The sequence below is a fragment of the Ictidomys tridecemlineatus genome, chromosome 8, assembly GCF_052094955.1.
Source record: "Ictidomys tridecemlineatus isolate mIctTri1 chromosome 8, mIctTri1.hap1, whole genome shotgun sequence".
Lineage (NCBI taxonomy): Eukaryota > Metazoa > Chordata > Mammalia > Rodentia > Sciuridae > Ictidomys > Ictidomys tridecemlineatus.
This window is the reverse complement of record NC_135484.1, coordinates 155,011,792-155,154,033: the sequence shown is the minus strand read 5'-3', so window position 1 is coordinate 155,154,033 and position 142,242 is coordinate 155,011,792. Positions and strand designations below refer to the sequence as shown.

At 47.3% G+C, this 142,242-nt stretch overlaps 6 protein-coding genes across 12 annotated transcripts; 3 read left to right on the top strand and 3 right to left on the bottom strand.

The window, feature by feature from the left end:
* The first annotated feature begins 1,971 nt into the window (after positions 1-1,971).
* On the top strand, positions 1,972-22,070 carry Slc17a4 (solute carrier family 17 member 4). 2 transcript variants are annotated; one of them, XM_005337033.4, is made up of 12 exons: positions 1,972-2,047; positions 5,028-5,154; positions 12,046-12,251; positions 12,800-13,033; positions 13,117-13,204; positions 13,641-13,727; positions 15,716-15,834; positions 15,941-16,102; positions 18,211-18,343; positions 18,424-18,571; positions 19,638-19,728; positions 21,063-22,070. In XM_005337033.4, exons 2-12 carry the CDS (start codon positions 5,064-5,066, stop codon positions 21,195-21,197), a joined length of 1,494 nt encoding a protein of 497 aa, XP_005337090.1. In that variant the 5' UTR covers positions 1,972-2,047; positions 5,028-5,063; the 3' UTR covers positions 21,198-22,070. The 2 variants fall into 2 exon arrangements, with proteins under 2 accessions (XP_005337090.1, XP_077876766.1); XM_078020640.1 differs by lacking the exon at positions 19,638-19,728.
* A 26,907-nt stretch (positions 22,071-48,977) lies between these two features.
* Positions 48,978-49,455, bottom strand: LOC144365922 (histone H2B type 1-N-like). Its single transcript, XM_078018624.1, has one exon. The coding sequence runs from the start codon at positions 49,453-49,455 to the stop codon at positions 49,066-49,068; it is 390 nt and encodes a 129-aa protein (XP_077874750.1). The 3' UTR covers positions 48,978-49,065.
* Positions 49,456-51,531: 2,076 nt separating this feature from the next.
* On the top strand, positions 51,532-52,009 carry LOC101970966 (histone H2B type 1-N). Its single transcript, XM_005337091.2, has one exon. It carries the CDS (start codon positions 51,532-51,534, stop codon positions 51,919-51,921), a length of 390 nt encoding a protein of 129 aa, XP_005337148.2. The 3' UTR covers positions 51,922-52,009.
* Positions 52,010-54,040: 2,031 nt separating this feature from the next.
* Positions 54,041-67,430, bottom strand: LOC101970778 (histone H2B type 1-A). Of its 2 annotated transcripts, XM_078020639.1 has the most exons (5): positions 65,240-67,430; positions 62,489-62,854; positions 58,999-60,089; positions 58,297-58,354; positions 54,041-57,181 (listed from the first exon to the last, which is right to left on the bottom strand). In XM_078020639.1, the coding sequence occupies exons 3-4, from the start codon at positions 59,376-59,378 to the stop codon at positions 58,330-58,332; spliced, it is 405 nt and encodes a 134-aa protein (XP_077876765.1). In that variant the 5' UTR covers positions 59,379-60,089; positions 62,489-62,854; positions 65,240-67,430; the 3' UTR covers positions 54,041-57,181; positions 58,297-58,329. The 2 variants fall into 2 exon arrangements, with proteins under 2 accessions (XP_077876765.1, XP_005337089.2); XM_005337032.4 differs by lacking the exon at positions 58,297-58,354.
* On the top strand, positions 59,687-60,116 carry LOC101970492 (histone H2A type 1-A). Its single transcript, XM_005337031.4, has one exon. It carries the CDS (start codon positions 59,687-59,689, stop codon positions 60,080-60,082), a length of 396 nt encoding a protein of 131 aa, XP_005337088.1. The 3' UTR covers positions 60,083-60,116.
* Positions 67,431-67,579: 149 nt separating the features above from the next.
* Positions 67,580-119,616, bottom strand: Scgn (secretagogin, EF-hand calcium binding protein). 5 transcript variants are annotated; one of them, XR_013425500.1, is made up of 12 exons: positions 119,009-119,616; positions 118,148-118,218; positions 110,760-110,846; positions 107,332-107,421; positions 104,266-104,322; positions 103,785-103,862; positions 95,494-95,549; positions 91,679-91,724; positions 91,411-91,470; positions 89,965-90,033; positions 78,463-81,341; positions 67,580-70,934 (listed from the first exon to the last, which is right to left on the bottom strand). XR_013425500.1 is itself a non-coding variant. In XM_005337030.4 (12 exons), exons 2-12 carry the CDS (start codon positions 119,088-119,090, stop codon positions 84,541-84,543), a joined length of 825 nt encoding a protein of 274 aa, XP_005337087.2. In that variant the 5' UTR covers positions 119,091-119,200; positions 119,426-119,612; the 3' UTR covers positions 84,190-84,540. The 5 variants fall into 5 exon arrangements, 3 of the variants coding, with proteins under 3 accessions (XP_077876764.1, XP_005337087.2, XP_077876763.1); XR_013425501.1 differs by having other exon boundaries at positions 67,580-67,612; XM_005337030.4 differs by lacking the exons at positions 67,580-70,934; positions 78,463-81,341 and adding an exon at positions 84,190-84,669 and having other exon boundaries at positions 119,009-119,200; positions 119,426-119,612.
* Positions 119,617-142,242: the final 22,626 nt, after the last annotated feature.

The following is a 142,242-nucleotide window of genomic DNA, read 5'->3' as shown; positions in this document are numbered from 1 at the left end:
TGTGTGCGCCCATGATGAGAACACCCAAGACCGACTCCAGCAGACTTCTAGTATAAAATACATCATTGTTAACCAGAGTCACCAGACTGTACATTAGGGATGATCGTTTGTATCCTTCCATGACTATACATCAAATAACTTTATTCCATGTACTAAAACTGATTTAAACCAAGCCCCAAACTCTAATTATAAATCACAATTTAAAATAGGTTAACCAAAAGCAAAGACGATTTAAATAAAATTCTCTGTTCCAATTCTGGTCTTCTCCAAACCCACGACATCCTGTCCAGGCTCATTAGGTCTGTTTGAGGTTGCCTTTCCCAACTTTTTGTTTCTTGATAATGTTTTTGGTTACTGTTCCAACGTCACATTACAGGCTTCTTGATTTGTCCTTCTGATATCATCAGTGAAACGCTTGCGGGGGCTGTGGGCGTGGGTGTTCCTGGCTGGGGGCAGGGCACTGAGGCTGAGGTGGGCAGAGCTGCCTGGCACCAGTAAAGACGGAGAGTGGCAGGCACGAGGGCCGGGAGGCTGGCGCAGCTTGGGTAGTGTGAAGTCTCACAGCACCTCAAGGAAACGGAAAGGGGTGCATTCTGTCCTCCGTGCTCTGGGAAGGGGTTGGGGGACTTATAAACTAGTAAGAAAGATGATCCCGTCTACATTCCCAACATTCTGTCTGCTGCGTGGAGAGGGAATGAAAGGCAGTGGAGACTGTGGGGCCAGGCAGATGGTCTTGTGTGTCCTGATGACAGATTATCTTGATAGGAATAGAGGAAATGAAACACGATGGCCTGTGGGAAAGGTGTGGGTGGAACCTGCTGTTTGGGCAGATGTTGAGCAGTGAGGGAAAGTGGGAACTCAACTGTCTCTGCAGAGTCCATCTGGGGAGATGGAGATGGCACTGGCCACACAGGGATCCTGGAGGGGGTGCAGGAGCTTTGCTCATGGCCACATTGAGACCGAGCACCTAATGGACCCTGGAGAGTCGAAACCTGCTGAAGAGGTAAAGTCCAGAGCTCAAGGATGAGGTCAGGATGAGTCCACGGTCAGCGGAAAAACATGCAAGGTGAGGGGACTGGCCAGATCACCCTGGGTGTGACTTCACAAGCCAAGTTCAAGGGCAGAGTTCAAGACGGCTTTCCCAAGGTCTGCCTTGACACAAGTGGGCTCACAAGGAAATCAAAGGCAAAGAAACAGCGTGCAAGCATGCACAGACCCTCTGAAATGTTTCCCTGCCAGAGGCAACAGAGTCACAGGGTGCTGATTTCCACAGGAAACCCAGTGGACATTGTGCAGAGAATCATAATCAGAAAAACACAGAAATCACTCAATTCAACCTAAAGGTGCTGTTTCTCCTCTGTGGAAAACACACTTTGTCCTGTCGTCCCAGATGTGGAACACCTATAGAAACGTAAAGGTCGTATTTAATGTCATATAAGTACATAAATATAATTAGATTGTAGTATAGCTTAACAATTATGCTATAAATTAATACGATTAATTGATAACATAATTGTATTGCAGCATAATAATCCTGATATAATACTAGTATAATGCATGGACGCTCTAGATTATGATTTCAATCACTTCCATGCACTTGTGTCTAGTTCATTGAGATATTTGCAGAATTGAAACCTTCGGACTTAATGGGTTAAACAGGGGGATGGTGGAAGAGGACTCAGAAGAGACAGACAGGGGTCATCTGCATGGAGACTGTGATGATTCTGAGACCCTGGAAGGTGACGGGGCTGGAGGGAGGCTCCAGTGACGTGGGATCCCACGGGGCACGGGTTCTGACTGGGGGACCAAGGCAGGTGTAAATGAACCTGAAGCATGAGGAAGATTCTGTGAACTTGACCTGCTTATCAATTGAACAATAAAAGTAAAGTTAAAAATTAAACTACTGAGCCAATAAAACCCTCCCGGTCACTAACACCAGGACGAGAGTTTTCGCTAATCATTTACCTGCAGGCAATTCGACAATTGCAAAAAACGGAGAGAAATCTATTTGAAAGGTAAAGAGGATCCTGCACCCTGCCTCCCTCAGGTTGGCCTTAAGATTTTGCTTTTTAATATTCTACTTTTGAAAGGTGGGGATGGGTCTTTTCCCCTTTAAGAGATGTTTAATTTGCTGCTTTGGGGTAGAGATTGTGGGTGTTGAGGAGAACGTTTCTCTCCTGGGATAATTCTGGAAAGAGAGAGAATCCTCCATCCATTAAATCAGGGAATAAATGTCTCTAAAAGTATAGGTGTGTGTGTGGGTGGCGGGGAGACAACATTATCTGAGCCATTTGGATGCAAACCAGAAGTTTAAACTATACTTTTAAGGGATCTGTTGGCACTAGATGATCTACAGTAAGATTCATGCATTCATGTATTGGGCTTGTTTTGAGGAATACATTGATTTAAATAAAAGCATCGATTATATCTGTGATGAGGCAATTATGTGAACGTTTTCCAGGGGAAGATTTTTTTTTTTATCAGGCCTAAAAGATCAAATTAATGAAAACCTATCTAACCTTCCTTATAAACTTGTATAGGGAAAAAAACAAAAATGAAATTCTCGTGGCTCTAGGAAGCCATTCTTGGGTGAAGGGTTCGGGCAGGGAGCTCTGGTTTTGGCATTGTGCATAAGAGCCACCAGCTGTTCATTGGGGGGGGGGCACAGGCAGCACTGCCACCTGAGCTGCGTCTGTGTGGTCTCTTAGGGGAAAGTCACCCCACAGAGCAGGGGGCGGAGGCGCAGATTGTGTTAGTGGGGACAGACACTAACCCTCCTGGTAAGGAGTCGGATAAGTTGGCCCAATTTCTTTGCTATCTTTTTCTCATCTACCTGGTCTTCAGAAACAGCTAAGGCTGAGGATTTCCAAATTTCCAGTTCTCCCTGGGCCTTCGGCCCCAAGCTGTGGGCTCAAGGACAGAAAGCCCACCTGGCAGCCTTCCCTCCTAGCTCCAACCGGCATCTCAAACTCCATGTGTCCAAAACCAAACTCTCGCTTTCTGTCTGAAACCCGTCCCCCTCCCTCGTTCCTGTCTCACTGGGCACACACCATTCTCTCCTTTGCTGGAGCCTTCATCGAGATGTCTGGCGAGTCCGGCCTTTCTCTCGTTCCTACAGGGCCACCTTAGCAAGTCTAACTGGCTTGTCCCCAATAGAAGTCCAGGATGTGGTCCTGTCACACAGCCGTCCCAGCCCAGCTGCCAGGGAAAGACATCGCTTCCTGCCTGGGCTCCTGGTCCTCATCTGGCCCCTTATGGACCACATACCACGCCTCAGTCAAGGTGGTCCCCTGCCATCCCCAGGCCTGTAGGACCCTAAGTGGTGTGGCCCAGCCCACCCAGGGGTCTCCTCTCCTTCTAGCCCTCACACACCCTGCATGACCACACTGCACCACAGTCTCCCAGGAAACACACCCAGCTTGCTCTCATCCACCTCTGCCTCCTTCTCGTCCTTCCCATTTCAGCTCAAATACAAGCATCCGATGCAGACAAGGTCCAGCAGCGGGACTGGCACCGTCGACCCTTCTCCCTCGTGCAAGTCACCATTGAGTGCCAGGCTGCTCTTGTTTTCTTTATAGCAAGTGCCACTGTTGTGTATTCCTTTCACACTACACCCCCTCAGCTATTGTCCCTGGATGCGTCCCTTGTCATACAGTTGTAGGGACAAACGAGGCAAGGCACCCAAGATAGCAGGAAACGGTTTTATTTGGCTGCACCAGGTTCAGAGGGCACAGCCTTTGCTGTAATCAATCAATCCCCTGAACCCCGAGTTCAGGGAGTTTTAGGATTTTATACCCAGCGTGTAAGGGGAGGGGCTCAAAAGTTCACATAAAAGCAGCTTTTTCTTTCACTGTTGTGGGCAAGTTAACCCTTCAAGGACAACACCTGAGAAGGGGGGAGCTTCTTCTCCCCTCTCTTTCCTCCCCCTGCCAGCTGTTACCATGGAGCCCAATTGTAACTTATCTTAAAAATGTAGAGATCTCTGTGAAGCCCAGCTCAAGGCCAGAGGCCTTATTTGCACATTTCTACAAATTACTGTACTGGATACGTTTGTGAAAAGCTAGTAAGGGGGTGTCCAGCACCTGGAGTGCTGGTATCTTCTCAGCCTGTGGCCTAGTAAACAGGGTGACATGAAGATAGGAAGTTTATCTAGATTGGAATCTTGCAGAGACTCTTTTGTTGACAGTCCCCAAATCAGCCATGGTGAAGAGGGCTTTTCTGTGGAGAAACGGGGTGCCACTTCAATACCACAGCATTGTCCTATCTCTGCTCTCTCTTGCCAAATCTTAGTGTTCTCATAGGTTCCAGAAAAGCCATGATTGCTGGTTTTATGGAAAACTGGCAAGTGCTTCAGTTACAGAAAGCAAGGAAGGGGGTGGATGAGAGAGAATCCAGTCCTTGATCATGCAGGAGAAGGGGCCATGGAGGAAGAGCGCTCCGTTCATTTATCTCACAAATGTTTACAGAACCACTGAATGAGCAGCTGAGAGCGAACTCTCAGGCACTGGTTCGCTTGAAGAGCCCTATGGCTATAGGGGAAATTTTTACAGGGAAAGTGGTCTTCAGTTCTTACAGCTGAAAAAGTCTTTTCTGTCCAACTAGCTGCCCCAGGGTGTGGCCAGGAAGGATAAACACATTATTCTTATTTTTTACAGCAGAATGTTCCATACATCTCCCAATTATTTTAATCCACTGCAATCTTCCAGATGAAATTCCAAATAGGTCGGTCAGGTTTCCACGACCAGTTGATGTGTCAGCTTAATGTCACAGGGATGCCGAACTGGACAGAATCTCATAGTTTACCAAGGCAATACAGGCTAGATTCCTCACTTGGAGTGACTGTGACTTTTCCAAGACCACACGATGATGGAGCTAAGGAGACAAACCCACTTACTGAGCCCAAGTGCAGTCCTCTTCCCACCAAACGATGATCCTTCCTAACTCTTAGGAGGAAAGACTGGAGCTGGGTTGTGTAAGACACAGGACACTTCGCTGTCCTTATTTGCTTTTGTGCTTTTTTACTTCAGAGGGTGAATGCCCGTTCCTGGGAGGAGAGGACCAGCATGTCTACTGGAGCTGCTGTCAAGGGGGCAGCAGGAGACGTTTCCAGCGATGGTCATTCAAACACCACTCAAGAGCAAGCCCCCAGGAAAGGTAAAATCACGCGTGGGGATGTGACTGTGGGAAAAACTGGGATTTCTGTCACTGCAACCTCCCTTTTGTTGGTTTACAGCATTTTTTGCTACTGCTAGTTGCCAAGAATCGTACATAGTTAAAAAGCCGTTTTACTCCTGTTTCATTTCTCACAAGAAATCTTGAAGGTAGATAGGAAAGGTGTGTAGTACAGTATTATTTAGAGATGAACAAATGAAAAATGAAGCAGATTCTAAGTAGGAAACACGGAAAGCAACTTTGGCTTCTCTGAAAACATCCAGGGCTCGTGCCGGTGGATCTCAGCTCATGTTGCACACATACCCGCCTCCAAAGGAGCAGGCCTTCTTTCTCACTGTGTCCTAGATCTTCCCTCCTCCTCCCTCTCATCTGCAATCGGTGTTTTGCTGGGATATGCCACAAGGTGAAACGTGGAATGTCTTATTTTACCCCAAGTTGTTAATGACTTATAGCTGCTCTGCATTAATTTTTCTAAGGATACAGGCTGGTCCTAAAATAATGCCTTCCCAAAGAAAAACATTGACCAAGATGGAACATCTAAAAACTCAACATGTTGGCCAGTCTGTTTGTGGGAAGTGTGCATGTCTTTAAGAGCAGAGGCTCCTCAGTCTAGCCCACCAAGGAACTTAGGGTGCACCTGCTGATGCTCATGCTGCAGCCCACCACCCTGCGATCCAGAATGAATTCTATTCCACTGGCACTGGCTCCAGTGCTCCCTTGTCTCTATGTGTTTTGCCATCTTTTGGACTAAGCCATTGGCCAGAATCTTCTATCCTGTCTGCCCTGCCCCTCAATCCCCTCCCCCCAATCAGTAGCCAATAACGTGAAAAACTTACGTATAAAGTTGTACCGTGACACAGCATGACATCCAGGGTCAGAACAAGGGTCAAAGGCCAGGTTCCCTGAGTTGGCAGTCCTCATTCTGCCATTTCTGAGCTGCGTAGTGTTAGACAAATTTACCTGAACGTTCCATATCTCAGTCCGCCATTTCAAAATTGGGGTAATAATAACACAAACTAACTTGAACTGTTGCCCCGAGAATTAGATTCATTAGACCATAAATCCATAGACCGGCACCTCGCACCCAGTAAGCACTAAGGCACCGTTAGCTATTACTACTGCCACTCGCTTGCTGTCCCCTCTGCCGCCCGCCTGTTGGAGGTCCTTAAAGAGCTCATTTATACTTTGTCTAAAGGGAAATTCACGTGTGGTCTTCCCCGTTTCCTGCAGTCTTCTAGGACACCGGTCCATCAGGCTGCTCAGCCCTCTGATGACCACTTGGAGTCCAGCCGTGTCAGCCAGTGCCTTTGTACCCCTATGCAGCCTGGCGAGGCGAAAGGCAGCTTGATACACAGCCGTCCCTTCTGGGCAGCCTCCCCACCTAAAAAGCCAGAACCCCTGCTGCTGGCTCCGCTCTTCAGCCAGCTCCTTGTGTCTCTCGGGAACTTGCAGGAGCAGACCCTTCCTGGGTCCATCGATAGTGTCCACACCAGCTTTCCTTCTAGCTCCCTGTCTTGTGTCCACAGGGTACTCCTAGGTCTTCAGTGTCAGACCCCAGGCCCTGGCTGGGGGCTCCTCTGGGCACTGAGGGTCGCACAGGCCCCTGGAGTCTTTGCTGGTCATCACTGGGCTCCCAAGACACCTGGACACCAAGTGCAGGAGTTTCATGGGGTGTGGAGAAGCACCCTGTCACCACCACGTCCCACTCTGGTCACCTGGTCGCATCTGAATCTGCTTATCCTCCCAGGCCCCCAGAGACCCCGAGTGAGAAGGATTGGCCCCAGGTTCTGCTGCAGGGTCACTGCTCCTTCAGTTTCAGGATTCAGCTAAGGACTCGTGGGGCTGCCTTGTGATCCCCTTTACCACAGAGGCCCACGAGGTGCTGGGTCAGTCTGAGTTTGATTAGAACAACAGAAGCCTGTCTAAGCATTTCAAAAAGAAAGAGGTTCAGTACAAGGGGCGAGAAGGTTCCAGAGACTCTGGAAGCCTAGGGAAACAGGTTGGTCAGGTTGGTCACTTTCGGGAAAACCAGAAGTGGTAATGACCCCATCACTGTCAATGACCCCAGCTAGGCACATGGCAAAGAGGGCGATTTTCAGGGCACCCCAGAGTCACAGGCATAGCTTCCCGGCCTGCTATCGCTGGTGCCCAGCCGCTGCCTGGAGCTGCCTCGGGAGCACCACGGCTCCTCAGTGCACTCAGCCTTCCACACACGGGCACCTGGCAGCCCGCTGGTAAAATCTGAGCAGAATCTGTTTGCATGGCAGTCCAAAGACTGCAGTTTCCACATCTGTGCCCCTCTGGGGTGCGTGGGCTCTCTCATCCAGCGAGGAGGTCCACAGAACAGGGCAGAGGAGAGTGTGGCTGCAGAGTCACTCATCAAGACCTCCGGAGACCAAGCAGGAAGCAGGTCTGATTTTATTGCACAGTTACCATGGATATATCCTCAGCTAGCAGCCAAGCAGATGTCTGCTAACTGTCCTTGCAGCGACCAATCCAGGAGTGGGCCATGGAGCAAGCGCAGGGACGGCCACACATGGCCTCATGCCCAGGGTGTGCCTACGGGGTAAGCAGTCTGCCGCTCACACTATCTCTGTGCCTAGCATGAGGGGAGTGGCCTGCCACTCAGGCGCCCTTAACGTATGCCATGTATGCAGTACTCCATGCACTTGTCCCCACATGGGGACTGCAGAGTAGGTCGAAGGTGGAGATGACACTGAGACTCTATAAGCAATGTCAGGGACATTTCTTTTCCTCCTGTCAAAAAAACCTCGTGGACTTGGATACGCCCCGGCCTATGGCACCTGCAGGCCAATCTGCAGGTAGAGCCCCTTCTGGACTGTGGAAGTAAGAAGAGGAGTCGGCTGCACACTGTGAGAAAGCACCTCCACGGAGGCGGAAAGCAGGGAGCCGTCCATTCTACAGCCTTGACACAGACCCAACACAATCTGAAAGTCAGGGAGGACACCAGGAGCCGCCAGGCCCCCGTCCCGGAAGCACAGGGCAGGGTTCAGAGGAGAGCACTCTGGGGGCTCCCGTCAGGCTCCCAGGACAGTAGCTGTGCAGGCCACAGGGGCGAGGCCCCCAGGGCCTGCAGTGGCCAGTGGTGGAGGAGCCTGCCCTCCTGGCTCCTGGGCCTTTCTAAAGATCTGCAGTTTAGCCTGGGAGCCAGCGCCATGGAGCAGAGGCCAGCAGGAGTGGGCGCAGACACCAGCTCAGACACTGCAGAGCGCTGGCCCACGTCCGCGGTGTTACTGCAGAGTTATCCCTTTAACGGGGGAGGAGTTCCATGACACCACACAACACCGCCACCCGCGTGACAGCCTTACCTCCAGCCAGCAAAGGTGACCCTGCGTGGGGTGTCAACACACAGAACAAAGCCACGTGCAGTTGGCCCTTCCAGGTCAAGGCTCAGGGGCACCACAGGGGCCTGGTGTACATGTGTGTGAGCACCCGGGAAGAAAGGAAGGGAATGTGCTGATTAAAGAGATGAACAGGCTCTAGAGAAAGGCCACGGCTCATGTTAAGAGCTGTGGCATAATGAGTGCGTGTCCTGTTAGGCACTGCTCTGAGCTCTGTGTGCAGTTAAACCTGAAGAGTCCCATGCGGCCCCTCAAGGAGGGCCTGCAGCAGCGCCCCCACTCCCCAGGCGCTGCCCCAGCAGAGGGAGGAGCGGCTCACCCCACCAGCCAGAGCCGCGGTCGTCATCCTCGTGTTGGGCGCTCTGCGTGCTGGTTTTAGCGGGAAATGGAGACGACTTCACCTCACACTCACTCAGGTTCTCGGTACTGATGAGATGATGGTGGTAAAGCAGCTTGTTACAGTGTGAAGCAAACCAACAGGAAAATAGGAAACACGACCTCAGCGTAGAGGAGAAAAGAGACTAAGAGGAAAAAGTGTCACCGCAGAACTACTACGGGATTGGCAGCAGCGAGGAGAGACGCTGTCACTATGGGAAGTCCAACAGGCTGCGTGGAGCCATGGCCTGAGAGAGAGGCAGCCAGACTAGCCCACGGCGGGTGACAGACCTGCAGAGGGAGAAGACAGCACTCAGGAGGGGGACGTCACGCAGCTTCCCGTTCAAGGGAAGAACGCAGAACATTGAAGTAAGGAAGTGAGGAAAATCACGTGAACTCAGGTGTGAAGGAGACTGAGGTGAAAAACCTGTGTAAGAAGTGGTTCTTGGATAAAGAAGAGGCCACTCACAGCAAGATAGCAAGCAATCTGCCTCTCAGATTAACCAAGCAAGGAGGAGCCACCCCACGGAAAACCGGGAGACAGAAGCATTGAAACGTATATAATCGACTATGAGAAAACATGCAGCAACTGATTTCCGAGTAATTATACCTATAAATATATAATTTATTTTTAATCTTACATAATTATAATTTTGCAATTATGATCAAGAAGAAAAATTAAAATTGTATATTTCAATGGAGAAAGCTGTTTTTTTTTTAAAAAAAAGTTTTTCCCTTTAATCAAACAAACCAACACACAAATTGTCTTGGTTGTCTCTAGAAAAACTGGGAGACTCCTCAGGAGCAGGAAAATACCTGCGTAGCTTGGGTGGAAGACTTCCTAAGAACACCAGCTGATGTCGAGCGCAGGTCCTGGCTGGTGCCCTGCAGCACTTCCTGTGGAGAACAGACAGCCCCTGAACTCCAGCCCAGGGTCCAAGTGACAGCGCATGGGCAGTGGGCAGCGTTGGTACCGTGCAGTGAGGACACAGCTCGCCCCCGCTCCTCAGGCTTCCTCTCAAAAGCTCACGGCCCCAGAGTGACCATGAGAAGACATCCTGCAAGCCATCAAGGCACATTCCATAGAGTAGATGAGGGGACTCTTCAGAAATGCAGAGGGGACGCCCAGCGGGGGAAGCAGAGAACTTTAGTCCTCAGGTGAGGCATGGGCTTCAGTTAGTGATGGTACATCAACACAGGTCACCAATCGTGTCAGATGTGCCTTACCAACACACAAGGTTAATAACAGGGAAAACCTACGCGACGTGTGGGAACTCAGTGATTCTGATCCTAAAACTGCCCTAACACAGAAAGTTTATTGAGGGAAAATGAAAATGTCTATGTCTTGATCACAGACCAAGATGGAGAGCTTAGAGCTTTCTTCCTCCTCTTCCCCCTCACCCTCTTCTCCTTCTTCTTTCGAAGGTAACATGTATGGCAGAAATGACACACACACACACACACACACACACACACACACACACACCAAGCTCAATTACATATGCTGAATAAAATTCTAAGACAACCAAATAAATCATATTCTTCACTAAAAACAGTGTATTAAGCAGAGATATTCCCCAAATGCAAGGAAAGTCAAATATGACTACTAATCATAAGTGAATTTCTGTGCACTGACTCACTTCTCCTCATGGTGCCTGGAGGTGGAGCTCCATCATGACCCCTGCTTTACAGGTGTAATAGGCGGCCACGAGAGATCAGTAATTGTCCAGGAACACACATCTCCGATACAACATCTGGGGGTGGGATTCAGGTAACTGATGCCAGGATTGAAATATATTTGAAAAAAAATCACCTAAAAATGGGCACAGGATAACTTGCTGCCGTTTAGACACAGGTCACACCGACTCCCAATGGCTTGCTAGACGGTGCCACATGACAGGCACTCCCAGGACATTCAGAGGTAGCAGGAGTGCTTGCTCCTATTGTTCCTATTTAGCAAAGTTTTGAAAATGCTGGTGAATAGAGTTAAGGAATGAAATAAATGTTGCAAACAGCAAGAATAACTCATTTCCCCATTATTTGTACACAAAATCTTTCTTTTCATTTTTTTTAAAGTCAAAACCCAAGGGGAAAAAAATAAACTGATGTAAATAATAGGAAAAAAAAAACAAGCCTCAGTTGCAGAAACGATACAATGTACTTAACCCACTGTGTGGGCCTTAACTGAAGAGAAGCAGGAGGTCTCCCTGGGACAGAGAAAGTCCTGGAGACGTGGGCAGGTGCCCTTGGCGAGGAGGAGGCGATGCTGTAGCGGTGACGACCTTTCTCAGTTTAATCTGCTGAATCCACACGACAGTGACCGATGGTCCATGCACAGTTAAGTGCCCCGGAGTTAGACCGAATGTCGGCTCCCAGACCTGAGGGAGCATCTGCAGAGGAAGAAGCCCAGTGCGGCCTGCTCCAGGTGCATCTGCTCCCTGCAGGAGCTTGGGAAGGACACTCACTGCCCGGGGCAGGGATCATGCGCTGCTTCTGGATTTCTCCACAGCCTATCAACCTTTCCAAGCATCATCAGACTCATGTATCTTTCTTGATCAAGGGACGGCCCCACAGTTCCCATGGAACAAGTGCAAGTTTCATGCAAGCCTGGATTATGGGGACACCATTTTTGCCCCAGAGTATCCAGACAAAGATGAAACACGTCTGCACTCTGACCCTAGCCTACTTTTCAGGTAGCGTCTCCCCTGAGCCTGGAAACAAGTTAAATGCCCGGGTTCCCTAGTTCTATAAGCGGCATTTCGCACCATGTCAGCTCCCGGGCCAGGGACGTTCTTCAGTCTCGCTCTCCGTATGCAGTCGGTCGCTGACTCTGCCTGTTCTTTCTCTGCAGTGCTCTTCCCATCCCCACCCCAACCTCTCCTCTCAGGCCCTGGAGAGCCCTGCCCTCAGGCTCATTCCCCCTGACTCCACACGTTCCTCAAGCCTCTGCTTGAGCAATGCCTCTAAGGGGCTGCTGTTCCCACATCCCCCAGGGAACAGGGGTCCCCCAGACACCTGCACAGCAAGGTCTGCTGTCCCCATGTTTCCATCTCAGGCAGATGTCAACCTTCTCATCTTCTGGACCTGGGAAGGATGGGTGGGTGTCCTGATGGGACCTTCTGTGCCCTTCTTGCAGGTCTCTGTTCCGTCCGACATGGGCTGGCCCTCATCTTGCAGCTCTGTAATTTTTCAATTTACACCCAACAAATGAACTTGAGCATTGCCATCACAGCCATGGTGAACAGCACGGTGGCTCCCAGCCAGCCCAATGCCTCCACAGAGATGCCCCTCACGCACCCCCAGGACCCCTGGAACTCATCTCTAAAGGAATCCAAGGCAGGGGTGAGTTTAGTGAGACTCTGGACACTTTATTTTACTCAAGTGGATCATCTTAAAAGGTCATCTCATAAAAGAACGCAACTCTTTTAGCCAATAAATGTGTTTATTGAGCGCATACCATGTGCCAGGAACAGCACAAGAGCATACTGTGTGTCTAAGGAGACTTTACGAGTATAAGCAGGAGCTAAGTTAGAATAAAGGAAACAGCCTTTACCATTTGGTGGACATAAATTCTTGCCCCACAGTGATGGAAATCACCACAAAACACATTCCACGGATTTGAGTCTACTGTCTCTGCTTCTTTATAAGCTTTCTTTCTTCATGGACGCTCACATTTTAACTGGTCATTAGCTATGTCAGGGTGGCAGGGAAGAGTGTGTTAGGCATATGCTTAAGCTTTTTTTTTCCCTTTTATGAAGTTGGTAAATTGGAAGAGTGGGAGAGAGGTAATAGGAAAGAGAATGGCGTGTTTCTTTTTGCCTGCAAGTCCTCACGATATGAAGCCGACTTTGTAAGCACAGGCGGGCAGTGAGGTTACCTTTGTCGCCTAGGCCCCTGCATACGACTGGAGTCCTGAGATTCAGGGCATCCTCCTCAGCTCCCTCAACTATGGCTCCTTCGTGGCCCCCATCCCCACGGGCTACGTGGCTGGGATATGTGGAGCTAAGTACGTGGTCGGCACCGGCCTGCTGGCTTCCTCCGTCCTGACCCTCTTCATCCCGCTGGCGGCCGACGCTGGAGTGGCCTTGCTCATCGTCCTCCGGGTCATCCAAGGCATCGCCCAGGTACTAAGATGTTTCCCAAGTGTGAATGGAACCTAGGTTCCAGAATGATCTCATGTTCCTAAGATCAGAAATCCCCCCTCCAGGTTATGGTATTAACAGGTCAATATTCAATTTGGGTCAAATGGGCTCCCCCGCTGGAAAGGAGTCAACTCACCTCCATTGCTGGATCAGGTAACTGACCTCCCTCTCACCTTCACTCACCTTGTCCAAGAGCGCCGGGCCACACCCCTCAAAGGCCCTGAGACCTCACATTCCAATCACCATCACCACAGCCCTGGCTCGCAAGCCGCAGCCTGCACTACCTTGATCAGAACAGGGCACTACTGTGCACCAACATTCTTGTGTTTCGTACGTGCTCATTTCCTATTAGTCTCAGAACAGTCTTGTGAGTCAGCCATGTGTAATTCTTTTCCTTTTCCACCTAAGGAGTTTGGGGCACACATAGGCTGACAATCATCCAGGGTCACACAGCTTCCGAGAGGGGGAGCAGGCTTTGCAGCCAGGCAACCTGGATGGAAGCCCGTGCCTGCAATCCTGGTGGTTCTGCGGGAAGCGCGTGGACTCCCAAGCCCGGCTCTCACCCAGAACACTTGCATCTTCCATTCAGGGTCAATGCTGGGGACCTTCATTGTCCTTCTCACTGGTGGCCTCATCTGCCAGGACATAGGATGGCCTTATGTCTTCTATATATTTGGTGAGTCTGTGCTCTTCAAATCTTGGAATTTTCCTTGAAGACAAAGAGCATCAAGCATGATCTCTGTAATGCTGCTTACCCTGGGTGAGCCAGTAGGTATGTACCCTGAAGAGGCATGAGCGGATCCTGATCAGCACCAATCCTGTTGTGAATCATGCCGGCTTCTACGACAGCGGTTAAGTGTCAGTAGCCTTGGTGCAAAGCTAGAATAACCTTATGAATTTTGGGGTATCATAGGATTCTTTACTGCTTCTAAGTTGAACCCAAAGGATCTCAGAGCCATTTCTTTCATAAGACATCGAAAATGTTATCTCAGGAGAACTGTGATCACAGGCTATGTTTTAGTCTGTGCTTATTTAATTACCACTTCCAGAAAATTGTGTGAATGCAAACTAATCATAGGTAAAATACTGCCTGGAGTGGGGAATCAGTCAGTAGAGCCTGCAGGACAGACCATCGGAGTCTAAAGAGTGGACACAATACACAGAAAGATGCTGCAGAAAGTTCTGGAATGTTCCAAAGGCAGTATTTACAGCTTCACGTTTTACTTTCATTTGAGCTCTGGATGGGACTACCCTGCTGCTACCAGTTCATGTTTGTATTTTGGACTTGTGACTCACTCGGATATCCCTCCTGTAAATTCCCTGGTTCCTTAGGGTGAGTGCCACTAGTGTTTACATCAGAGGGTCATCCTCTTAAATCAAGGGCTCCTGTAACATTAGGCAACTACATGCATAAAAAATGTATGAATATTAATTGCTATAGAATATCAGTCTTCAAAGACTCATTAAAAAATGCCAAAAGGGCAGATTATGAAATTTACTAAACAATGAGAAAGATTCACCATGCTTGTGATTTTGAGGATTAGCGAGCAGCATGTACAAAATAGGAATCACTAAAGACTCGTTGAGTCACTATTGACACCCTCCAACCCCAGTCCACCACATCGCTGATTTTCATGTCTATCCCCCCAGCCCATTAACTTCCTTGAGGGAAAAAATTGTATTTGTGTATCCTATAGTCTCAAAATTTAGCACAATGCTTGATGGAGGTGTCTGCTGTGTAATGTTTGTGAAGGGACGTGAATATGGCAAGCCGCTTATGTGGCGAGAACACTTAAAACTCTCTCGAGATTCTAAGAGGAGAATTTTTTTTTTCTTTTTGATGCCAGGGATTGAACCCTGGGGCGCTTACCCACTGAGCCACATCCCCAGCCCCTTTTCACATTTTATTTAGAGACAGGGTCTAGTTGAGTTGCTAGGGTCTCCTTTGAATTTAGGATCCTCCTGCCTCAGCTTCCTGAGCCACTGGATTCCAGGCGTGCGCCACCACACACTCTCCCTAAAGGGAGAATTCCAAGAAGGGTCATGTGGCCACTCAGTGCTGATGTCCAGTTCCCGGGGACCGAAATAATGTGAAAATTAGGGACAATTGATTTCTAGAGGAATAATTTCATTTCTCTAGAAATTGGGTGATCCATTGCACCTAAAATGTGCTGCTGCTACATCTCAAGTGCTTCTGGATAAGGGAAAGACGTGGAAAGGTGGAGAAAAGGGGACTTTGTGGACGCGTGACTCTCAGGAAGGATGCTGGTTGCTACAGGAACAGTGAGAACATTTCCAAGCACATGGGACAGACACACTAATAGCTTGTGGCAGCGTGCTATGGCATCAATACCGCTGCATTTCCAAACCTCCAAATCTCAGTGGTTTAAAACAGCCATCTCTACTCTCATAGTTCCGCAAGGCAACTGGGGGACTCCTCTCTGTGTCTGTCATCTGCTTTGGACAATGGGTCAGCAGGAGCATGCTCCTCTTGGCAGTGGTGGGCTCAGAACAGGTCAAGAACTTGGCCACGTGGTGGGGAGCCTCCACTCCGCTCAGGGCCGGGTGCTGGTGACGGGCTGCAGTGTGGGTGTCAATCATTCTGCCAACCGAGGAGTCATCTTGGGGAAGAGGCCAGCTGAAAGAACCATCCTCTCTTCCCAGGTGGAATTGGGTGTGCCTGCTGCCTCCTCTGGTTTCCTCTCGTTTACAATGACCCTGGGAATCACCCCTTCATCAGTGCTGGTGAGAAGAGATACATCACGTGCTCCCTGGCCCAACAGGTATCCTGAGCAAGGCCCCTGCCCTCTCCCCACCTCCTGGCTCCTCACAGTGCAGAGCAGAGCCCGTCTTCCGAGGGATCGGGTGTTGATATGTGCTTTCTTCCAGGACTGTTCACCAGGCTGGACTCTGCCCTTAAAAGCCATGATCCTATCGCTGCCACTTTGGGCCATCGTGGTCTCTTATTTCTGTGAATACTGGCTTTTGTATACCATAATGTCGTACACGCCCACATACATCAGTTCCGTACTTCAAACCAACCTCAGAGACGTGAGTACAGAGAAAGCTCATTTTGTTCTTCTGTTTAAATGCTTCATTCTGCAATCCTCTGTGTCTCCCATGATTGCAAAATGAGTAGATTAGGCCCAGGACTCCATATAGGAAATGCGGCCTCGCCAGCCGGCTTCTGGCGGACCCCAGTGTGGTTTACCGCTCATCGGAGCAGCGGGTCACGGTTGTAGGTCTGTATGACAGTCACACAATTCATGTTTAAGAGTCCTTTGCAAACATTTCATTCTCAATTCAGTCAACATTTGTGACTGAGACACTGCTGGCAGCATAAATAATAGACACAATGAAAATCTGTGACGGAGAAGCACAGAAGAAAACCGTCCCGGGTAGAGCTTACCTAAAAAAATTGAGGATGATGTTTCTCTAAAAAGATGTTTTGTACATGTATCACATGGAGAAAAGAGTCCACCACCCTCCAGATCTTCACAAAGTGAATGGTTGCTGGCCAGCTGGAGAAGCTGTCCGATTTCCACTAGATGGATGTCTTCAGGTGGCAAAGAGTTATTAGAGGTGGCAGCCTGAGTGGCTACTGCCGTAGTGACCACTATCACCTCCCACCTCTCTGCTCACAGAGGCACCTTCTCATGCAGGGTCGCCTCCAGTGGAAACGCACACAGCCGCCAAGGGACAGCTGACCTGCTTAGGGAGTCAGAGCCTGGGGCACACGTGCCAGAAGGAGGCACTGACTCCAAAAGCCCCAGGGAGGAGTGGCTCTGTGTCCTCTCAAAGGGGAAAATGAAATGCAACCAGGGGGGCAGAAGGCCGGGCATGCAGGATGCCGGAGCCAAGCAGCAGACCTCTGAGCCTGGCTGGAGGAGCCCCAGTCTCTGGTGTAAAGTCAGGTGGGGAGGCCAAGGCTGACGAGGATGACAGTCAAATGGGGAGTCAAGTGTGGCCCAAACGTAGAGCTCCCCAGGCCGGGAAGTCCGAAGCCCAGGAGGCCTGCTGCTCTTGGGGTGCCCCTGTACCACTTAACCCGGATGGGCGTGGCTTGCCATCTGTGCACAGTTAGGGGGAAGCTAAGCTTTCCATTATTTGGATTATACAAAGCAAAGTGTGATCTCATTTCCCCTTCGTTTTCTTCAGTAAGAATTTAACTTGGAGGTTGAATTAAAAGTAACAAGCTTCAATCTTTGCAAAACTACATAACTTTTGACTTGATAAAGCTCTATGAAGAGTGAAAAATGTTACTCTGGGTCTTGTCTCTAATCTGCCCTGTCTTCCTGGCCTGCTCTATTGACAGGTTGTTTTTTTGTTTTTTGTTTTGTTTTGAATTGTCACATTTTTTCCATTGTTTCTCTGTGAGAATGCAAACATACATGAGTATATATTCTTATTTTCTCAACTTCTTTTTTTCTTTTACACCAAACCGATGGCCTGTGGGTCATGGTTTTGCCTTATAATCTAGGTTTTTGCCATTTAGTATACCTTGAGGTTCTCTTTATATCAGTACACAGGAACTGTACTGGGCAATATCTAGGGTTTTCCATCATTGAACAACGTTGCAGCAAAAGCCTTTTTCATTTATCATACATTTGCACAACGATTTCTGGGGAGTAGATGTCTACATGGGAGATTGCTGAGTCAGAGGGGAAATGCACTATCCACTTATATTTGTCAAATTGTTCTGCGTGGGCACCGCTAATGTCTGTGAGGACCCAAGTCCCTGCAGTGCCACCGAAACATGTTAATCTTTTTTAAAATTTTTGCCAATTTGATTCATGAAAAGTAACATCTCACTATGGCTTTATTCTAAGTGAAGTTGGGTTTGTTTTAACATGTTTAGGAGCCTCTTGTTTTTCCTTTTTCTGTGAATTGTTTGTTCATTTCCTTCATTTCTCTGCTGGACTTTGGTCTTTTTAATACCTATTTCCACATGATCCTTGTATATCAAGAGAACATTTCTTTTAAATTGAGCTATATGCACATCTTTCCCTGAGTACTTGGAGTTCACTGACTCATTCCAATGCCTGAAATGGACATTAGAACAGATGTGTCTATAAAGAAAAGCCACAGCTGTGGGCAGTCTGTTCGAGGACTGTCTCAGTGGGTGGGGGGACGCATGCACTCACCTCTCTCGTCCTCAGAGCGGGATCCTGTCGGCTCTGCCGTTTGTGGTTGGCTGTGTCTGCATCATCCTGTCAGGTCTCCTGGCCGACTTTCTCCTCTCCAGAAGAGTCCTCAGACTTGTCACCATCAGGAAGCTCTTCACCGCCATAGGTAATGGCCCAGCTGGAGGCAGGCGTGGCTGGGGAGGCTCGCTGTGGCCTCCTGTTGATCCCACCTGTCCTTCTGCCCAGGTGTGGTCTTCCCCTCCGGGGTCCTGGTGGCCCTGCACTGGGTCAGATCCAGCCACAGCACCACCATGGTCTTCCTGGTGCTGTCCTCTGCCTTCAGCAGCCTCTGTGAAGCCGGCGTGCTGGTGAACTTCTTGGATATCGCTCCTCGGTAGGACCCCTCGCCTCCTTCTCACAAAGCGTGGCTCAGGCCCCCAGCCCTGCTGGGACCCTCAGCAGGTCAAAGAGATGTCACCTGCAGCCTACATCCAGGTCACTCCGGGAAAGTCGCCTGAGCTGGCCAATCGCCGAGAGCTCAGTGCTTCCAGGTGTGAAGCAGAGCCTCCTGTGGCCCCATGACAGCTCTGCTGGGAGAGTCATCAGCCCCTGATGACTGGTCCTGGAGGACAGACACCCAGGGCTGACCGCCGAGAGCATTTGTTAGGCTCCACGGGGCAGGCCCATCCTCGCTTATGCTAAGGGGAAGGCAGGGTAGCAGGAGGAGGAGTCTCCTCCAACATGGGCAAGCAGGGAGGAGACAGAGCCCCAGGCACAGCTCCGGTCAGGTCCCGTCTCAGGCAACAGGACAAAATTCATCTTCAGGGGAGGAACCAGCAAACCATGTGGAGACACCTTGGTCTCAGGGAGCAGCATCTCTCATCCAGGGAGGAGCTTTGTGCCCCCAAGAAAGCTAGAAGGTCTGGCTGAAGAGCCGGCACCAAGAAATCATCCACATCAGGCGCAGACCCTCCCCTGCCCATTTGTATGCGTGACACTGACAAGTTAGGGCTGGCTACCCCTTGGAAGTCTCAGACCCAGCCCAGGAGTTTACCAATGCTCAGCCAGCTCACTGAACTCAGGTTTAACACTAGTGAGCGCAGGGGAGCCTGGGAGGAACAGGCAAGCTCTAGATAGGGCACAGGGAGGGGAGGGAGGGCCAGGGGGTTAGCAAGGACGGTGGAATGTGATGGGCATCATTATCCAAAGTACATGTATGAAGACACGAATTGGTGTCAACATGCTTTATATACAACCAGGGATATGAGAAATTGTGCTGTATATGTGTGATAAGAATTGTAACACATTCCACTATCATTTGTTTTTTAAAAAATCAATTTAAAAATTAAAAAAAAAATAAGAATGAGCACAGTTCCAGGCTCCCCAGGGTCAGGCATAAGTCCCGACAGCCCAGCCGAGACTGACCCTCTGCTGACCGATGGGTGTCCCCCTGCCCTCAGGTATGCTGGCTTCCTCAAGGGGCTGATGCAAATCTTTGCACACATAGCAGGAGCCATCTCGCCCACCGTAGCAGGAGTGCTCATCAACCAGGTGAGGCCAAACGTTCTGATGAATGTCATAAAAGGAACTCACAAAGGTTGCACCACAGCCATTAAAGCAAGGGTGTTTGTGTTCCCTCCTTGATGGGGCTCTTCAAACTCTAGCATCCTGAGCACCTCACATGTCCTCATTACTGCCCCAGGCTCACCTCGCCCAAGGAAATGGCCACCTTCTTGGGATGTGATGGTGAATGCTCACGGTTATGTTTCTGCTTTGTGAGTCCTTGCAAAATGAGCTTCTCAAGATAAAAAGCAAAATCTCTAGGGATATTTGACAGTCATATTTGCAGAGTAGAGTGGCCATCCATCCCGGTTTGCCTGGGTGCAGGGCTGTCAGCGTCAAAGCCTTGAAAGTTCAAGGCCACCGTTGTAGAGTGAGCCGGCCACTCTGCAGAGTTCACAGGATGAATGGGCTGGATGCCACGTGGGCGGCAGGTGGCGGTGGCAGGTGGAGGAGCAAGCTCAGGAGCCGCCAGTGTTCCCTGTCCAGGGCCTTTCCTCTGCACAGCCCTCCTCCCTGGGAGATGCACGAGAAGGAGTCAGACCAGCAAATTCACCTGATGACTCGCGCCTTCTCCGAATCTTATTGACACAGCCTTTACATCAATACCGGTGTGACACCTGTTTGTCACTCTGTGACCTGCTTGTCACTTACTGGTTTCCTTCAGGAGAAACAAGTGGGGATAACAAAGAAGGGAGTGTTTTGTTTGGAAGTTGCAGTTCTTTTTAAGCTACTGACACATTGTTGGGAAATGTTTTTTGTTTTTTTTTTAAATAGAAATTCTCAAACTGACCTTGTTTCTCCTGCCATTGGTTGATTGACTGACTGATTGATTCTTTCAAGGCATATATATTGGATGTGCCTGTATTGCTTAAGGGAATAAATCAAACCAGAGTCCCTCTCCTTGTGAAACCTACACTATAGGAAAGAGACAGAAAACCAGGGTAAAATGCATGACTGACGGAGGGGGGTGAGAGCCGAGAGAGTGGAACGTTTTACATGTGTACTTTTTACCATGGTACACATGCCAGGGACTGGAACTTCAGTTCAGTGGGGTGCGCAAGGCAGGACTCCCTGAGAAGGTAGCTCTTAACCAAGGGGTGGGAGGAAGAGAGAGTGAGCCAAGCGGGTATCTGAGGGAGGGCGGCCTGGGGAGGAGGCCAGCATTCTCTCCCACATCAGGAAAGCCCCTGCATATCCCAGGAACAGCCAGAGGCCCCAGAGGCTGGAGTAGGTGGGGGGAGCAGCAGGGCAGGGCCACCGTCTCTGAAGCAGAAGGGTGAGAACCACGTGGCCATTACTGACTCCCAGTTCCCTGTCTCCAGGATCCGGAGGTTGGCTGGAGAAACATGTTCCTGCTGGCCGCTGCCGTCAACATCTCAGGTCTGGTCTTCTACCTCATCTTCGGCCGAGCAGAAGTTCAGGACTGGGCCAGAGAGCGGAGATTCACCCACCTCTGAACAGACAGAGCGACGCGTGAGCTCCCTCACTTGGTGTCCACTGCTGTCCCCCACAGACCTTCCCCTCTGAGCCTGCGTGGCTGGCTAGCCCCGTGATGGGAACTGGCTTGGTTTTCGGTATCTCCTCATGTCCTGGCCTCTGTAACACTGAAGATTTTACCAGGCTGGGAGATTTTACAGAGGAAACCCTAGGTGTGTCTCTTCATTTTCCAAACTATGGAAAGTTCAGAAACAATGGAAAGTGCCCCAGATCAGGGGACCTAAGCAGGCAAAGTCCCTCTCATGTTGAGGCAGGAGGGAATCAGGCCCTTCTGAGGCACGGTGTGGGTACGATGTCTGCATGAAAACCTGCAAGGAGACAAGGATGACAGAGAGTGAATCCATCTCAACAGGAGCAATGAACGTCCTGCAGTGGTGTGGGCAGCAGGTGTGGGCTCTTCCAGACTTGCTCTCTGGGAATGCCAGCTCTCGACCGGGATCAGCTCGGTCATATCTCCTTGCTCAGGTGCTCTGTGGATCCAGCTCGTCCATAGCCGCCATCTTTGTGGCCATCTTGACTTTGGTCCTGCATCTGGTGTGTGGGTCCGGGCAGATCACTGGCAGCTTAGTGGATAAACATCGTCCAGTTTCTCTCCTGTCCCCTCAAACATATCTTATGAAGATCCATCTCAGATGTTCTGCATTTGCTTCTGACCTTTGGGACCTTGCCATCATTGTACCACATTCAGTGTTCCAAAAAACTGTATAAGACCCACACTGGCTTGATCCCAGTCCAGGGGTCAGGGAGTGTCCTGGTGTGTCTGCTCTCAGTGAGCCCCCACATGGGCAGTACAGGGGCCATGAAAGAGATCAAAAATTCAAGAACTCAGTGAATATTGTGAACGTGTATTCATTGCTCAGGGGGGCACAGCAGAAAACAAAGTCATACACAGCTCAAAGGAGCTCAGTATCTCGGAAGGCAGATGGCCTTAATCAAGTATCACACAAATGAATGTGTAATGACAACTGTGGGAATTGAAGCAATGGGGGACATGCACTAGGAGAGTGAGTGAGGTGCATGTGCAGTGACGTAGGCAAGAGAGGTCACACACGAAGCTCCAGATGGGATCTGGAGGACAAGTGTTAACTGTGGCAGGAGGCCCATGGGGAGAATGTCCTAGGAAGGGGCACAGCATATGCCAAGGTTTGGTGGCGAGAGAGAGCAGTCAGGCGTGGCCACAGTGCAGAGAACAGGGAAGGCGTGGTTGGTGAGTAGGCTGTGGGTTCCTAAGAGCTAGAGCACCCAGGTACTGGACCGAGCAAGAAAGCACCAGATCAGGGGGAAGTGGGTTAGTGGGAAGGACAAGATCAGCGTTCTGTGTTTTGGAAGTTATTCTGCATGAGGGAGCAGGAAGGAATAGGGATTCCCAGTGAACTTCCTCAAGTGATAGGGTGTCTCTGGAGCCACCGAATGATCAACCAGACCACAGCTGGACCAGGGCTGCTTAATTACCCAGACCTCTCGCCCCCACCCCAATTCTTCCTGTTTCAACCTGCAGCTCCTGTCTGTGCCCCAAGACAGGAATCAGATGCAGGACCTTGCCTTGCCTTCCCAGTGTGGCCCAACTGGACCAATTCCTCTTCCTGCTTTTCTGTTTGATTTTTGGGGTGAATGACTGCACCTGGTTGGTTAGAACCCTGAAGACGGGTGTCTGGCCCAGGACTCCGGTGACACTGTCAGCACAGCCAAGGGAAAAGCAAGGCCAAGAAAAAGAGCTCTGCTACACGTCGTGAGGTGCTGCTGTTGCCGGAGCCTCCCACCACCTCGCCTGGCACCTGCAAGGCAAGCCCAGAGGTCCCAGGGGCCTATACCTGTCACCAGGTGGCCACAGCTGTTCAAGCAGACCTGGCCCAGCCAAGAAACAGTTGTCAGAAACAGAATGGGCTCCACATTTTGAAGAGGAAAAGGAAGCAGAGAAGGAATTCACTTGTAAGTGTGAAACTGAACACTTCATCAAAGACTTCGGAAGTGGACACACCACGGAAATGTAAAATACTCTATAAAACTTCTGAATTACTCGAGCAGGCAGGAGGGCAGCAGCAGGAGACAGACCACCAAGATAAGGAGGAGCTTCTGCAAGGAAGCAAATCAACTCAGGAAAATGAGGTACCTTTGCAAGGTCAGACGCAGTTGGATTTGATGCATCTAGACCAAAGGGACAGCTCTCAAAGCGGTGAAATAATTGAAGACACTTATATGTCCCTTTCGAAAAACACTTATTAAGTGAAATGATTTGGAAAGGTGGAATTTAGAAGCGATGTAAATTAATCCAGAATCCTCAGACTTTTACACACATTCACACACACACACACACACACACACACACACACACACAAACTCATAATTTAGCGTTGCCATATCAATAGCAGAAAGTAAATTAAAATCAAAAAGTAGAAATCACAGGATAGAAAAAGCTGATAAAATCATAAAATCAAAATACAGCAGGGACACCCAATGCTTGTTTCTTGACGGTTGCCAAACTGCCCGTGAACTCCCGAGGAGCAGTGCCCGTGACCACGCCGTCTCCAGAGCCGATTTCCTCCACCTCTCTTCTTCCTCTAACTCTTCCAGGACTTGAAGCTCATTTACAAAACAAACCTCCCTTACCCCCACTGCTTCCAGAGAGAAGGGTAGCCACAGAGAAGGTCAGGCCCTGGGGCCTTCTGAGCCTGAGCTGTGGAAATAACTGGATGGAACCCTAAGAAGGCGCTGCCTGTCTTCCTTGGCTTGGCTCCCGTGGGCTTGCTTCCAGGGAGTGGGGTTTTTTTGCCAGTTCCTAGGTCGGGCCTCCTTTGGTTTTGTCCAAGCTGATAGAATAAATTCTGAACAGCTGAGGCTGTGGGGAAAGAGGTCGCACGTGTTTTGGGAGCAGAAAGACACCTTCATGGCAGTGAGTGAGGACAGGGTACGGCGACTTTGCAAGTGCCCAGGACGGTCTCCTGTGAGCTTTCTCTGTTTTTTGCTGGGTCAATAGTGAATATGCCAGACGTATTTGGGACCGAATACTAAATAAGAAGATAGATATGAGACCGCCAAGCCAGCTCTCAGTCTTATGGGGTTGACAGACACACCAGAAAATTAGGTGTTAACAAATGAGCCAGTCTTTAAGGCTACGGAATTAAGATGATTCTTAATTAGGAGATTAGGAAGTCAGTCCAGCTCTCTAAGACTGTGTGTTCAGCAGAGATACCAAGGAGCCAGAGCCGGATGAGACCATGTCACTTAAATCAAACCATGACACAGGGCAATGGTCTGCCCTGTTCTGAAAACAATATCAGGGACTCTCCCAGGTGATAAAGGACAAAGTCCAGCCGTGAGGGCCATGTACACGCACTGAACTATCACTGCAGAAACCTCTAGTTACTGCTCCTTATTAGCATAGGAGATCCACACCCAGGTGGAGACAGGTGGTGTTGACACACATCTCCTGAAGAGGCAGGTGAGGCAGAGAGGGCGACTAAGCCCACCTCTTCGTGTGATGACATCACGGGCCTGGTCCCTGTCCACCCCATCGATGCCCAGGAGCTATCCACCTCTGTCCTTCGAGGCAGTCTTGGATTCTGTCCCCACACGCTGCCTCCCTTACTCCAGAGCCTAAGAATCGACCTGCTCCTGCCTCGGCTGGACTTTGATATGATTCTTCTGACGGAGAGCACAAGACCCCAGGGAGAGGGGACAGCAGGAATCAGGTGCTGGTTCTCCTGTGGCTGTTACCTTGTCCCCGTCATCCTCTTTTGCTCTTCTCCTCTCAGTTCCCCGTGGCCTGGAGAAAGGACTGTCTCTTCCTGAAGGAAACAGATGTGGGCGAACAGCTCTGCGGGGGGTGCCACCTGGAGATCCGTTAGCAGCCAGGGGCCAGCGAGGCTCCAGGTCTTCTCCATGAGGGAGAGGAGAACACACACAGGATGGAGCACAGGGCTCTGCCAGGCGTGTGTTAACAATCCCAGGGCTGGGCACAGTGGCGCACACCTGTAGTCCCAGAGGCTGAGGAGGCTGAGGCAGAAGGACCATGAGTTCACAGCCGGCCTCAGCAATGGCAAGGCACTAAGCAACTCAGGGAGACCCTGTCTCTAAATAGAATGCAAAATAGGGCGGGGGGTGTGGGCCAGTGGTCAAGGGCCCCTGAGTTCATTCCCCAATATCACCCTCCCCCCAAAGAAAAACCTCACAGGAAGTATCAAGGACGTTGCACACACACTCACCCATGTCGGCTGTGCCAGAAGACCCTCGCCTGAGTCTCCACGTGCATATGCGCAGGTCCTAGGCTGCTTTTCTCATGGCATGAAGCCCCCACACTCATTAGCAAAGCACAGCGCTGGAGCACAGTGGTTGGTTAGAGCCACTGAGCTCTGACTGTAACTACCCACACCAGAGGATGAGCCCCAGTGTGTGTTCCCTGTTCATCGACTGTGCACCCTTCAACTAGTTATCACTGAATAAGGCCCTCCACATAGGAATGCACAAGTTACCCTCTACAAATCCTAGGAAGAAATACACTTGCATTTGTATGTTGCATATCGATAAATCATAGTATCCCAGTAGGTAAGAAATGCCAATGGATCACTCACAAGACAGCAAATTAAGACGACCAACTCTTGTGACCCCAGAAATAGCAAAGCCACAGAAATATAAGAGTATGTTCCCATTCACAATAAAAGATGACCCATTTTAAAGTTATAGCACAGTTTTTGTCAGGTTGGAAAGAGGTAGTGAGATGAAGGTGCACGCTCCTTGGCTTGGAGGGCACAGGGAGCCTGACAAGGACACTCTCTCAGCCTTCTTCTTGTCCACACGGGTGTCCCTGCCTGGGCAGAGGTGGCCCTGCTGTGTGCCCCCCCCCACGTCTCCTTATCATCTCATCCTTTTCTGCAGTGTCCATCTTGACTTTTAAGATTCTTTCCCACAACCTTCCGCTGTCTGAGCACATCCTGTCCCCTGCTGCTCTGAGCTCCTGCGGGCTGCACTGACCTGTCCAGGTAGTCTAATAATGGCTTTGCTAGTTTGTAGGTTCATTTTGTACTGTAAGCTTTCAACTTAGGTCTGCTTTGTGGAAATACTTTTCTGGTGAGTTTTCCTCTTTTAGAATAATTACGGGCTCTCTTTCTTCATTTTTTCATCTCGTTCCTTTGTATAGCACCAAACTACATTACTAGGTTTGGAGGGTCTTTTTTCTTTCTTGCAACTCATTACATTCTCATTTGCATGATTTCTGATAATAAGTCTGCTCTAATTCTTATTCTTGTTCCTCTGTAAGTGAGGTATTTTTTCTCCTTTGGATGCATTCTTGATGCTCTGTTTGTCTGGGCATGGTTGCACACATATAACTCCAGAGATTCTGGAGGCTGAGGCATGAGGATCTCAAGTTCCAGGTCAGCCTCGGGAATTTAGCAGACCCTTCTTAGCACGACCCTGTCCCAAAGTAAAAACTGAAAACGGCAGGGGATGTGTCCCAGTGGTAAAATGTCCCTGAGTTTGGTCCCCAGTACCAAAACAAAAATGAAAACAAAAAAGCACATGTACAGTTTGTCTTAGTTTTCTGCAGTTAAATATGGAATATCCAGGAGGTTTTTCTCTTTTCTTGTAATGCCATCTGGTGTTCTCTGAGCTTCCTGGATGTGTGGTTTGCTGTCTGCCATCAGTTTTGAAGTGTTCCCCTCCATTATTTTTCAAACATTTCTTCTTGGCATTCTTTCTGCTTTTGCTGTTGTGGGATGGCTGCACCTTTGGTGCTGTGCACAGATCTGGGGTGTCCTGTTAGTGGGTGGGTGTGTTTGATTTTCTTCTCTGCACTTCGGCTTGGGAAGTTGTCTCTGCACTGGTGTCCTTGTTTTCTAGGATTTCTTCTTTAATCTTTCTCGAATTTTCCATGTCTCTTCTGACTTTACCTATTTTGCTACGTTTTGCCTGCTTTTCCCACTCAGGCTCTTAGCATATTGATTGCAGTTACATTAAAGGTCCTGGAATTCCTACACATGTGTCATCTCTGAGCATGATTCCCCTGATTACATTAGAAAATCAGGACACAGTGCATTGCTTATAGTCTTACCACTAATGTAAAAAGGGAAGAGAATGAAACATGCTCTTATCTGCTTTTATTCTTGTAAAGCAGCATAGAAAGAGCAGAGTGAGAAATCTACTCGCTGGCTTTCATTGTTTCCTGTATGTACACCTTCTCACAGGTAAAAACGTGTTCCTTTCGGAGAAAAAGATAATACAATGTTCAAAACATTAAATAAAAAAGAGAGTGTGTCTTCACCGTCTATTTCAGGTCTGAAAGCCTTCTCCGTTCTCCTCTTGTCCAACTTCTTGACTCTACAGAAGCCCCCCATCCTGGTTTCACAGATCCTCACTCGGGAGCTGAGTACATCCAGCCCTTCACAAACATTGGGGCGCGATGCTGTCGCGGGACATGCTACTAGCAAGGCACCATCTCCCCCCACCCACCGATCTATTGTCCTAGCAGTAACAGCCAACCTTCACACAAACAGTTAGCAAGACAGGACTTAAAACTTAGGACCGCACTGGCTCTTTCTGACATACCTTCATGCTCCTCCCACCTCATCATATTATAATATTAGCTCAAGACCCAAACTTCATCAAAAGCTCATTAGTGCAAAATTCAAAGTCTCATCATCTAAATCAGGTACAGATGACTTTCTGAGGCACAGTTTCTACCTGTGAACTTGTGAAACTAAAGGAACAAGTTGTAGGCCACGTGACCTTGCACGGTTCACAAGGGCTATCAGAGTGAATTACAGCAGGGGGTAGGGACTGCCAGTGCATAGGGAAAGGAACAGAGACCTGGAACTGGGAAGCAGGGGAAGGGCTCAGCAAAGCCCAGCAAATCTCCCCACTGTAGACTTACTGGGAATCCATCCAAAGTTTGGACCTGAGATAGGAAATTAAAGTTGCATATCCTGGTGGCCTTTGAGAAATTGTCATAAAAAGGAAGCTATATGACTGAAAGAAGACCAGACCTCCAGAAATATAATCTAACTAGAATGTCACAGGAAGCTAACCAAGCTGCCAAATTCTTTGACTCTCGTTTGTTTTAGATGAACCCTTAATGAATACCGTAGTTTACTGTTGGTAATAAGACCTCTTAGAAACAAAACCCTCTCCTTCAAATGCTCTATTTTTATTCTCCAATTCATAAGACTGCTTTGGTTGAGAAGCTCCTGTGCACATATGTGGAGAGAGATTACATTTAAAAATGCAGTTACATATTAAGGTATTAGTAAGCTAGAGTGGTGCGTGCGGGGTTGGGTAAAACCAAACAAGTTAGAAAGCAGGAGTGCAGAAAGAGATGTACACCCATGGCCACGCACTTTTGAATGAGTGCATCAGTGCAATCCAGTTCAGGAAAGCAAAGTTTGCTTCAGTGAACAATATTTTCCCAAGAAAAATACAAATACATGTTTACAAAAATACTTGACAAGAAATGTTTATAACAGCTTTATTAAAAATAGCAGAATGTTTGGAATGAACATATTGTGGTGCATTAATATGAAGCATGTTACTTAAAAAGGGGAGAAATCCTGAGACACTTAACACTCTGGATGAATACACCAACACAACATGCTCCACTAAGGATCTAGACACCAAAAGTTGGCAGCCCCAGGTGTCTATTTTTTTGAAGTTCAAATACAGGCTTAATTAATCTGCATGGCCTCTTTTATCCCCCAAGCCAGCAGTGGGAATATCCCTCATGTGGAATTCCTCTCACACTTTGAATCTCTGACAGTTCCGTCACTGACCCCTAGAGCCAGATTGAAAGGACTTGAGTACTTAGACCAGTCTCATCTAGATAATATCCCTATCTAAAGTCACCTGGTTTGGGACCATAATGTCATCTGGAAAATTCTTTCAAGAAGCACCCAGCTTGAGTTTACTAAATAACTGGGAGAAGGTTATGGAAAGACCAGGACCCAGAAATCAGAAGGGGTAATCTTAATATTCTGCCTAACACAGTCAACACTCTGGCCCTGAAGGGTTTTTTTTTTATTATTTTTATTTTGCACCAGGGATTGAACTCAGAGTCGCTTAATCACTAAGCCACATTTTCAGCCTCATTTTGCATTTTATTTTATTTAGAGACAGAGTCTCACTGAGATGCTTAGTGCCTTGCCATTGCTGAGGCTGGCTATGAACTCAAAATCCTTCTGCCTCAGCCTCCTGAGCCACTGGAATTACAGGCGTGCACCACTGTGTCCGGCCCTAAAGATTTTTGTTCATCTCTCACACAAAGCACAGTCAACCCACCTCATCATATTATAATATTAGCTCAAGACCCAAACTTCATCAAAAGCTCATTAGGGCAAAATTCAAAGTCTCGTCATCTAAATCAGGTACAGAGGAGCTTTCTGGGGCACAGTTTCTACCTGTGAACTTGTGAAACGAAAGGAACAAGTTATAAGCCTCTAACATTCCCACCCTCTGTTCTCATGTGACTACCCAAGAGTACAACAAGGACTGGACACCTTGGGAACCACATTAGAATTCTGTCACACATCCAAGGTTAGTTAACAAAGTTGTATTGTGGATAAATGATAACTCCATATAAAGATTATTCCAGGTCTATAGAAATTATCATATAGTTTTTCTCTTTTTGTGTTCATTGACAGTTATATATCTTGTATTTTTAAACAACTCTTTCCTTCCTAAGATAAATTGTTATGCTTGAGTTTGGGACCCTCAAAAGACCACCAGAGACCAAGATTGATGTAAGCAGCAAAGTCTTCCGCGCACACAGCAACTGCTGACGCTGAGAGGCCCCGAGCCCAGGGTTTGCAGCAGTTTTATACACTTTTTGGGGAAGACAGGGACTTCACATACATCATAGCATCTCTTAGCAAATCATCACACACCGCGGGAAAATCATAAAACAACTCTAAAACATGATTAGCACATTTACTGGCGGGAACAAGTTGGGTAGGGGTGATTGGTTACTACAAGAGGGAGATTTGTTTGAACTGATTGGTTTAAGCCACGAGGGGTGTTCGTGCTGAACTACATGGTTTCCCAACACCATAAACTACTGGGGGGTCATCTGGCATCCCATGTATTTCCCTGTCTCATGCTGATTGGTGGCTGCTAGGGGGCTGCTATGGATCCCCACCTAGCCTGAGTCAGGGACACCTGGGGCAGCAGATCTCTCCTGTTATTTGTAGATAAACAACTCAGCAGGTGGGAATGTGCCTAGGAGTGCTCTGTGGGTCTTTCCAAGGACAAGGGTCATGCCCCTTCCTTGGACAGGCTTTGCTCTGAGGTAGAGGCTGGTTTCTCAAAATGGGACTTAATTTTGGTGAACTTTTTAAAATGTTTTTAAGAATACTTATAGTTGTTTTACGAATATTTAGTATTTTCTTACCTTTATTCATGATAAAATTTAATCAGCCACTAATCGGGACAAGAATAGAGAAATTGTATAATTCACTGTCCATCTCCTCCTCTGATGAGATTCCAACATCTTGGCACAGACACAGCCTAAGCCGCCAGCAGTCCTTCCTGACTGTCCCCACCCTGCTTAAGTGGTCTCTCTCAAAAACATCCAGGAAGCATCCAGCTGAGGGGAGTGGAGCATGCGGTGGGTGCAGAGCACTCGCCCTCTGCCCTCCCGGGCCCTTCACAGCCCTTCGCTTCCTCCTAGAGGGTGGGGCCCACACGGAGCTCCTTGCTGATGGTCCACACCAAGAGTCCACCGACAGCCGGCACCAGTGCCAACATACCTTTGGGCACCTGGGCCAGCAAGGGCTCTTCATCCAGGCATTTTCTGTTTGTTTGTTTGTTTTAGCTCCTTTCCTGAACATTTCTAAACTCTTTATGTGTTTCCACAGAAAAATTCTCTCACCAGGCCGTGGGATGCTATATTTAAGAAGAAGCAAACCACCTACATAATGGGACTGACCAAGAACAAAGGCTACCTTTCCAGGGAGGAACTGGTATCCACCTGTGAGATGGCTTCTCTCTCTCTCTCTCTCTCTCTCTCTCTCTCTCTCTCTCTCTAGTGATTTATTTTTATGTAATTTTTTATTTATATATGACAGTGGAATGCTTTACAACTCTTATTACACTTATAGAGCACAATTTTTCATATCTCTGGTTGTACACACAGTATATTCACACCAATTCATGTCTTTATACCTGTACTTTGGCTAATAATGATCATCACATTCCACCATCATTAATAACCCCCTGCCCCCTCCCTTCCCCTCCCACCCCTCTGCCCTATCTAGAGTTCCTCTATTCCCATGCTCCCTCTCCCTATCCCACTATGAGTCAGCCTCCTTATATCAGAAAAAACATTCGGCATTTGGTTATTTGGGATTGGCTAACTTCACTTAGCATTATCTTCTCTAACTTCATCCATTTACCTGCAAATGCCATTATTTTATTCTCTTTTATTGCTGAGTAATATTCCATTGTGTATATATGCCACATTTTTTTATCCATTCATCCACTGAAGGGCATCTAGGTTGGTTCCATAGTTTAGCTATTGTGAATTGTGCTTTGATAAACATTGATGTGGCTGTGTCCCTATAGTATGCTGGGGTTTTTTTTAACTTTTTTTTTTTTTAGTTGTAGATGAACACAATACCTTTATTTATTTATATGTGGTGCTGAGGATCGAACCCAGTGCTTCACAGGTGCAAGGCAAGGCTTCTACCACTGAGCCACAACCCCAACCCCTAGTATGCTTGGGTATAGACCAAGGAGAGGGATAGCTGGGTCAAATGGTGGTTCCAATCCCAGATTTCCAAGGAATCTCCATACTGCTTTCCATATTGGCTGCACCAATTTGCAGTCCCACCAACATAGTGTACCTTTTCCCCCAACATCCTCACCCACACTTATTTTTGTTTGTCTTCATAATAGCTGCCGTTCTGACTGGAGAGAGATGAAATCTTAGAGAGGTTTTAATTTGTATTTCTCTAATTGCTAGTGATGATGAGCATTTTTTCATATATTTGTTGATTGATTGTATATCCTCTTCTGAGAAGTGTCTCCTCAGGTCCTTGGCCGTGGCTTCTCTTTTTGCTGAGGGGTTTGGTCTCCACCTCTGCGGGCGTCAATCACATCAGCACTTCACCACCCACCACTCCTCGGGATTTAAAGCCTGCACCAAAGGGAGAGAAGCTGGGGACTGGAGTTGTGGTTCAGGGGTGGAGCCATCTCCTAGCACGTGCCAGGCACTGGGTCTGAGCCTCAGCACCACATAAAAATAAATAAGTAAAATAAAGTGTTGTTTTGTTTTGTTTTTAAAGGGTGAGTGGCTCCATCACCCACTGCCTTTTCAGCTCCCAGGGGTGTCCTTTGATGTTCAAGTTTATAATTTTTTAAAAAAATATTTTTATTTTTAGAGAGAGAGAGAGAGAGAGAGAGAGAGAGAGAATTTTTAATATTTATTTTTTAGTTTTTGGCGGACACAACATCTTTGTTGGTATGTGGTGCTGAGGGTGGATCCCAGGCCGCACGCATGCCAGGCGAGTGCGCTACCGCTTGAGCCACATCCCCAGCCCAAGTTCATAATTTTTTAATCGATTAAAAATATACAGAAATCCTGAAAATTATTAGAAAACAAGTAAAAACCTCATCAACCCCAGATTCTATATCCAGTGAAAATATCTCTCAAAGATAAAAGGAAAATAAGGAATATCAAACAACATTTGAGGGGCTCTTTGCCCGCAGACTTGCCTTCAGGCAGGGGACATCCTGTGTGCCCACAGAAAGGAAGGGTGTCTAAGCAGCAGCGTGGAGGGACACTCCGCAGGCGGGCCACCACATGCCCTCCCCAGCCCAGACCATGAGATGCCATCTCAGCCATCCACAGGACAGTAAGTGCCCTGAGGGACCAGCGCCCAAGCCTGGGTTTGCAGGACCTATGAGGGAGTGGCTCATCAGTCACCATCGTCACCCTGCCCTCTGGGGGGGGCTGTGTATCTCAGCACGTGCAGACGCCAACACAAGCACCACACAAAACACACAGCACATGACACACCCAGCACTACCCCCTGAGCTTGGCATAAGCACGCTCCACACAAACCAAACGTCACACTGTCACACCGACAGTGCAAACCATGTACTACACCGCTGCCCCGTGGCTGCATCCCAGGCACACCACAGCATGCGGGTGACCCAAGTGCCACACAGCACACACTCTTCTTCCCTTTGTCCTTGGGCACAACCGTCCACATCCTGCTCGTTCCTGAGACGTCCCTTTCCCTTTGCCTGTGCAGAGCCCTGGGAGACAGGCACACTTCTTCCTCCCCAGTGTCCTGCGTCACCAAACATCTTCAGCAGGACGGAAGGACCCTAAGGCCCCCTGAAGAAGTGAATGAGTGTCCCTGTCACCCAGCCTGACTAACTCAGGACAGACCGTGGTTCTTTCTTGTCCTTTGAAGACTTTTCACCCAACTCTACACATTACTGAATTTCTGAGTCTGCTGGTAACAATCTGGGAAATCCTTTGCCGAATTCTTGGACCTCTTTGCACCCAACTTAAAGGTTTAATCTTTACTTTCACTCTTTCCTTAAGAGTTGGAGGTCTTCAAATTGCCCAGTGCACTAGAAACCTGGGACCTGCCCACAAATCCGTGACACAAGAAACAGAGACCCTGGGTGTCTCCCTCTCAGGAGGTGGAACTCGCCTTCCAAGGGTGCTCCCCAGGCTTCTCTGATGGCAGTGGCTCTGCTGTTGAGAGCTACTCTCCCAAGGAGGACCAGGCCGTGGTCAGCCTGTGGATGCCTTCTGAGCTCATTCCCTCATGCCCTCTCCCTCCCTCCCCGGCTGCCCTCTAAGGTCACATCTCTTGGATAGTCTACATACGTAATAACATGTACCTGAGAGCAGGTCTTCTGAAGGGTGTGGCTTCCCTCACACTCCTCCCGCCAGGACCCCAGGACCCGGGACCCCCTGGCTCAGCTGCCTGGCTGTAGCAGTACCCGGGGGCACTTTTAACTTGAAACTCTGGTCATTTAGGATCCTCTAAGCTTGAATCAGTGATTTTGCACTTCTTATTACTTAAGCATTTTTATTTTTGGTGTGCTAAGTGCCCATCAACTGCTGGACACTTAGCAGGTGCTCCTTAAACTGGACCATTATTTACTTATCTTGCTGAAGATGCATTCATGACCTTTCATTCCTTTGCCCGAGAGAATCTGGTACCTTGTTTTTCGATTGGATTTTTATTCGTGGTGTCTGTTCTGTTTGACACTATACCTGGAGAGTTCTGGCATTCGGGGGGAGGGGCACTTTTAATGATGAAAGCCCCACTCAGCCCTGTTCAGTGCCCGTGTTTGGAGTCTGTGGTCTGGAGTCAGTGTCCTGGGTTCTGGGCCCTGATTCCACTGAGGCTCCATCTTTGTGTTTGTTGGCTCCAATGCTTTCTGCTGCTTTGTGAGGCTAAAATTGCTTCTTCTACAGTCTGGCCTAGATTCTGTTTTATTTATTAAATTTCTGATGTTTGTGGTTTATTAGGGAAATTTTGCAACACACAAAAAAGTAGAATGGTCGAATGTAACCAAGTACCTGCTAGTTTGGGGCTCCAACCGTTATCAGTATTTGGCTGTTAGAGTTCCCATATCCTGTGGAATTTCTCTGTAGTGTTTTAAAGAAAGTCTCAGACATTATGTCATTCTTCCTATAAAAAGTTCAGCATGAATGCATAATCCATTAGGATTTAAACATATGTAACTAACACACCCTCATCACATCTAGCAAATAAGCAATAAATGTAAAAATGATTGGTCCTCTAAAATCCAACCATTAGGACAACTTTCCCAGCTGCTTCAATGTGATGTCCTTCGTGCTTGGTTGATTTAAATGAAGATCCACGGAGGAGTCACTTGTCACTTAACTTTTAGGGCTCTCTTACCTCTTTTATTCTGCAGCTGTCCTCTCCCTGTTCTGTTTTTGCTGTTGCTTAGCAACAATACCAACGAGGACAAAAGGGCTCCTTTGCAGAGGGTCTCTCATGAATAATTTGGCGACCTCCCCTGTTCCCCTCATCCTCCAGGTTTCTTCGTGCTCTCTCATCTCATAAATGGCTAGGTACCCGCAGAGGCTCCGTTGGGTTCAGCACAAGATTGCTTCAGAGGGTGTGAGACTCGTCCTGGTGACTCCCGTAGGAGACAGCTGGCATCCCACTTTTAATGACTGACCTCTGGGGCTAGGTCTCCTCTGCCCGACTCACCTGTGAGTGCAGCTCTCATCCGCCTTCCACCTGGGCTCCGGGAACAAAGCCCAGACCCACTGCTTCACCACAAGCTGCAAAACTGTGGTTTGCTGATTCTGCCGGGCCCTCTTCACTTAGGAGCTGTATTTTGTTTTCCTACAAATACAGGCAATTACCTCATCAGATATTTGATAACCTAGAAATACAGACGTCATAGGAAAGTTATGCCAAATACTTTATAAACTTTCAGAATAATGACAGCCCCTTAGCCAAGATGACCAACTACAATTATGACCCCATGGACGCCACTGGACCTGTTGTAATCAGCCACCTTCTTATTCCTTTCCCATGCCCAGGTTGCCCCTTGTTTGGCCAGTGCGATTCCTCGAAAGCTGATTCTAGTGTCATTGTGACATGACTCTTGTCATCTTGGACTGCTTCCTTCTTTTCTAGCACAAAACCTTTTTCCAGGCTCCTCATATATTTCCTATTATCAGACTTGGATTTCTAAAAGGAGTGCTGGTGCCTTTGGTGGGAAATAGAGACCATACTTCGGGTGGTGAGTGCTCATTGTTCCTGGATCTCATCAATTCTAGACCTTTTCAGCAGAAGAACTAGAGAAAAATATTTTTAGAAAATTATTGTGTGTCTATTTTTGTGTATATTTCCAATGGAAACTCATTATTTGAATGACTTTAAATTTTTTTGATTTGATTTATATTCTAATGTATTTCTCTTGTGTTAAACATCTTTGCTCCTAAAGAGCACACTGCTTTGCTCCATTATGACTTGCCTATATTAACAGCAAAACAACTTACTGGTATTACCAGAAGAGCTCCCCAGAAGCAGACCCTGAGGTAAGACATGTGTGAAAGTGATTCAATAGTCAGTGTTTTCAGGAAAGAAAAACATGGAAATAGTGAGGAACCTGAGAAGTCAGCAGGGTATGAGGCCAAACAAGCATCTCATGCCAAGCCAAGGCTGGGTGAAGCTGACTTTGGACTTGTTTTGCAAGGTTGCAGGGCAATGGCATGGGCCACACCTGCGAGTCGACCAGTTAAGGGCCTCAGAGTCGACCAGTTAAGGGCCTCAGAGTCGACCAGTTAAGGGCCTCAGAGTATTTACCTGCTGTCAATTGTTGGCTACAAGCTACTTCAGGGAGCTTCTGACTTCCAGGACTGTGTGCTTTAGAGGCTGCCTGGGAGCAGCCATCAGAGCCAGCCATGAGCAGGTGGCTGGTGGCAGAGAAGAGAGCACAGGGAGCCTGTGCTTGCCAAATTGCGGGATATGGCAGATGGGGGCTGAGCGGTGACAGGGACTGCTACCCACTTTACTGCTCAGTCCCTTGTCTCCTCAGCAGGTCGGCTCCCATGACTCCTCAGGACTACGGGAGCACACGTCTCTGCTTTTGCTGCAACTGGGCCCAAGGACTTCATTGACGTTCACAATCCCCCTCCTTCCATCCATTCTAGCTCCCCTCACCTTTGGTGGGCCCTTCTGCCTCCTGGGTGGCCTGGTGGATGGGGCCACCCAACTGCTCACCTTTGGTGGTGGAAGCCATGCCCTTGTCTTATCATGGTTGCTGAAATTACTCACTCATGGTTAAAAAGATCATGGGGATTCCTGCTCTCTAGACATCCTCCTCCCTGTCTCCTTTGGTTATCAGCAACTGACCTTCCCGTGATGGCCAAACTTCTCATTATTCCTGCTGGTGTAATAACTTCTTTATTTTCTTCCTGGCCAACCAATAAGAGGATCCCAATATGGCAAGGCAGCACTCATAATTTTAGGGTGACTGGAAACCTATGTCCCCTCCTGGAAGCATCCCATTTCTTTGGGAACTAGATCTTCAACATGCACTGGGAATAAAGTTATTGTGAAGGGAAGAACAAATTCCCACTCGGACGATGGAAAGAGAGCCCACAGCAGTGTGGAGGGGCCTTGGGTTCAGAGACTGTTCTACTGTGTCAACATGTTGTAGTGTGTGCAATGATCACTGAGCCCTGTGAAGAAACACCTATTTGCTGGCATCTGCAATATCCATAACTCAGACACTCTGGGTGCTCCCAGTGTGGTGTCATTTGAGGCTCTGTGGGCAAGGAAATCAGTCATTTCCAGAATATGTACCTACCTCAACAGATAAATCCCTGCTCTTTGGGGGGAGGAAGATGTCATTGTCAACATCTTGAGAAATGGTAGTACATAGAATGCTAAGTGTAAGTCTCTAACTTTGATAGATTTGTCATTTGGTAGTGGCAGAGGCTACGGCAGTTTAGGGGAGAGAGAACCTAGGTGTTTGGATCTATTCACAGCCTCTCTCTCTGCCACCAACACAAATCTCTTCAGCAGCCCAGTCAGCAAGTACGGATGTCCACTCTGAAGTCATCCTGTTCCTCTGGTTGTTCAGTGCTTTTTCTGCAGAGGATGCTCATTGGTACAAAGTTACCTGTGATATTAAGACTCTGCAACACGGCGCCCATTCCCTTGACTTCATCCACACACGTCTCCCCCAGATCTCCTTGTCAATGACCATCAGCTTGCCCCTTCCAGATCCCTGACATACCAGCAAACCACTTGTCAATTTCCAGGAGTTTAGATGCATCCTATCTTCATGCCACTTCTCTCCACATAAAATCAAAGAGAGAGAATAAATTGCAGCAACTAAGTCTATACTCAAGGAGAAGAATTTCCCTTACTGCTTTTCACGCCTCCCCCTCCCTGGAGGGCAGCCATGGTGCAGAGCTGTCTATTTGAGTTTACACCAATATATTGGGCTAACATATCTGTGAACCTAGGACCTATGTTCCTCCCTTCTTAGTGGGTCCCAGGCACCTGTCATGGAGAAGCATTGACACCATGATGGTAGATGGCATGGAGGTCTGAGCTACCTGTTCATGAAACATTTGGGCCTTGTAAGGAGCTGGCATCTTGAACCTGGAGGCTTTGCTCTTATTTGGAACATTTTTGTTTATTTGCTCCAGTGACCACGACAACCACTTAAAATGTAACTAGACTTCAAATCTTAACTTGGAGAAAATGCAATTTATCTCTTATCCTGGACTTTTTCTTTTGGTTCTTTGCTGTCTTCTACCTTTATGAAGATGACCAGTCTGCCTTGTCTTCTTTCAGATCCAGATTCCTATGTAAAAGCTTTTGTTCAGGCTCAATTCTTTAGACCTTCCCTCTTCAGCCAGATTCTCATTTTTCTTTTGGTGCTAATTAGTAAAGATCCAGATCGTGAACCTCCCTCCTAAAAGAAGACTAGGGCCCAGACCTATTTGTTGGTCATTGCACTGCAAGGTTGACTTTTTATTGTGCTCATTTAGTTGTGGCTTCTGTTTGTTGTATCTGTTCACAGTGATAAGAGTCCAGCTGAAGTGAGTCTGGAAGAAAAGGAAAGGACAGAAAAGATGGAGACTGATGTGGGTCAAAAGTCAGAAAGGAGCAGCTGGGACAAGCCCAGTTCTGGAGGCCACAGAGACTGGCCCACAGAACAATCAAAACCCTTCTGTACTTTTCTGTTCTGTTCTCCTGTCCCTCTCAGGCCAAGAGCAGCTTCGTTCCATTTAATCCTGGTTGATACCAGGCAGATGATTGGCCTCCATCTGAAGTCACTCTTGGGGTCAAGAAAAGACAGTCTATAGAAAAACTAGAGATTATATGTGACCCACACCGGCCTCTGCGGGGCCCAGGCACATAGCAGGCCTGGTCTGCCCCTTTCCCGAAGGGGGAGACAATCTCCAGAGCCTAGCCTCTGTGCAGGACCTTCCCTTCGGACCAGTGGACTACAGAGAGCCAAGATCCAGCCCAGACCACCTACACCAGCCCACGCAGGATCCAGGCTCTCAGTAGATCCGGTTCACCCCTCCCCCCTGGGCAGACACCTCCAGAGCCCAGCCTTTGGCCCAGGACCACCCCTTCGGACCAGCAGACTACCTCAGAGGTCAAGCCCAGCAGCCCAGATCCACCCACAGCGGCCTGTGCTCAATCCAGGCGCACAGCAGGCACAGGCCTGCTACAGTCCGGCTGCAGCAAAATAACTGGGGGGTGACGAACAGCTTGTGTAGATTGATACAGCAGGAGTGGGAGCCGTTTATTGTAGGACAGGAGGCGTGTATATATACATTCCACACAGCTTATCCTAATTAACATAAACTACATACAGCAGTCAACCAATAAGGAATCGCCACACTTAACGGCTCGCTGGCGTTACTTCACAAACCACTCCCTCTGCAAAATGCCAGGTGCCATCCTGACTTGTTTACAGACTCTAACATTTCCCCTTTTTGTTTAATTTAAATAATGACCATAGTGGTTTTTACACAAACACCATAAATGACCTGCTACAAGCAGAAGGGGAGGATACAAAATGCCACAATACCAAGCCAATTGATGGCTCCATGCAAGAAGCCCTTGGAAAAATTATACCAGCAATGACACCATTAGCAAAGATACAGTTTGTTGTCTCAGTCCAGGTAAAGCAGTGTCTCAATAGATTAACTCACAGTCCAGGTAAATCACAGTCCAGGTAAGTTCTTCAGGCAGCTAGCTTGATCCAAAGTCTCCTCCAGTTCTCAGCAACAATGGAAATTCTTCCACCCTCATCCTCATGGGCACTGGGACAAAGGCAGAAACTCTGGAAATGATGCTAAAGAAAATCCTGTAGTATTCCACTAAGAAAACAACCTTCTGAACAATTTAGTACATTATCTCAAGGTTTTTTACATTTGAAATAAGCCTTAATAGTGCTCATTACTCATTAGCTTCCAGGTGTGGGAGAACCATTGTAGTTACTGGCCTTGGAAATGATCAAACTTCAGTGGGCTGTCTTCCACCTGCAGCGCCCTGGGCAGCCCCAGATGGCCCCAGGGGGAGTCCAGGGAATGTTCAGGACTCAAACTGCCACTGGGCACAGGGAGCAAGAGCCTGCGAGACTGTGCCTCCGGGTCAGGTTTGGATTTGGGCTCTCGGACGAGAACGGGTAAGAGCTGGCTGCCGCCGCTTGGAAAGCCCTTGCTGCGCCATGACTGGCTGGCGCATGTGGCAGCCGCTGCGCTGATTCACGCACCCTCCGGTAACGAAAAGTATTCAGTAATAGCCTTTTGCTGCAACTTTTTCCCTGATAATCCTTCTTCTTCTGAACTTTCTTTTTCTTTCTGACTAGACTTCCTGGGCTTCCATCAACATATGCCCTAACTATTCTTGGTTCCACTGGGGTGTCTCTTTCCCTTATCAATTTACTTCTCACCCCTTCCATATTTTCATCATAAAGACAATACAATACACTGAGACAAAACAAGACACAAACATACTGCATCAATCTTCTCCATTTTCTTGAAATGGCCATTTTTCCTCTCGCCTTATCTGTCTAGGGACGAGCAGATTGCTCCTGTCCTATCTATGGACGAGCAGCTTTTTTTCATCACTTACCCCCGAGTGTCCCGGGGCTCCCTGTAAAGGGCCACCATCTGCAGCAGTCCAGCTGCAGCAAAATAACCGGGAAGGGGGGGGTGACGAGTAACTTTGGTACATTGATACAGCAGGAGTAGGAGCCGTTTATTGTAGGACAACAGAGCTATTTATACATTTTGCACAGCTTATCTTAATTAGCATAAACTAGATACATCAGTCAACCAATAAGGAATCTCCACACTTAATGGCTTGCTTTTGTTACTTCTCAAACCACTCCCTCTGGCATTTTGCCAGGCACCATCCAGACTTGTTTACGAACACTAACACAGGCCCAGGTGGGGCAGACACTGGACAGAGCCTAGCCTCTAGTGAGCACCAGCAGACTACCATGGGAGGTCAAGCCCAGTGGTCCAGATCCACCCACTCCAACTTACACAGGACCAGAACCAGGATGCAGTAGCGTCCACTGAGGGACACCAGCAGGGTCTGGAGGCCCAACATCAAGGTGAGGTACAGACAATCTGCACAGGTACTACAAGACTAGAGGGAGGAAGCTGTAATATCCCAGATCCACACTGCAAGGAAGAAAGACACAGAGACAACATGAGAACACAAGGGAGGAAAGTGCCCCAAACACACCAGGACCCTATAATAACAGAACCCATGGACAGAGAAGTTGATGAAATGTCAGAGAATGAGGTCAGAAGGTTCATAATTAAAATGATCTCTGAATTAAAGAAAGACCTAAATGAGCAAATACAGGCAAAAATTGATCACTCCAACAGTGAGATAAGAGAGCAAACCCAGGTAGCAAAAGATTGCTTCAAAGTACAAAGTCTTACTTAGATGATGGAAAGAAAGCCCAAAGTAGTGTGGAGGGGCCACACTACTTTGACAAAATAATCAGAAACCTTTGAAATGAAAGATACAATAAATCAAATTAAAAAAAACTCAATGGAAAGCATAACCAACAGACTAGATCACTTGGAAGACAGAACATCAGACAATGAAGACAAAACATACAATCTGGAAAATAAAGTTGATCACACAGTGAAGATAGTAAGAAACCATGAACAGAACATCCAAGAATTATGGGACAACATCAAAAGACCTAATCTAAGAGTTATTGGGATAGAGGAAGACACAGAGTTTCAAACCAAAGGAATGAACAATCTCTTCAATGAAATAATATCAGAAAATTTCCCAAACATGAAGAACAAATTGGAAAAAAACCACAAGAGGCTTACAGGACACTCAATGTACAAAATCACAACAGATCCACACCAAGGCACATGATAATGAAAATGCCTGGCATACAGAGTAAGGATAGAACCTTAAAAGCCGCAAGGGAGAGGAATCAGATCACATATAGGGGGAGACCAATTTGAATGTATCCCAGCAGACTTTTCAACCCAGACCCTCAGAGCCAGGAGATTGTGGAACACATATACCAAGCTCTGAAAGAAAATGGATGCCAACCAAGACTCTTTATCCAGCAAAACTAAGCTTTAGATTTGATAATGAAATGGAAACCTTCCATGATAAACAAAAGTTAAAAGAATTTTACAACTAGAAAGCCTGCACTACAGAACATCCTCAGCAAAGTATTTCAAGAAGAGGAAATGAAAAACAATGATGAACATCAGCAGGAGAGGGATTACACTAACGGAAAATCTAACCTGAGAAGAAACCAAGTCACGTTAAATATCAAAAATAAACAAAAATGGCTGAGGATACAAATCATGTCTCAATAATAACCCTGAATGTAAATGGCCTAAACTCACCAATCAAAAGCATAGACTAGCAGATTGGATTAAAAAAGACCCAAAAATATGCTGCCTCCAAAAGACCCATCTCATAGAAAAATACATCCACAGACTGAAGGTGAAGGGTTGGAAAAAATCATACCACTCACATGGACTATGAAAGCAAAGCAGGGGTTTCCATCCTCATATCAAATAAAGTAGACTTCAAACCAAAGTCAATCAGAAAGGATAAAGAAGGACACTACATACTGCTCAAGGGAACCATACACCAACAAGACTTCACAGTTATAAATATACATGCCCCAAACAATGGAGCAGCCATGTTCATCAGACAAACCCTTCTCAAGTTCAAGAGTCAAGTAAGCCACAACACAACAATCTTGGGATTTGGGGTGACTTTAACACACCTCTTTCATCACTAAATAGATCTTCCAAAAAAAGCTGAACAAAGAAACTATAGAACTCAATAATACAACCAATAACTTAGACTTAACTGACATATATAGAATATTCCAACCTTCAATGAGAGAATATACTTTCTTCTCAGAGGCACATGAATCCTTCTCTAAAATAGACCGTGTACTATGCCACAAAGCAACTCTTAGCAAATATAAAAAAGTAGAGATACGACCCTGCATTCTATCAGATCATAATGGAATGAAATCAATGATAAAATAAGAAATAAAATTCACTCCAACACCTGGAGACTAAATAATATTCTACTGAATGAACAATGAATTACAGAAGACATCAAGGAGGAAATTAAAAAGGTTTTAGAGGTGAATGAGAACACAGATACAACATATTGCAATCTCTAGGACACTATGAAAGCAGTTCTAAGAGGAAAGTTCATTGCATGGAGTTTATTCCTTAAAAGAAGAAATTCAACAAATAAATGACTAAATACTATATCTCAAAGCCCTAGAAAAAGAAGAACAAATCAACACCAAAAGCAGCAGAGGACAGGAAATAATTAAAATCACAGCTGAAATCAATGAAGTTGAAACAAAACAAACAATTGAAAAAATGGACAGAACAAAAAGTTGGTTCTTTGAAAAAATAAATAAAATTGACAGACCCTTAGCCATGCTGATGAAGAGAAAGATAGAGAAAACTCAGATCACTAACATATGTGATGAAAAAGGTAACATCACAACAGACACTACAGAAATACAGAAGATAATTAAAAATTATTTTGAAAATTTGTACTCCAATAAAATAGAAAATATCGAAGATATCAACAAATTTTTAGAGTCATATAATTTGCCCAAATTGAATCAGGATGATATACAGAATTTAAACAGATTAATTTCAAGTGATGAAATAGCACACACCATCAAAAGTCTACCAACCAAGAAAAGCCCAGGACCGTATGGATACACGGCCAAGTTCTACAAGACCTTTAAAGAAGAACTAATACCAATACTCTCCAATTTATTTCAGGAAACAGAAAAAGAGGCAGCATTTCCAAACTCATTCTATGAGGCCAATACCACTCTAATTCCAAAACCAGGCAAAGACACGTCAAAAAAAGAAAACTTCAGACCAATATCTCTATGAACATAGATGCAAAATTTTACAATAAAATTCTGGCAAATAGAATTCAAAAATATATGAAAAAGATCATGTACCACGATCAAGTGGGATTCATCCCAGGGATGCAAGGTCGGTTCAACATATGGAAATGAATAAATGGAATTCATCACATCAATAGACTTAAAGATAAGAATCATATGATCCTCTCAATAGATGCAGATAAAGCATTTGACAAAATACAGAAAAACTAGAGATAACAGGAACATATCTCAACATCATAAAGGCGATCTACACTAAGCCCCAGGCCAACAGTATTGTAAATGGAGAAAAATTGAAGGCATTCCCTCTAAAATCTGGAACAAGACAGGGATGCCCTCTTTTACCATTTCTATATAACATAGTTCTTGAACCACTGGTTAGAGCAATTAGACAGACAAAAGAAATTAAAGGGATACACGTAGGTAAATAAGAACTCAAATTGGCACTATTTGCTGATGATATGATTCTATAACTAGAAGACCCTAAAAGTTCCACCAGAAAATTTTTAGAAATATTAAATGAATTCAGAAAATTAGCAGGATATAAAATCAACACCCATAATCAAAGACATTTCTGTATATCAGTGACAAATCCTCAGAAAGGAAATGAGGAAAACTACTCCGTTTACAATAGCCTCAATAAAATACTTGGGAATCAATGAAAGAGGGGAAAGATCTATATAATACATATAATGAAAATTACAGAACCCTAAAAAATGAAATCAAAGAAGACCTTAGAAGATGGAAAGATCTACCTTGCTCTTGGATAGGCAGAATTAATACTATCAAAATGACCATACAACCAAAAGCACTATCCAGATATAATGCAATTCCAATCAAAATTCCAATGAAATTCTTTATAGAAATAGAAAAAGCAATCATGAAATTCATCGGGAATAGCTAAACCCAGAATAGCTAAACCAATCCTTAGCAGGAAGAGTGAAGCAGGTGGCATCACTATACCAGGCCTCAAACTATACTACAGAGCAATAGTAACAAAAACAGCATGGTATTGGCACCAAAACAGACTGGTAGACCAATGGTACAGAATAGAGGACACAAAGACTAACCCACAAAACTATAATTATCTTATATTAGACAAAGGTGCCAAGAACATGCCTTGGAGAAAAGATAGCCTCTTCAACAAAAGGTGCTGGGAAAACTGGAAATCCATATGCAACAAAATGAGATTAAACCCCTGTCTCTCACCATGTACAAAACTCAACTCAAAATGGACCAAGGACCTAGGAATACAACCAGAGACCCTGCGTCTAATAGAAGAAAAAGTAGGCTTTAATCTCCACCATGTGGAATTTGGCCTCAACTTCCTTAATAAGACTTCTGAGGCACAAGAATTAAAATCAAGAATTCAATAAATGGGATGGCTTCAAACTAAATGGGATGGATTCAATCTGTGAGGTGAATAGAGAGCCTACATCCTGGGAGCAAATTTTTACCCCTCACACATCAGATGGAGCACTAATCTCTAAGGTATATAAAGAACTCAAAAAGCTAAACAACCCAATCAATAAATGGGCCAAGGACCTGAAGAGACACTTCTCAGAAGAGGATATACAATCAATCAACAAATATATGAAAAAGTGTTCATCATCATTAGCAATCAGAGAAATGCAAATTAAAACCACTCTAAGATTTCATCTCACTCCAGTCAGAATGGCAGCTATTATGAAGACAAACAACAATAAGTGTTGGTGAGGATGTGGGGGAAAAGGTACACCCATACACTGCTGGTGGGACTGCAAATTGGTGCAGCCAATATGGAAAGCAATATAGATATTTCTTGGAAAATTGGGAAAGGAACCACCATTTGACCCAGCTATCCCTCTCCTCGGTCTGTACCCAAAGGACTTAAAAACAGCATACTACAAGGACACAGCCACATCAATGTTTATAGCAGCACAATTCACAACAGCTAAACTGTGGAACTAACCCAGATGCCTCTCAGTAGATGGACGGATAAAAAAAAAAATGTGGCATATATACACAATGGAATATTACTCAGCAATAGAAGAGAATAAAACCATGGTATTTGCAGGTAAATGGATGGAGTTAGAGAAGATAATGCTAAGTGAAGTTAGCCAATCCCAAAAAAACAAATGCTGAATGTTTTCTTTGATATAAGGAGGCTGATTCATAGTGGGATACGGAGCAGGAGCATGGGAGGAATAGATGAACTCTAGATAGGGCAGAGGGGTTGGAAGGGAAGGAAGGGGGCAGGGGGTTATTAATGATGGTGGAATGTGATGATCATTATTAGCCAAAGTACAGGTACAAAGACATGAATTGGTGTGAACATACTTTATATACAAACAGAGATATGAAAAATTGTGCTGTATATGTGTAATAAGAATTGTAATGCATTCCACTGTCATATATAAGTAAAAAAGAAAGAAGTTCCATGTTACTTCTACTCACCTTTTGTTGATCAAAGCAAGCAGTCACATGATCTGGATGAACATTAGCAGTGACAGAGTACAGTACTTCCTTTAAGGAAAGCAGCATGTATCTGTGAACAATGACATATTCAACCACACATGGAAAGAAATATAGAAAAACTCAGACCTGTCCAACTATGTTGAACCAGCATACCATTTTTGAGTTGGGAACAATGAAATTCTGTTTTAGCCAGAAATCTGTTTTACAGTTCCAGAAATCAGCAGCACCATAATCAGCTACTTAATGCACTTTCACTGAGTCTTGTTTTCAAGGACTCTGCTTTGGGGGCGTTTTTGCCACCTCCCCCTTTTTCTCATTTCTGCCTGGCCTTTGTAAGTAGTTTATTGGTTTATTCTTAGGGTTCTATCCTTCTTAATTTCTCCAGTTTTTCCTTATATTTGGTTAGCTGAGTCTTTGGGGGAGGACATTCAATTCTTTTGGGCTCTCTTGACTCTTGCTTATGCTGGATCATCCCAGATGTATTGTTTAACTTCAGATTGTGAGATAATGTTTTATGTTTACCTCCAGGAACCTTGCCAGTGGTGGAGGGGTTATTCCTCCAGAGAGATTTTGTGTTTGCTTCTGCTAAGTAACACAAAACTGAGACCACTTTTCGGTATACAACGTAGCTTGAATCTTTCTGGGAAACAAAAAGAGCATACATTTGAATCTAAAACTACACTATTTTCACAGGTCAACAGTTAATTTTATAGGAAGGGTTCAGTTTTTTTTAATCACCTAGCTTTTGAGGCAAGAGAAAATTTCATCTCCTTGAGTCAGTAGACAGATTTCTAGTTTACATATCATGGTAGGTCCTTGCTTTCACAGGAAAGAACACTCTCCTGTAAAACTTTAAAGTTTATGTCAGTAAAAAATAATTGTGTTATAGGCACTCCCAAATTAGGTTGGAAAATGTAATTGGAGAAAACAACTCTGTAGCTGGCATCAAACTATAGAATTAGGCTCCTGCCTCAGAGACCCCACATTGGTGACTTGGGCTGACAGTGCAGAATATGAGCTTTTGTGGAATCTGTGTTAGGCCTTGGCTTCTGCAGTGTAGAAGGGCCTTGGAAGTAAATGATTTTGATTAACTTCAGGCAAAAATGACAAGAAAACAGGAGGAAAGCCTTGCAGAAGATCAGAGCTGCTCCTCTACTAGCTCAGCTCATTCTCAGGAAGCCTAGCTTGAATTAGAGGTGGGTGGGGAAGAGTTCAGGAATGCCAGGGACCCCCTGGATTTTTCCTTGGAACAGCCAGCCATGCTCTAATAGATCCATTTTACTGTTTCTCAGCTTCCAGTTTACCCTTTGTCTGCTCTGTGAAAATAAGCATGGGTGCTTTAAAATTTTATCTTACCCAGCCAGCTTACAAGTTTTATCCAGAAGGCATTGGAGAGACATTGGGGGAGGTGTGCTTCCCGGGATTAGAGTACTCTCTGGGTGGACTCGAGGGAGAAGGGACCCTTCAGAGTAGGTGTGCAAACTATGGAGCCAACATATGGGTGCACACAGTCTGAATTTCAAGAGGCAATAAAACATTTAATCAAATTGAAGATTCCAGCTACACTCCAGTTTTCTGGAAGTACTAATATTTTGATCCTTCCTTTTTAAGGTAGTCCATTTCAGTGTGTGTTATCTTTTTCCCCCTTAATGCTCATCTGCTCTGGGAGGAGGATCTAGATCATGATGACACAGTGGATCTTGCAGCCAAGTCCTGACCTGAATATTGGGCATTTTAATTTCTTGTAAACCTTAAACAGTGACCCCCCCCCATAAATTCTAAATAATGCCAAATATAGGGCATTCAGTTAATACAGTTTCTCCTGTTTACCAGTTGACCGTGGTTGACCGAATTGTTGAGTTCAGATACAAATTACTTGCAATGACAAGATGTTCACATTCCTACGTCAACCTCTTTTCAAACAGAGCTGAGTCCGGACTTCAGCGAAGCTCTCAGAGGACATCATCAGACCAAGAGACACCCGGGCTTTGGGCCTCAAGAGCCAGCAGCCCAACCCAAGGAGAAAGAAAACCAGCCTCGAGGCTCGCATGCCCAACTTGCGGAAAGCCCACAGCTCCAGGCTCTCCCGGCTCAGAAGATTGGCACAGCGGGACAACCTAGAAAAAGGAGCTGTTGGCCCATGGGGCCCACCTGTAGCAACACCCAAGGTGGAACTGGGGTTGTATTTGGAGGCCTTCTCTACATCGCTTTCCTTGGAGTTTCAATGAAACCATGGCGCAAAGCTCAGAGCGTACTGCTAGGTGAACCACTGAGACTAGTCACATTACATTAGGTGTAAACGTGAGCTTGTCCAACCCAGCAAGCATACTTCCTGCCTGCCACACAGGCCCCCCAAACCCGGTAAGTGATCAGCGTGCAGCCCATTAGAAACTGTAGGTGGCTCTGAAAAGAGCCTTTAGATTGTGGCGTTCATCTGGCAGCTGGTCAAGCTCGCTTGGCGCTGGTGTACTTGGTGGCGACCTTGGTGTCCTCGGGCCCCGAGTGCTTAGCCAGCTCAGGAGGCAGCAGCAGGCGCATGGCCGTCTGGATCTCCCGGGACGTGATGGTCGAGCGCTTGTTGCAGTGCGCCAGGCGCGAGGCCTCGCCCGCGATGCGCTCGAAGATGTCCTTGACGAACGTATTCACGGAGCCCCCTGCCTCAGAAGAGACACCTGCATCTGAGTGACCCTGCTTCGGCACCTCGTAGTTGTAACCAGCACTCTTGGTGACACCTCTTGCGCTTTCCCCACCGCCCTCCTTCTTCTGACTTCTAGAAGCAGCTTTCCTACAGCCCTTCTTAGAAGTGGCGGCGCTCCTCGAAGCAAGCCCCGGCATTGCCAGAGCTCGGTGGCAAAGCACATTGGAAGAGAGCAGCACCCACTTGTGAGAGTGGTATTTATAGGCACAGAGCTCAAATGGCCTCCTCCGTATCTGCCGTGTGATTGGATATTGCCATGTATGTAAATAAGGAGACCCCTTTCAGTTCTCTGATTGGTTAAACATCAGGCGGCAGTCAGAACCCGCACAAGCCACCCCGGGACTATAAATAGGCTGGGAGCCTGTCTTAACGGAAGCCGTTTCTGTTATAACAGATTGCTCCTGAGTTTTGCGGTGGTGCGGAATGCAGGTGACTGGCCGGCCGTGTTCTCCATGATCCGGTTGGCCCTGTGGTGGGTTTGCTGGCCCTCACAAGTGAAGCTCTGCTGGAGGCATGGACGCACAGGTGCACCTGACAGCCAGACCCTGGAGCTGTCCTGCAACGTGGTGTGAAAGGATGCTGAGCCCAAGGGGAGGATGGGGCGACCATGTATAATTCTGGGGGTGTCCTGCCCAACCTTGGAATTGGGCTGCTGTCCACATGTTTGGCAGCTGCCACAACGAAGTTCAGTGTGGTTTAACACCACAAGCTGCCAAGCTGGCAGGCCCGGGGAGTGACAGGAACACCCAGAAGGAAAATAAACTCAAAGTCTGAACCGACATACATCTCACTCAATTTCTGGTAAATACCTCGGTTTAGGATAGGATTAGAAAGAACAGTAACATCTGACTCACCAACAATATGTCCAATTAACTACAACTATTACAAATTAAAACTTCGAAGAACTTGTCTCTGTGGCTGGGGCACCTGGAGATGTTGTGTGTAGTGCTCTGTGGAGTCCAAAGTGGACTTCCCATTGTGGGTGGAACTTTTTCTGTGACTACTTAAGGAATGAAGTCAGCCCAGCAATAGGACAGGACATGGTTGTGCCAACCTACCCAGGTCCTAAGAAAAAAGTGAAAATGTGAAATATTGTCTGAGGACTTTGGGGTAGATTAAGGTATTACTACCAGAATCGAATCATTCAGTCTAACCAACTCTATCCCTTTTGGTTTATTACTTGGAATGTAGGTTATATTTCAAAATCCTCATGCCATTTCAATACTAAAGTGATAGAACAGCTTTCTTTAACAATTACTCAGGACTATTAGCCACTCAATGCTAAAAATCCCAACTGAGAACATTGGAACATGTCTGTGATTCCAGTGGCTGAGACAGGAGAGTCTCAAGTTCAAAGCCACTCTCAGCAATTTAGCCAGTGCATAATTTAGTCAAATTATATCTCAACACACAAAGGTCTGGGTGTGGCTCAGTGATACAGTGCTTCCCTTGCATGTGGGAAGCTCTGGGTCCCATCCCTAGTACCAAAGGGAGGGAGGAAGAGAGATAATAGGAGAAAAAGAAAGGGATAGAGTTAGACTGAAATTATGACTGGGAAATTGAGATGTATGTCGGTTCAAACTTTGAGTTTATTTTCCTTCTGGGTGTTCCTGTCACTCCCCGGGCCTGCCAGCTTGGCAGCTTGTGGTGTTAAACCACACTGAACTTCGTTGTGGCAGCTGCCAAACATGTGGACAGCAGCCCAATTCCAAGGTTGGGCAGGACACCCCCAGAATTATACATGGTCGCCCCATCCTCCCCTTGGGCTCAGCATCCTTTCACACCACGTTGCAGGACAGCTCCAGGGTCTGGCTGTCAGGTGCACCTGTGCGTCCATGCCTCCAGCAGAGCTTCACTTGTGAGGGCCAGCAAACCCACCACAGGGCCAACCGGATCATGGAGAACACGGCCGGCCAGTCACCTGCATTCCGCACCACCGCAAAACTCAGGAGCAATCTGTTATAACAGAAACGGCTTCCGTTAAGACAGGCTCCCAGCCTATTTATAGTCCCGGGGTGGCTTGTGCGGGTTCTGACTGCCGCCTGATGTTTAACCAATCAGAGAACTGAAAGGGGTCTCCTTATTTACATACATGGCAATATCCAATCACACGGCAGATACGGAGGAGGCCATTTGAGCTCTGTGCCTATAAATACCACTCTCACAAGTGGGTGCTGCTCTCTTCCAATGTGCTTTGCCACCGAGCTCTGGCAATGCCGGGGCTTGCTTCGAGGAGCGCCGCCACTTCTAAGAAGGGCTGTAGGAAAGCTGCTTCTAGAAGTCAGAAGAAGGAGGGCGGTGGGGAAAGCGCAAGAGGTGTCACCAAGAGTGCTGGTTACAACTACGAGGTGCCGAAGCAGGGTCACTCAGATGCAGGTGTCTCTTCTGAGGCAGGGGGCTCCGTGAATACGTTCGTCAAGGACATCTTCGAGCGCATCGCGGGCGAGGCCTCGCGCCTGGCGCACTGCAACAAGCGCTCGACCATCACGTCCCGGGAGATCCAGACGGCCATGCGCCTGCTGCTGCCTCCTGAGCTGGCTAAGCACTCGGGGCCCGAGGACACCAAGGTCGCCACCAAGTACACCAGCGCCAAGCGAGCTTGACCAGCTGCCAGATGAACGCCACAATCTAAAGGCTCTTTTCAGAGCCACCTACAGTTTCTAATGGGCTGCACGCTGATCACTTACCGGGTTTGGGGGGCCTGTGTGGCAGGCAGGAAGTATGCTTGCTGGGTTGGACAAGCTCACGTTTACACCTAATGTAATGTGACTAGTCTCAGTGGTTCACCTAGCAGTACGCTCTGAGCTTTGCGCCATGGTTTCATTGAAACTCCAAGGAAAGCGATGTAGAGAAGGCCTCCAAATACAACCCCAGTTCCACCTTGGGTGTTGCTACAGGTGGGCCCCATGGGCCAACAGCTCCTTTTTCTAGGTTGTCCCGCTGTGCCAATCTTCTGAGCCGGGAGAGCCTGGAGCTGTGGGCTTTCCGCAAGTTGGGCATGCGAGCCTCGAGGCTGGTTTTCTTTCTCCTTGGGTTGGGCTGCTGGCTCTTGAGGCCCAAAGCCCGGGTGTCTCTTGGTCTGATGATGTCCTCTGAGAGCTTCGCTGAAGTCCGGACTCAGCTCTGTTTGAAAAGAGGTTGACGTAGGAATGTGAACATCTTGTCATTGCAAGTAATTTGTATCTGAACTCAACAATTCGGTCAACCACGGTCAACTGGTAAACAGGAGAAACTGTATTAACTGAATGCCCTATATTTGGCATTATTTAGAATTTATGGGGGGGGTCACTGTTTAAGGTTTACAAGAAATTAAAATGCCCAATATTCAGGTCAGGACTTGGCTGCAAGATCCACTGTGTCATCATGATCTAGATCCTCCTCCCAGAGCAGATGAGCATTAAGGGGGAAAAAGATAACACACACTGAAATGGACTACCTTAAAAAGGAAGGATCAAAATATTAGTACTTCCAGAAAACCGGAGTGTAGCTGGAATCTTCAATTTGATTAAATGTTTTATTGCCTCTTGAAATTCAGACTGTGTTTTTCCACCATTTTTGTAAACCTTAGTTGATGTTAAATGTACAATATATTCATAGAAAAAAGTGCCCTGAGAAACAGCTCCAGCAGGAGTACTGGAGTAACCATCAAGGAGGTGACGATGGAGTATCTGAATTCACATTGTATAAAAGAGGAGCATCATCTATAATCAAGTGCCCAGGTGCCACAATAAAACCCTGACAAACAATACATCTGCATACCTGTCACATCCATGTCACTTCAAGAATTGAAATGTAATTTTTTATTCTGTTTCTTTCAATAAGCAACATGGATTTATAATTCACTGATATGATAAGTAATTGCTTATTTTTATTGATTAAAAATACTATATTTTGTTTTTCAATTCACAACCCCCCAGCCCCTCACCCCCATTGCTGGGGATCGAAACCAGGGCCTCAGGCTTGCCAGACAAGCACTCTACAGACTTACAACCCTAGCCCTCCATTTAGTTATTGAAGAGATCTTTTAGCTACTATAAGTTATTTTTATTTATATGCAGAATTTTGAGAATGTGTTTACAAGTTAGCTAGGTAAACACTAAAGACATGATTTCTGGGTCATATGGTCAATGTATAGCTGTGTGAGAAACTGCCAAATTGTCTTCCAAAGTTGCTGCACCCTTCTACATTCCCCCTAGCAAGGAATGTGGGTCCTTCTTGCATCATATCTTTGTTGCAATTTTTAAATGTGTTACAGATTTTCATCATTCTGTTAGGTGTACAAATGTATCTCATTGTTTTTATTTCCTTAATTTAAAAAAATGATGTTGAGCTTCTTTTGACATTCTTATTTGTTAAGATATCCTTCTGAATCCTTTGCACTTAACTGTGTGGTTACTTTATTATTGTTGAGTATTTATATATTGGATACATGTCCTTTGTTAGATACATGATTTTCAAATTTTTTAGTTGTTGATGGACTTTTATTTTATTCATTCATTCATTTATATGTGGTGCTGAGAATTGAACCTAGTGCTTCATACATGCAAGGCAAGTGCTCTACCACTGAGCCACATTCTGTGTCCAGTCCTCAGTTTCTTAACACTTTAAACTGAGTGTATATTTTTCATTTCAAAAGGTCCAATAGAAATATAAAGCAAACCAGAAATACTGGCCACATATATAACTTTAAACTTTCCAGTAGCCAAAAAGTAGCAAAAAAGAAACAGATGTAATTAATTTTAATCAAATAGTTTGTTACATTCCAAAAGTTATAATTTCAACATGTAATCAAGATAAAAATTATAATTTAATTTTTTAAATTAAGTCTTTGAAATCTTCTATTTTATAGTTAAGGCACATCTCAGCTGAGATTAGCACATTCCAAGTGCACAATAAACACAAATTTGTAGCTTAAAACAATTGAAATATATTCTTTCACTGTTATAAAAGCCAAAAGTTAAAAAAAAAAAAATGTCAACAGAGTTTGTTTCAGCTGGAGACTGTCCAGGAAGACCCTTTGCCATGCTTCCTTCCTCACTCTGGTGGGGACTGGGGATCCTTAGCTTCCTGTGGCTTATTGTTACATTCTACAATTTCTGTTTGCCACGCCCCACTCACTATCTTCTTGGTATCTTTGTGTCAAGTGTTCTCCTTTGATGGGTAAAGATACCCATCATTGGATTTAGGACTTTCTCCAAATTTCAGTGTGATCTCATCTCACATTTCAGTGTGATCTCATCTCATATTTTAGAGTAAATTACAGAAAATGCAAAGCCTTCCTTGGTCTCCTAATATAAAGAATTCTGCTCTAAATTTTCTGTGTCATATTTCCTTCATCCATAAATGCCTTTTTACATTTGATAAAGTCTACCTTTCACTATACAAGAAAGTAAACCCCATGATACTAAGGAACTCCTTTATATTTTTTTTTACACACACACATATAACATTCAATGAGCAAATGTTTAAAGAATGGCGGAAAAGGAAACACAATTTTTAAAAACCTTTTTGGAAAAGGGAAGCCCCCCACTGCAGTCAGTTTTCTACAAGTAACTCCACACTGAAGGGCCAGCAGCACTACCTTCACAGTGGGACAATGAAGATTTGATTAAGGTGGTTGGTCCCCTCTGGTCCCTCTTCTTGGGGTTTCCCTTGTCCGGTATAACTGATGGTCTCATGTAAGATGAGACCAAGAAGTTTCCCTTAGAGGGTGATATTTCTCTTTTTTCTGAGTTCAAAGGCATTATAGTGATTTTGTGGCGATTTCAGACTTCATACTTCTAAATAGGCACTTTTCCCAGCCCTCAGCTGATTGGTACCAATTATGTTCTTTGAAGTGACAATGCAAAAATCACAGTCTACAGATAGGTAAATAAAGCCACAATTGTTCCTGCTTCTAGAGCAAATCCCCAAATAACATGCTTCCTGTCTTTGCATAAACCAAACAACATAAATCACTGACAAACTTTAAAAGTGGTGACACAATTGTCACCAATCATGATTTGTATGCTATTTGTGTATGGGATTGAAGAGCTAGCAGTGAAGTTTCTAGTTTATGTGATTACTATTGAAAATCATAATAAATGAAATTTGAACTGGGTTGTTTAGCAACTGGTGTTATTGAGCTAAACACTGGTAACTGAGATTCATTTCTATCAACACCATGCAGTGTAAGGACTGCCTCTGTAAAGTAAGCATATACTTAAGAAGTTAGGGAAATAAAAAAGAAAAATGAACCAGCAAAGCAGAAAGAATAAATAGTGAGAAAAGTAAAAACAATAGTTATGAGAAAATAAAAAAGTAAAACTTAATAAATGCAAAGCTACAAGAAATACATTTTTTAAATGAAATAAAGGAACCAGGCATCATGGCACATAATCCCAGACACTCAGGAGGATGAGGCAGTAGAATCTCAAGCTCAAGGCCAGCCTCAGCATCTTAGTAAGACCCTGTTTCAAAATAAAAAAACTAAAAGAGGCTGGGGATGAGACTCAGTGGTAAAGCATCCCTGGGTTCAATCCCCAGTACCAATAAATAAATAACAAATAAAATAAATAAAATAAAAGGTGAATCGTTACATAGTGTGGTTTGTGTAAATGAGAAAGCACATACAAAATAAGATAATGCAAGAGTTGTGCTACAGAAAACACAGTGGTGACAACAATCAATAGTGAAGAATTTGCTTATGTCTAAGGGACTATTTTTAGATGATTTTTCTGAAAAAAAACTAATCTATCAAAGTTTATTCCATATTGTTAGCATATTGAAACAATAATTTCATATAATGCTAAGTTAGCCAATCCCAAAAAACCAAATGCTGAATGTTTTCTCTGATAAAAGAAGTCAGATTCATAATGGAGAATGTGGGGGGAGCATGGGAGGATTAGATGAACTCTAGACAGGGAAAAGGGGAGGAAAGGAAAGGAGGAGGCATAGGGGTAGAAAAGATGGTGGAATGAGATGGACATCATTACCCTAAGTACAGGTATGAAGACACGAATGGTGTGACTATTCTTTGTATGCAACCAGAGATATGAAAAATTGTGTTCTATAAGTGTAATATAAATTTTAATGCATTCTCCTGTTATATATAACAAATCAGAATAAAGACAAAACAAAACAAACAACAACAAAAAAATGGGCTGGAGTTGTAGCTCAGTGGTAGAACGCATGTCTCACATGCATGAGGCACTAGGTTCAATCCTCAGCACCACATAAAAATAAATAAATAAAGATATTGTATCCATCTACAACTAAAAAAATATTAAAAAAAAAAACTAAGAACTCTCACACACAAAAGAAGGGCATCGAATACCAATTCATTCAAAATGGAATTTTACCAAAGTTTTTAAGAAAAGAGAATTCCAATACTGTTCAAACAACTCCAAAGTATAAATAAGACAACAATCTTCCATATTAATTTTATAAATGGAATAAAATTTTACTGCAAAAACTGAATATATTGCTCACAAAAAAAGAAAAATAGAGAATACCTCTGTTACAGTGGTGAAATATAAATTATGAATAATACATTGCAAACATTCGGCATAACATTAAATGTATTAAATATGATGTCTAAGCAAGCAGAGGTTTTTAGCAGGAATGCAAGGATAACTCAATTTAGGAAGTGTATTAAAATAACTCACCATCATATACCTAAAAATGAAAATCTATGATCATTTCCAGAGATACTGAAAAGGCATTTAGCAAAACTGAACATCCATTCTTGATATAAAACTCAATAAATCAGACAGAATGATTCTTCCTCAATACAACATATATTTAATCAGAATGATGGCAGAAGAATCTTTGGCAAGAATGTGTGCTTGTCACTATTTCATGTTGTTGTAAAGGTGCAAGCCACTAAAATCAGACAAGAGAAAGAAATTAGAAATTTAACTAATTAAAAGGAGGCAATAAAATGTTTACTATTTTCAGATAATATTGCAAACATGTAAAATGCAACATCTACTAGAAAACTAATATGAAATGTTATTTCAGTGACATAGTAGGATTTACTAATGCACAGAAAGCAATCTTTCATATAAAACAAAGCATTACAAGATATTAATAGGGAAATGCCTTATTTGTAATAATAAAAAAATACTTAGAACTTCACTTAAGTTTTTAAAATGCCAAATTTATATGAAGGTAAATGATTGCTTCCCCATTACATGGTACCCTAGAGGCAGGCAGATGGCTCTGGCAGCACCTGGCACTGGACTGAGTGAATGGACCTAGAAGGTGTCCTCTGGGAAGGCTCTTTGCTTTCGGTTGGACACCCAGTGAAACAATCTCTCCCTGCCTTTACTTTGTCTTATTTACATGAGTACTTGCAGACCAGCATCATAGTCAAGTCCAGTTGTGGAAAAGGGCAGAGGCAAGAATGCAAGGCTGGAGCAGGGCTTCCATCATCCTTCTGGGGGAAACTTCTCTGACTTGGTGTCCTGTGTAGTGTATTTATTGCCTCAGCCAAATCAACTGGCATTTCCTCTTACTTGTAGCCAAAATATATTGGAGATAAAAGCTATGCCAGGTTTCCTCTGAAGAGATGCTTTTCCTAGATTATTTTGCCCAAATAATCCTAAAAACCATCCTTGGATAATTAGAGTAGCCTGTTAGGAGTGGTCACAAAGTTGACAGGGATTTGGGGGTAGTATCTGCTGTTTCTCAGAGTGTGATGGGGCAGCTGGAGCTATACTGGCATAGAACCCTGTCTGCCACCTTGGAGGATTCCTAGTCAAAGAAGGCTCTGCAGGAACCTAGCTTTGCACAGAACAGGGCATTTTATTTTGCATTTTTTTCCTGTACATTCAGATATACTATCAAATGAAACTAAAGCTTTTTCATGTAAAAAAAAATCATATGCATAGTCTAAGTATTTTTAAATGAAAGAAAAACATCATCAAATTGAGAGTTCCAACAAGCAAGTTTCCAGAATATAACAATTTAAAAATTGTATTGTTTCCAGTTAATACCTTTTTAAGAGTTGAATTCAATGTCTCATCACTTTATCTGCTTTTTAAGAGTAGTGATCTAGTAACACAGGACATAAAAACACCATTTTTATTAGCTCTACCAAAACAAATACTGAGATCATACCATAACTTCTATTAGGGATGAAGAGAAAATTCAGTTAAAATTAACTGCCAACTAATAGTAGTTCAGATATTATTCCAGAATGAAGTGCCCTAGAGGAATGGCAAACCTCCATATTTCAAAGTCAACGAAACTTGAGGCATCTTAATAAAGGACATCTAGACAAGAAACCTGAGCTTTAGGCTGCAGAGTCCCAATGCCTGGAGGATAACTAGACTTAATTACCAAATTGACCAACCAAACAAATTGACCAAGGCCATAAAATCTATTCAGATTTTTATGTTTTGATTGGGAATGTGTACTAGCTAAGAACTACCAAAGCCTAACATGGAATCTACATGTTGACTACCAAAAAACCATAGAGGACAACTGCCTTTGAAAAGCTTCTAGATTCATGTGCTAAAAGGAAACTTCGGACCACTGAACAATGTTTAGTGAACAGGAGTACACAAAACCAACCTACAAGTGCCAAATGCCAAGAATTACAGCTGATAGAGAAGCATACAGCTCTTTCTTTAGAAAATTTAGGTGGCTCTTAAAAGAGCCTTTGGGTTGGAGGCAAGCTTACGAAATAAATTTACTTGGAACTGGTGTATTTGGTGACCGCCTTGGTGCCCTCCGACACGGCGTGCTTGGCCAGCTCCCCAGGCAGCAGCAGGCGCACCGCGGTCTGGATCTCCCGGGACGTGATGGTCGAGCGCTTGTTGTAGTGCGCCAGGCGCGACGCCTCGCCAGCTATCCGTTCAAATATGTCAGTGACGAAGGAATTCATGATGCTCATGGCCTTCGAGGAGATGCCTGTGTCAGGGTGCACCTGCTTCAGCACCTTGTAGATGTAAATGGAATAACTCTCTTTGCGGCATCTTTTGCGCTTCTTTCCCTCCTTCTTCTGAGTCTTCGTGACAGCTTTCTTGAAGCCCTTCTTGGATATCGTAGTACCTTTACAAGACAACTCCGGCATGGCTGGTAAGTAGCTTTACAACGTTAACAGCTCAAACACGACGGCTCCCAGGAGAAGCCAAAAAGAAAACGCCACTTGAGGCTGGGAAGAGTGGTATTTATAGGCACAAGGCTGGAATGACGTAAGGGCAAACACTATCTGATTGGACGACAGCAGTGGCGAGTATGCAAATGAAGTGTCTCCAGTAAGACTTTCTGATTGGCTCTGCAGTCATAGCCAATCAGGTGGCGAGGACAACCTGCGATTAGACTATAAATAGACCGGGTTTGGGGCAAATTCTCCGTTTGCAGCAGACCCTTTCTGCGGAGATGTCTGGACGTGGCAAGCAGGGCGGCAAGGCGCGCGCTAAGGCAAGGACTCGCTCCTGTAGAGCGGGCCTGCAGTTTCCCGTAGGCCGAATCCACCGCCTTCTGCGCAAGGGCAACTATGCCGAGCGGGTCGGGGCCGGCGCGCCCGTCTACCTGGCGGCGGTGCTCGAGTACCTGACGGCCGAGATCCTGGAGCTGGCTGGCAACGCGGCCCGCGACAACAAGAAGACGCGCATCATCCCGCGCCACCTGCAGCTGGCCATCCGCAACGATGAGGAACTTAATAAGTTGCTGGGTGGCGTAACCATCGCGCAGGGCGGTGTCCTGCCTAACATCCAGGCCGTACTGCTGCCCAAGAAGACTGAAAATCGTCACCACAAGATTCCAAGCAAATAATCTCCAACTGAAAAAAAATTCCAAATGACGTAAATCCTGGAGAAGTTACATAAAAGGCTCTTTTCAGGGCCACCCACAATTTCATAAGAGGGCTGTGCACAAGTTACAACTTTCTGAAGTCGTGTAATTACACTTTTAAGCACCAGTATTCAAAAATGGTGAAAACACATTACAAAATGAAGTCGATCAGCTTTAGCAGCTGTTAATTTTTGAGATATGTACTAATTTTAACAGTAAATTTAGTGGCTACAAAGGTCAGTTTTTCCTTTCACGTTGACAGTCGTTTCCCAGGTAGGGAGCAAAAGCGATTCAACTTTGTCTACGTGATTTAATGCGTATATATTACTGATTGAATTAGAAGTAGACTCGTTACTTCTGGACTAACTGGGCAGTCCTACATTACAGCGGTCTGACAGGTCCTATGGCTTAAGTACATTCTAGAAAAGGATTATTTTTCAATATGGTAAAGGTGAAGCAAGTTAACCTATGGAACTGGTTCATGTGCATGACTAAAGGAGCGTCCCAATATTTGATACCTGGGCTTCACACAATAGGATGAAGATACAAGATGAATCAAAATAAGCCATTATATGTTAATAGTGAAATACTACTGCCAGTTTTAGGGGCCAGAAGATAAGGCCTGTCAGTTGTTTTTTTTTTTTAATTAAGAAATGTGGGATAATTCGACAGTTTTACTGATAAAAAGGCACAATAGTTGATCTGTTTATGCACTATGGACAAGAAATTGAGAAGAAAGTTGTCAAACGCTTATCACATTTCACAATTGGCTGTTATGATCTATCCAAGTGCTGAACTGTGTGTCTTTGGATCTTCATTTTCTTATGATGACTCTCATACCATGTGAAATCTGTAAGCTTCCTTCCTGTTGATCTATCATGTCAGTTAATTCACAGTACCAATGGAAAATTTTAAGAAGATAGAGGTAAAGTTTTGCCTTCTCCACAAACCATGGAGTAGTAACCATGGAAATCACAGGACAATGGAATAACATCTTCAAAGTACTGAGGCAACAATAATTCTCAATTTAAAATTATATGTCCAGATAAACTATTTTTAGTATGAGCAGCCATTTTTGGACAAAGACTTACTTCTCAGATGCATCCTGAAAGAATTACTACTGAAGGATGTATATTGAAATAGATTGATTCAGAAGGTTGAGATAAAAGAATACTATAAAGAGGTAAAAATATAAATATACTATCTGTAAAGAATAATGTATTTGTGATGGCATTAAAATCAGTGAGCAAAAAACAACAGTATTTTTAAGAATCAGTGAACAAACAACAAAAAACTAGATAGCAATTTTAGATGAAAGGCTATTTCAAAATAAAGAATTCTAATATATTTGAATCGTTTCTAGAAGGGTAGGCATGCTGATTAGGATATGTTGATTTGGGTATATAAATTTTATGATATTCAGTGTTAAAATTAATGTAGAAAAAATTGAGTAATAAAAATCTCAACAAATCCAGTGAAAAGCAGGAAATAATGAAAGAAGAAAAGGAATGTCATGGTGAATTAGAATGTAAAGTAAAAGATTAGTAATGAGTAGAGATAAATAAGATGCACAAGTGAAGGTAAACAGTTTAGTTTGTAATGATATACATTTCAAAGTCGCTGGAAGAGGAGTGTCACTTTTTCACCACTGTGACAAATAACTAAGAAACAGCTCACAGGAAGAAGGATTCATCTGGCCCAAGCTTGCCGAGGCTTCAGTCCCTGGTCAGCTGGCTCCATTCCTTTGGGCCTGTGAGAAGGTAGGTCACCATGGCAGAGGGTCTGACACAAGAAGCTGCTGGCCTCATGCCTATCATGAAGTTTAGGGGCTTGAGGGAGAGGCTGGGCACACACAATGCCTTTCTAGGGCATGCTCTCAGTGACCTCCCAGTTCCTGCAACTGGATCTCACCTACGGTTTTCACTGTCTGCCAGACATCCAGTCAGCTATCCGTGAATTAATCTAATGAGATAAGAGTCATCATGATTCAACCACGTCTCAAAAGTCCCACCTCTCCTTTACTGCATGGGGGACCCAAGCCTTTCACACATTAGTCTTTGAGGGTACTTTATATCCAAATTTATAACATTCTCCCCCTGATCTGCAAAGACTTATGTCCATCTCATGTTGAAAAAAAAAATGTAACCATCTTCAATAGTCCCCAAAGTTTGATGGTTCCATCATTTCTCAAAAAAAAAAAAAAAAAATCCAAGCCCCAAGTCTCCTCTGGGACTCAAGAAAAACTCTAAACTATGCGACTCTATGAAAGCCCAAAAGTAAGCTATATACTTCCAACATACAATGGCGAAGGGTAAGCATTCCCATCCCAAAAGGGATAAATGGGGTCATAGAAAGGAGAAATAAGATCAAAACAAGAATAAAACCCACCAGAGTCAACACTGAGTCCTGCAGTTCCCTCTGTTACGCTGGGCACGTGGTGGCAAACGGAACCTCTGAAGGGCATGGGCAGCTCCACTTCTGTGGCCTTGTCAGTCGTGAACTGTATGGGCTTCCTCTTAGGCTGGCTTTGCTCCCTGACTGCACATTTTCTCTGCAGATGTCCCATGTTCCTGTCATCTCCAACTTTCTAGGCTCTATTAGAGATTTGGCTTCACTCTTACAGCTTTTCTCATCACCTTCTTAGGGTTGCTTGAAGGGATTTCGGTCCTGGTGCACATTTTCTGACTTCTTGGGTCTTTCTTTGAAATATCACTGGGTGCCTCTATGACCTTGTAACTCTTGCATTCTTCATACCTGCAAAATGAACACCACATGGACAGGGCAAGGTCTGCTGCCAGCAGGAGTAGTAACCATGCTATCCTGGACCACGGCTGCAGTGGCCTCTGAGTGCCTGAATGACTAAGCATGGTGAAAAAAATCCTGGAAAAAACTTCCTATACAGCCCTGTGAGAGCAAGACCTGCCAGCCTTCTCTTGTTAAAACAAAGTTTCTCAAAAGAGTTCACACTGTTACATCCTTGAGCCTGAGATGAGTGGGATCTAGCAAATTTCTCAAATGACCTTAAGACATCATTCCCATTGTCTTGGTGCAAAATACTTAGCTTCTCTTCAGTGGCACTAATCCCTTCAGCAACCACACCTTTCTTGGCTGCAAAGCACACGCTTTTCTGGAGAACCTGCAAATTTTCAAATCTTTCTGATCTATTGCTTACTTCCAGTTCTCATTGTAAACCTGGCTAAAAGCTGCCCACAATGCCCATGCCACGGCCTGAATGCTGCATTGCCTTGAAATTTTCTCTGCCAGATTGACTAGTTCATCACCTTGAAATGTCGCCTCACACAAAGTCTCAGAAGATGGACAAAATGTAACTTTTTGCCAGAATGCAACACATACGGCCTGTAGTCAGATTCAAACGAGAATCTTCGTTCCCAACTGAGACCTTAGGCCTTTGCTGTTTGCATTCCTATCAGCATTCTGCTCTTCTGGGTTCACAACAGAATTGCCCATTCAGCTCCACTTTAAACATTCTAAGACTTTTCTAGCCTGCATCTCCAAACTTTTCCAAATTTCTCCAACAAGTGAGCTCCACAGGATGCTGAACTACATGGTCAGACATAAGTTACAGCAACAGTCCCAATCCCGGTTCCATTTTTCTGTGTTAGTCAGCTGTTCGTTGCTGTGACAAATACCTGAGAAAAACAACTCGGTGTGTGTTAGCTTTCCACTGTGGAAATATAATCTAACTAAGCTTATTTTATTTAACAATTTGGCTAAAAATACTTCCAAAGCCCTGTATAATCAGGTAGATATTAATAAAAAGATTGAAATTAAATTACAAATTTCCATTACAAATGTCCATAGTGAGTCTCCCACCCTCAAATTTAGACAAAGGTTTAAATGCCATGCTGACTTAAGTATGTCGGTGTTACTGCAGCCAAATATCATCCTTCCCAATGGCATTTGGAAAAAATTAAAAGTCATCTAATGGACTTTGGCATAATGATAATAATAGCTTCAACCTTATGGAGATACATCATAACACACAGGATATTCAGAAAATCAGGATCAATCTCATGAACTCTGCATCCCCAGCTGATAAAATACTTCATGGATTAATTGGCTTTAATCCTGGAAATATATTGAACATTCTGCATGATATATGATTGGAATGATGTTTACTATTAATTCTTTTTATATCAGAATAAGGATCCAGAAACTCGAAGTAATTGTTTCTCATTTGCATTTAAAAAATAAAAAGGAGGGATGTGCAGGAAGCCATCTGTGAACTGTACATGAACTAAAATGATGTTGAAACCATTAGGCAGGAAAGCCTGATATTGGGAACTCCCAGCAGCAACCTTGCTGTTTGAGCACATGGGGTTCATGTGGCTTCTACCTAGCTCCATCACAAGTTCATCACAGCATACAGATGGAGTGACCTGTTGGAGCCACACAGCCTCTGGGAGATAGGTGTAGCTTTCCAAAATGCCAATCAACCTGTTTTTTGCAAGACCCCTGCCACACAGAGAAACCAGCACCAACCAAGACTCCTCCCACTGAAACCTTACCCCTGCCTTTGAGGTACTACTTCTCCTTAAATCTAGAATCTGGGCCATTTTCAGTTGTTCAGTTCCTGCTCCTGTCAGGACTGGAGGCCCATCATTACTCCCCTTTTTTGTCTAATTTCTGTCTGTCTGTATTTCTTACTGATCATTTCAGACTTTTTACTTCCCAGCTGGCTCACACCTTCTGAACAGGAACCTATCTTGATGGGGTGCTGGTCACCTGCAAAATAATCTTCAAATTGGAATGAGATTCATCACAAGATTCATTCCTAAACCTAGTGAAGATACCTACCGGCATAACTGCTCAGAGACTGGAATACACTTTCTCAGTTATTTAAATTTACATCACATCTTTGCCTCAACTACTCTAAAACTGTTCCAAGTACCAACTGCCAGTCTGTGGTGTCTTTTTTCCCTGTCTTTAGCTTAGACGGCCTTTTTACTACTTCCTAACTTAAAATTTTCTTATTCATAGCACCATTTATTCTAATTTTTCTGATATGTTTTGGCCAAAATGTTTTCCTGTTCTGAGGGGCAACTCCTGTCTACTCGCGTGATAATGCTTATTTCACTCCATGTCATTTCCCTGGGTGACTGCCATCCACGTGCTTACCTGTCCCAGGGAGACTTGTGAGTCTGCTTCCTCCACTCCAAGCTCAGAAGAAGGTGATTTGTTCCGGAAGCTCAAAGAACACAGAACATGCTAAGTTGCAGGGAAGTCAAATCCCACTGTGATAAATAAATAATGCTGAAACAAAGGCCGACAAGATAGCGATCTCCCTCTCCTGCAGCATTCCCTAGTACTTACTCCTGGTGTTGGAGGGTTGGGGCTGAACAAATCAGAAGGGGCCCTGTCCTCACACAGCCCAGGCTTCTCACCCACAGCCCTTCATCCTCAGGTCTACTGCTACCCCCGCCTCGGTTCCCCAGTCCTCTCCTTAACATCTCTGAGCTGTTACCACTAGCCTTCAGGGCAAAGCTCCGCCTGCAAAACTTCTCTTGCTGTCTGATCCAGCCCCTGGGCTCTTTCCCCGAGGTGTCAACCTACCCACCTACTTGGGGCTCCTTGAACCCATTTGGTTTAATTCACCTGTGTCTTTCACTGTCAAATCATCCCCTGGAATGTATCTTCAGTTCATTCGTTTCTTTAGGTCACCCAAGATTATGTTCATACATCATCTGTGGAGATTTCCTTGACCATTTCCCCCCATCTTGGGGTCATTTAGAAGTCCCTACTTGGTGACCTAGCTGCACCCTAAAGAACCACTTAGAGCATCTCACATATTCCACGGAAGTTGTTGATTTTTATGCCCGTCTCTTTTGGTAAACTATGAAGATTTTCATAGTGTCTTAATTGTGTAGCCTGTCCCAGTGCCTAAAAGAGAAGACAGCAATCAATAGCTGGCCAAACTCATTAATAAGTATGTTTTTATTCTGGTTCCAATTTCTTACTTTTTAGTATTTTATAAATACAATAGCAATATATAAAATTCACAGGGAAAACTGTTAATGACTATCATCTTTACGGGTTTACTTTTATTTGTGTATGTTTGACACCAGCCTTTATGCATAAAGAGCCTTTTTTATTTCAACATTTTGGTTTGTTTTATAACATAATATCATTAGATGTTTTTTCTGATTGCATCCATTTTATAATTATTATTTTCAATAATTATATAATAGTCCATCAAAAGACATTTGTTGAGCAATTACTTTGTATCACATACTGTTCTAAGTATATACTGCACTTTATTTTGCATAATCTTCAAAATAACCCCATGGGTAGTGCTATGATTGGGGTATAGTTAAAATGTGTACCCAAGGAATTGTGTGTGGAAATGTAATCCCCATTGGGAAGTAATGGGTGAATACTCAACCTGACTACTGTTTAGAAAGGGACTTTGGGGAGATGATTGTGATCAGATAAGGTCTTCAGGGTGGACCCTCATGATTAAATATCTGTGGCTTCATAAAAAGAGGAATAGTGACCAGCAGAGACATCCTGATGTGGTCCCTGACTCTTGCCATGTGATGCCCACACCACCTCAGACCCCACCAGCAAGAAGACAATCAGCATCTGTGACCCCTCAGCCTTGGACCTCTAGAACCATGAACCCAGACAAACCTCTTTACTTCACAAAGTCATAGCCTTGGCTGTTTCATCATAGTCATGCAGAATGGACTCACACAGGCAGGTGCCATCATGACGCCTGTTTTACAGATGAGGATGATCAACTCACTGTGGTCACAGCGTTGGAGTCGTGCATTTCAGCCCAGAAGGTCTGACTCCAGTGTCCCCCTGATTCACTCCACACTAGAGGGCGGTGTCACAATGAAGCTGAGCGTGCCATGCTGCCACTGTGCACTAGCCAGGCTGCTCACAGTATTTCAGTGCCACAATGAGCATATGTGTACAGATTGTGTGTCCTTCTGAAGTGCTGGCCTAAGCCACTCCTAGATGCAGGACGATTCGGCCAAAAATGATGCAAGATTTATGACTGTTTTGTATATCATAAAACTGCTCTTCCAGATGGCTGTATCAGAAGACCCTGGGAAAGCGTGGAGAGGATTTCTGCTTTATGTTGCCCTCAGGGGATTCGGTGTAATTCCAGTGAAGATGTGCCTAGCTGTACAGAGCAGCTCTTCACATTATGATGCTAACTTTCATTTTTTTTCATCAGAGACTAGAATGTTCTAGCATTATAAAACTTAAGTTATGTTAGATCCATAATAGAATATTTGTAAAATTGGGATAATATAACAATGCAGTTGAACTTTTTAAACTGTCTCTCGACAAAGAGCAAATTCCTTATTAACTTGAAATGTGGTCACACATAAGATCCTGTAAAGTCAAATATGATCATAGCCAACACCAGAGGGAGCCCAGTAGGCATTCTGCATGAAAATATATGCAATTCTTAATGCATTTCTATAATGACACTGGACAAAGTGCTCAGTCAAATCATGAACGTTTCATTGAGAAGGTCTAGGAAGAAAAACAGAAATCAGTGCTTAAAACATACATTCACGCTTCAGCCTTTCTGTGAACTGGGGAAGATCTGAAATAAGAATGGTGATTACAGGAACAGCAAGTGTAGGGCCCACAAACACCCTTACAGACCTGTGCCAGTTGCTGTGCTGTCTCCTGGGTACACAGAAAGTCCCACAGGCCTGCTTCACACCCAGCTCTCCCCTTGAACAGGTGACCTGACCCTTTGTGCTCCCGTATCTTCACCTGCACATGACAACCGCGTATGCTTATTGTGAAGATGAGATGAAGATTGTCTCGATAGAGCCTCTGACACGTAGCCCACGGTCAGGTGTTTGTCCTCAACCAGGGGCAGTTCTTCTCCCCACAGGACATTTGACAATGTGTCTGCAGACATCTTTGTTTATCAGAACCAGGGGCGGTTGCTGGCAGCCCTCAGGTGTGGGACAGGGATGCTATCTTACGATACGCAGGACAGCCCCTGAGTCACCCACCCCAAAATGCCACAGGTGCCAAGGACAAGCTCTCCATCATTAACAGTCCCTTGCAGGGAGTCTGCTGTGTTGGACTTCATTTGAATTTCTAGAAATACGACATAATGAAATATAAAGTCCGTCCCACCAGAGGACTACAGTCTAATAGTAAAGCCATGACTTGTAAAGTCTGGGGTGGGAAAGGGCGAGGACCATGCAGGGAACAACCCTTTCTCCCGTGTAGTTCTCCCGGTGGCCCTGGACTGACCCAGTCCTCTCCCCACCCTTCTCCCTGGACGTTCTCAAGAGTGACTGTGGCCTGGGCTGGATGCAGCTTCTGTTTCAGTCCCTCCTGTAGGTTTTTTTTTTCATTACTTTAATGAAATTCCTGAGGCCAGGTAACTTCATAGACTTATAAATATCTAACTCATAAACAAAATAGATCTACTTGGCTCACAGATTCCGAGAGTGAAAGTCCCAGATTAGGCAGCTGCATTGGTTTCCTGTGATGAGGACCTAACAGAGATGGCATCAGGTGGGAACAGCGAAAGGGCAGAAAACAGACCAAAAATCAGGAAGCCTGAGCACAATTCATTCAGGGGTTGGGAGTGCTCCCTCAACTCATTCTCAGGTAGCTTAGGGGTCCCCTGCGAGATTCACACTCCCCCGCAAGGGCAGCTCCCAGTGACCCAAGGAGCTCCACCGGGGCCCACCTCCTGGACATGGCACATGGCCTCCCAACACTGCCACCCTGGGGACGGAGCTGCCCACCCATGAGCCCTTGGAGGGCAAACCACATTCCAACCATGGCACTTCCAGAAGAGGCCGCTAGGGGGTGCTGCTTTCTGGGACACGTGCGGAGGAGATGCCATCTGTCCTGGAGAACTTCCAGAGCCTTAGGGGGCGGCTCACCCTGGGCTTCCGTGGCCCCCGAGGCCCATCTGTAAGTAATCAACCTGATCTGCCTAGCCTGCATTTGTGAGTCTTCTGCGTCACCTGCCTCAGCCAGTAGTGAAAATGCAGCCCACAGCCGGGCACAGTGGCACTCTCCTGTAATCCCAGAGCTCGGGAGGCTGAGGCAGGAGGATCACAAGTTCAAAGCCAACCTAGCAACTTAGCAAGGCACTTAGCAACTCAGTGAGACCCTGTCTTTAAATGAAAATACAAAAATAATGACTGGGGATATGGCTCAATGGGTACGCACCCCAGTACAGAAAGAGAGAGAGAGAGAGAGAGAGAGAGAGAGAGAGAGAGAGAAAGAGAGAGAGAGAGGAAGGAAGGAAGGAAGGAAGGAAGGAAGGAAGGAAGGAAGGAAGGAAGGAAGGAAGGAAGGAAGAAAGAAAGGAAGTTAGTTAGTTCAGCCCATGGTCCAGGGAGCGGCAGAGTAACCAGTGCGGTGGGCCTGCTCTGCAAGAGCAGCACCATCACATCCAGTCTGCGGTGCGAAGGCCCGGGTGCCCAGGTGCCCTTGTGCCCTTTGGTGGTCCAGGGACACCTTCCAGGCAGCTCAACACCCCTTAACTTAGCCTTGCTGGAAAAGGGCGTGGTGGCGGCTCCCTCGGCATTTCCTGTTGAATACAGGCTTGAGCTGTGAGAGACGGAGGGACCACGGGCAGGGGACTCACGGCTCTGTCCTCTCCTAGAGTCCAGCCCGTGTGAGCTCAGCTCTTGCCTCCTGACTCAGCCCCTCCTTTCCTCAGTTCCAGAAGTTTCCTGGAGTCCTCCTTAGCCATGGAGGAAAGGAGAGCCACTGACCAAAGCTATGGGTGGCCCAGGGGAGAGTGGGAAGAAGACCTTTGAGTTGAAGCCTGGCTAGAGCCCTGTCCTCTGTACCTGAGGGAGGCCCCGGGAGCTCTCTTGACACTCCTCAGCTCAGGCCTCCTTTCCACTTGCAGCATGGAAGGAACAACCCCTGAGAAGGCCATGTGAACTCTGACCCTTCAGCACGTCGAAGTATGAGTTACAGTCCCCTCCCTAGCTCCTTGGGTCCTGCCTGCCCAGAAGCTCTGTGCCAAACTCAGAACCCACCACGGAATTCCTATGGCACAGTCTTCCAGGGACAGCTGGAGGCAGGGGGTCCCCACTGTGTGTCAATTGCACTCAACTTCGCGTCCACTGTTAAGACCTAAACGTGGAAACGCATTCTGAGGGAGGCCGAGAGGCTGAGCAGGGGCAGAGGACCAGGAGCCCGCCTCCTGCCCCCTCGGCTGGCTTTGACTCTGGCTGCAGCTGGGCGGGAGGCTCGGCTCTGGCCACTCTTCTCTCAGGCTGCTCTCTGTCACAGCAGGCTGCTGAGGTCCACATCTCTCCAGACAGAAAGCCATGTCCACGCATGTCTTTCAACCGTCTACCTGAAATCTTTAGCTATGACTCTTCTGTCGGGGCTGAAGGTTCCGGAAATGAGGAGCCCAGGGGGGCTGACATTAATGGATGTCTGTGTCGTTTCTAGAAGAATCGGCAGACAGCGGAAATTCCTGTGCAAACTTGCAGGACCACAGCAGCAGAACTGACCGTCAGAGGGACAGCAAGGCCAGTTCCTGCCTGTGGGAGACAGGTACAGGAGGTCTGAGCCATGCTCTGGGGAAGGGTCACTCCTGAATCTACTTCTCCTGGGGCAGGTGCTGCAGCGAGGTCTGTTTCTGCAGGGCTGGGATCCAGCTGTGGACTTCAGCACAACGCAGGCCTGGAAAGCACCTGGGCTTGAGGCTCACACGTCATAATGGGCTTTACTTAGTAAGACTTGTGTCCTGGACAGCAGCTGGAAAGCCAAGCAGAGGCCACGACATCTTCCAAACATTGGCTCCAGGCTCATTGTGGGGACAGTATAGGAGCAACATTATCCAACTCTGCCAAAAAGAAGAAAAACTGATTTTTTACATCCTGCCCAGAGCTGCAGGGTGGCGTGACACACAGTGCCTGTGACTCGCTGAGGCGGGCTTCCCTGGAGAACACAGATGGCCGAGGACCAGAGACCCAGGGAGGGGTTTCTCTTATCCTTGTGCATGTCTGGGCGTGTGCTTTGCTCCAAAAGGAGAGTTTTCCTGAGTCTAGAAGGTGTTACCTAGGCCCAGACCACTCCTCTGTCACCTTAGCTGGAGTGGGTTCGGGCTCTCCTGTCACAGGGGAAGTCCCCTCTTATTCCCATCAGGAAGGACACTGTGGTCTTTGCAGAGTATGTCAAGCCTCTGGGGTGAACTGGAGGGCCAGCACTGGGGGCCCTGCTGGCTCTGGGATGGACTGACTGGCAGGTGTCACATGCAGGTGATATCACAGAGCCATCCCTTGCCCCTCTCTCTATTCCTTGCTGTCAGTCAACAGTGTCCAGTAGTGTCGAGGGGCCAGAAGCCGGCAGGAAGGGAATCCACGGCTGGGAGGGTCCTGGCCCAGGGTGGGTGTCCTGTAAGTAGGTCAGAATTCCCAGAGAGATGAGGAGAGGTCTCAGAAGCAGACAGCCCCTCCAGCACCCGGCATCATTGGTCCGTCTAAGCCAGAGCTTCCTGACTACCCATGAGGAAGGACCAATTGGTTTATTTATTTTTTTTCGTTTTGTATTATCCAATCTGTTGTGGGCTATTACTTTTGTCAAATATAATAAAAGTAAATGGCTAGCAACAGGAAATAAAAATAAACATTCAAGACACCAGCAAGCTCTTAACCTTTTGTCCAACAGACTTAGAATTACATCTCAGTAAACGGAATCAGAGCAGACATGATCTAGGGGAAATGAGGGGCTCCTGTGAACTGAGCACATTCACGGGAAATGCGCTTACAGGTGACAGCTGCGGGTCACACTGATCTCAGTGCCGACCAGCTCACAACCCGGAAAATCGCACTTTGAAAAAAAGCACAGCGCTAAACCCCTGAGCTCCAAAGTAGAAGAAGCAAGAGAACCACTGAAAGGCAGGAAGGAAATATATCTTCTGTTTAATTCCTATCTCGCATGTATTAATTCCGAGCATGTCTTGCAATGGGTATATGATATGGTACATATTATGGCAGATAGTTTATGAACAAATAAATGTAAGTGCATGAAGGAGGCTGATGATTCTTCCATAATAAAAATGTCTACAGATAATCCCAGACACTCAGTCCAAGGTTGTAAGGGGCCTGAGGAAGTCTGTGCAGGATGGAAGCTGTGTGCCCTCCATGCCCCGATCTCAGGAGTGACACACGTCATTCCCTGCGTCACAGTCCAGCCAGGCACAGTGTGGGAGGGGACTCCACGCCTCAGGGTGTGAATACCCAGGGATGGCGCCTCAGGAGACCTTGTGGTACTCATCTTTATATCAGTGCTTCCCAATCTGTCAGGCCAAAAGAATTACCTAGGACGCCTTTTCAAATAAGGGTTCCATCAAGATCCCTGAGACGCTCGGAAGGAGGTAGAATGTCTATGAAAAGTGCCTCCAGTGGTTCTGACGACCTGGAAAGCCACGGAGGCAGGATACATGCTCATTAAAGAAGTGAGAAGTGACTTCAAGGGTTGACAAGAGGCCTACCCCCTCCTGATCCTGGGGCAGAGCCCAAGATATGAAGCCGGAGGTGCTGTGTGGAGGAGAGGGATGGCTGAGGCAGCTTCCAGGGAGCAAGGAGGCGGGGAGGCCAGAGAGCCCGGTGCGAGATTTGAGGAGAAGGCCACACACCTTGTCACCCGAGGACCACTCGCATCTGCAAGAGCACCAGCCCTGGGTGCCAGGCCCCACCACCCTCTAACAGTGCAAGTGCAGGTAGAGTCTTCACCCCGATCCTGTAACCCTCACCTCCTCCTCTCCCATTTTTAGGGCCCGCCCAGAAAATTCCATCTCAAAGTCCTTCACTTCATCACGTCCTGGACAATCGTCAGACCACCTGGTCCTGGACAATCTCCTCCCTATTTTGAAGTCAGCTGTGACACACAATCTAGCCTATGCACAGGGGTAAGATCTGCCATGTTCCCAGTTCCAGGGCCTATGTAGGGGAAGAAACCTCAGACACCAGAGTTCCACCTACACATTAGCCAGGAGACAGAGTGGTCATTCCTCTGCTGGAAGGGGTGAGGGTGGGTAGCACTGTGAGGACTGCCAGGCCAGTCCAGGTGCCTGTGATGGCAGCATGACCTGTGCTCGCAGGACAGGGCCGGCCACCACTGTCTGCAGTATGTGCTAGCGGCTGGTGTGTCTCTGGCTCCCACTGGACCTGCCTGTGGCTCTAAGCCGACTCCTCCTCCTGTAAGATTGACCACAAAAGTCTTCTGGAAATTCTGTCCAGATACCTACCATGGCAGAGGGACGCCTCATTTCATCCACAAACACTTGGTATCACTTTACCTGTCTCACTGTTTTATTTAAGTCTCTGTCAGGTTTTGGGGGGAGAGGGGAGGTTAATTTCACCCTTACAGGAAATTTTCATAAAAGGCTCAAAATACACCTGCTCCACCCTTCTTCACCCAGGTTACCTGCTGCCAGTGTTGCTCCCATGTGCAGGTCCTCTCTCTGTCACACAACGTAATAGAGCATAAAAATGGGTCACCAAGCTACAGCCTGCAGGCCAGTTCGGGCTTGCTGTCTGTTTTTATAAATTGTATTGTATTAAGCAGGTGAATCCACCCCTCTCCATGCTGTTGGAGGCTGGTCTGTGACAATTGTAGGGTCAAAGAGTGGAAATGGTTTGCCTTTTGGCCCTTACAGAAAGAGGAGCCACTGAGTGTCCCCAGTGCTCCCAGGGAGGAGCCATTCATTACGTGTGCCCTGTCTGCCCTCCTCTCCACTTCCACTCACATTGCTGTGAGACAGAATGACGACAGGTGCAGTTGACATCCTCTGAGCCACAGTGCTCCTGAGCCACGCACACCAAGCCGCCAAGGACTCTGAGAAGTTAGTCCCAGCCTATCTTCATTCACAGGCCAGGAGACCAACAGGGGTCTCCCAAGGGCTCCGCTGTGGGGTGCCCTCAAAATTCATAGGTCGAAGTCCTAATTCCCAGGACCTCAAAACGTAACCCTGCTTGGAAATGAGGTCATTGCAGATGCGATTGAGAAGATGAGGTCACAGTGGTGTCAGCTGGGCCCCCTTTCTAGCACGACCGATGTTCTTACAAAGAGCGAAGAATTAAAACAAGTAACTCAATTAGTAAATGGCCCCAAGAACTAAATAGAAATTTCCCAAAAGAAGAAACACAAATGGCCAACAAATATCTGAAAAAATCTTGAGCATCTCTCACAATCAGGGAAATGCAAGTCAGAACTGCACTGAGAGGCCATCTCACTCCAGGTAGAGCGGCAAAAATCAAGAATCCAAACAATAGGAATGTGGGTGAGGAAGTGGGGGAAAGGTGCACTCATACACTGCTGGGTGGACTGAAGGTTAGTGCAGCCACTCTGGAAAGCAGGTTAGAGACTCCTCAGGAAACTAGGAATGGAACCACCATATGACCCAGCTATCCCCCCTCTTCAGTATATACCCCAAAGATCTAAATCAGCACACTATAGTGATATAGCCACATCCATGTCTATAGCAGCACAATTCACAATAGCGAAGCCATGGAACCAACCTATGTGCCCTTCAACAGATAAACGGATAAAGAAAGTGTGATATATATACATACACAATGGAATATTGCTCAGCCATAAAGAAGAATGAAATAGTGGTATTTGCTGGCAAATGGGTGGAAATGAAGAAAATCTTGCTAAGTGGATTAAGTCAGACTCAAAAAATGAAATAAATGAATGCTTTCTCTCATAGGTGGAACCTAAAGCAAAATAAGGGAAAGGTGACAGGAAAGGAGATTGGATCTCATAAAAACATAAGTTAGATCAGTGGAGTAGAAGAAGGAGAGCCAGAGGGACAGGAAGGAAGGGGAAGGGGTAGAAATGTGGAATGAGTGGGTTATTTGGGGGTTTTTTGGTGTCTAGCTTTTTGAGTTCTTTATATACCCTAGAGGTTAGTGCTCTATCTTATCTGTGAGGGGTAATGATTTGCTCCCAAGATGTAGGCTCTCTATTCACCTCACAGATTGTTTCTTTTGCTGAGAAGAAACTTTTTAGTGTGAGTGCATCCCATTTTTTGAATCTTAACTTTAATTCTTGCACCACAGGTGTCTTATTAAGAAAGTTGGGCCTAATCCCGTATGATGGAGATCAGGGCCTACTTTTTCTTCCATTGGGTGCTGGGTCTCTGGTTTAATTCCTAGGTCCTTGATACATTTTGAGTTGAGTTTTGTGCATGGTGAGAGATAGGGTTTAATTTCATTTTGTTGCATATGGATTTCCAGTTTTCCCGCATCATTTGTTGAAGAGGCTATCTTTTCTCCAGTGCATGTTCTTGGCACCTTTGTCTAATATAAGATAATTGTAGTTTTGTGGGTTAGTCTCTGTGTCCTCTATTCTGTACCATTGGTCTGCCAGTCTGTTTGGGGGCCAATACCATGCTGTTTTTGTTACTATTGTTCTGTAGTATAGTTAAAGTCTAGTATAGTGATGCCACCCGATTCACTCTTCCTGCTCATGATTGCTTTAACTATTCCAGATCTCTTATTTTCCAGATAAATTTCATGATTATTTTTTCTGTTTCTAGGAGGAATGTCATTGGGATTTTGATCAGAATTGCATTAAATCTGTATGGTGTTTTTGGTAGTATGGTCATTTTGATAATATTAATTCTGCCTATCCAAGAACAAGGGAGATCTTTCCATCTTCTAAGGTCTTCTTTGATTTCTTTCTTTAGGGTTCTGTAATTTTCATTATATAGATCTTTCACCTCTTTCGTTAAGTTGATTCCCAAGTATTTTATTTTATTTTATTTTATTTTTGGAGGCTATTGTAAATGGAGTAGTTTTCCTCATTTTCCTCTCAGAGGATTTGTCACTGATATACAGAAATGTCTTTGATTTATGGGTGTTCATTTTATATCCTGCTAAGTTGCTGAATTCGTTTACTATTTCTAGAAGTTTTCTGGTGGAACTTTTAGGGACTTCTAGGTATAGAATCATATCATCAGCAAATAGTGCCAATTTGAGTTCTTCTTTTCCTTTGTGTATCCCTTTAATTTCTTTCATCTTTCTAATTGCTCCGGCCAGTGTTGAACAGACACTTCTCAGAAGAGGATATACAATCAATCAGCAAATATATGAAAAAATATTCATCATCTCTAGCAATTAGAGAAATGCAAATCAAAACCACTCTAAGATTTCATCTCACTCCAGTCAGAATGGCAGCCATTATGCATACAGACAACAATAAGTGTTGGTGAGGACGTGGGGAAAAGGTACACTCATACACTGCTGGTGGGATGCAAATTGGTGCAGCCAATATGAAAAGCAGTATGGAGAGTCCTTGGAAATCTGGGATTGGAACCATCATTTGACCCAGCTATCCCTCTCCTTGGTCTATACCCAAAGGATTTAAAAAACAGCATACTACAGGGACACAGCCACATCAATGTTTACAGCAGCACAATTCACAGTAGCTAAACTGTGGAGCCAACCTAGATGCCCTTCAGTAGATAAATGGATTAAAAAAATGTGGCATGTATACACAATGGAATATTACTCAGAAATAAAAGTGAATAAAATCATGGCATTTGCAGGTAAATGGATGGAATTGGAGAAGATAATGCTAAGTGAAGTAGCCAATCCCCAAAAAACAAATGCCAAATGTTTTCTCTGATATAAGGAGGCTGATTCATAGTGGGGTAGGGAGAGGGAGCATGGGAGGAATAGAGGAACTCTAAATAGGGCAGACAAATTGGAGGGGAAGGGAGGGGACAGGGGGTTATTAACGATGGTGGAACGTGATGATCATTATTATCCAAAGTACAGGTAGGAAGACGCGAATTGGTGTGAATCTACTGTGTGTACAACCAGAGATATGAAAAATTGAGCTCTATATATGTAAAAGAATTGCAATGCATTCCACTGTCACATATTTTTAAAAAACTCAAAAATAAAATAGAAACATGGAAAGAATTTAGCAGTAGCCCATTACAGACATACAAATGTACCAAAAAGAAATTCACCTGTACGTATATGCAGAAAATTCCCATCAAAAATAAATAAATAATAAAGGAGTAAAAGAAGATCAATAGAGGAGAAGAGAGAGAATGGGGAGGGAGGAGGGAAGGGAAAGGGAGAATGAGATTGAAATCAAATTCCTTGTGTCTCTTATCTTGTGAAAATAAACCCAAATAAGACGTACAGTATAAATGCTCTAATTTTTTAAGAAGAGTGGGGAGGATATGGACCCAGAGACACACATGCACACGGGGACCCAGGTGAAGGCGAGGACAGAGATGGTGATGCTTCCACCACCCAGGGAGTGCCAAGATCGCCAGGAGAGAGACCCGGAACAGACCCCCCTCCTGGGGACAGATCCCCTTTCCACCTCGGGAGGAAACGGCTCTGAGGACACCTTAGTCCCAAACTTCCAGCCCCCAGGACCACGAAACAACCCACTTCAGTTGCCTAAACCAACTGGTTTGTGGGTTTGTTATTTTAATTCTGGGAACCAGAGACTGCTCCAGAGCTGGGACGGAGTCCAGCCCTCGGTCTGTCTGCGGCTCTTTTCTCTGCAGACCAGCTGAGTCCACGCGCCCACTTCCATCTGGACAGTCAGGGATGGGCTCCTGGAAGAGGTGACGCGTGTCCATGTATGGAGAGTGGGAAGAGGGGTCGCACAAGCCAAGCTGGAACATAGGACCCCTATAAGGAAGCCCCTGGTTAACACCCATATTCCCCAAGTGGATTCTAAGGCTGCGGGGGATAAAATCCACAGCCACTAGCCAGCCCTTTAAGGTCTCTGTGAACTTGGATGGGCCAGAAACCAAAGGTCAGGCTTCCATAAACGCAAGAGCTGTCCTTGGCTGGCTTGTCAGGGCACAGTGGATGTGGCGGAGGGAGCAGCGAATAGATCACATCAAGCAGCCCCTCTCTCCTGAGGCTACTGCCCCAGGCCACCTGAACCTCTGGGCATGAGCAGCATCTGGGTCTAGAAGACAGAGCACCCAGTGAAGGTGAAATAGCAGAAAAACATCAGAAGGGAAGTTTTCCTGTTCAAGACAGCAAAAAGGAAAAAGATCCAGCAAATATTCAAGGGACTAGTAAAACTGAGCATGATTTTGATTGAATTGACCCATGGGATCATCCAGCCCATTTGGCTCCTTAAAAGAGCTCCACAGTGACCTTCGGAAGCCCAGAAAACACATGGGAGAGCAGAGGTGGAGACAGAGCCGCCAGCCTCAGGCTGTGTTCAGTTACTGCTCAGCTCACAGGGGCTGGTGCTGAGCCTCCACATCTGTTAAAGGCCATGCTCCACCCTGGAGCGTGCGGACGGGGCCTGCCAGCCCCCTGGTGACAGCGTGGCCATCTAATTGCAGGCTGCCCTCTTTCCCCGCCCTGTCGACTCACCAGATGCTGCCTCTTCCACCTCTGGCTGCGCTGGAGTTCCAGATGCGTCATCCTGACGCTGAGAAGGCCTCTCAGATCCTGGCTCAGCAGAGCCCTGTCATTAGCCACAGGAACACTCCCCTGCACATCAGTACAACTGTCAGGAGGTCATCGAGGCTGACTCAGCCTGACTCAGAGTTATAACAGAGGCACCAGCGTGTGCACCCAGCGCGGGCTTCCACAGGAACTGCCCTTCCTCCCTCCCCAGCCACCGCACCACCACGTCCTCTCCCTCCACCTTTCTGCCATCGGTTCACAAAACAAGAGGAGAGAAGAGCCCGGCTTCCATAGGGCCAGGTGAAGATGGGCATCAGATTTAGATGGAGGAAGAAAACAGAGGAAGAAAACAGAGAGTCGCAGAACAGGGCGTCTTAGCTCACTGGGGGCCCATCACTGAGGGGCCGGCTCTCACTGCAGGCTGCGCCTGAGCCACCTGAGCCCTTTGTACCCAGAGAAGGTGAAGCGGAGGATGCGGGTGCACTGGAGCTGGCTTCCTCTCCATGTGCGTGGGACACAGGAGCCTGGATGTGACCTCCATGTGAAGCCACGTCCTGCTGCTGCTTGCTGGAGTTCTGCCCTGGAGCCACATCCAACCCCAGTGCTTGGGACCCAAAGAACTCTCCTTCTGATTCCACCAGGGGAAAGGCTTTTCCTACTCGGAAGCTGGGGTCCAGCTTGATCTCCTGCTTCTCCAAGATCCTCTGTTCTCCCCCCAAATCCTTTTCCCTCTTCTCTGTCTTGTCCACAACATCCAAGTTCTTAGACTTTCAAAAGACTTGTAGGCCAGGGCATGTAGCTTTCCTAGAGTAAGAAATTGGTCATTTGGAGATTAGCAGGAAAGAAACTAGAAAATGCAAAGTTGCTTCCTAATTAAAATTTCAAAATTGATAGCTGGCTCCGAAGGTAAACCCATGGCACTGAGGTGAAAATCGGTAATACTGATCCTTACTGGATATGTGGTGTTTTTGTTCATAGAGAGTTTGCACATTGTGACTTATTTAAATATTGCATAAAGGTAGTAGTGCTTTTCTTGATTAATGCTTTTATTTTATGACCCCTTAGATTTTGCTTCTGGGGCAAGTACTCACTGGCTCCCAGCTGGCAGCCTCTACGTGCTCAACAAAGGATCACACAATTATCACCTGGAGTAAAGGAAAGAAAGATCCAAGCTTGTGTCAAAGCTCCCTGGAACCCTGCTCAGGCCCAGAGGACAGAATGTCCCCTGTTCCACCTAAAATCTCCTAACAGAGCACCCTAGAAAAGAAATGTTCTCTCTGCTTCACAACTGAATTTGTCTCCTGCATTATCTCCCGGATTTTCTGATTCATAAAAGAGAAATGATTTGAAGCCTCACCGCAGCCCTCTCTGTTCACAGCTCAGCTCCTGCTTCGGCACCAGACTCGGCTGTTTCCTGAAGCTCAAGCCCAGGTACAGTCCAGCTGTCCCTCGGTTCCTGCACTGAAAGAGGCCCCATGGGGAGGTGGAAAGGTTCACTGCTCCTCTGTGTTTAAGAGCAGGACACACTCAGAGAGGAAGCGACCAAGAGCAGAACAAGTCCTGCAGTGGCCCCAGAGTGTAAAGCCAAGGCTCGGCCCATGTGAACGTCAGATGCACAGACCCGAGGGACCACTGGACACTGCAAGGGGGTGCATGAAGGGTGAAGTGTGGACATGGAGTAGGGGTGAGAGACTGTGCCGAGCCCCATTCCTCTTTCCACCATGACCAGCCCACCTGCCTGTCGTGGGTAGAGCTTTGTATTTCATAAAAGCATTTTCACACACAGTCGCCCGTTCACTCCTACGACCTCCTCACCAACCATGAAGTAGTACTATTATTGTTATTTCCATGTATTAGAGGAGGAAACCAAGGTCACGCAGGTTGTACATGGGAGCAACACGGAGCAGTGGCGTGGGATCGAGGACAGCCGGGTGGTGGTTTCCATGTTCAGATGCGCTTCTTCTCGTGGATTTAGGCTTTCCCTTAGTACAGGTTCTTCCTGACCTGAAATGCGCTGCAGCATCTATAGCACTGGGTGCACGTGTTTGTCCAAATGGCCTGCGTCTGCCCTAATACTTACAGGGCCATATTCACAGAACCCATTGAGCATTTTGACTCATAAAAGCAACTTTGAGCTTCAGACTGTCTTTGGGTCGATAGTTATTGGTAAGTCATAATATCCGCCGTTTCAGTGCGAAAGGAAATGTTTCCCCTCACTCTTCCATCAGAGCAGATGCTTCCATGCGCTGAGGCTGGCACCCTGCTAACGTCCAAGCTGTTGTTTTAATTAATAATGGTATTTAACTGTTGTACAAACAACCAGAAGTGAGAGAAGGGGGGGAACGGAGAAATATCATAGCTATTTTTTGTCATTTTGTCAGTGATTTTTTCTTCCTGAAAAGTATCATCTTCATCATCGCTGTTATCATTATTTAGGCAAGTGAAGGGAGGGAAAAATTGTTTTGTAATTCTGCCTTAGCTGGAATCAAAACCGCAGAGGATTTCTCCAGACATACCCTGACTTCTTCTTGTGCTTGAGAACTGCTGATAAAATTCTCCGGGCCTGGGGAGGAGTCGCCCAGTGCCTCCCACCGGGGCTTTCCTGGAAGTCGGGAGTCTTATTCTGCAGATGAGGAAGTGATGTCTGGAGGTGAGCTGATGCTTCCCAGCTAAACAGCCAGGGAGTCAGAACTAGGTCCGACTACAGGTGGCCAGCCCCCCGGGGCTCTTCCCACTGGGCACGGTGTGGAGACGCGCGCTGGCGTAGGAGCAGAGCGGGCCAGCTTCGGTCACTCCTAGACACAGCGCACAACAGGTTTCCAAATCTTGCTGGAGCTTCCCACCTGTGGAGGATGGAGTCACACAGAGAACACAAGAGGAACAGGAATTGAGACGGTATTAATTAAAGGGTGATAGGAATCGGGAGGAAGATGGCAGTGGGGGTCAGGAGCAGGCTCTGCTGGGAGGGACGGTGCAGCTGGCCAGCAATGAAGAGGACAGCAGCCAGCAGCTGTCCTAGAGCACGGGAGGAAACAGAGGCCAGAGACCTGGTGTCCAGGGAAGGCTCAGTCAGGCTGGCCCAGGAGGGGAAGACCTGGGAGAGGGGATGGAAGCAGCTTTTTCCATCAGATGGAAACTTGGGCCACGTGAAGCTCATTTTGTCCTCAGCTCCTCCTGGAAGTACCCACGACCCTGAGTGTCCTCAGCCCAACAAAGCATCAGTCAGCTGGCTGCCTGCTGCTGGGAAGGCCTGCGTGTGCCCTGAGGAACCCAGACCCAGGTGAGTTGAAGCCGGGCCTCGTCCAGCAAGGCCTCTGAGGCTGCTCGTCTCCCCGTCTTGTCTGGGTGCGGCCCAGAGGTCTGCGATTTCTGCGTGAGATCACTGCTGTGTGGAACGACCCAGCTCTTTCTACCTGAAGATCTTCCCCCACCCTCACTTCGGGTGCTTGGAAGAGCTTTGCTGGACTGGACAGTCTGAGCGCTCCTGTGGAGTCTCAGCCACGTGCCACCTGTGAGCCTTGGGGGCTGCCCTCCGTGGATCTGGATGGAAAGAAAACCTCCCCCCAGCCACCCCTACCTGCACTGCCTGCAGCCAGGAGGGAGAGGGGCCAGCTAGAGGTCAGTGCGGCCATTGCGGAGTGAGACCCTCAAGATCCTCCAGTGCAGCCGAGGTCAGGGAAGTGGGTCTTGTCTGGCCACTGGCCCAGCACTTACTTTGGGCAGCTCCAGAAAGAGCTGTGTTCAGGAGCAGGAAATGGAAACTGGAACTCTCATACGTGGCTGGTGTGAGATGTCACAGCTCCGTGGAAATCTGTGGCAGTTCCCCCAAATGATCAACAGAATGACTACGGGAACCAGCCGTCCCGCTGCTAGGTACACACACCAGAACTGCAAAATGTGTCCCTGATACACACGTGCCAGCGTGTCCTGCCCCTTTGGTCACGATAACCGAAAAGTGGAAACAAACCAAACGTCCACCCACGATGAATGGGCAAACAAAACGTGGACCTTCCTCACCGTGGAATATCACCCAGCCATAAAAAGGAAAGGAGTTCTGCTGTTGGCTGCCCGGGATGAATCACCGGCCCATCATGTGAGGGAGCCAGAGGCAAAGGGCAGTTGTCTGACGCAGCGGATCTGGAAGGTTTCAGAAGGAAAGAAGATTCTTCTCCTGGGGAGAAGGGGATTAGGGTGTCGTTTAATGAGTAGAGTTCCTATTTGGGGCAGTGAATAAGTTTTAGACATAAATAATAGTGATGGTTGTACAAGATGGTGAATGTAACTAATGCCACTGAATTTTACATTTAAAAAGTTGATTTTTAGAAGATACATATATTTTAGAAGATATATATATATATACATATATATATAAGATATATAAAACCACAATTAAAAAGTCCAAAAAAATAGAAACAGAAGAATACATTTGTGACAAATAGAGTAGAATTTATCATGCCAAGCATAAAAGGTGTCGCAGTAAATAAATATAAAATAAACTCAACCGCAGTAAGACAATGGATCGTGTTATCAAAACCACAGAGAGGGACCAGGAAGAGGGATCTCTGTGCTGCAGAGTGACGCGGCTTCCCGGATGGACATTTTCCTTCTTGTGGGTTTGGCAGCACTGGCCCTGGAACGACCATCTGTCCTTCCAAGGGTGTGTGTGGGGTCAACCACCCACCAGGGCAACGAGAAGAAGCGGCTGGCATGTCCCCTGCCCCATGCTGCTTCCTGGACTCTCAGTTCTCGTGACACGTGACCCCAGAATGAAGGATGCAGACTCGGGGCAATGCAGTCCAGGGCTGTGGTGGACCCACAGCAAGGCCAGACCACTGTGGGGAGCCAAGTTTCCTGACCGTGTGTGAAGTCAGGCTGGAATTAGCACGGAGAAGAGGGCCTGGGCTCTGGACAGGAACCCACCGTGGTCTTTCTTATTACACAGCTGCTTGAGTTACCTGGGAAACGTCTCCCCACTAAGCTTCATGATCTGCATGGGGAGGGAGGGGACCCGGGGTCAGAGAACAGGGTTAGGACCAGGGTCCGATGACGGGGATCCCGTGAATGGCGGGGCTCTTAGTGATGAGGGGATTGTAACGTTCTAGCTGTGGGTTTAGAGGTGCCCAGGACGCTGTGTGAAGCCGAGGTTCCTGGGCAGCCGGGACCAGGCCGGGACGTTGCCTTGGGGAGTGAAGTGTTGAGTCAGAGGAAAGCAGGGTCCCCCCACAGCCATCTCTCCTCCCCTGTTCCCCCTGGGGACCTCTCACGGGGACAAGTCTGAGCTCCGGAGTGAAGTGGCAGAGCTGCCGGAGGGCCAGAGCATGCACAGAGGCCCACGGGAAGAACCAGGCAGCAGGAAAGCCTCCGTGCTCCAGACTCACCAGGGACGCTGCTGGACAGCAGGGGTGTGGGGCAGGTGCTTGAGCCACCCGGAAGTCCTTCTCCAGGTTCCTTTGTAGTCCTACTGCCTGCCCAGGCCTGCTCACCCAGCACGTGGCACAAACCCAGGATGCGCATCACTCTCCCCTCCCAGTGAAAGGCGATGCTTGGCAGCTTCCGCCTTCAGGCCCGCTCACTGGGGTCAGCGGGCTCCTCCAGGATGCTGCCCCTGGCCCACCCCAGGCAAACAGGTGCTTCTGTCCACAACCCATCAGAGGAGCACTTGAGGGGCCATGGCACAATGACCAGGACACCTTTGTTTTCAATTGCAGATTTATTTCACACAGAAATCTCTATGGAGCGGGTGCCACACACTGGGCCGACTCAGCAGAAAGCCCACAGGAATAGAGCAGGAGATGACCGGCCTGTGGCCCCAGCCATCCAGACCTGGGAGGGGCGAGCAGAGCAGACCAGCAGGCTGGCCCAGGCTGCAGGCAAAGCAACACCAAGCAGCACTGCGAGGGGCTTCTGGAGGGGAAGGAGGGCCTTCCCCACCTTCACCAGGAGCGCCACCGTAGGGGGAGTCTGCCCTGAGTCAAAGCACAGGGCCAACTTCAACAGCAGGAGCACAGAGGGACGCGCAGGAGAGGTGGGGCTGGGCAAAGATCAGGGGCTGATTTTTAGCCCAAGACACAGAGCCAGCTCCGACTTCTGGATCTTTCCATCCTTGTTCACATCACAGTGACGCAAGAGAATCTCCCGGAACTTATCAAGGTCCACCCCGCTGATGCTGGGCTGCAGAGGACACAAGGAGCAGGTCAACGGGCAAGGTCCACCCACAGTGCCCTCCCTGATCACCCAGCCAGCACCCTCCGTCTGGGAGCTTCGGAGCCCAGAGTGTCCCCTCACCCCAGCCAGCACTGCTAGAGAAAAGTCCTCTCCCGTGACTTCATTCCTCAGCCTGTCCCTCCAGGCAAAAAAAAGAAAAAGACTTGTATTTCTAAATGGCTTTCTCATGGGAAGTCTGTCTCATGAGCAATCATAATAAGAGACTTTGCTGGAAGCAGAGAACTGGCATCACAGAACGCTCCTTCCTGGCCCTAGAGAGTGGAGCCATGTTCTGCTAACTCCCTGAGGGAGGTTTTGTGCCTCTGGTTGAAAGAAGGGCTGCAGAGGATGAGATCCAGTGCTTTACATTTCATGTGGAGCTAGGGACAGAGGCTTACTCCAAAGGATGCTTCCAGGGCTGAAAAAGGAGTCGGGATGCGTGTCCACTAGGGAAAGTCTCAGCCCGAAGGTCTGAGAGGTCAAGCAATGCTGAACCCAGTGCTCCTCCCCAGGTGCGTTTTCACTTGGGCCTCACAGCAAGGCTGGGAGGGAGACAATCGCACCCCTTTTACAGATTGGGAGACAGAGGCTCAGGGAGAGCAGAGGTCCTGCCCGGCTGGAGGCTGGGCCTCATCGGTCACCCCACGGCCTCTGACTCCAGTTAAGAGCTCATTCCCTGTGGCACTGTTCTCCTGCAGGACCGCTGTGGGGATGGCCAGGAATCTAAATTAAAAAGTCAGTGTCCGGAGAGAAGGCAGACCCAGCCCAGCAGCAGCCCAGCCGAGCCCTGGGTTTCCACAGAGGTTTTGTGGAGAAGAGAGAAAAGTTCTGCCTCCAGGATTTGATGTTAGGGATCCTGGGAAGAGCTCCCCACCTCATCCCTGCCCCCAAGGTTTCTTGGATGGGAGGACCTCTAAAATAAACCTCAGCAGGGACAAGAACTCCTGCTCCTTAACCAGACACAGGGCGCACGCGGACACGCCCACTTGCACTTTCCAGCAGGGTAAGTGACTGACACCCAAACTGTCCCTGATGGCAGGCTTTAAGTGGGGAGGAGGGGAGAGAGCAGCAGAAACCAGGAGCCAGCTGGCAGAGCGGGAGGACAGACCCACAGCGTGGGGGGGCTTCAGGGACACCAGGAGGAGAGGGGGCCTGGAGCAGATCATGTGGCCCACTTCGCTCCTCTGTCAAAGGTGCCCTGGATGATTAAACCGTGAGACCCAGATGGGACCCTTGTCAACAGGGTCTTGGTTGGGACACACAAGGGATGCTTCCCTGGGGGTCAGTAGGAGGCAGGGATACCAGTGTCCCCAGGAGATGGCTCGGAGTCCCCAAACAGCAACCTGCACTCGGGCCCCGTGTGGTGAGCTCCTTTGGGATGTTTGACTTTAGCTCCGTAAGTGACCTTGCGACAGCTTTTCTCTGGTCTATGGCACCCTGCCAGTGTCCTTTGGGCAAATCCTCACCTTTAGAAGACTCATGGGAGTCACTTACATGACAGCCTGAGTTAATCTGCAATGTATTAACCTCGTTCACATTATTTTAAGTTCCATTTTTCTAATTGAAGGATATCAGGCTGGAGACGTAGCTCAGAGACAGAGCGCTGGCCCAGAGTGTGCGAGGCCCTGAGTGCGAGCCCAGCACTGCACATAAAAATGAGACTCATAGGGCTGGGGATGTGGCTCAAACGGTAGTGTGCTCGCCTGTCATGTGTGCAGCCTGGGTTGGATCCTCAGCACCACATACAAACAAAGATGTTGTGTCCACTGAAAACTAAAAAATAAATATTAAAAAATTTTCTCTCTCTCTCTTTAAAAAAATAAAAAAGAGAATCACAGACTTGTTTCCTGCCAAGCTGCTGCCTCCCTGAGGCAAGTGGAAGGTGCCTCTGTGTGACTGGGTGGTGGGTGAGGACGCAGGGGAGCTGTCCTTGGGCCTTTGAGTTCTGTTTTAAAGCCGAGGTCCCACCGTGAGTCAGAGACTGGAATGCCACTGCTCAGAAGTGCACGGGTCAGGGAAGACCTTCACCTGCGGCTGCTGGGACCTGGTCTTGGAAACAGTTTTAACGGCAAGTAGCCAACACGAGCCCACAGGTTCCCGACGTAGGGGCTCTACCCACATTAACCCCATCTTCAGAACAGCCCATGAGGCTGTGCCCACCTTCACCCTACTGTGCAGAGGAGGGGACTAGCTCAGGTTGTCCCCAGTCATCACACTGAACCAGGATTCACACCCAGGCAGGCCCACAGTCTTCCACAGCCTTCCTCACCCACCCCACGAGGAAGCAGGGGTGGATCTGGGGTCACTGATTGAAGACAGGCCATCTGACCCCTTGAATCCTGGGAAGTGGGGGACCATCGGGACCGGCCTCTCCCCTGCAGTAGGAGCACCATAGTCAGATCAACGGAACCACTGATGACTCTGTCCCTCAGGGGCCTTCGTACATTTATCAAACCACTTCCCTTTCCTGTGCACTCCAGTTCTCTGACATAAGGAGCACTGCTGCCAAACCCAGTGTCCACTGCCCCCCTAGTCCCCAGGTCCAACCCCCAGTGTCCACTGCCCCCTAGTCCCCAGGTCCAACCCCCAGTGTCCACTGCCCCCTAGTCCCCAAGGCCCACCCCCCAGGTCCACAACTCCCTAGTCCCCAGTGTCCAATCCCCCAGTGCTCCCCTCATCCCCAGGGTCCAATCTACCAGTGTCCACTGCTCCCCTAGTCCCCTGGGTCCAATATTTCAGTTTCTACTGTTCCCCTAGTCCCCTGGTTCCACCCCCACCCCGCGTCCACTGCTCCCTTAGTCCCCAGGGTCCAACCCCCCAGTGTCCCGTGCTCCCCTAGTCCCCAGGGTCCAACCTCCAGTGATGTACGGGTCACCTTTATCAACTAAACATGAAAGGCACATTTGTGCTCAGGGTAGCTCTTAGGCGAGGCGCATGTTAGACTCAGGCCTCTAGGTCAGGTGACGTCCCCTCCTGCCAAACATCCTCCTGTCCACAGCAGAGAAAAACAGATGATGTGGAAACACACTGAGTTCGGGGGCCCCTCTGAGATTACAAACAGCCTCCTCATGAGGAGGGAGCTGAGGGGCTGCCGCTGGCCTGACGGGCGCCCAGGAAGCCCAGAGCAGAGATCAGCAGCCCAGCCTGTCCAGCACAGGTTCACTCATCCTGCACACCCATCTCCAGCCTTTCCCCCATGTGCTCTCATGGGGCCAACTGCAGCCACACAGCTCCCCTGCACCCCACCCCGGCTTCTGTTCCTATAACTGTGACTGCTCTGTGAGCCACAAGTTCTCCCTTCTCTTTAATTCTCTCTGGGGGAAAAAAATGTCTCTCTGAGTTGAGTTTTACTTCCACTTTTACCTTTGGGCCTTTGGAAATTATTGCCAGACAGTGAGGACTCAAGGGCAGAATCCCTGAAAATTATGAAGATTATCCAGGCTGAAAAGTGGTGAATTTTGAGAGGAAATATAGATGTAGATATCTGGCCTTTCTTTTAGAAAAATCAGAAATAGCAAAGGTCAAAAGCTATAACTAAAGCTATAAAAGCTAACAGCTTCCAGATCAATTTGTGAGATCTTCATAACGGCTAATTTACTGATCTCTCAGTAACGGCTTATTATTCTAGATAACTGTGAAATAGCACAACATTAACTGCTTTATGCAGGTTTTCCTCTATAATCTTCATGTCAACCTTATGGAGGTGGGATCTCTGGTGATTCCCATCTTCTGTATGAGGAAACTGGGGTTTGGAGATGCTAAATGACTTGCCAAGGTCACCTTGCCTGTCACGGCCTGGGACCCAGAACACTCAGCCTAGAACCTGAATCCCTGGCCTAGAGTCTCTCGACTACTTAACTCGTTTCTTCCTTTATTTCCAATATTTTTCTACAATATGCAGAGAGTTTTACAGTCACTGAAGCTGGAATCTCTGGAGCTCTCGAGAGTGTTAACTGTTCTTAAGCTAAATGTGCTCCAGAGATTCCAGCTGCTTTGTTCAAATGAGCCGATCGTTTTGGGAAGTCTGACTGTCACCCAGGGACCGTGACAGATGTGTACATTATTCCTCCTCATCATGAAAACTCGGGAATCAGATACTATTGCACCTATTGAGTGGATGAAGAGTCAGTTTTGGAGAGGGCACCCTCCGAGCCAGGCTCACAGCCCACGCATCCCATCAAAAGCAAATGAAAGTCCCAGCCTGGCCCTTCCTGGTGCATGCATCTTTAATGTCCCACCGTGATGACTTGGTTTCTGTCACATCATCTCTTAAATAGATAATGAGAAGAATGGGGCTTTCCTCTAGCAACCAAAGCAAAGGGAAATACCACACAAGGGCCCATCGGTAGCCCTGGTGGTGCAAGAGCACTCCGTGTCACCACCAGGGAAAACAGGTCAAGGGGGAAAGAAGAGGACAGGGACCAGCCAGGCAGGACTGACAAGAGTCAGGCCTCACAGAAGGTGCCCAGTCATCCTGACTAACAGAAGAAAGAACGGCCTGGGCCTGCTGAGTCCCAGGGTGTGAACTTCCTGGAGACTTCTGCAGAAATTGATTATCTGAACACTTTTCTGTTTCAAGGCTCCATAGTTTAAATAAGATGCAAAGAACTCTGGGGCTTCAAAAGTGATTGATAATTGTTATTCTGATTTGTAGCTACCTGAACCAACAAGGATACATTGAATACCAAACAAACCTCAAAAAAAGGGCCTTGGGTACAGACTGCTGAATCCACTGTCTGCACAGTCCCTTGGAAAAGAAGGAGTTGGAAAATATCTGCTTACGCAGATTATGCAGCCAATCAACCCTCTGGGACTCAAAAAAAAAAAAATGCTTGTTAATTGCAAGGTATGAAGGAAACCCCTTGGTGAAAAAAAAAATTTACAATCCCAAATATGAGATTTGTTATATGAAATTAAATTTTGTTTCTATTTTAGTTATTCTAATAACCAAGTCTGGGGAGTTAGAAGTGATTTTCTGCAATTGAAAAATAAAATAGTGAAATATACAGTAATACCGAGTTATTTTGGTAAAGCAAAAAGCTGTTTCTATAATAACTTCATGTGAGTTGAACTCAATCTTAAGTAAGTAAGGGAGGTCTCTTGGGCTTCACAGGCTCTTAAGGATTCTCAAATAGACTACATCTCTAGAGTTTCCTCTCTGGCATTAGCCTTCTTTCTCACTCCCAGGGTGAAAGACGGAATCAATCAAAACAGCAACCCCGTCCCTGACGGGATCCGCCCCCCCCAGCCTCGGGACCTCACCTGGACCAGCTCCATCATGTCTTTGACAAAACCGTCCACCTCGGGGCCTTCCAGGGCTCCAGTTTTACTCTGAAAGATAAAAAGATCCAATCACCCAACAGCATTTTCTTAAGTTAAAAGGTTCAAGAATAAAGTGGGTGAGGAGACCAAGTGGGAGATCCTCTGCAGCCACAGCTGATCTAGAAATGGCCTCATCCAACGTATGTCCTTCCTGCAGAACGTGGAGTGTACTGGAGGAATCCCCTACAGACAGCTCCCTGCCGCCACGTGAGAAGCCGCAGGTCTGGGTCCCTGAGCTCTTGAAAACAGCATCTGTGTGAAATTCACTGGCTGCTTCTCTTCCAAGCTCCAATCTTCAGTTCAGACTGCTGCAACTGCACACCCTATTGACCCTTTGAAGGACAGATTGACATTTTAAAATTTTTATTTTATGGCTGAGCAGTGGCTTGGTAATTATGGAAACACAGAGAGTAAATCAAGGGGGCCTGTGCTGAGTGAACACATTATAATTGTCAGTGGGTCTACAGATAAGGCTATTTTTTCCTACCCTTTTTATAACTCATATAAACGTGGATGTCTATGAAATACAAAACATTAAAATATCTGTTCTCTGACATCCCAGCGACAGCCAAGTGTCCATTCTCTTCACATTTCCTTCATCCTGAGCTTCTAATGTACGATTTTGGAAATTCCATGTCTTGGTGTATTTTCCACGCACTACAAACATGGCGACTGCGTTAGGTAGGAAGTACATTGTCTTTATCCTCTACCTTTACAGAGAAGGAACACAGCTCCTGGAGGCCGATGAGGTGAGGAAACCCGCCCCAGATCACCGTCTGCTGAGCCCTAAGGTGGCAGGGACCCTGGCAGGCTGGGCCTTGACCCTGACGCTCTTCCTCTCAGAACAGAACACAGACGTCCAGCCAGGTTGGTTCTGGGGGATGCTGCCTGTGCCTTCCGGTGTGCTGTTTGCTTTCTTCCTTCTCTGTCACCCTGCTTGTCCTCAAGAAGGCCATCTCCTAACTGCACCTGGCGCTTTAGACTGCTTTTCTCCCCCGGAAATATGACCACACATTCGGTCCTGGAGAGAGAAACCGCTCTTATGCCAAGTAGGTGCGGCCTTGCCTCCGCGTCCTCGGGTTGGACATGGGAGGTTTGTTGGTATGTTTTTAGGAGCCTATGATCATAGATGGACTTTTAGTCACACATAAAGGAGAAACTTTCTTAATTTCGATAGAAGAAAAAAACAAAGAGACTGTGGTTTCACCCCCCTCCAACTGCAAACATGCTCAGGCCCATTTATACGTAGCTCTTGGACATCCCTAGAGGAGCAGCGGGTACCCTGGCCTCAGAACACGCGTGCGGGATGGCCACTGGCCACGTGAGTTCAGGAATGTGGGTAGGATGTGCCCACACGGAGGCCAGCGCAGGCAGGGAGACACTTACCACGTCATAGTGGGCGAAGATTTTCTCAAAGTCCCTCTTCCTCTCCTCCGTGGAGCAGGCCTGGATGGAGAGAGCATCCAGTCAGTCCAGCCTGGTCCTCCTGGCCCTGGGCACCTCTACAGCCTCCAGTAGTGACCCTCAAGGTCGCTGATTCCACTCTGAGCCTCGTCGGTGTCTAAGTAAGCTAAAAGAATGTCTACCTCCCCTCCTCTCTCCCTCCCCAGGGCGCAGAGGAACAAGGGCACAACCTGGGGAAAGGCGTACTCACGTCCATTTTAAATTGCAGAAGGAAGTTTTCCTGGAGAGCCAGGATTCTAAAGGGAAAAAATAAAATAAAATCCACATGAAGCTCCGTCAGCTCTCACTCTTTCCACACCTCTGACATGAGGAACGGCTCCGCGGCTTCCCGGGAAGCCAGCAGAACAGCGCGGTGCTGGGCCTTCAGGATCCCGCCTCACGGGAACAGGTAAAGGGACGGACGGACAGAGAGACCCCATGGACATCAGTACTGCCTGGAGGGACTTCAAACTTTCCCTGTGGTAGGAAGTGGCAGAGTGTGTGGGCTCATTAAAATCCTCTCTCCATAAAAGCAAAGAGAAAACTGGAAAGAAACAATTACATTTTCAAAACTCTGGAAAAGAACCAAATTCTTGTAGCAATCCAGGAAATGCTTATTCTAGAAAACACACACACAGAGGTTGATCTCGGTAAGATCGATGAATGGTGAGCACACAGCCCTCAGGAAACACTGGGAGACACGCGGAAATGAGAGAGGCCCGTCAGAAACATGAATCCACATGGAGAAACAACAAACTGACCGCCTCAGAGGTAACTACATACGCAAGTGGAAAAGCAGAAACGTAATTTTTGTGTGTAACTTTGTTTTCTCTTTTAAAAGTCATAAATAAAAATCTGAGAGCTTCATAAAGCAATAATTAAAAATCTGTGAGCCAGGCACAGTAGTGCATGCTTCTAGTCCCAGTTACTCGGGAGGCTGAAGCAGGAGGATCCCTTGAGGCCGGAAGTTTGAGGCAAGAGAGCAAGACCCTGTCTCAAAACAAAACAAAAACCTGTTGATAGGCACGTGATGTACATGATGTTTGATGATGTAATTTGAATAACACAAAACAATAGGGAGGGATTTGAAGAATAGATTTGAACTATATAGGAGCAAAGTTTTAGTAAAACCTTGAAATTAACTTAGTATTAATCCAAATTATGTTGTTCTAAATTTAGATGTTAATTGTAATCTTAATCCCTGAGAGGAGGAATAACTCAAAAAATAATTAAAAAATGTATATGGCAAAAGAAATAATAAAGGAATTAAAATAGTAAACTAGAAAATATCTATTCAACTTAAAGGAGACACGGAGGAGTAATAGAAAAACAAAAATATAGCAGAGAAGACAAATAGAAAACAGGCAAATATAAATCTTATCTTATCAGGAATCAGATCAAATGTACATGGATAAAATATTCTATTAACAGCAGAGATCAGCAAAATCAAGGGGAAAAGTCAAGTTATTTGTATTTGCAGGTGATTCAACCTTATATGTAAAAAATCCAAAGAACAAAACAAGAAACTTTCAAAGCTAATAAACAGCTATAACAAGGGTGCAGGATACAAGATCTCCCTGAAAAATTCAAGGCACCTCTGATCACTAGCATTGGATAAAACCCACGGTACTAACGCCATTCCATCCAGACAGCAGCAGAAAGAACACAACACTTGAGCGTACACTTAACAACAGAGATGCGGCCTCAAGACTGAAAAGAACAGAATATTTTGGAAAGAAATTAAAGAACACCCAAACAAAAGGCAAGACAGCTCATGTTCCTCAATCAGAACATAGTACTGTTAAGATGACAGTGCTCCTCAAATTGAGATTCCAACAAAACCATCAGAATCTGAGCTTTTTATTTTGGGCAGGAATTGACAATCTGATCCTAAAATTCATCAGAACACGCAGAGGACCCAGAATAAGCAAAACCATCTTGAAAATAAGAACAAAACTGGAGGATTCCCACTTCAGATCCTTGCTCCAAATCTATAGTGATTGAGATGGTGTGGAACTGGTGTTTCCATTGTGCAGTTTATCATAGAATTATAGAATTACTATATGAACCAAAATCCCTCTCTCAGGAATAAAATGAAGAGAATTAAGATGTGTATTCACACAAAAGCTTGTACAGAAACACTGGTGGTTAGTGACACTCCTAATATCTAAAAAGAGGAAACACCCCAAATCATGGAGTAATGGATGGGAACATGGAGTGTGTACATACTGGAATATTAGTAGACCCTAAAAAGGAATGTAGACTGGATCATGCTACAAGTCAGAAGAGCCAGGAAGCCCTGTGCCACATGCCAGAAGGAGACCTGAAAGCCGTGCCCCATGTGACTCCATCTGTCCTAAATGCCCAAGACAGGCGAGCATTGCTGAGGGAATGACGAGGCTTGGACTCTCCTTTTGGGCTGGGTTGTCGCTCAGTGGTACAGCGGTTGCCTCACATGCATGAAGCCCTGGGTTCGGTCCTTAGCACCACATAAAAAAATAAATACATAAAAAATTAAAATAATTGATTAACTCTCCTTTCACCACGACTGCCGTGTGTGGAAGGAGTCTTTTGGACCTCGGCACCTTCCTCCCAGGGCTGACTGTTTCCCTGGCTGCCTGACCTCTTCTGGACAGGGCCGTGCTTATGTTGGCCAAGAGAATCAGTGGGATTCGGGGGCAGAGTCAGGACTGCGGGCTGCGACCCTGCTGCCCCAGGCCTTTGGGGGAAACGCTCTGCCCCTCTGCATCCGGTGGTCAAATCAGGATGAGGGCCTGGGCAGTGGCAGACAGGACAGTCAGGCGGCCCCACCGCCCTGAGAGGCACAGGGAGAAGTCCACCCAGGTGCTGGAGCCGAGTCGGGTCCTTAGAGGGGAGATTCTGCCAGGTGTGTTCCTCCTCATAGGCGTCCCTCAAAACAGGGCACAAGCAGCTTCCAGGGAGAGACAGCGGCCGCCGGTGACGTCTGCTAAGAGACAGAGCTCTGCCCTGCTTGTGACATCCTCACAATGTCTCCTGTCTCTGGAACCTGCCTTCAGCCCCTGGAATCCCCCCCCCCAGCTGGCCAGAAGCTGCCCACGGCTGTGGCCCTCCAGCCCGACCCTGGAACGCTGGTGTCATGGCTCCTGCCCGAAGGGTCGTGGTCACTCCGTGTATCTTGGATCTACGACTGTGACTCTAGCCATCTGCTCGGGACCTGCTGCACGTCATTTGGGCTCAGCTGGCCTTGACAGAACACGCGGCTGTGCTGTAACCCGGGTTGTCCCCCAGGTACGACTCCCGCAGGGAGTTCACACACACACCCAGCACAACGTCACACGGTCAGGGGGACCCTGCCAGAGCCGGTGATGTGCTGTTTGGACCCCCAGCCTCCAAAACGGTGAGCTAAATAATCACTTTTCTTTACGAGGCAGCCTACCTCAAGTATTTCAACATGGCAATGAAAAGCAGCCTGATACACAAAGTGGCACCCATCACATGTCATGGTCCCAGGCTCACAGCCAGCACCTTTGTAATCCGGTCACTTCTGCTCTTATCCTGTCCTCCTCCATGTCTACCCTTCAGGCACCGGATGTCCCACTGAGGACACTCCAGCACTTGGGAGCAGAGCACATAACTGGTCTGGCTCAGGTGTCAGCCGTGTCCTAGGCCAACTGTTCAACACTCCCAAAGCCAGGGAATGGATTCAGGATGATTTTCTTTTTTTTTTTTTTTTGGTCACAGCCCCAATGTGGGGCCATAAATGTCTGATCTTTAAAGACAGGACCTGCTCATGACCCGTCCATCCACAAAATTTCATGAAAATGCTACTCGTTGTACATTTTTAGGGAAAGGGCTTTCATTATCTTCACAGAGGGATCTGTCACCCCCAAAGATTCAGAAACAGGAGTTTGTTTGTTAAGAAGCACATCATCTGCTGCCCTCCAGGTGACCGTTGACCCCCCCATTTTGAAAGCATGTACATGTGGTCCTCAGACCCCTAGGAAGGTGTCTCTGAATCCGTGACCTCACTTCCACACTACTCACCTTGCCAAGTCATTAAGATCCAACCAACCATCTTTATTTTTGTCAAAGATCTTCATCTGAAATGCAGAAGGAAAAACAGTTGCAAGAAATACTTGTAACAGTTCATTCTGAAAGTCACCAAGTGCTTTTCTATTTCGCCCTTCTAATTACATATTTGCCTATTTGGTGGGGGAATCTCTCTGCCTGGGGGGAAGTTCATCTTTGCTACAGTCCAAGTTGCATCTCAGGTCTGTGTGGGATGGCTCAGAGCTCTAGCCCCTGAGTGGGTTAACCTGTGTGGCATACCACACCCAGGTTCTCTGACTTCAGTGGCACAGGCGGGGACGGGGGGTGGGCTGGCAGGGACTCTACGTCTGCCCTCTGGGACCTGCAGGGGCTCCACCTCTGCCCTCTGGGAGCTGCAGGGGCTCCACGTCTGCAGTCTGGGACTTGTAGGAGCTACTCTCTGGCAACATTCCCAGTTGCCAAGGCAGAGAGACACAGAGAATGGCAAATCACTTGCTCATTAAGATTTCATTATCTGGAGCAGGTCTGCGGCCACACCCGACCTCATAGGGGCTGGGTGGTGTAGTCCTACCTGTGCTCAGGAGGAAAACTGCAGTTTTTTGGTGGACAGCAGCAAGAACTGCCAGTTTCCAACAAAGTGGTGTTGTGCCTGATGGTTAAAGCCTGAAACCTGGGTTCTTGGTTTGAGTCAGGGTTTTCTGAAATTATTTCACAGCAACCACACAGCACACTGTTATGTTTGGATACAAGGTGTCCCCAAAAGCTCATGTGAGACAACACAAGAATATTCAGAGGCAAAATGATCAGGGAGGTATGATCTAATCAGTGGGTTGATCCACTGATTATTAATTGGGCAGTAATTGTAGGCAGGGAGGTATGGCTGGAGGAAGTAGGTACTGGGGTGTCCCTTGGGGGTTTGTACTTGTCCCTGGTGAACAGAGCTCTCTCTGCTTCCTGGCTGCGGTGTCCTGAGCCGCTTTCCTCCTCCGCGCCCTCTGCCATGATGCTCTGCCTCACTGGGCCCAGGGCTGAGGGGTCAGCCAGCCACAGAACCTCTAAAACCAGGAGTCAAAACAAACTTTCCTCCTCTGCGTTGTCCTCATCATGCTTTTCGGTCCCGGTGATGAAAGAGCTGACTAACAGACCTATCGGCACCTCAGCCCGGGGGCTCCTGTCAGGAAATCCCACCTTCCCAGGAGACGGAAGGAGCCAGCGCTGAGCCTCTCTCTGCACAGAGACTCCACGGAGCCCATCTGCAGCACTAGAGCAGACACGGCTGTAGACTGGAGCACTGGAGTCGGCACGTTCTGCCCTGACCACAGGTGGGAAGGCTGGTCAGTCGGGCAGGACAGAGGAGACACCTGTGGCAGGTGCGAGCTGAACTGTGAGTGCATTTTCTGACTTTTTAAAGCCACAGAAAGTCTCTGAACACGACAGTACGAGGAGGCCGCACAGGGAAAGAGACCTCGAGGTCATCTGGAAACACATCCAACAGATGTTCATTAAACAACCCTTCCTCCCGCTCCAAGTCCAGTGTGTTTTTAGTATCTGACTGGAAAACCCAGGCTCCCAAAACTTGGGCACCAAAATGTGCATCACAGAATCTACTAAAGGCCCAGGGGCATCCTCATACATTGTACACAGAACACGTCCAGGGGTGTCTCCTGAACGCCACGCCAGTAAAGTCCAGCAGTGACACCCCTTGCCAGAGTGATCTCTGTCCCTGTCACTATGAGAGGCTCCATCTGAACAGAGAGCTAGATCAGCGGGAGCTTTCAGCCAGTGCTCCCTCGTAAGGACGAGGGCCCCACTCCTCCGGGAGCAAACCTAGATGGGGAAAGCCCCTTCACTCAAAATCGGACTGAGAAAGAGCGAGCGGACACCAAGTTCATGTCAATGAGGTTCAACATCAGAGAGCGGGCGGCATGACCCACTTAAGAACCCGAGTTCTTTTGAAAACCTCTTTCTGAACTTCTCACCTTGTGTGCACATGGGGGTAAATGGTACACGTACCCGGGATCTGTCCTTCCGGTTTCCAAGGCCCTGACCTTGTGAGTTGAAGCATGTGATAAAAGGAGCCTGGGGCCGGCCCACCACAGGGGGACAACCAGACCCAGGGGGACCTCAGGACTCTGCACTGTTTGGGTGAATTTTGAATTTGGCCCCTTTGTTTGGAACATAATAAGAGCTCTTAAGTTTTACAACTGTGATAATAGTGACCATTTGAGTTCTGATCCATTATATGTCATCTCATTTCATGGTCACAACATCCTGCTAAGGTAAGAAATATCTGCATGGCACAAACAGGAAAACCAAAGTTGAGAAAGATTAAATTTGTCTAAGAAATTGGCAAGATGCAAGTCTAAGCTCATTCATGGTTGGGAAGTGTCCCCCTGAGGGCCATGCGCTAAAGTCCTGGTCTCCAGCCTGTGACAATGTTGGCAGGGGTGGGGGGACTTTCAAGAGGCAAAGCCCAGTGGAAGGTCTTAGGTCACTGGGCGACTGCCCGAAGGGGACTCAGGACACCAGTCTCTTCCTTTCTCTCTTGGCTTCCTGGTTGCCAAGAGGTGGGTGGCCTGCTGTACCGCGTGTCCCCACCATGATGTACTGCCACCACAGGCCCAAACACAGGCCAAGCCACCATGGGCTGAAGCCTCTGAAACCACAAGCCAGAGCAGGCCTTTCCTCCTTATAAGGTGACCGCCCCAGGGGTTTTGTCACAGTGACGGAAAGGTAACACAACGCATCTGTCACCAGAGCTCTGGGCTTCATGGAGTCTGAATGTCTCATTATGAGTTTGTTCTGCTCCATGTTTGGTTATGAAATAAAACATCTGACGCCATCGATTACGCCAGAGATGTGGCGTTTGCTTTTCTAAATGCCTCTCTGTCCTGGGGGAAAAGGTGGTGGGTGTTGCCTCCTGCTCAGTGGCCTGAGTTTTCCTAGAGAGACTGAAACTTCAGTCCTTAACAGAATTTTTTTTTCCTAACCTTAAAAAGAGATCATCATCTTTATCTGGTAATTATCATATTATTGTGTCAAAGAGCACTTAGAGCCCCTTCTTCTGTTATTAGTCTACAATTATTTACTGAATTGCAGTGGCACCCCCTCCTCCCAAAAAAATCCTAACTGAGCTTCTCCAGAAATCTTCACCATAATGGATTTTAAGACTCTAAGCAAAAGAGTCTCGACAAGAGTTCAACATGGGTAAACCTCCTATGTTCCTGATGCTCTGTTTTCTTGGCCAGCGGTCTGGGGGAAATCGGCAGTTCAGGTGCTGGACGCCCCTTTGCTTGTTTTTCACAAACATGTATCCAGCCTAGTAGTTTGTAGAAGTGTGTTTGCAAATGCAACATGTGGTAACAACGACAAATCCTTTAACCAGGCCTCTGGCCTTGAGCTGGGCTTCACAGAGATGTCTACATTTTTAAGATAAGTTACAATTGGGCTCCATGGTAACAGCTGGCAGGGGGAGGAAAGAGGGGAGAAGAAGCTCTCCCCTGCTCAGGGGCTGTCCTTGAAGGGTTAACTTGCCCACAACAGTAAAAGGAAAAGCTGCTTTTATGTGAACTTCTGCAGACTGTGAGCTTCTGAGCCTCTCCCCTCACATGCTGGGTATAAAACTCTGAAACTCCCTGAACTCGGGGTTCAGGGGATTGAATTGATTACAGCAAAGGCTGTACCCTCTGAGCCTGGCTGCAGCCAAATAAAACGGTTTCCGGCTGTCTTGGGTGCCCTGCCTCATCTGTCCCTACAACAGAATAACAGTTTAACGATACGCCAGGTGCTGCACGAGATTCCCCAGAAATTGCCACAGTGGCACACACTCTTGGGAGTGGAGAGCAGAGACAAAACGCAGGTCTGAAATGCAGGGTGACAACATTGGCGCTATCCCTGTGACCTCCAAGAGCAGGGGGTGGAGGGAGCACCTGGCCCTGGGGAGGACGGAGGCGGGAGAGGGGGCTTCCTGCAGGCTGGGAGGAGGGGGAGGAAAGGAGGACGGTGCCGGTGGACACAGTGCAGAGCTCCGCTGCAGGTGCAGGCAGAGGGCTGCCCGCAGAGTCCGACTGGGAGAAGGGGGCCGGGTGAGTGGGGGGAGGACGGCCAGGCACAGAGGGCTCTGAGGGCCAAGAAGAGGAGTTTGCCGTCTGGCAGGTTCCTAAGTCGTCGGTGGCATATGCCATTCACTCATTTCTTCATTCAACAAAGACGCATTCACCGGGGTTTTTGTTCATTGGACCCACACTTTGAGCATCTACTGTGAGCCGGGCATTGCTCAGCTCAGAGGGCAAAGATCCCTGCTCTCACAGAGAGGGTCTTCTGGAGAGGGGAAAAGGTCAGCACCAGGCAAATCGGTGATGAAACTCCATATGAAAGTCACATGACTGTCCTACCTATGTAGGAGTCTGTGCAGGAGCAGCTGCGAGGCTCAGCTTGGAGCCAGTGGTCATAGAAAGTTCTAGTAAGAAGAGACCTTTGAAGGAAAGAGCAAGGCACGTGCAAACCTGGAACTAGGAATATCCTGGTGGAGATGCGGGGAGTGCAAAGGGCCAGTGGCAGTGGGCGGCACCCTTGGTGGAGACTTCAGGAGACAGAGCCTGGTGGGAAGGGGTTGGTCACTGGGGCATGCTTTTGCAATATACCTCGTCCTCAGACCCTGGCCTGCGCTCTCTCTCTCTCTCTCTCTCTCTCTCTTCCTCCTTGGCTGTCATGAGGTGAGCAGCCTCTTCTGCCACATGCTCCCCACCCTGGTTCCGCCCAAAGCAAAGGAACCAGATGACCTTGGACTGAAACCTCTGAAACTGTGAGCCAAGTAGATCTTTCCTCTTTTAAGTTGATTTTTCTCAGGTATTTTGTCATCACAACCAAAAATTAAGTCCCTAGCCTCAGGTATTTTGTTATAGTTACCGAAAATGGCTGATTAGAAAAGGAACTCATACAGTAGCCAATAAGATCGGCCGATTAGAGGTGGAGTAAGAGAAAAAGAGGCATCAAGGATGATTCTGAGAGTTGTGCCTTGACCAACTTGAAAGATCATATTCTCCCTAACTAAGGTGAAGAAAAACAGCCCGTGGTTTGTGAGGAAGGTGGTATTTTCGATTTTGAAGATGATACATTTCCAGCTGTGCCCCAGAAATTCAGAAGAGTGGTCTGAGTCAGAGAGAGAGATTGAGGTCATTAACTTCCGCTAATGGAGATCACCAGTAGAGAGAGGTGGACCCAGAAAAAGGAACCGCCTCAGGACTGAGCCCAGGCCCGTCCCAGGTTGGCCTGGAGCGGGGACACCTAGGACTACGGAAGGAAGAAGGAGACAGCGGCTCCCCCAGGCCTGACCGACAAGAGCCACGGCTGCCAGGGATGGGCCCAGCCCCACCTCATGCAGTTCTCCTTGTCTGCCAAAGAGCTGGGTCTCAGCGTGTTGCCTTGCGCTCGTACATGCTCTAATCTGGGACGTGAGTACCTCTCCCACAGGTACTGGCTGGTGTTTAATAAAAGTAGACAGTAACATCCTGTCCAGACGGCGGATCTCCCCTGCCTGGGGTGGGCAACACCTCTCGGTGCAGTGTCAGGGGTTTTGCTAAGGCCCACCCTGGGCCGGCGCTTCCCTCGCCCGGGCCCTTCCCCCAAGAGGGGCCACCACATGTGGACGGAGAGCAATGGAGTCGGCTGTCTCTGACTGAGACCTCTTCTAAGTTGTCCTTGTGGGGTATTCTGGTCACAGCAAAGCCTGCTGGCTCACATAGGACGATACCCAGACACCTACGTCACTGTCACACTCAACTCCCCCATACTTCTGCACATCTCTTTGATTCCACTTAGTGACAGATCCGTTCTCAGCTCTTGCCCACCGTGACCTGGCGGTCCTCTTGCCAGGGTCTCACCCGGATGGCAGCAGCCTCCCGGGGCTCTTCTTGACTCCACCCTTGCCTGTGTCAAACTCGTCAACACGGCAGCCGGATGCTGACAGCCTCAGCTCAGTCCTCTAGCGGATCCCCTTTGATTCACTCTAAACCCAGGTCCCCGTGATGGCCTAGAAATCCAGGCTCATCTGGCCCCTGTTAGACCCCCTTCTCCCTCTGCGGCAGCCACATGGGCTCTCCCTGTTGGCAAGACCCAGGCACACTCTTGCCCGGGGGCTGCGCTCGCTGCTCCCCAGTCCTTCCAGGCATCTCACCTTCCCAGGGGGCCACCCTGATGCCCACAGGAAGCTGCCCCTTCTCCCCACCCACCGCCGCCCAGGGCACCTGCACTGGCCTGGCCTGGCTCCACTTTTCCACCACCCTCCACCCGCTCCTGCAATGGATGCATTATTGATTGCATTTACTGTGTCCTGCAGCCTCCCCTCTGCCTCTGGTGTCACCTCTGAATCACCAGGGACTAGAATAGTGCCTAGGGCTTAATGAGAATTTAACCAATATTCACAGAATGAGCTGGATGAGTGACTATGTTATGAAGGCGGCAAGCACCGATGGTGCTGGGGGCACAGAAGAGCAGCCCTGGACTCGCCAGGGGAGAAGGTCCTGTGAGGCTCTCAGGAAAGATGGCATCCAACTGCATCTCGAAGGACCAACAAGAGCCAGATGAAGAAAAGTAGGGAAAAGATGAGCCAGGCTAGACTAAGCAGTCAGAAAGTAGTGGAGTGGGACGCGCCCTCCGAGCCCCTGGGCTTCATGGGAGAAGAACTTATACCAGGAACTTATGCTGGAGATTCAAAATGCAAATATATTCATTCTGTCCTTCATGTTATATAAGTTAATAAAATTGAGATAACAGCCAGCGCCGACATTCTGACATTAAGACAATGTTTAAAACATGCTCAGCTAGAGAGACGGCTCCGTGTTCCGTCCCCGGCAGTTTCAGCCTAATTACCCTTTTGCAGGTTCTTTATTCCATTACAAGGTTTCCCTGGGGCTTAGTCAAAAGGGAGCTGGAGCCAGCTCTGCAGCAGGGAGGCAGCTTCCTGAGCTGGGGGATTGTCCGCTCCCCTGTAAGTGCTGGGCACATATTTACACAGGGTTTTGGACGTCGTTTTGTGAGCTATTTAAACAAACCAACAGAGCAGGTCGCCAGTCTGTCTCCTCAGCTGAGATCCTGCCCTGGGGTGTTATTCTCTCCTGGTCATCATCTTTTTTCCTGTCCAAGCCATTCACAACTTATCATGGTCCCGGGAGACTCACTTGACTGGGGTCAGCATTCAGAGCCGCCAGGTTCCAGAGCGAGAGGTAGGGACGGGTCCAGAAAGGCAAATCGGGACAGCTTCCAGTTCAGCTGGTGCCCTCGGCTGGGTAACTGAGTTTCCTGGGTTATCATACCTTAAACCAACTTCCAGTGGTTGCAAACGCCAACTGAGGGTCTGCCCAGATCAAGCTGGGGGCACGTTTAACAGAACCAGAGGCTCTTCCCACTCAGCAAGGTGGGTCTGCTCCAGAACTCCTAAGGTAATGAGTGGAACCACCCACAAGCACACGATTAAGCCTCCGTCAGCAAATGACTTGCTTTCTAAGGAAGAAACCTGCAGATCTGATGAAAGGCAGCTCACACGGGGGCGGGGGTGGGGGATACGGTGAAGGCCACAGGCAGAGGAGCCAGATTCCATTCAGCACAAATGGTGGACTAGGGCTAGAGAGAGCAGGGAGGTAGAAACACGCAGAATGGGAGAGCGAGTCATCAGGGCAACTCCTCATACCTCACCATTTTTCAGGAAGCCCGACGCTGAGGACATCTCTGAGTCATTTGGGACAAGGATGTCATAAGTGTGACGTGGCGACAGCAAATACCACAGTGTGCTTCAGATGCGGCAGCTCCCTGCCCTCACGGTGTCTAGGCACCGTTAAATCCCTGTCACTACAGACCTGAGTGATGCTGGGAGGCCAACGCTTGTCCTAGGTCAAGCCACTAAGTGGCAGGAAGACACAACCCCCTCTTTCTGACCCCCCAGTACACGGAACCACACACCAGATGAGCAGAACCGTCCCCGGGGGGCAGGCAGGCCCATCTGATTGGTCCTGATCACCTAGGTCCATGTTGACTTCTTCCCTGTGACTTTTGTTACCACTTGGGCTGTTGGCCTGGCGCTGAGAAGCCTGACGTTGCCTGGACTTCCCTCGTCTCCCCAAAGACAGCACCCAGCCTCCCCCACGCACACAGCCTGTTCCCAAGAGAAAGGCTAAAGGGATTCAGCTTTAGCCAGTGCTTTCGGGAGATGAGGCTCTCTGGGGCACGCAGCTGGTCTCAAACGAGGAGCAGAGGGAAGGAGCACTGGGGAGAGAGGTTCTGTCACTCACCATGGTGCCCGTGTACTCTTCCAGCTTAGCCTCGGAGACGGCCTTGTGGTGGTGCAGGAAGAGGTCTCGGAGGAAGTTCTGTGACACCAGAGAAAAGTGACACTGTATGTCCTAAGTAAACAAGCTGCAAAGCTCTGTAGAGGCCTTATGACTGTTTGTTTGAAGAAGGAGGTAGGATGTTTTTGACAAGCAATAAGTCCAAGCATGGAGGGCTGTCCCTGTTAGAAGGGAGCTCAGGGAACCCACAGAATAGCTCCAGGCATGGAAAAAAGCGAAAGTGCTCAAGTGTACCTCTTTGCTAAAGAGAGCGTCACAGCCCGCACCTGCTGAGTCTTCTAAACAGGCACGCCTTTTTTTTTTTAAAGTAATCAATTCAAATCCATGTTTCTTAGAATCACGGAAATCAAACTCATGATGCACCCATATCAAATCGCCAAGGACAAAGACCCCTCCCCCCGCGGCTCTCCCCAGGGACACTTACGTGAAGCTCAGCCGCTGATATGAAGCCACTGCTGTCGGCATCGTATTTGCGCCAAATCTGAAACACACAAAAGTCTTTAAGCGATTTGTCCTCAAAAGCTGAGGGATGGACTTGTGCTGGTGTCCCCCATGGTTCAGCATCTGAAAACGGTCCCAACTGGTGCAAGTAAGACTTTCTCAGGGAATTTCAGGCTTTCTTTGGTGACAGTCATTGGGAAGAACTCAGCCAAATTGTGGCACTGTGTCCACTTGAAGTCACTTATAAGGGTCACATGCTCCCATGGGAAGGCTCCGTATGAAACAATAGAATGAGATGCATTTCAACGCTGCGCTGCGCAGGATGCTACAGGAACCACTCGGGACCCCTGGGAGACCCACACGACAGCGCAGCGCCGACCCAGAGAGGTAGCGCAGGGCTGAAGCCAGCCTGCCCTCGTGGTCTGCCCGTCCCTGACTACGAGCTGCAGCTCCGTCAGACAACCATCCTCGAGGTGGACACGTGACAACCTGGCACCCACACAGTGGGAAATGAGATGGAGTCACCTGCTCAAAGCTGAGACGCCAAACGTCAACACCTCCCAGTGAAAGGGTGGGCTCACACACACTGCCCCCGGGGACATGGTGACCTCGCCTGCATGGCCGTGGCTCCGGGTAGAGGGAGAGGCTACCTCGGTGACTCCCAGGGGCAACCCATCCCTCCCACTGGTTTGCGGCCACAGCTGCGTCCTGAGCTAGGAGACTGAGCTGGAGATCTGATCAAAGCCACGAGCCGCCTGCTCTGATGAGTGCTGCTCCTTGAACCACCTCTGCCTCCTCCCACACAAAACCAAGGCCGCCCAGAGCAGTTGTTTAGGGAACAAGGTTCTCCTTCATCCTAAATGGGTGGTCTGCGGTACCCCTGGCGGGGACCTCCATCCTGCACACAATCAGGACCCAACCTCAGACCCCGCCAACAGAGTGAGTGGGCGGCGGTGACACCAGGCGGACCTTTAGTGAGAACTGCTCAGAAAGCCACTTCTTCTAGTCCCAGTCATTTGTGTCTGAATTAGCCAGACTTATAAAATCAATGAGGTAAGTGTGAGTTATATCATATTCTTGGATGAATATACCCAAACTATGAGAATTTCCAATAACTCCACCGACCATTTTTACAGACTCTTTAAGTGTTTTTCTCCATGCCCCTCCAGCTCCATGAAGGCAGCTGAGCCATGGGGGGCCAGAGAGCTTTCTGTGAATCTCAGCCAGACTCTCTCTAAAGAAAGAAGGCCAAGTAAAGAGAGATCCAGACAAACAAGAAGAGTTGATCACCAACAAACCCTGGAACAAGGAGAAACACAAAGAAGGAAGTCTCAGCAACTGTGAGCAGAGATAATGTAGGCAAACTGAAAAGGATCTCAGCTGCAGAAAATCAGGCAGAAATAATGCCCTGTGCAGAAAAGGCACTTGAGCTAGTGAGTGTGTGTTCAGCTAGTGCTCAGGGCCTGTGGTTCAGGGGAACAGTGGACACTGGGGTTTCCTAAGATACACAGGATATAATGGGCTGCAATCAATTTAATTAAAAAGTAACTCAAGGGCCGGGGACATAGCTCAGTTGGTAGAGTGCTTGCCTCACCTGCACAGGGCCCTGAACGTTCTTCCTTATAGAACAAATTGACCAAGTAAAGGGAAGGAAAATAGAATAGATATATTCTTAAAAAGATAAGAAAGCTCCTTAGTTCTGTTTCCTTTTCCCATTTCTCAAGGTTATTCCAGACTAAAAAAGTCCTAACATGCTAATATTTTTTTTCTGATTTTAGAAATAAATGATGTTCATCATTCAAAATTAAAGATATACAAAAAAAAAATACTATACTATCCAGAAATCCCTACCCCAGAGATGATTATTTAGTGTTCCTTTCCCTTCTGTTTCTATTACATATAAAACAAAACTGAATTGCTGGTCACATTGTCTACACACTTGGTTGATTTATAAATTCTATTTAAAACTTCCTGTGAGCATTTTTAAACATAATTAAAATCATTTTGAAAATGTCTTGAAAGTAACTTGTAAATAATTTTATACAGAACTAGAAAACACAAAGACTATGAAAATGTCCAGAAATCCTACCATTCACAAATAACCGTAATTCATCTTACGAGTATTTATCTATGCAGGTTTAGGGAAAACAGTGTTGTTGTTTTTTTTTAAACAAAATTAAGATCACTCTATGTACAAGTCTGTTTCTTAACATTACATTGCACATCCGGCATATTATCAAATATTCTTGGAAACATTAGCAACTCAATGATGCATACTGCCCAGCAGTGGGACTTTCCCTAAGTAGCTGTAGCCTCTAGAAGGACCCCTGGCAAGTACTCAGAAGCACCGTGGAAGGAAGGAATCATACAAGGTGTCATCATTTCCTTTATTCTTCCTTCATACAGAGTTGGTTATGTTATTTTTTCTCCCAATTCTGGGGATTGAATCCACAGCCTTATGCATGCCAGGCAAGCGCTCTACCACTGAGCCACAGCCCCAACCCTTCAGTTTTAACTCTTAAGTAACAGCACAGCATTTAATGGACAATGTTCTAAAGAAAAATTTTTTCTACATTTTCGATTACATCCATAAAATACATACCTGGAGAAGTAGAATTATAAAGTCAATATGTAAATGTTTTTAAGTAATTCTGAATCATGAAGTTTTAAAGTTTCCTGATTGAATTTTTGCAAAATTACTTTCCATAAAACTCTTCCACAATACACACCTGCCACAGAGCACCAGTGAACAATCTCAGGGTTTGGGTTTTTTTTTTTTTTTTTTAGTGGCACTGCATATTTTTATAGATCTTCTTAAAATCTTGACCACTTTGATTGTGAAAAATTAAGTTATTTTATTTACATTCCTTGGGTTATTGGATATATTTATGGTCCACTCAGATTTCTTCTGTGAACCGCCTGTGTATGTGCTTGCTCGATTTTATATAAAGGTAAAAAATAGTGCCCGCTCTGTCCTCTGTGCACAACTGTCCCTCAGGACAGGCAGGAGAGGGGGCAGCCACACCCCTCCCCATGTCAGGCCACTCACCTGCATAAACTCCACGCTGCTGTCCAGGGGGGTTTCCAGGCGAAAGAACAGAAGAAACTTTTCATCCTCAGACAAGAACATACTGGCGAGCTAAGGGGACAGAGGAGTAGCAATCAGGGACACTTCCCCGGGTGCATCAGGGAGTGCTGTGGACGCAGGCCACAGGGCAGAAGGGCTCAGCTCTCCCAGAATGGAGTTCCCTGCCCTTGATAACCCTGCGTGGATTGTTGGTTCTTTCAATAATTATCATTCTCCTACTAGGTGTGAAACACTGTGGATAACTGTTTCCCATGAGCTAAAAATACAAAATAATGATGATAATAATAAACTTGCTCAGCATTCAGTATGTTCCAGTTGCTATTCTAAGAACCTCCCATATTAAATTATCAATGATAGAAAATAGGAATAGTGAATAGTGAACAATGCTTACCTGGGCTTACAGGTACTGTTCCAAGTGCTCATTTAATCCAAACCACCTCCTTTGAGATACATATACACCCCTGCTATTTCTTTCTAATTAGAGAAACTAGACCACATGGAGATAAAGAGATCGTCAAAGTCATGCAGTGAGTAAGTGGGGAGTGGAGTCTCCAAGTCAGGAATTTCAAGCCCCCACCCCCCCTGCCCCCCAGAACCATGAAGCTTTGCTGGTGAGATGCTGACCGTGCAAAGAACCTCAGTGCCATGTGCAGAGCAGGAACGACTGCTGGCTGGGGGGATTCCTGAATACTACTGTGGTCTATGCTCTTTCACATCATTAGAGTTTATACGATGCTACAACAGTTGGCTGAAGTGTGATAAATTCAACCAACAAGCTTCCTGTGTAAGCAATTGATGTACTTCACTCTTCATTTATTCCAAACAAAGGTGACATCTTGTTCCCCTATAGGATCATGATTCTGCCTCACACCTAGGCGTTTGACAGGGTTCATTGCACCCAGGGGACTACTGTGTAACCATCTTCCTTCTGGGTCAGCCCATAAATAATGATTGCTTTTCATAACTGACAGTTTTCTCAGCATCTGGTATAACGCCACAGAGCAAGTCCAGCACACGTGAGGTGGGTGGGCTCTAGGTTTTTGCGCTCGTTTGGATTCGAGTCAGCTCAAGGGTACATCATTTTAACAACTGTTTTCACATACTGGGTGCTGGGTGCCTACCGCATGGCCAGCACGGGTAAGGTGCTTTTCATTTATTATCTCACTAAACTCTCACATCAACCCTTCAGGAAGAATAAATACCCCCTTTTTTTACTGTGACAGGCTAGAGTAGCACCAAATTTCTCCTTATTGCTTACCAATTGTTTGATCTTGGACAATTTAATTGACATATCTATGGCCAATTTTCTCATTTATAAAATGGGAACAATAATATTGGCATCTGATGCTCATGTGAAAACTAAAAATAAAATGAGCCCATATTCGTGAACTGCTGTAGCAAAGTACCTGGTGTTTATTCAGCTGTCATAAGTGGTAACTGCGATGTTACTACTTATCACATGGTAATGGGATTCAGCCTCAGAGACATGAAATGACCTGCCCACAGTTACATATCCCCCCACAATGACTTTGTGTTCTACCCTACAACCCCATGGTCAGGTGGGATTAGGAATGGCTCTTCAGGACTGAGCTTTTCACATAGGGAGGGCTCAGGCGAAGAAACCCAATTAGACATAGTTCACTTACGCCAGGCCTTCACGACCCCTCTCTACCTCCACTTTTAGCTGGAGTGGCACAGAGGTATCCTGGGCACATCAAACACACAGAGTGTCCCCAAGCCCTACTTTGGCTCTTGGTCATGAGCTCTTCTCCATGTTACTTTTCACTTGAACATCTAAACTGTGTCAGCATGACTGATTTTATGTCACGACCACCTGCAACTGGAGTAAGTGAAACAGTCACTGGTAGCAAGGAGAATACGGGGGAAATAGAGACCTTGCTGCCAGAGACTTGCAGACCCACGAGGCCTTAAGGAACCTTGGGAAGGACCCAGACCTACACTACCAACTTCCCTACAAACAGCCACCACGGTCACACTCATGGGCAGGCTCTAACCACATGGCAGCCTGTTGCTCAGGAGGGTCTGCCTGGTACCAGTGAGATAACAGCCACTTCTGAGCTATTTACCATGCTCCACATCCATGGGGACGTCAACAACTCATGGAACACCACTGTGTGCCGTGTCTGCTCCAGGGCTGAGAGCACACCAAGAGCCCTGCGGTCCCGAGCACTGGTTCTGCGCATCGAGCTTCGTGTCTGCATTTACTTCTGACATACTGATGTTTTTACGTCGATTCTGATGTGAATCGTAGGTTACATGTGAAACTTACCTTTGAGTAAAAAACAATGTTGGAAACAGCAACACTCATAAATCTAGGGTTTAGCTTATTGATTTTCTGAAAAGGCAGCTGCCGTTCACTTTTCATAAAGAGGCATTATCCTGTTCTAGTAACATAATTCCCTAAGGAAATTACCCTTTTATTTTTTTCGATGATATTGACTGTCCAAGTCAATATGGAATGGTGGCCCCATAAGATCTTGCTGGAACTGAAACCTAGTGACCTCACAGCTGCGATGACTTCACAACAACATGCATGAGCCACACGTGTGACCTGGTGTGAACTTACAATACTGTCAATCATGTGAAGACACAGCACATACAGTTACATACTGTGCACAGAACCGATAAGAACAATGATCAACTGTGTCCCTGATTGTATGCTTATTAAAATATACTTTTATCATTGTTTTATAGTTCTATTTTCATATGAAAATAGTATCTACTGTATTACAGTCAGCCGTGTTATATTGTTAGCAGCCTGCTACATGTTTTGTTTACTGAGAGTCTCTTGATAGTACCAAGAAGCCAGATGGAATGATTGACTTATACTGCCTGGTTTGTGTGTGGGTGGTGGGGGGGAGGCCTTACAAAGCATTTCTCAGAACATATGCTGTCAGTAAAGAAAGCTATTTTCTGTTCTGTTTTGTTTTAATGATCATCAGAGACAGATCTTTCCAACCTCCACTGCATTGATGCTAAAGTTTGTTTAAATTTATTCATTCATTTATTGTCAGTAAGTTTTTTCCTTATACAAGTTCAATTTGAACAAGACACTGTGAAAAGACAATGTTGGATCAAGTAACCAAAAGACATCCGCCACCTCAATTCCCCGATGATAAGATAGGTATATTGATCAACCCCCATAAGACCAAGAAAGCCCTGCCCACCCCTCATTACTAGGCAACTGAGCAGATGCAAAAGGAGAGGCGATTACTTCAAAAACGGTATCCAGGCCAACTGCCCTGCAGAAGGCTCGTATTTCCCAGTCGAATGGATGTCAGATTCCCATTGTCTTTCATGGGAAATCACAGCCCAAGAAGGCAAGTCAAGAAAGGCACAACCCAGAAAGGCACAGTGGCGACGGGTACCTCTTTCATCTGAACGCGGGTAGGGGCCTCACGCGTGGTCACCACTCGCTGTTTCAGCCTGCACGTGTCTTCCTCCAAGACGGCCTCCTGCAAGGACCACACACACCCACGTTAGTGCAGAGAGCAAGCACAGCCTGGCCTCTGTGCCACTGAGGAGCAGATTCCCCAGCCATTTAGGAAGACTCTCTCGTTGTGGGGCACAGCGCAGTGCTGGGGACTTCAGCAACCCACCACCTACCACCGTCTGACCAGGTGAAGTTTACAGTCACTGAGTCGCTAAATTACAGAAAAGAAGCTGAGAAACTAAAGTGCCCAAAGAGTGAACTGGACTATCATCATAAACTCAGCTGTGAGAAACAACAGCACTGTAATTAGTATCTAGGTGTTTTCCCCAAGAACTCAGAGGCTTTCCATTTTTAACTAAACGATTCAGTTTGGGGAGCGCCGTGGCTGCCGCAGGGCATTCTCTTGATCTTCTCCTGGTGCCCGCTGAGGAAAAGCATCATTATAACAGGGAAATGATCAAAGACTAAACCAAAGGAAACGATCCTTGGCTCACCAAAGAGGTTCTCTCCTATCCACAGCCTTCCCTACAGCTGCAGTTACCTTCTTGGGTGGATTTCGGGGGTGCTGCAGGGAACAGGAACTATGAAGAATGAACTCCGACGTCAAACGGAAGGCACAGAGCGTCTCCGACATCGACCAATTCAAAGATTCCATCCTCACTGCAACTTGTACTTAATAATGTCTTAATTCTTGATATGCTCACTCTGGTCCTGGTCCCAAAGTCTCCAGCTGTGAGTGACAGGACTGGGAAGCGGTGATGTTCACTGACCACCATCCCTGCCGGTGTTGGGGACCAGGGGACTCGGAGCTGCGGGAGACTTTGGATGTGTCATCTATGCACATGTGTGCAGGAAAGTGTGCTGGTGGCCTTGAACCTGCCCAGGCCTTCCCCTGCTGCTCTCAGAATAACAGCAGAAATCGCAGGGAGAGCGGTGCTGAGATGAGCACTCACTGGAACACCCCAGACCCCTGGGGCTCCCTTCCTGCGCCCCCCAGCACGGGCGTCCTGCAGCCCCGGCCCAGCACCGCCAGGCCAACCCAGGACAGCCGCTTTCTGCTGAGCAGCTTCCCCATGCCAAGCACAGCGCCAGCCCCTGGTGGTGAGCAAAACAGCCCGAGGCTGCCCTGGGGCACAGGCTGTGGAAGACACTTTGTCCCGCCTCCCTTCCCACTGGGACCTCCCCCTGAGGGACTTCCACAATGGGAGGCCACGGGGGAGGAAGGGTGGCAGAGAAGGACAGAGCCAGCCCCTTCCTTCCACAGGTGGCATCTCCTGGTCTAGAGGACCACCTCTGCCTTCCGGAGCCTGAGACACGGAAAGAGGCCCCTTTCATGTCCCCTGCACCTGTGGCTGCCCTCAGCCACATGCTTCCTTCTGACCAGCCTCCGTGCAACAGAGTCCAGGGGAAAAAGCCTCAGGCTCTCCTCCCTGAGACTCCGCCCTTTCATGTCACTGATGAAAGAGGCCAAAAGGATGACTTTCTCCACAGGCGGACAGAACTCCACAGGGACCAGCACTTCCACTCCCTGGCCCTCTGCCCCACACGTGGCTCCCGCCCCATAGGAGGCAGCAGCATCCACAGGGAGCCCGGCAAGAAGTGGTTTATAAACAGGAAACGGTTCAAACAAAAGGTGAGAACTTGACTCACTTTGGGAATTTTTCAGGATGGGTTTCAGCAATTAGCTAAATAAACAGGATGCTTTAAATATCATAAGACCCTGAAATTTGAAGTCTAGTTCTTGAACACGCAGGTGGCACCATGCTCAGGAGAAGTGACTCTGTGCTGGGGAGGCCCAGAGGGTCATTGCAGGACTGTGGCCCCCAACACGGTGTGCGGTCTCTCCATCGCAGGAGGTGGGTGCCCAGCAAATGCTCGGTGGTGGTTTATCACGGTGAGGAGAGAAAAAGGCACTGAGCTGAGGTGAGTTGAGCCGCTGGATCCCTGATATCACTTCAATCTTTGCACTCTTACAGCTGACATGAGTGCCAGGTAGATTCATGCCAAACTACACTGAGTCTCCCCATCTGACCACTCAGGAACGTCACCAGCATGTATAAAGTGAAACTGCACCTTTTTTTTTCCCTTGTCACTTTTTGCTGGAGGGGATTAGAATACCGTGAATGACTGGGGCTTCTGTAGTTCCCAGCAGGGGTTAGACAGTGAGACTCACTTGCTCAGAACACATTGCAGTGAAGGGGAGTTTCTTTGTACAAAGTTAGAACTTTTGTTAACAAGAACTCAAGATGGCGTCTACAGGCGAAGCTATTTTTAATCAAGAAAAAAAAAAAGGTAAACCCAAAGCACGCGCATTTGTGACAGAGATAATGCACTCATCAGATGGATTGTGTTCCATCATACCAGGGCCATCTGCTAGATTAATGGCTTTGGTCTTGTATTTAGAAACCCCCAAATGATTAAAATCAGAGGTCTCGGACAGATTGACTTTGTAAGTACCATCAACCAAATGTGTTTGCTTGATGATTATGAACAGGGACCTAGTTTTTAGAAAGGAACACTTTCTTAAGTGAACACCCACCAAATAAGACATACAGAGGGGAAGAAAAAGACATCACAACATCTCGGGCCAGGAAGGGGGAAATACCACCCGGATCAGTCATCTAAGCCCAAGTGAGTGTGGTGGCCCTGAGGTGACTCACTGTGGTCACCACCTCCCTGGAGTAGGGTGGTGGCAGGTGGGACTTCAGGATCATCTGCCTTGGCTTGGAACTTGCTCTCACAAACGGGAGTCCCAGGGACAGATGTGTTTATTTTGGATATTAAAAGCATTTTAGTGGTTTCGAGAGTCAATGCCAATCACCTCGTGTGGCGTAACTTGGTGGTAGTTCTAAAGCAAAGAGGATCCAGAATAAATACTGGGAAAACAAAGGACCCAGAAGAGACTAGGTCACCCTAAGAACACGAGGACAGCGCGCGCTTGTGGTGTCTCACCGTGAGACAGGCAGGTCCAAACAGGGTCATTCCCACTTTATGGACAAAAACTGAGGCCCAGGGAGCGTAAATGGCATATTGATGTCACGCCCCACGGCTGTGGCCGCAGAGCAGGGATGCCACACAGGATTTCTGTGTCCACCACAATCATCTCCCCACCCAGGGCTTCTCTGAGGTGCACCTCTGGAGACCAGGAGCTACACTCTTCCCCTGTAGAAGGTGAATAGGTCTCCTGCGACTGCAAGATCTCCCGTCGACCAGGTTTCCCGTGTGATGTCACTCAGAGCCTCGACCAGCCTGTCCAGCCTCAGCACCACCACTATGTGTTTGAGTGTGTGATGTTGTTTTCTGTTAGGCATCAACTTGATCAGATTATAAAACACCTAGAGGCCGGGGCTGTGGCTCAGGGGTAGAGCACTTGCCTAGCATATGGAGACCCTGGGTTCAATTCTCAGCATCATGTAAAAAACAGATGAATAAAATAAAGCTAAATTTAAAAAAGTTACCTCATTAAAAAATAAATAATTTCCTAGAAAGCTGGAAGAGCATTATTTGGGGTGTGTCTGTGAGGGTACCACCCCAGGAGATCAGCATGCAGTCTGAGTGCACTGAGTGGGGAAGATCTGCCCTTAGTGTGAAGGGCCACCATTCAAACAGCTGGAGTCAGAGAGCAAAGAGAAGACAAACTGCTGTCCCTGCTCAAAGTCCAGGACATGCTCCTCTCCTGCCCTGGACATCAGAAATGCAGGCTCTCTGGACCCTGGATCCAGGACTCACACCTGCAGCCCTCCACTGGGTTCTTCCACTCTGGCCTCCAACTGAGAGTTGCAGCATTGGCCTCCCTGACCTTGAGGCTTCTGGACTTGACCTGAGCTGGGCTGCCAGCACCCCAGGTCTCCATCCTGCAGACGTCCTGTCTTGAGACTTCTCAGCCACCACAGTCACCTCTCAAGGTCTCTATGCATATCCTACTGGTTCTGTCTTTCTGCAGAGCCCTGGCTTAACACAACGTGCAGACCCACGAAGGCAGAGCACCAGGGAAATGGCTCAGCAGGGTGGGAAACACTTTGAATTTCAGCTTGACCTTTTAGATGAAGAACTCTGCCGGGACGGCCATCTCGGACCTCTGTTGATCAATACATTATTATTCTTTATGGTGGGCTGGGCACCCCCAAGGGAAGTGGACCCACAGAGGCCACATTGGTGAACCATCAGATTTCAAAGCAAATACATGTGGAGCCAAAGAAGCAGTGACCAGGTCCTACTAATGGGCCAGCTTTGGCTTGAGAGCACTGAGCCTCATCCTGTCCTTTCAGATCTCCCACCCAAAGCCTCCCTCAGGGCTAACGCCAGGAGCCAGGGTTTGCTGTGCTGTGATTCCCCCTGAGTCCTGTCTAGACCCTGGACCCAGCAGGACACTCGCAGTCTAAGCTTCTCAGAGGCCCAGGAGGTGAACACACGGGAAGTGTGTGCAGGAAGCTGAGGCCAGCAAGGGACTGGCTGGAAGTCCCCATTCAGAGGACAAGTCTGCAAAGGAAAAAGAGCAGCTGCTGGCAGCAGGAGGTTCCTCCCTGGCCACTCAGAGACCAGGCAGCAGCTTTCTGTGGAGCCCTTTATCCTTCTTGTGAGGTCTCTGGGGGAAGCTCCAGCTATTGGGACCCCTGAAGAGCCACCAGCCACACCTGCTCCTCAGAGCCCAGGCTGCCTGGCCCTGCCGGCTGGTCTCTGTGCTCACTAAGGGACGAGCACAGCAGGGCTGTCCCTCTCTACTGAGCTTACTCCTCGCGCATCAGGGACAAGCCCAGAACTAGAAAAGGTTCTCCAGTCGCTCTGTCGAAGTAGCATGGGGTGCCCAGTGAAGGTCCCTGCACCGCCCCCTACCAGGCACTGCCTCAGCATTCTGAAAGAGCGCCAGTGGCAAACGCTGCCATTTCTAGTTAATAAACAAGTCATCGACGCCACCTCTAGCCCAGGGCTGAGGAGCAGTGTTGGGATGGCTGCCCCAGCTCAGTGGGATTCGCCTGATCCTGGCTATCACCATTCCTGCAGGGACAGAGAGTAAGAGGAAATGCAAATGACGTAGCGTGATTTTACCACGCAAGATTCTTTGCAGACACTAAATATACTCAAACACATACAGGTTCACATTTTATCAGGTGCTTGAGACCTTAAAATTTCTTTCTTTTTTTTTTTTTGGAGAATTTTTTAATATTTTTTTTTTTTAGTTTTCTGTGGACACAACATCTTTTTTGTTGTTGTTTTTTTGTTTTTGAATGTGGTGCGGAGGATCGAACCCGGGCCGCACGCATGCCAGGCGAGCGCACTACCCCTTGAGCCACATCCCCAGCCCCTTAAAATTTCTTTACTAGACACAGAGATGCCTGCACTGGGCATGGCTGCGCAGCACAACAGTGACTCATTCGTGACTTGTTTCCTCAAGGTTCAGGATTGCTCCTGCACAAGAGAAAACAGGCCAGATCCGAGGAGGGGCTGGAGATGGAGCAGGCAAGCCGCAGAGATGATGTTCCCCTTCTCTCTCTAATGGCAACAGTTCCCCCTAGGGTAGCTGAGTCCTTGGAAGGAGAGTCTTCAGCTAGAGCACATCTCGTGTGTGAGTAGCCACCCCTCCGTCACCGAAAGTAAGACATGTCCAGTTTCACCGCTGACTATGACGTTTCTCCTTTCCTATAAATCACTAAAGCAAAGAGCCTGCTGAAACGTGTGGAGTTGCAGCCTCTGGAGATTGAGATGTTTAGGCATTGACCACACTATGTTGAAGTTTAGGAGTTGGACACTGAAGACGTTAACAGCTTTACATGCATCTTTGGGTTTCCCACAAATACGCCTGCTGGCACATGGCCTCTGGTTCCTGGACCACCCTGACCCTTAGCGTTCACAGGCCAAAGTGGGAGCCCTGCAGTAAGGCTGAGGGGGCTTCCCACAAGCTGCTGACACTTGAAACTGGGCAGCAAAATTGAAATTGGGTGAGGCTTTCAGCTCTGCTCGGGGCTGGTGCCATCACAGTCATGAAGGGTAAAGAACAGTGTGTGCTAAAGGTCTCACCAGAGCAAAGAAGAGGCTCAGATTCCTGCCACCTGCCACCCCTTTCACCCCCTAGGCACACAGAGCGTGGGGGTGGGGGAGACAAAGGGTGATGTGGAGAGAGAGCCATCAGAGACCAAAGCAGAAGACTGGGGTGAGATAAGAAATGAAGGACCAAAAAAGGAGAGATGAGATAGAGAGGAAAGAGGAGGAATGGAGAAATGAAAGGCAAGGGCAGGAGGGACCAAGAGAGACCTTTGAGAAAGAGACCGGCTGGAGAAAGAAAGAGGAAACAGACAGAGAGCCAGGGAAACAGGTGACGAGCAGGTGACAGATGAGAGTCAGAGGGGTCAACGAGGAAGGCAAGAGACACTGGGAGATGACAGCCAGGAAACTGGTGGGAGAGACAGACATACAAAGAGGAACAGAATGGGAGGCAGACAACATGGAGGCCGGGTCGGCTGGTGGAGGGAGAAGGCAGCCTCCTCTTTTCTGACCTGTCTAGCCCCCACACCCACCAGCTGCTCCTCAGTGGGGCAAAGCTCCCGGATCCTTGTTCTGGGTTCAGATGGGAGAATGAGACGCACCCCAGTGTTCCCAAAGTCAGGTGAGCTCTCTCTGTACCTCACTTCTGTGCAGCTGTCTGGTGCTCCTCCTCCTGGCACGCATTCCCTAAGGGAGCCCTCTCCTGACCAGACCCACCCAGACTAGCCGCAGCTCTGCACCTCTGAGAGAGCTCACCTCTGCTTTGGGCAGGAATCTCCAAGAGTCAGTCTACATCTCTCAAGGTCAGATTTACCACCTGTGACCTGAATGCCATATAAATGGGATTACGTTTCTGTCTGGCTTCTCTCTAGTTTGTCATTCCCTCTTCTAATAAAATGAATAATGGAAAATGATTTTAGATGATTTGCCATTTGCTATCAAAGGAGTGCCATATGCACTAAACACCCACAACGATAAAGCTCTTAACATCTTTTCCACCTTTGATCTTGTGAACAAAGCAAACCACCCTATCTCCAGCTTTAAGTCCATTAGCAGAGGTATAAACAAGGAAACTCGTAAAACAGAGTTGACTACAGTTAGGACCTCTGAGTGCATGACAGATGTTACAATCAGTGAGTGACCAGCATGGTGAAAGTTAGAGTCGCATCTTTTATAAAACCTGCCTAAATCCCCTTGTGTTGCTAGGAGAGGGAGAAAAATTACATGCATGCAAGGAAGAAAAGAGGTCAGATGGGATTAATGGGTACAAATCAGCACAAGACTTGGATGCTTGTATTTCACTAAGAGACACATAGATTGATGCTCAGGGCGGGAAGTACTTACATCTGTGCCCAATTTCCTCAACATATGGTGAAAGAAAGCATCGAGCTCCTTCTCTTCTATGTAGCCTTTTTCTAAATGTAAGGAGATAAGCATAAATAATAGTCATATAGAAAAACATATGGCATTTAGGACTTATCTAAATCTGCTTTTAATCTCACGCCATGTAAAATCCCCATAGACATATTTTTTTTTGTCATCCCAATAATTAAGTACCAACATGGACCTCCAGAAGACACAGATGTGGACAGAGAATACATGCTGCTGAGTAAATGTTTTATGCTAAGGTTTACATTAGGATTTGAAGAACAAAAGCTCTTAAATACATGAATTTTAATGGATAAACACGAGTTTTAGAATAAAATCCAATTATTTTGAAAGCTTGGAAATAGTTAACAGAGGTAAATATAGAATCCTAGTTTGCAGGTTTAAACACACATTGTAGGTGTTTTATGTTTCTTTAATTATTTGTAAAACCGAAGTGATCGGTCCTCAAGAAAGTTTTTTGCCTTTGTTTTTTGGTAGAGATGTAGTACCTTTGAAGGTTGACAAATTCCTCCTCTGTTGGAGAGAGTGCGTGCGCGGAAGAGGTAGGTGTGTACCCCCAGGACCGCACAGAGAGGGCTGGCTTCTGAGGGCTGCGCCTCAGCGCACCATCCCGGGCTACTTGTAAAGACTTTCGTCGTTGCACGCACCAACGGCGAACCCTGACTCGCCCAGGCTGGGAAGGGGGCAAATCCCTCCTGCCACCCGGTTTCACGAGGTTTCCGAGTGTGTAGCACGGGCACGCGGGTCCACGCCGCAGGTGGAGGCTTTCCCTGCGCGGAGACCCGGTCCCGGTCCCCGGCTGGGGCTTGCACTCACCATCCGCGTCGAAGCGCTGCCAGACCTGCCAGAAGCCCGCGGCGTCCCAGCGCCCGGGGGCCGGTTCGCGGGCGCTGTCCATGGTAGTGAGCGCGGCCGGGCTCCAGCACCGCACGCCTCGGGGAGGACTCCCGCACTCTGCGCTGAGCCTTCGCCTGCCGCTGGCGCTCTGCTGGCGCTCTGCTGGCGCACCTGCCGGTGGGCGGGCTTCAGCTGGGAGGCGCTGGTGGCGCTGGTGGCCCTGGCGTCGGGGAGTCCTGGCCTGGCCCGCTGCCCCGCCCGCCCCCGCCCCGCGCGCGGAGCCCCCGCTGTCTGCTGGGGACGCGGGGAGGAGCGCTGTCACCCGGCCACGGCTCACTGCCTTGCCCTTTAGCTTGTTCGTCAAACTCAGAAAACTCCCTCTTCCGCTTGACTCACCTTTCACACTATCGTCTCAAGAGGTTTGCTAGGGAGAGCTGCCCTGTCTACAGCGTTGGAGGAGATGTCAGTGTCCGGCCCCTCTGGACCAGATGACTTGGACGCACGCTGCGGCGGGGGCAGGTGGAGAGCGCAGCAGCGATGGCGGGATGAGGCTGCTGCTCCCAAGAAGCCAGTGGACAGCAGTTATTGAGCCCTGACCGTGTATTGCGCGCGCGCGCGCACACACACACACACACACACACACACACACACACACACACACACACTTCTGTGCTCCACGCGATATAAGGACTTGCAGGTACATGGAGATTCTGCCTGTCCCTGCGGCTCAAAGGGGTGTCATTAGGATGCTGGAGGGAAGACAAACTGAGCTCTCTCTACCAGGAAGAGCCAGCGCAGCCATGTTGGCCACCCTCTTCTGGAATAAGCGTCCACTCCAGCCTTTGGCTCCTGAGAGCCACATGAAAACCAAAAGCCAAACTCGTTAGAAGGAACACAGAGATTTCCAATGACCAGGAATGTTCAGAATTTGGATGGTTTCTGGGTATGTCTGTTATCCCATGACTTGGATGGCTGAAGCAGAAGCTCAGCAAGTTCAAGGCCAGCCTCAGCAACTTTTGAGACCCTGTCTCAAAATAAAAAAACAAAAAGGGCTGGGGATTTCGTTCAGTGGTACAATACCCCTGGCTTAATGCCCCCCCCCAAAAAAAAGATGGACTTTGAATATATGTTGAGACCCCTTTGTTGGAGGATCTATAAAAGAAGCTTCCATATTGGTTAAGAGGGGTGGTCCAGAAATATATCCTCTTTATAGCACTCTGACTCTGATATTAGTACTTGAACTGCTTTTTGAAAAGCGTACATGCATAGGCCATCTGAATGAGTCATGAAAAGAACATGACCTTCATAGTCACATAGTCCTGGGTCAGGATCCACCATCTGCTAGCTGAACCACTCATTCTCATTTCTGAGAATTTATTATCTATAAAGTGGGGAGTTTCCATGAGGATCATAGCCGCACAGAGAAATGCTCAATGTTCACGGTTGTTATGGTGTTGTAGATAACAAGAGATGGAGGCATGATATATACACATATGCATACATATAGAGAGAAAATAAGTCGGAGAAACTCATAGTCCAGAGGAGGCTAATGAGAGAGAATGATCAAATGTGACATTTCACCCTGGGTGTCATCTTGGAACAAAAAGGGGACATTAGGTAAAAATTAAGACAATCTGAATAAATATGGAATTCAGATACAATATTGGGGGAAAATGGTTTAGAACTAAACCATCTCTCTGGGCTTGAGGCCCAGCCTGGCCTCTTACCAACTGTGAGAAACTGAGAAAATTATTCAGAAGCCACTTTCTTTTCTGTAAAATGGGGATGACCATAGCATTTTTCTCCTGGTGCTGTCCTCAGGGTGAAATGTGCTGTTCTGTACTCTCAGCAGGGCACACACAAGAGCACGAAACCTAAGTTAGCTCCTGAGGTGAGGAGTCCCCCATACAAATGCGTTTGGAGGACGGTGAAATAAACTTGAGAGGTTTTAAGGAGCTTGGCTTAGGCTGAAGGAAGGGAAATGACATCATCACCAATGGGAAGTGGTGGGTACAAACACTGAAGAGCTGAGTCGGGGAGGGAGGAGCTCACAGTATGGGGAGTTACCCTGTGGCCCTGGGGAACTCTCAATACCAGCATCAGGCAGGAAGATGGGTCTATAGAACTCAGCAGGTTGATGACTGCTCTTGTTTTCTGGTAAATAACAGGAACAGGAAAAAACGAGGCAAATATCAAAAGTAATGATCAAGATCTCAGGCAGGGCTATAGCTAAAGAAACAAAGGTAAATCTCTACAACGGGATGTATGGCATTTTCAAAATTGAAACCTTGATTTTGAAGCCCAATGACACAAGGAAAAGCAAACTACAGAAGCATTCATCTGGTCTGACCCAATTCTGTATTGACTTCTTTCTACACCTAGGGAAACAAGGGATATCCATTAATGGCATCAGTGACGCTTCTCTCTGTAATGTGGAAAGGGAGGTTGTAGCTGAGTTTAATTTTATTATTTATAATTCTTCTATTTTAAGACCTTCTAGGGCAAGCATATAATGCAAACTCTCATGATTTTTTTGAAGTTGGAAAAGTGAAAGTTAGTGAAAGAAGCCTAACTACCAGAGCTGCTCTGCTCTTCACTGAGAGCAACCACAATGCAGAACAAGTTCCAGCAGTCTGGTATCTGGAGCTTTCTGAATAGCTGTGATTTCCATTCCATGATCGACTTTATTTTTATGCAAATACCTACCGTGTGTTAGGTAGCTGCTGCTGAAGTACCTTGCAATCCTAATATACATGAGATTTCCTTTGGGAGAAAATCGTTCAAATCCTTGACAGAGAAGAGAGCAATTAGGAAAGTGTTTAGAGATACTGGATCAGCAGGAAACACATTTAAGACTGTCTCCCTGGTTCTCCTACATGAAAATGGAATGATGGGGGTGGAGGTGGAAGAACCAGAGATATTTTACCTGAGACCATTATCATCCACCCAGAGAGCTTAGAGTAAAATAAATACTCAAGAAGCAGCAAAAAGCAACCAAAGATATATTATGCAGTTTATAGATTCATTGAGCTCCTTCTACAGATATTCTTATTTGAATAGTTTGGAGTGGGCTTTGACATAGATATTTTTAAAGCCCCTCTCCCCACCCCTGCAAGGATGATATTGGATACACTGTCTTGCCTTGTGTCTCTAATCTTCTGGATGCTCATAATTGTCATTTTATTATTTGGATATGGCTTCTCTGAAGGAAAATCTGGAAAAGAAAAACATAAGGATTCAACATTCTTTTGTGATTCAAACCCCATCTCTTTCCAAAGGAATCAGAATTTATACTTATAAGTCATTCTAGTAGCTTTGACAACTGATGGCTCACACTGGGGACTAAAACAATAGGTTTTTATTTTTTCCCTGCTGATTTCATTTTCTCCTACAATCATTTCCTGCTTTTCTCATTAGCATAGCTAATTGATAGTTATTTATACAGAAAGAGCAGTGGTTTATAATTTGGAGCATTGCTAATTAACCCTGGAGCTTGCACTCATTTCTAAGCTAAAATATCTGCATCTTTTTGCAAACTCAGAATGATTTTTCTTATGAGAAATACAAAGGATTTCTGTGGCATCATCTCCTAATAGTTATTGAATATCTAAATTTCATAGACGCCTCACAGTCTATGCAGTAGACCTTAGGATTCAAAGATGGCATTAGCTTAATGCCATGCCGGCTCCAAAGGTCAAAGGAAGTGGACTAGAAGAAATTGGACAATGTTTAATCATGAGGAAATTTATAAATACTGAAAGTAAAGCTGCTGCTTAAAAATATATCCTTTATTGTTTCCTTTGCAATAACACAAATAATATCTCATTTAAGCAATACAAATCAGAAGCTTCAAAAAAAGATTCTTTCATGATTTTACAACTAACTAAAGAAAGCTAACAATAACAATGAATAGGTGTATGTCTTTTCAATCATTTTTATATGGAGAAAAATTGGATTATACTGCTCTGTAACTTGCCTGTTTCACGTGATATCATGAACCTTATCATTAACTATTTTTCTATGGTGTCATTTTAGTGATATTGTTACTGCTGTTGACCGGTGATGAGTCCTTGCTTCCCCAGTGTTGAAGTATAACACTAGAGAAGCACTCCAAGGCAAGGTCAGAGTAGAAATTAGAAGTTTATTAAAGGACAGCAGAAAAGACTTCTCCCGGAGGAAGAAGGGGACCCAAGAGATGGAATCCATGGAAGTGCGGTTGTCTCTCCATTGTATAGTTTCTTTCAGTGATGGAAAGTAGGTGGGAGATGGAAGGCAGGTGGGAGATGGAAGGCAGGTGGGAGATGGAAGGTAGGTGGGAGATGGAAGGTAGGTGGGAAGGCCCGAGGGGTGGGACACAGATGGGCCAAAGAAGTAATCTGGGCAGTAATGACTTCTGAGTCAGCACCTTCAAGTTTGCTGGGGGCTGTTCATTAACACTTCTTTGGGATGGGCTTTGGCTTTGGGCTTTTTCTGGACTTCATTAACATTCCATAAATTATCCTGCCATTTCCGGAATTCATTCTCAACATGGCCTCCATTTTAGATCTCACTCGATATTAGACCAGATTTACCTAACTACACTGACTACCTAACTTTAAATCTGGCTTCAATATCATTAGATTAGTTTATTTGTAGTCCTCTTTTTGGAATTTTTTCTCAGGTTTTCACTATCAGCTGAATGTTTTCACACTCCTGTAATTATTTCTTTGGGATATAATTCTAAATGCAAAAGTGCTGGGCTGAATGATGCATGACATTTTAAAATCTTCAATACACATTATTAAAAATAGATTCCATCTTGATTTTACCAATTTGTGCTGTCACTAGCAATAAAAGAGAGTATCTACATTAATAATTTTTTAAAAATCTTTGAGATTAATCCTAAAGTAGTCACTGCTAGTTATTTGTGGAAAGTGGAGTAGTTTAGGATTTGCTCAGAGGTGGCATGTGTATGAAGGTGAGTGGCACTAGGTGGCTTATCAAAACTTCCTGGGCTCTCTCTCTGGCCCACCCCATATACAGCAGCTGGCACAATGACCACTTCATATTTCTATACTGCCCTAGTCATGCGACTTTTGTTCGTAGAGTTATATTCATTATGGAAAGAGACTGTGATAACCTATACTAACACACAAAAGCAGTGCTTTAAAATCTCTCGGTCTGTTACAGTAAGTTGAAACTATAAAAATTTTTCCAGCCACAAATATAGCCACCTTATTGCAGATTTAATAATGCAAAAGCATTGGATAACCTTTCAAATGAATTTTCCTTTTTACCTTTCCCCCACTGTGGTTCTACATTCCTAAACTGCATAGAGGTTTTACATCATTTGGGATCAAGACTGGCACAGAGTGCTTTCTAAATCACTGGTAGCCTAAGCTAAATCCTGGTGACCACAAAAATAAGAACATTATTGTACTTATTTCCCAAGTGGAGTATAAATTCTGTTCATCCAATATTGCTGCTTTAGTAAGCAGTTATTTTCCTAACTTATGTGGGTGCCTGACTATTAATTTGCAACTTTTTTTTAATATAATTTATTCAAAGTTCTAAGTTTCCTTGTAAGTCTTGATACAGGCAGAGTCCATGAATTTTGTTTAATTGTGCATTTTGTTTTCTGATTGTCATATGAGATTCTTTGGTCCATGATTTAAAATATTTCATAAATTTTACCTATGTATGTTTTCTCTAAATAGCTTTTGTTGATTTTTAATTGAATGGCATTGCAGTTGAAGAATGTGACTATGGTCACCATCCCAAAATATCAGTTGAGGTTTTGTTCATGAAACTTTATAAAGTCAATTTTCATAGACGGTCCATGTGTGTTTGAAAAAATGCAAATTCCTCAATTTGAGGCATGATGTTCTGGGTATGTCCATCAGGTCAAGTATGTCAATTATGTTGTTCAAAATTCTATGTCCTCACTGATTTCTTGCCTGCTTAATTAAACAATTACAGAGCCATATGTTAGAATCTTGTATTTGGACAGTGGTTAATCTGTGTCTTCTTGAAGTTATTTCCTTGGTTTGTTTTTTGTTTGTTTTATGCCTTTGGAGGCTATATAATTAGGTGAGGTAACTACTGATTTATTTATATAAATGTTGATTTATAATTATGCATAAACTGATCTTTTCATCATCCCACAATTCCTTTTATCTAATATCTTTTGCTCTGTTTCATCTAATATTAATATGGGTACACCGCTCTCTAATGTAGTATTTGATTTATATCACTACCTCCATCCACTTACATGGATCATTGTGCATATTTTAGATGTGTCTATAGAATGTTTGGCTATTTCCATTTATTATAACTATTGATATGCTTGGGTATGTATCATGTTATTTTTCCTGCCTTCTATAAACTGCTTTTTCCTTTCTCTATTTTTTGATTATGATTTTTCACTTGATCAATTTTTCTAAAAATTAATTTAGAGATTACATATTCGTTTTCTGGTTTTTTTTTAACCCCACAGATATCAATGTGAAAACTTAAAAGTAAAAATTATTTAATAAATTTCCAGTCCTCCCAAGTAACTTAAAGCCTTAGATGACTTTAGAATGGGTTGCCACATCTCTATTTCTATGTCATTGCTATTATACACCTTAAATGTATTTTAATCCACAGATTTTGGTTACTTTTTTAGTTGTTGATATTTATTAATTTTCCACACTTATTTAACATCATTTTTTGCTTACCTAATCCTTCCTGCATCTCCGGAATTCCAACTAGGGTTACTTTTATTCTTTCTGAGGGACGACCTTTAAAATCCCCTCTACTGAGCTTCCCTTGGAGGGGAACTCACCATTTGTCTGGGGGTTCTTACTTCACCTCTGCTCTTACAAAGAATGTCGCAGGGATTGAGTTCTGTGTTGACAGCTCCTTTCTCTCAGACTCTGGACATGACGACTCCCCTGGGTCTCCTGGGTCTCCACCTGGATGCTAAGACGCTGTCATGGAGAAGACCCCTCCCACGAAGGGCTCCTCGTCAGAGGGGGAACTCGACTCAGGACCGGCAGGGGTTCTGGCTTATAGGATGGAGAAGAGCGGCAGCACCCGTCAGTCAGAGGCATAGACAGAGGTTTCTTTAAGGAAGCAGATACACAGTCAAGGCAGAAACGGGGCAAGCTCAAGAGAGAAAGCCCTTCCTGCTAAAGCAAGGAATGCACATTGGAGACAGTGGGTCCCCTCCCGCAGAGCAGACAGCAACCCGCTGGTGAGGGGTGGTAACAGTGGGCCTTGGCCTGTTCCTAGCAGGATGTTGCCAGGGGCTGGACTAGAGGTGCAGGCAGGTGGAGCTACATCATTTCCACCAGTGTTCCCTGCAGTTTTACATTTTCCTCGTGTTACCAGGGCATGGGTCAAAGGCACAGGCCAAGGGAATGTCTCTCGGGAGCTCTGCGATGCTTTCTGCCTCTCGACGGTTTATGGGCGTTTCCTGTGAGACTCAGCATCTCCCTCCCTTTATCCCAAATTCCCATCTCAAAGTCAGCTGCTGCCATCCTGTCATTCCCTTGTGGGAATCCGAGGGCCTTCTTTCTCTGTCTTTGGTGCTCTGTGATTTCAGTACCATGCGTCTAGGAATGGGTTTCTTTTTACTCATTCTGCTTAAAATTCACAGGGCTGCTTGATTTGGTGTTTCTCATTAAATCCAGAAAAGTTTCAGCTCGTTTCTACTCAGTTTCCCACTTCTTCTCTCCTACCTCCCCTCCTCTACCTCTCCTTCCGGAATCCTGGTAGAAGTGTGTTCCCTCTCCTCTTCCTAAGCTGGGTCCCCTTCACGCTTTCCATCTCTCTCCTCTTTGCGCCACAAACTGCACAGTCTCATAGTTTCACGAGATTTGTCTTTTTACTCACCAATTCTCAGCACAGCTGTATTTAATCAATTATTAGAGTTCTCCTTAAGTAATCATTTTAGCATCATCTATTTTTTTCCCATTTAAAATATGTGTGGTTATATCTCACTGATCCTTGTTTTCTCACATTTTCAACTTTTATTTCTTTATATTAAAATCACTTAAAATTCTGTTTCTGATATTTTCCACAAATGAAGGCTGGTTCTGCTGTTTCTCTGGTGTCTTTCACTAACAGGGCCTTGTCTCCTTGTGTCTTTCTGATTCGGAGAGTACAGGCTCACGTAACTCTTGGAACCTGGTGGGAATGTGCTTCAACCTTGGTTGGAGGATTTTCATTTGCTTACAACTGGGGCTTGGTCTAAGATCAGTTGTGAGGGAGATGTGGGTATGGGCAGCCAGGGCAAGATGGCAAGTGAGGGGGAGCAGCGTGGAACCAGACCAAAGGAGCGTGGAGAGGGTCTTCCAGATAGTCGATGTCCTGGTGGACGAAAGTGCTCATGGTCACAAGTGGGGGACCCCATCCGACACTTTCGTACTTGTGCTCCTAGGTGGAGCACCCAACAGAAAACCTAAAACAGATGTGGGGACATGGAGTAGGTGCAACGAGCAATAGTGAGGAGAGTGTGGACAGGGGAGGAGAAAGGAAAGGAGGGATTTCCCATAAAAACAACAAGCCCAAACCTCCCCTCCTGAATCCTGGCTCTGGGCTCCTTCCCTTCAGAGGAGTCGGCCATTGTGGCTTTTGCAATAAACCTGCTGCGTGCTTTCTATTTCTATGTCTTATTCTTCAATTCTTTGCTGAGCAGTGACAATACAAGGCCCCTAGAAACACAGCACAAGGAGACTTTCCTCTAAATTTACAGACTGAGGTCTTTGTTTTGTTCTTGTTTAATCCATAGGCAGAATGAACTTAGTCCCCACGTCTAAGGGACAGGCTGTTGTTAGAAGTTCTAGTAGGGACAGCCGGTTTCCCTTCTAACTGTCCTACGTTTGCAACAGTCAGTTTCCAACACGGAGACTGGAGGGTTTGCTTTCTCTAGATTTCCCCAAATTTGAGGCGTAGCTCTTCCGGGTTCTGATGCTATGAGGCGAGTCTTCTGTTAGACCCCTCCTTAAGCTTCATCTCTTGATTTTAGGCATCTGAAGGACAGTTCATCTGATCCGGCAAATGCCTGCAAAGCATGAGCCAGCCTGAGTCAGCCTTCACTTCCCTGCGGTCCTGCTTTCATGTGGCTCTTATCCCCTTAGTCTCCTTTATCAAACTGTCCCTGTGTCAATGTATTTTCAAGTTTGAAAGTGCCCGCCTAACATTTAAAGTTGTTTTTCAATGGATGGGCCAATCAGCATATCTCCCCCACCCCGTGTTAGAAACTATTCTGTTCTTGTACAAATTTCCATTTTTGTCTGGGTACAAATTAAAACTTTAAATTTTATTTTCTGAAATCTCAGTGCTTTACCATGACAAAACGTCCTTCTTTTTTTCTTTATTTTTTTCCTTTTCATTTTCTTCCTTTCTTCTTTCCTTCCTCCTTTCTTTCTTGCATTATTTTTCAATTCTGTCAAGTTTTCTTCTACTTAGGGTGTTCCTTTTGATAATAGTATGAGTCTGAGGCTCAAGACAAAACAAAGGAGAGGAGAAGTATTTGTAAAAAATAAAAAGGTTTGCTGCACATGCATATGGAGACAGGCAGAATATGGCCTGTGGGATAACATCTCATCTCTGTCAGTCCTTAAATTTAGAAAGTTTCTTCTTACATTTCTTGCAAATCTTTGATGACTGGAATAAAACTGGTGAGTCAAGGTACAAGAAGAAATAAGTACAGTCACCAGGTAACCCGGGCGTTCATAACTGCTCAACTGTGGCTGCTTCCAAAACCCCGCACTGTTCCCGCACATAAGGTCCTCTAAATGGGAAAGCATCAGACTACTATAAGCCCCATGATGAATTCAAATGGCCCACTCAAGATGCCTTCTAATTCACTACCATTCATAGTCCAGATTCCTACCCAAGCACAGACAGATTAACATCCCTGGGGGAAGCACCTTGAACCAGGACTTAAAAAAAAAAAATCCTCAGGAAATTCTAATCATTCATAAAATTGGGAAGACCTTGATCTACAAGTGTTGGGACCTGGAGAGATGGGCTGCCTGAGCTCACTCCTGCTGTATCCTTTTTTCACACCATGGAAGGCTGGGAAGAGGGAAAGACTGACAAGTATCACACCCTTGAATTGCCTAAGAACAGCAATGAGCACGGGTGGGCACTGGGCAAGCTGGCAGAGCAGCCAAGAACTGTGCACCACAGCATGGGCCTTCCGAAGGTCTTAAGAAGCAAACATAACAAACTACTGCGTCCTTCAGATCTTGACAGTGGAGGGTGAAGACCTCAGGGTCTCACTGGTTCTTGTCACATTCAGACACCTGCCTGTGGTGTCCGAAATGCCATTTGAGGCTTATGTTTGAGTAACTGGAGTTTTCCATTTGGAGAAAGACAAGTGACTTTGGGCAGTGGGTGGGTGCCTGTCTGAACGTCTAGAGCCAGCCCTGAGTGCAGAGCAGGGGCCTGTTCCCTGCTTGGGACTGAAGGGACACTTTGAAAAGAGGAAGAAGTATTTTCCCAACAATGAATGCATTTGGGCAGGGCATGTCAAGAGAGATGAACTCCTTTTCAGAGAAAGGTTAATATTTTTCTAGAAGTATATTCAAACTTCGGTGGTAGAGCGAGACTTAGGAGGGGATGCGAGTGTACCTTACTGGTGGAGTGCACTTGCCTGAATGTATCAGGTCTTGTACTCAATCCCAATATTACAAAAGAAACAAAACCCCTCAAGGGGAGGAAACAAGGGCTCATTTGTTCCCTGGGATCATCTGCCTCTGAGTTTAACTGCATGCCACAAAGAAGGCACTGTTCAGAGGTTTGCCTTTGAGGAAGCTGAGGCATGCATCAATATTTATCTGAAGAGATGGCATGTTGTCTTGCTGACATTACCTGGCCTAAATGTGGCAAATCTGCATACTAAATACTTCCAGGCTGCCGTGGTGCATCCCTATAATCCCAGAGGCTGGGGAGGCTGAGTCAGGACCATGGCAAGTTCAAAAAAAAAAAGCACAAAATGGAGCTACGGATCTGGCTTTGTGAGTTCCACCCAGTACCCAAAAAGAAAACTTCCATGTTGTCTCGAAAGAGAGCAGCAGACTTGACCCGTGGTTAATATCTTCACTCCAAGAATAAATTTATGTTTTGTCTAAAAGACTGGCTCCTTAGCACCTCTGGGCAAAGACGGAAGAAGGAAGCAATATAAGCATTTAAACAAGGTGTGACCTCAGGAGAAAGTTCCGCCTCCAGCCTGTGGCTCTGTTCGCAATAGTTAAAGGTCACTCCCTTCCTTCGCCAAAGCAGAACTCAGATGGGCAAGTGAAGGTCAAAATAAACTCAAGTCTTTGCCCCAGAGGGGCAGACCAGGCTGACTGCCACGCAGGTCACGGCCCGGGGAGCCTGCCCTGCTGGCACCAACCTGAAGCGCAGGGAGCCAGGGCTGAGGCCAGCGAGGGTCGGCCGACCTGCGGCCCTGACGGTGATTCAAACCCCGCGATGGAAGCAACCGAGGCGAGAACAACTCAAGAGGGGCAGGGTAAAGGAGAGGAGTTGGTCTCAAGAGCTGACCAATAGCGTTAGCACTTCCAAGACCTCATTAGCATACATGTTGACCAATAGCGTTAGCACGTTTTCAAAACCTCATTAGCATAAATTTGGACCAATAGCGTTGACCCAAGCGCTATATAAACCCCTTCACAGGGGAAATCTGGTCATTCTTCCTGTGAACTGAGGCTGCGCGTCTTGTCTGCGTCGTTTCTTCAGGAGTTGGCATTGGAGTGGGCTACTTTAATATGCTGTGGTGCTTCCCGGTAAGCCTTGTGTGGAAGGTCAAAAGCTAAAGAGGTATCTCCTGTTCCTCCAGAGGGGAAGCTGTGCTGTTTTTCAGATGTAAGAGAGCTGTGGTAACACTTAGCTTGAAAGCTGCAACCATAATACAGAGCCACGTGTTGCAGTTCTTAGGAGTGTTGCTGATTAGGTGTTTTTCTTAATGGATTTTATGATTTCTTCGCCTGCTGAGTCTATGGTGTGTGGACCTCCCAAGCTCCCGTGAGGCTTGGAAAAGCAAGTTTTCATGGGTAGGTGCTGTGTGTTGTAACTGCTCAGGTGCTTATGTGGGATGTACTCAACGAGGGAAGACTGAACTGCTGGTTAGCCTCCCAGACGTGAGCTGTAGAGGAGCAGTTAAGGTTAAATGCAACTGTGGGACTCATTTCTTGTACATTTCTGTCCATATAAAGGCTGCCAGATATCCCAGTCACAGTGGAAGGTGAAGTTTCTGCCAAACTGATACTGTTCCTTGTTGGTGGGTTTTCAGTCTCTTTAACTGTTGAGGATCTCTAGTCTGGCATTTTGTTAAGGTAGCCCAACTCTGCAAGTCTTAGCTACCATGATGTTTAGGGGTGGGGTTTCCTCTGAAGACTTGAGAAGGGAACAAGCAGGTATCCCACTGTTATCTCCTACTGGGCCTACCTAGGAACCGCCTCCCCACCAAAATGTCCCTGCTTGTCCATCTTGGGAATGAAGTCCCATGTACTCTGCTGCCCCAGTCTTTGGGGAGCCCTGAGGCCAAAGCTGCTCTGCTGAGCTTCTGGCAGTTAGGGTCTAATGCTGTGCACCTGTACCCATGGCTCCACCTCCTCCTGAGGGCAGGCTGAGCAAGTGCTGGGTGCCACTTGATCATAACCCCACCAGTAGGCGGCCTAGGTGTTCCTGCAGCCACAGACGGCCATGTATTTCCTGTCAAGTCGCGCCATGGAGTTAAGCTGAGGGCTCATGGGTCTCTGGCCAGGCTTTCCAGTTAAGTACACAGCTGTCATTCTTGAGTAAGTGCTCTGCCACATAATTGAGAGCCCATAAAGAGACTATAGTTGGTTATTACCTCTGGTCTCTGCTTCTTGGTAACTCACCAAGTCACTGAAGACTATTGCTATGTCTAAATTAAGACTTTATTTTTTCCCCTAAAATATTTCCACAGATTGATTCTATTGATAATAACTTTTTCTCTTTCAAAACCCCAACGGCAAATTCCTCATTCTACCCTCACCACCTGCTGCAAACAGGTCCCTCCTGATACCTTACCCTGGGTGTGGTGCAGTCACTGAACAATTAGAAGGGATGTCAGCCATTGGGGAAAAGGGGGGATTGGTGTCAAGGCTCCTGTTGTACCAAGCTCTGCTTCCTGTGTTGGCAACATTATGGAAAAGTGTTAAGGGGTCCTGGCAGGGTGGCTGCATTTGCGAGGGTGGGAGGGAGAGGACCTGGGGGTGCTGGACTGTGACTGTTTATACCTCGTAAGGGACACCAAGATTGTGTCAGTTGATTGGCCCTGCATGTCTCTGAGTTTGAGCTCTACCTGTAAGATAGACCGTAAGCTGGTGTGGTGAGATGGTGTTTGGGGCCCTGTCTGGCTCCAGGTTGACAGGGAGTGGCAGGTCAGGATTACAACTGTGACCTAGCTTCTACATGTCTTCCCGTGACCAAGTCCCCAGTACCTGCTGACAAAAATGAGGTGAGGCACAAGAACAGAAAACTTTCTCCAAGAAGCCAGATGATGCCTGTAGTCCTAACTATATTTACATGGCTTGTCTAGAAAAGCAAACTACAGACAGAAGGCAGAGCAGTGGTGGTCTGGGACCAGGAAGGGAGCAGAATTTGGACAAAAGCAGGTGTAGGGGAGCTTTCTGGGATGATGGAAGCTTTCATAATCATACAAATATACTGAAAATTACTGAAACTGTTTAAACTTATGGAAATTTGTCTAAATTTACATCAAATGATATACTTAAGGTGAGTATTATGTAAACTATACCTCAGTAAGCTATTGTTTTTTTTTTGAAAAGCCAGCAATTGCCACCCCCCCGGCTATTTTGCTGCAGCCGGACTGCGGCAGCCAACATGAACTCTGTCCTGTTTAGTATTACTGCTTCTCAGTTCTCTAAGGGCAGAAGAGGGACACATGATGGTGTGGTTTTAACCTTTTCTCACAAATGATCTGGGTTTATCGAGCAGTTAAAATGGCCAATTTACTCCTATCTGAGGACCCTGGGAACCCATATTACATTTATTCACAGTTTAATCAATTTTCTAGATATTTGTTGCTTTCCTCATTTATTTTCAGGGAGTCTGGGACAGCCAATGGCAGCAGATAGTTGGCTCCAAGCTGTAAGTACATGACTTGAGGTTTGTGGCCCAGGAGCTGGGGTCTCACAGAGAATTAGCTGGGAGAAGCAGAGATAGGATTCATGACTTGTCCCTTAGTGAATTCTGTGCTGCAGCACTGATTCTCTTAATTCATCTGTGTGTGTGTATCTTTCTCTTTCAAAACTACAATAGCAAATTCCTCATTCTACCCTTACCACCTGCTGCAAGCAGGTCTCTGGGTGTGGTGTAGGCACTGAGCAATCAGAAGGGACGTCAGACATCGAGGAAAGGTGGGGGGGGATTGGTGTCAAGTATATGTATATATGTGTGTGTGTGTATATACACACACAAACATATATATACATGTACATATATACATATATATACATATACACACACATACATATATATACACATATATATGGAATGATTTTCCCCTATGAATAACTTGTAATACATACGAAGCTTCAAATAATAAAATGTCAGATGGAAGTTTATTGCTTAGATAATGATAAACCTTCCTGTTATGAAGCAGTAGCAGTGAAACTTTTCCCCTTGCTATTTTCAGCTGTGTCTTCTTACTGCTAGAATTTTCTCCTTATCGCTGTGTGCCCTGCTCCTGCTCTGTCTCCCTTTTACTCCCTGCCTCAAAGGCCTGCCAGGTGTCTGCCCTAGGAACTCACCCCAAAGAAACTTTGGGAAATGGACATAGTCCATTGCTTCCAAACCGAACTCCTATGTGATCCAGGTATGCACCTCAACTGATGGCTTTTATGATTTTTTTTTTTTTAGTTATCTATTGCTGCACGGTTTATAAAATGGCTCTCATTGACTTGCTCACAGTCTGCAGCTTGGCCTGGGCTCGGCAGGGAAACCTTATCACTGTTCCTTTTGGCAGCTGTTTGGCTGGCGGTGGCTGCAGCCCCTGCAGGGGCCCTTGGGCTTCTCAAGGCTGGACTCAAGAGTCGTGGCTTGGCCACTTGAAGTCAGACTCCCAAATCTTCCTCTGGCTCCATTTGTGCACTTTTTATAAAATCCAGTTTTAACAAAACACTGCTGTGGGTTTCCCGAGAGCCCCTCCTGGATCTCCCATTGCCCTCCATGTACAATTGTGTTCACCCCCCACCATTTCCCAGGTAAAGTCTGGCCACCTGTGCCTGCCCTTAGCAAAAATCTCATTCGACCAGTTTAGCCAGATCCCTCTGACCGCTGATGTTTCCCCCTAGTGATTTTCCTTCCCTGGCCCCAGTCTGCTCCTGAGTGGACTCTGCTCGCCCATGTGGGTGCTTGGGATTTAGGCCCATCTTTCTCAGGCAGAATTCCCTCATGGTGGTTCTTCTACCTATCCACGTAGTCTTCCTCACTGTGCTTTCACTGGCCATTAAACCCCTTGTTTTTGAACATTTCAAGAGAAAACACGGAAGCGAAAAGGCTCTAAGGCCCAGCCTCATAAGTTACACAGCATCACTATTATTTTTGCCAAAACAGGTTGCAAGGCCAACCCAGCCTGCCTTTCAAAACCAGGCATTGTAAAGAGTTTTCAGCCACCTTGCCTCCATCACCATCATCTTTCTGATTTTCAACAAAAGACCTATTCTTTTCAAATAAATTCCTGGCTTTGTCTTGTGGATTCTTTTTCTTGGTTAATGTTTACTGTCTGGCATCCTTAAGTCCCCTTCAGATTGCTTTACTGTCCCTGGGCTGTAGTATTTCACAACTTCAGATGGCTGGGCAATTTTCGCCTGTGAGCTCACCTTCGTGGGAACCCACGCTTGCCTCCTTGTCTGTGGAGGCAGCTTTGTGTGTGGGGGGGCAAACCTGTAGCTGGAGCAGGAGGTCTCTTTCTCGTACACACACATGGATGAGACGAGCCCTCTATGGCTCCTAGATCTTGGTGTTGAGTATTAGAATGAGAAGTTGGGCTCCTCGCATCTGCTGATCCATCACCTTAATCGAAAGTTCTGATAGTTTCTTCCCAAGGACTCTTTCATGACCTGGCCTCTATCGGTCATTTGCATCTTTTTCCAGGTTTAACTATCATGCCTTAGCACAGTAGTGATCAGTGTGAAAAGTTAACAGTGTCCCTTTCCTTACAAAGCCACTGGATTCAATCACTGGGACTCACCCTAGGTCTATCTAGCCTACCCCCTGCCATAGAGCCACCTCTAAATGCTGTAGTCTTACATTTCTACCATCTTAATGCCATTAAGACTTTGGGGGTCAGCTCCTGCCTGGTTCTGGAGACAACCCAGGAAACCACAGCATCACCTGTGGATTTAAGTGACTCACAACTCCAGCAGCCACCTCGAGTGCACGTTTTATTCTCACTCATCCCTTCTCTGTGCTTGCAAGTTAGGGACAGTCTGTGGCCCCGGCCAGCAGCTCTCCACTACCTGCAGTACTCGGGGCTGTGCACCACAGCTCCTGCTCACATCCCATCTAAGATGACAGCTGCCTCATCAGGAAGGAGAAGATCCAGCTCAGTGGCTCTCCCTGGCAGACGCCAGGCACTCGGCACCACTATCTTCCAGAGCCCAGAACACAGACCATGCTGAGGGCAGGTAGCAGAGCTGTTGGTCACTAGAGTGATCCCGATGCCCAGCTTCACTCTGGATACCTCCTACACTGTGGAAGAAAAGCCAGGCCACTTCTTCCAGGCTCCACATGCCAGCTGGCACAGCCCTGATTGCCAGCAAAGGGACAGGTGCCGTGCTCCGGCAGGGTTCTGTTGACACACACACCCCTTCTCTCCCCTGCTCACAGAATCACCACTGTGTGTGCATCCGAAATGTCGGGGGATTCCCTGCACTGACAATAATAATGACAATTGTCATTGAGAAGGTAGGCACTTGGACCCTTTCTCTAGGACGCCACAGGAAGCACTTTAAGGAACAGCCTCAGCTTAGCAGCTGTGGTATCCCTCCTCCAAACCTGGCCACAAAGGAGATGATGCCCAGCCTCTGGCTTGGGGTAGGAAAAGTATGGGCTCCTCTGGTTGCCACCTGCGTACACTCCATGGGCCAGACAATTCCATGTGTGCTTCTGTGAGGGGCTTGGAGCTGCTGAATGCCCCTTCTCTACAAGTGACTGACACTGAAGCTACAATCAGAGTTCTTTCCAGCTGGGCTCTGCTGCCCATCCTGGTTCTGATCTCCACGATGGGAGATGAGCTCATTCTACTGTCTGCAGGGCAGTCTCTCCCCAGTGCCCTTCCTCCAGGCAGGCATCTCGGGGCCTCTCAGCCACGCCTCTTTATTTCCTGTAATTCTGGTGCTTTGGCATCTTGGAGTTTTGCTGCCTCAGGAGGGACTACACTTCCCAGGGCAGGCCATCCCTAGAGGGAGTAAGCAGGACAGACTCTCCCTGAGTGTCCACACAACCTGCCTGAGCATGTGTGCCTTTCACTCTGTCCCTTCCCTCATCACCCAGGGACAGACCCTACAGAACTTGGGCAGCACTCGACCCCCAAGTCCAATGGAGTTATCCAAATCAGCCAGTCCAGACTTCAGGGCCCAGCCACATCCACTCCTCCTCACAGACGCACAGCGAAAGGTCCTGCCCACAGTCTCCCCAGTTGCTGCTGTCAGCTGAGCAGACCTGGAGCTTCCCCTGCAGCCCTGTGGCAGGGCGTGCCCACCCCTCTTGGGAACTGAGTGACCAACCATCTTTCCAACAGCGGCCTCCTGGCCTGGTGACTTCTCCAGTACGCAATAACAACCACAATTACATTTTAAATCAGCCTCCTGGGCCCCCTCTGGGTAGAGCCCGCTCACTGCTCCTGGCTGGAGGAAAGCCACCTTGTGTCTGGCCAGGGGCAGCAGGTGGCAGAGCTGAGCCCAGTCTACATTCTCTCCCAGCTGGCCTCGAGGACAAAGCCTTACACTAACAGGAGCTCCTGTCCCAACTTTGGGGACCTCGTTCTCCTAAATAGAGTTGACATGAACTGTGCATCTTCAGGACCACGGAGAGGCACTCCTGGGCACATGCTGCGTGTGAGGATGGAAAGTGGCTTGGAGGGTGACGAAGGAATATGCGTTTGTGGGACAGCCTTTCCCATTCGTTTCCAGAAACGTCTGAGAGGCCTGCAGTCCTGCCCTGCAGCCACGGCTGGCAGCTGTTGGAGCTCTTCCTGCCCTCGCTGGGTCATGGCCCCCATGTGAGCTGACAGTCCAGGGAAGCCCCTCAGAATGAAGATGCTGTGTGGATAAAACAGGAGAGAGTCCTATGAAGGAAACTGATCATATTGAAGTATAATTTAAAGATATTTTAAAACAAATATTAATTTGTCAGTGAAGCACTTCTCTATTAATTCTTCAATAACATGATATGGCGGGGGGTCTCGTAAACCACGGCGCTGCAGCTGTGATGAGCCTGGAGACAGACGCTTCGCAATTCCTGCTGCGGTTATGACTCACCTGGAAAGATCTGTGGTTTCCACTGCCCCAGGCACTGCTAATACACTGGGGTTTGTCACATGTGGAGCCAGCCCTCTGTGCCCATGGGTTCCACGTTTTAGGATTGAGAACAGTGAAAATTTAAAACTCATGTTCATACTGAAAACACAGGCTTTTTTCCTTTGTCACTATTCCCTAAGAAGTACAGCCTGACGATCATTTATATGGCGTTTACGGTGTATTGAGTACTGTACAGACTCCAGAGGTGATTTGAAGTGTACAGGAGGGTGTTTGTAGGTGACACAAACATTACAACATTTCATATAAAGGACTTGAGCCTCCGTGGGTTTTGGTATCCGTCAGGGAAAGGTATCCTGGAACCAATTCCCCTCCGATGCTGAGAGATCACGGCATTCATCACTGAAGGACACGCTGGATTGCAAATGAGGTCACCAAACAGAAGATGTCATTTCCTACCTAGTTCAAGCTTGCAAGTGCCCTGAATCCTGCCCCACCTGTGGCCTGCAGGAGATGCCTTCTATAGCTTTGAAAATCAGCAGCCGCTGGATGAAGTTCATTCTCCTCTGCCAAGTGTGCCCAGGCCACAGGGGTCTGGCTATGGCTCAGAGGCCTCCCTGAGCTGAGAAGTTAGGCCAACACACCGTGTCCTTGTTTGCCAGTGGCCCTCTCTGGCAAAAAAAAACAGGTTCTTCCTTGGTAAGCATGGGCACCGAGGTCCCATCAAGTCACCTGGGGTGGAGCAAGGCCAGCTCAGTGAACGCTGGCCAGATTCACTGTCTCTGTTCCACAGAAACAGGAAGCTGTGGCAGTCCTGGCCCCCTTTTTCCAGTGACAGGTGGATCTTACGAACCCTGAAGACCTCTCCAGGTACTATGATTTGATTGTGTCATCACTGGGCAGGGCACATGGCAGCTCGAAGATGACGAATCACCTGTTTTGGTCACAGGGAGTTTTGGATGTCCGTGGCTGTTTGGATTGAGGTGTCCTCCAAGAGTTGATGTGTGAAAATTTAAAGGTGAAGTGAGTGATTATCTTATCAGAGATGCAACCTACCAGCACATTGATCCTGATAGGGATGACCTGGGTGGTAATTAGCAGGTAGGGTGTGGCTGTAGGAGGTGGGTTCCTTTGGGGTATATTTTGTCCCTGATGAGCAGAGCTTAGTCTCTCTCTCTGTATCCTTGTGTGTGTCCTGAGCCACTTTCCTCCACCACTTCCTTCTGCCTGAGGTTCTTCTGCAGCACCATAGCCCAGAGCAATGGAGTCACTATGCAGAGAAACCAAACCTCCCTCCACGTCGGCATGTGGCAGCAGACTGCAGGGCTCTCACTCAGCAGATCCAAGTGTGGGCCTCTCCGTGTCCTGCTCTCTGCCCACGCTGTGTGCTGCAAGCCGAGTGGCAGGAGGCTGGGGTGAGACGCGTGAAGCTCACCAGGCAGAGGGTTTGCCGGTTTGCGGGGTGTGGGAAGCCATTCTTGCACATGATTGGGGACCTCCCTGATTGGGTGTGAGGCGTTCTGGCTAAGCTGAGTCGGAACTAATCCCCACCCTCTCTAGGTGCGAGAGCCCATCCGTGTGGGGGTGTGACTGACCATTGACCCTGAGACCAATCACTGACCCTGACCTTGGAATGCTGTCCCCCTCGACCTTCATTGGATGGAATTTTCCCTGAATTTCTTGTTCCCTAATAAAAGGCCACTCCCTGGCGTTCTCTCTCTCTCTCTCTCTCTCTCTCTCTCTCTCTCTCTCTCTCTCTCTCTCTCTCTCTCTCTCTCTCTCTCTCTCTCTCCTGCTAGTCTGTAAACCTTGCTGCCCCACCGGGTGGCTTGAGGCAGGAGCCAGAGGGGAGAGCCGTCTCAGACCTGGTCAAAGAAAAAGGTAAATTGAGTTTTGTGTGTTTATTTGATCTCACTAGTTAACTTCTGTGCTACGAACCTCTTGTATGAAGCTGGTCACGGGGTGGAGCGAGGTCCCAGATCCTCCCATCATGGGAGGAGAGACACAGGCCAGCACCTTGAGGCGTGGCTGCACTTTGGCTGGGTCCTGCCAAAACTTGGGAGGAAAGACAGAAACGATGAAGAAACATCCCTTCTCCTCCTCCTTCCACTGCCCTCCACCTTCCCTGTCTGCGTCCCTGCTCTGGTTTGGGTAGCATGGCCAAGGAACTGAGGAAGGTCAGTGTCCATTTGGATAACAAAGAGCAGGACCCCGAACTCGGCAGAGAAAGAGTGAGGGTCTGAGGGAGGTGAGCATCAGCACCACGATCTACAGCTTCCAACCAGGGCTCCCTCTGCAGGAGAAGTCGTGTTGTTCCTGCTCCTGTGACGAGGAATGACCGCCACGCCACACAGTTTTCACTGCGGGGCCACCGTGGGCAGTGCCTTCAAGGTGGCAGGTAATAAAAGCACTGAATGAAAATCCATTCAAGGGTCTCCACTTGGGACTGAGGGCAGGTTCCATGCTCTGCTGAAGCATCAGGGCTGAGCTGCCTACAGAGACTTCCTGTGTCATGTCCTCCTCCTCTGCTGCCCTTTCAGCTGCAGAATGTTTTTCTCATGGAGAACAGTGGGATCTCACAGATGGAGGTTAAGGTGACTAGTCAGCAAGGGAAGGTGGCTGTCCTGGGAAATGAGGACAGGGGCACGGTCCTGACCTTCAAGCCACTGCTGGCTGCTGTCCCCCTGCCCTCCCACAAGCCAGGTGTCCAGTACTCTCCTGGTTCAGTGGCCAAACTCAAACTGAGGTCTCTCCAACACCTGGCAGATGCCTGGTCTGTACCAAGCAGACTCCCAAAGAAGCCATGTTAAATCAAGGAGAGAAAGACACAGGAAGACCAGTGTGCTCACTGAAGTCGTGTGACACACACATCCCAGAAAAGTAGGCGTGACTTCTGGGTTATCCTGGCCCTGCCACCTACCCAGAGATGGGTGGGAATCCGTATTCTTCATTTGAGCTTTTCGTATCTCTACAGGAAAATCCTGCCGTGTCTGTGGTTTAGGATTACAAGAAGGTTCCTTGGCCCCTCCTAACGGTGCTTTTGAAAATCTCATATGGTCCGAGGGTTCCCAGGAGGCTGGGGCCCTAGCTCCCTCAGTGGCTCCTCATGACCTGGTTTGTCTGGTGGGCTCTGGGCACCGACAGCTCCTTGTGGCTGTGGCCTTCCAGCACTTACCTTCACTGGGCTCCCAGAGACCACATCACCCTTCACCTCCGCTGGCACTTTACAGATCCAGTGGCATCTGGCTTGTCAGGTCCTAAGGAAGCTTGAGAAGTCACTTGGTCACTCTCTGTCCTGGGGAACCTTCTAGAGACACATTATGGGTCCTAGCTGAGATACTCACAGAGCCAACAGCAAGCCCTGTACTTTGAGGAAGGGCCACCAGTCTCCAGCTCAGCAGACACACCATAAAGCCACCCTCTCCTGCATCCTTGTTGGACTGATCAGGATGACAAGATATGGAAGAGTGGGCCAGGACAGCCAGAGACTGCAGGTACCCTCCTGGGGACCATTCCTGAGACGGAAGGAGTGCAGGGAGCACCGTCAGAGCCCCAGGCTGATCTGTGAGAGGGTTGGAGGAGTGAGGACGTGGTGCAGCCTAGGGTGTTGAGCAAGGCTTCCCTGGAAGAGACCCGCGTGGGCAGGGACGACCTGGCAGCGGAGAGTGGGGCTGGCCTCAGGACCACTGCAGAGGCACAAAGGCCAGCAGGCTGTGCATCCACCATGCCCCCACTGAACCTGCTCCTCAAGGCTCTCAGGGCAGCCCCTGCTGATCCCCAGAGGGAACAAGTCATGGCTCTCGCTCGGTGGTGGCTCTGGGCCTGCCTCTCCTTCCTGGGCTGTTCATCTGAGCTTTCTTGCCTCACTAAGAATCTCGCCTTACCCTGCTCCACTGCAGAGTCGGGTCTGACCCTCACTGGAGCAGCAGAGACTGGTCACTGGCCTCCCTGTCCCTCCTCAAGAACAGCTGCTCTGGAGCCCAGAGGACTTGCTCACAGCAGGTGCTCTCTGCCAGGGTTTCCCAGGTAATGCTCTGAGCCAGAACAGTCCTGCATCTCCATGGCTCCCTGACCTAACATGGGCCACACCTGCATCACAGGGGCTGACATGGGCCACACCTGCATCATAGGAGGTAACATGAGTCACACCTGCATCTTTGGGTTACAACCAAGGGCCCAACGTGGTCTGGCACTTACAAAGGCATTGCTTCAAGGCCTAGCACCGATGTTACTTCCTTTAAGGCTTTTGCATCCCAAACAGAATAACTGCCCCTTCCATGGGCTGTCATTCAGCTGGGCAGTGGGTTACCCTCCCAGGCCTGCCACCCGCCCAGCACCCACCTGTCTTTGCCTCATGCTTCTCCCACTCTGGCTGCCAGTGGAGGTGTGGGTCCCATCGGCAGTGATGACAGCAGAGCTACCGTTGGAGGAGGTGGTCCTGCGTCCACGTCACAGGGCCCCTGTTCACACACCAGGCTCCCCAGTGTGGTGGGGAGGGGGTGAGGAATCGGATCTCAGCCCCACATTCCAAGAGTTCTTTCCAGTGGACGACCACCCTGCGCCTCTTCAACTCACATTCCACTCCAACAGCGTGGCTCACGTGACCCCGGACCCGAGTCAGTGGATCCAGAACTCCACTCAATTCTACACCCTTCTGGTACATTCTTTTTTCCCCACAGTGAAAGCAGGGGGGCAGAACTAGCAAGT

Coding starts and splice junctions, on each gene's coding strand:
- LOC101970778 (XM_005337032.4), bottom strand. CDS start 59,378: ATGCCGGAGTTGTCTTGTAAAGGTACTACGATATCCAAGAAGGGCTTC. Junction 57,182..58,998: donor ACCAAATACACCAGTTCCAA/GTAAATTTATTT, acceptor GTCTGATTTTAG/TGGCTTGCACCTTTACAACA.
- Scgn (XM_005337030.4), bottom strand. CDS start 119,090: ATGGACAGCGCCCGCGAACCGGCCCCCGGGCGCTGGGACGCCGCGGGC. Junction 103,863..104,265: donor TATCAGCGGCTGAGCTTCAC/GTAAGTGTCCCT, acceptor CTGGTGTCACAG/AACTTCCTCCGAGACCTCTT. Junction 91,471..91,678: donor TTCTGCAATTTAAAATGGAC/GTGAGTACGCCT, acceptor CTCTCCATCCAG/GCCTGCTCCACGGAGGAGAG.
- Slc17a4 (XM_005337033.4), top strand. CDS start 5,064: ATGTCTACTGGAGCTGCTGTCAAGGGGGCAGCAGGAGACGTTTCCAGC. Junction 18,344..18,423: donor GAAGCTCTTCACCGCCATAG/GTAATGGCCCAG, acceptor CCTTCTGCCCAG/GTGTGGTCTTCCCCTCCGGG. Junction 19,729..21,062: donor CAGGAGTGCTCATCAACCAG/GTGAGGCCAAAC, acceptor CCCTGTCTCCAG/GATCCGGAGGTTGGCTGGAG.
- LOC101970492 (XM_005337031.4), top strand. CDS start 59,687: ATGTCTGGACGTGGCAAGCAGGGCGGCAAGGCGCGCGCTAAGGCAAGG.
- LOC144365922 (XM_078018624.1), bottom strand. CDS start 49,455: ATGCCGGGGCTTGCTTCGAGGAGCGCCGCCACTTCTAAGAAGGGCTGT.
- LOC101970966 (XM_005337091.2), top strand. CDS start 51,532: ATGCCGGGGCTTGCTTCGAGGAGCGCCGCCACTTCTAAGAAGGGCTGT.